Here is a 107,007-nt window from a genome sequence, read left to right as displayed (position 1 = left end):
TCGTCGTCGTCGTCGTCGTCGTCATTATCATCGACAGTAGCGAATCCCTCGTCCCCACATGTACCTCAAGTAAATGCAGCAACACCATCAGCATGCAGATCTAAACTACCTACACCACCACCACCACCACCACCACCATCACCACAATTATCGCACACAAAACCCACAGCAACGACAACTTGTACGGCACAGTCATCAACATCCAACTCCAATTCATTGACTGCCACCATCAACACTACCACCGCTACGGCCTCAGTAACAGCAACAGCAATAACGACAAAAGACTCTAACACGATTACTAATGTTAAGCAAACTTCAAAAGCAAAGTGAATCCTTTTCACGTTTCACGGGTTTTTTATGTTACGTATGCGTGGTATGTATGATTATTTTTTCATTATAATTCCTTTCTTTTTTTTTCGTTCCCCGTATTTATAAAGACTACTCTCTGTTTTCTTTTTGAATTGGATTGGAATCAAATTCCTTTGGAAAGAAAATACAAAATATTAGGCAGTTAAAAATATATTCCTTAAGTATAAATGTAATACATTGGAAAGATAACAATCGCTCGACATGAGTGTTTACTGGAACGCTCGAATATGTGAGCAATAAAAAAACAAAAGGAAAAACGGTTGAAAATCTTTTTAGCTGCCTGCTCTTGTCATAAACTTTTCAAGTTAGTTGTTATTAATGCCAAGAGAGCAATGAAAGGCTTTATTGAATCCATCCATGCTTATGTATGCTTATCAGAGTCATTTCTTCATTCCTTGATATGCCCTTGCAAAACCCTCAACTATTCCCAGGTCTGACATTACAAACGTAACTTGATTGCATATGTATATATCTATGCTTGATTAAATTTTTAGACAGTAAACTCGTTCTACGAAAAAGCCGTGTAAAAAAAACTAAAATCGATTCGTTTCAAATTCGTATCATTTGGATTGTCCTTGAATGAAATGCACTATTTATAAGAGAACTTAGGAACGACGTGGTTTCAAACTGTGTCTTCACTTTTCCAGATAACATTAAAACACAATCGTCTCGTAAGCCGGGAAGCACGCAATCGGTGATTTAATCAATTTCAACAGCAACGGTTTTCAACTACAGCTACTGTGCTGTGTCTAGATCGCAGACTGACATCATGCGCCTCAAACCCAGAATTTTTTAAAATATGAATAAGGTCTCATCTAAAGCTTAGCACCCAAAATATTTTGAAATATAAATAAAGTCCCATCTAAAGCTTAGCACCCAAAACCTTTCTCTCTCTCTCTCTCTCTCTCTCTCTCCAGCAATTTAAAACCAATAAAAGCAAGTAAGGGATCTTAAAACATCCCAAGGATGATATGTTTGGACTCCTTGCGCGACTTAATATTTGATTTCTGATTTCAACCAGATATTTCACTGCACTTTGTCTGAGGTGCGGAAGTTTTTAATGCGTACGACATTATTTTGCACTACTTATGAGTCCTTAGCATTAAATGTACATGGCGCTCTAGATTGGCTTCATTATCGAGATTGTAAATGGAAATGTTCTTCGTTTGAATTAGAAGACCCTAAACGGCCCGCTAGAAATTTCACTTCCGTTTTATCTTTGTCCGAACGACTTGCATTTCGTGCCCTCATTTTTTTGCTACGGACTCTAAGCAGGTCAAATTAGTAAAAAGGGAGAAAAAACCAAGGTCAAATGTTCTTTCGTTACTTAAGCTCCTGATTTAAGTTACACTCCTTTTATTTGTACTGCACATCTTTTTTGCTGCTTTCCACTCGAACATATAAAAGAATTGAGAAGAAAACCGGAAAAAAACTGGAAGTAAGCGCACCATACGAGCAATGAAATGATTCAAAACGAAACAGGTCTAGAAAATGGAACCCTACAATTAGGCAACTGAGCCAATAACTGCAAATCTCAAGGGACGATGTTTAAAAAATGAAGAAAAAAACGCCCTTTTTACGGTTTACACTTACTTCTCTGTTACAAATATAAATATCATTGCGGGCTCTATAAGAATGGATAGCTTTCTTGTCTTTATTTGAAGGCGATTAATAACTTTTCTCGTAATTTCTATTGAAATCCATTAATCTTATCCGTTGTTTTTTTTCTTGTACTTAGTTCGTTCATTTCCTGTGTAAGATAGAATGTATTTCTCGCACCACTCAGTGTTGTCTCAACATGATACACATTTTTTTTGGGTGGTGGATTTGACATATGAATGGCACGTAGCTCAGCTTACTAATACGGACATGAGTACATTTGTACTTAGTCTTTTATATTGTTTTTTAAAAACTTTGCCTAAAGCTGATCTATTTATAAAGCTGACATTAGGTTCGAAATTTTAAAAACAAAAAAGGAATATTTATTTAATGAGTGGGGTTGTTTAAGTTGTGGTGAATATCAAATTTTTCTTGTCATCTCTCGCACTCTGAGCTTATGATCACATATGGTACGTGTGTAAAAGTAATTCCAAGAAAACTTTTCTCGTGCGGGTCATGTTTGTTTGACTTACGATGCGAGAATTTAAGTTTCATCTTAAATTCGCGTTTCGAAGCACGGTTACTACTACAGGACGTAGCCTGTCGCCAGAGATAAGTTCAAGATTTTTGTAATTAAGCCTTTCTTCGTCTTTCGTTCAAATATAATTATTTTCTATAAAAATTTCAATATCCTGTAGCAGTGAGTAACCATAGCCGATTTTTACCATTTGCGTAAAGGTGCTGTAAGGCCACCCATAGAATGTAAATGCAGTTTTTGATTGTTGTATTTGTTGTAGTTTATAAGTAACAAACAAAAAGTCAAATTTCTTTTTGGAAACAGGAGTGGGCCCAGGTTACATTATACGTGCGTGCAAGAACACACATTCCACAGGCAGACATACAGGTGTAATTAAATCGGTTTAGAATTTGATGCTGATCAAGAAGATCCCGGTTCTCGATATTGCAACTATTTTAACAAAATGAATGTACTCCTCATCCCTCGGTCGTGGGTATAAAATATAAAATGAAATACGGGGAAAACGCAGGCAAGCTCTTTGTTTTTCTTCTTTGTTAAGAAAAATGACAGGAACATGATCCGTTGGGGTCTTGGCCAGTTAGAATAATTTTTGCAATAATTTCATCCGATGATAAACAGGAAAAATATAAACGTAAAGGTATGGATAATCTTTTATTCAGCTTATTTCCCATTTAATTTTCTCTTTATCGAGTTAAGAATTTGTCCAGTTATTCCATTAAGTTTTATACGGGTCATGCCGAAAGATGAGGCGCATCTTCAGTTTGTCAAAGCGTTTGCAACGTCCAGCCGACAACTTCGTAGGTCACTAAAAATATATATTTCCCTGACCAGAATCAAATTTTGAATCGATCTAAGCAATGTTTGTTGAAAAATTGTTCTATCCGCAAAAATGAAGCTATCGACTTTAAATTTGCAAAAACATTGGAATTTCAATGTCTATTTTGTCTAGTTGGAAAAGTTGACTACGCCTCGAAGCAAGCTTCAAAATGTCCATAGTGGCTAATTTCAGACTCGGAATAGACTCATGTCCATTTGTCCGTCTCTGTGCATCTAACGATCCGTCAGCCTGATGGTCTATTATATGTAGTACACATATGACCGTTCATAAAAAAGAATATGGCTTATAAAAAATGTTAAGGAATTTGAAAATGGTCCAAGCGGGTTAAAGAACTCACCTATAACGCCTACAGGGCTCTACAACCAAAACAGGGAACACCTTTGGTCGCTGCTCATGAACTGCAACAGATGTACGTTCTAAATTTCCACAAAATTATTTTACAGAAAGGCAGGTTTATATAATTGTTTTTTTGTCAATCTTTTATAGATTAACGATGATGGATATAAAAGGTTTGGTCGCGATCAAATATAGTTTCAGTAGTAGTAGGCAGGGTTGCATTTTAATTCGCGATGATTTTGACAGGCTTAAAGATGGTATACGCTTTAAAAAGTGCTACCTTACTGTGACGAGTCATTTCATTCTTCTCCAGCGGTTTTCTTACGAGATTTCCCGTAATTATGATACCAGAACAAAATACTTTACTTGCTTTTTGCTATTTTGCTGAAACAATGCAGCATCTTTTTTTTTAGATATGACCAGTCACTCAGGGGGTGTCTCCTATTCGTGTAACACGGTGAGCGTCAGAAAGAAGCAAAGAAAGCAGTAGGAAGATGATCGTAGCCTAGTGGGTGGGAGCTCTCAATCGGTAACTTTAATTACGTTACCGACTGAGCATTGACTATAGCTGCGCGCAAAGTAAACGCTAGCGTACAGACTGAGTTATCAGTCACGATTCGTATAGACCGCAGATGGCTCGATATCTTTCAAGAAAAACTTATTCTGATAGATTTTTGAAGAGTATTGCCGTTAAAAACAATTTCTTCAGAAATTAAATTATAAGCTAATGAATTCTTGGTGGTGGTTATCGAAAATAAGGCCTTTAAAGAAACTTTAGTATACGAAAACTAATAAATGCGTTAAAAAGTAATTTGTTTTTACACTTTTATTATTTGCTTAAATGTTTTATTCATTTTTTGTTTCAATAAAAACAAAACATATGTAAATAATTATATTTAAGTGTATTCGTAAAGCATTTAATCATAAGGAAGAAAAACTGTACAGTAAATACTTAAATATAAAAAGAGATAGGATGAGAAAACTAAGAAGTGTTGTATTAAATTACGGAATTTTTTTTAAAGATTATTTATAAGAGAAACAAAAAAACAAAAACTAAACAAGAAAAGAGAAAATATAAATAAAACGAATAAATATTTAAAAGAATTCTTTAAAAACAACAAAACAAAAAATCCATGAAAATCTTTTTAATTTTTATAGCAAACATTAAATTTTGGTTTGTTAAATTGATTTGATATGATTATAAAGAAATAAATGGGGATATGGATACTTGTATGTATGGGATAAAGGGAATGTGCACACATGCGACAAATGGCACAAAGTGATTGAATGAATGGTTATTGGATAACTTAGTAGGTAAGTACGAAACAAGTATCGGGTATCATCATCATCTCTCTTACGGGATGAAAACCGAAATCGTTCATTCTTCTAACGCAAACAATTGCCAGAACATATAGGAAACGAAGATAAGACCAAAGAGAACAGAATGCAAGCATGTGTATAAGAAAAATGTAACGAGCAGGAAAAAAACAATTCACATAAACAAAATTCCTTAACCGGAAATAAGAATAAAAGTACAAAAATACCCACACGCAAATAACAACAACACACAAGCACACATACACATGCTAACAAATGGTCGTTTACGTTTTTGGCTAAAGAGTAATAAAAAAAATTTAAGCCAACGGCATCGAATTGTGGAAATTACCGAAAAACATAAAACGAGAAACAAAAAAAAAGAAAAACGAGTAAACAAGTAAATGATCCACACAGCAAAATCATCATCAGCGGCAACAGCAGCAGCAGTCGTATGGTTTAATGTTATGTGCCTATCTCAACGAACTTGTTTAAAGCATCAAACGAATGGATAAAACTACAAACACTTATGAGTGTGCAGCCGTCTCCATATCTATAGATTCGCAACCATACATAAAAAAAAAAATGGAATGAACACATTCATACATACCTACATACATACAAACATACATTACTTACATGCATATATATTTGTATAAAAATACACACGCATATACATATGTAAATATATACATATATATATATATACATAGCATATGCGAATGTATGTTTGTCATATGTATGCCAACAGTTGCTGTAGCATTTATTTAGTTTAGGCGTCTGTTCGCGTTCTTCAATGCGTTTGCTGTGTGTTTAGCATGACTGGTTGTGTGTGTCATAAAACTCGCCAACACCGATTATTATATTTGATTGTTGTTGATTCGTTCGTTTCACTGATTAAATTGTCAGAGTTTATGCTGAGTTGAAGTTTTTCTTTTCTTCTACTTCGGTTTTGTTTTCTTTATAGGACGCTTAATAATGGTTGGTTGTGTGTCTGGTGGTGGTTGGTTTTTTTCTTTACCTCCTCCTTACTTCTCTCTGATAATCCGTCTCTTCTAGTTCTTCTTCTGCTTTATCAGCTGCTATACAACTTGTTCAAGTCTCGTTATTGAATGTATATTTGTTGTTTTTTTCTTTCCTTTCTTCTTTTTTTTGTTTTGTTTGTATTTTTGTATTTGAAGGTTCAACAAAATTTGATATCATTGAGTAGCATTTTCAACCATCGTTACCGTGCTCATCGTTACCGTTTCGTTATATTCGGCTTACTGTGCACAAATTTACACGAAACAGGACCTGAAAGAAAAATCGGGAAAAATAAAAGAAATAAAAAAAATTACTTAAATAACAACAACAAAAACAACAATTCCAGCAACAGCATATATTTTATATACCAAACTTATGCTATAAAGAGAACGAAAAAGGAATGACTCGAGCCGAATCGCTTGATACCTATCTCATTCTATTGTTGTTATATGGTATCCTGATTATAATAAAAAGGCGAATAAATGCAAATTTAAATAAGAAAATTTGGAACATAATTAAAAATATTTTCTACAAAAAGAAAAAATAAATTGTTTTCCTTAGTTTTGGGTACCTTTCTCAATACCAACAACTTTTTGTAGTGTTCAAAGCAAAAAAGAAAAACGAAAACATATATGTAGATACATACACAGCTTTTTTGCAATGATCATGGCTACATCTCGTACATAAAGCTTGTGAGAAACTCTGCAACATATTATGTCGTATGGAATAAGAAAACGAATATATCCTTTGGTGATGAGGCTGTTAAGTGTACATAAAAACTTTTTTTTTTCCTCTCGATATGTATTAGTGCACTAATGGAATTGTTCACAGTTGATGTGCATGGGTTGCCAACTTTCAAATTAATACGACGAAATTTAGATTCGACTTGAAGTTAATGTTCACTAAGTACGTTATGTTCCGCGCTGAGAGAACAATTGGCCTTAAGATTATCCACTAAATTATCCATTGTTGAGCGTTATCATAAAAGTGAAAGCGCTATTGTTTAAAAGAATAGTAACTAGTGTTCATCGGTAAGGCCAACTGCCTACTGGTAATGGCGGGTATGATACGGCAATTCAGGTTAGAACTACAAAGAACTCCTTACCGAGATGTGCTATATGGAGACGAGTTTCTTTATAGGGAGAGTTCCCGATGTCACAACATTTGGCCTAAGAATCCCGTTTTCTTTCGCACATGTAGTAATTGCCTGCACCATTGGCTCGCCCACAAAGAATCGTACATGAATAATCTTAGTGAATGACACAGAGTAGATACTGTTTAGTTTGAATAGTTCCCTATAAAGTAATGTGAATTCTTATGACAATATAAATTGAAATACTGGTATACATATTATATAGCACAAGCGACATCTTCAAAATCTGGGTCTAGTAAAAAAATCGTATAACTTAATCGACGACAGCGAAATTAACTCAAGGCCACATCTCTTTTGGCAATTTTAAGACACATTCGCTCCGGTACTCGCTTTCGTCTTCTTTTAAGGAATTTTTCGGACGTTAAAAGCAATCTTTGAAAATTGCAATAAATGATGATGATCGATGAGACATCACCATAATTAATTAAATACGACTTTCCTCGATTGTCAAGCAAAGTCGTAGTGTATAAAAAAGTTTAAGAAAGGTTAAATGGACCAGGGCCGCATACAAATTTTCTGAAGTCGCAAGTACAAATTCTCATCTCGACAAAAATTAAAACATTTTTCTGACTAGCCACACGGAAGACATTTCTTCTACGCGTGCAAACACATTGGTAGGAACTGGAACTAAACCTAATATACATTTATTTGAAATATTGGTATAATAACGATTGCTGACACAAACGCGGAAAAAGAAGTCAAGAAAGGGGTATGGATTGTGGTCGCCGCCTCACAGATGCATGTCCAATCAATAAATCTTATGCCTTTACCGATCACACATGTCAATCGTAATTGGTCTACGGGGAAGTGAATTCTGTTATTTTGATATAGTGATTATAAGCGACATGCTTTCAGTAGCTGTATCTGAATAGCCGCATAGGCAGCTGTTTGTTAATACACCTTTGATTTGAATTTGGAAAAGTTTTCAATGAGTTCTGGCAACTCTATTGTTTAGCTTCAATGGCCTCAATGTTATTTGAGAACTAACTAACTGATTATCATACACATACAAACTGTAAGTATAAATCAACAACACACAGCTACGTAAGTACGAAAACATGCTTATGCTTGTGCATATACAAACAACAAACACAAAAAGCAAAGCCAACGCAATTATATGATAAAATAACTTTCAGAATAGAGTTCGCCTATTTACAGCTATACAGTTATACTTGCGTATATATATTATGTATATATGCCTATGCATATATGTACAACTGTGCTTTGTATAAATTGCGCTGAACTGAAATGAACCTAACTGAACTTAACATCAAAAAGAAAAAAAACACTAATTATCACTACACTACACTACACTACACTACACAATACAAGTATCATGTACGTAACCGTAGGAGAGAACACTCGGGGAGGTGCGCCAACATAGTTATCCAACAAAAATTGTTTAAAAATGCTCTGCATACAATTGTACATTTGTATTTATTTATGTACTAGCTCGATAACTCGGTGTTAGTTTTTTTTTTTTTTTTGACTGTTCGCATTTAAAACATTCGAACATATAAGTATCTATATTAAACCGAGAAGAAGCAAAGTACATAAAGAATTTAGTTTATAATTTTTGTTAACTGAGAGAGAATGAGAGGAAGAAAAGTCAGATATATTCTCTATATATATAAAAATATAAACATAAAAATGTAAATGTTTAGAACACAAAACTTAATATCAGGCATGTGTGTGCGATTATAATTCTGCTTATTACGCACCCTAAAATTTAACAACAAAAGCAATAATAACAAGAATAACATTTCCCAGAAATCAAGTTATATTGCAGACGAAAAGAAGACCGTCTTAATAAAACGCACGAATTGGATTATCAATGAGATGACAACAAAAATGCGGGAAAGAGAAGAGAAATCAGAAGGAATAGGCAGACTTTTCATATAGCTACTACTCTACTATTGCTATATATGAATGTAAATGAACGCAAACTGAAACGCAGGTTAATGTTTCTTCTTCTTGAAAATTTTAATTTAAAAGTCGAACATTACCAGCAGAGGAAACCATGCAACGACTCTAGGCCTGTTAAGGTGTTTCGAAATACGTTTAAATTATAACTTTGCAAACGACTTCTTTCACATTTACGGCATACATCAATCATACCGTTTTGCAACTTAAACAACATCCAGCAGTTTTTTTGCACAACTTAGCTTAAGCTAAAGTGATTTGGAACAAAAAAAAGCTCTTAGATATCATTGAAAAGTTGTAGCCACTGGGAGCCACTACGCCTCTCCTCATTCTCGCACGAAATAATGCCTTTTTTTCCTCTATTAAGCTTCTTTTAATGTAAAGCATTATATAAATTAAACCAACTGTAAGATAAACATAGATCAGATGTATTGCCGTGTGACAGAATGCGAAGAATGCATTATTGCACGATACTACACATATAATACAATCAGCCCTTGGAAGCACAGGAAGGTCTTATATATTACCTACTAGTATATAAGTACAATGTATGCAGTGGATGGATGATACGCAAGCAAGGGTTCCTTCTTCACTTACTTCTCATTTGATTTTTTCATTCATTTGATTATATTTTATACACATTTTGGGGTGTTATGTGGTTAATGTTTTTGTACATAAACGAAAGCATTTCAAATGAAAATATGTGCATATATATATTGCACACAAACATATATAAATATATAAATGAATATGTATAAAATCATATATATATATACATATATATATTGAGTATATACTTAAATGTATAAATGTAAGCAAAATATAATAACATAAACATTGTATATAAGCAAAGAGAGAGTTGCGTTCATAATGGCAAGCACTACATTTTATGTACAAGAGAAGAGGAAAAGAAGTCAGAAAAGCAAACCAAGCTAAACTAAGTAAACTAAACAGGACTGAGATGAGTTATATATGCATGTGTATATAATCTATGCAACTAAAGCACAGCAGAACTAAACTGAGTGGTAGTAAATCGAACTCACAAGTTTTAAAGAGACTAACGCATAACCGAACAAATGCTAACGAAGCTCATTAAATTTGCCTTAAATGAATATAAGCACGCATGTAAACAACATGTACACATACGTTTGTACATATACTTTTTTTCTTTTTGAGTTAACTAAAAGGTCTCTTGACGGTGCCTACAAATGCAATTCGAAAGAATATCCTAAGCAATTAAGGATTTGTTCGATCTATATGCAAGCAGAGACGTCGACATGCTGTAGTTTCTTTTACAAGCCATATCTAACAGATGCGATATCAGCCAAGCTATAGTGTCGAAGAAATCTACTTTAGCGAAAATTCAAGCTGGTATTGAAAACCGAGTAAAAAACACGGTGCAGGCTCATCTAAAACTTGAGTAAACGCCATAAAAATTTAGATAACTGATTTGTTTATATTGATTTGTGCATGTTTGAAAGCACAGTAACTATGTAAACTGATTTGGGTTAATTTCAAGCGCTTTTCAGACTGATTCGGTTTTTACCGAAAAAAAACTTCTTATAGGCGATTTGATTCCATTTAGTAGGATTAGGAAGACACGAGACCAATAAAACCAATAAAAGCGTGTAAACTATGGCCGACCCTTACATGCCGGTTCACTTCGCTTAATACCGTTGCTCCTATAATGATCTTTCAAAATAAGTTATTGTATGGGGAGTGGTCGAAAAAGTTCATCCTACCAAATTTCATCGCCGTACCTCAAAAATTGCGGCTTTTCAACAAAGGAAAATAAGAAAGGCAGACGGACAGACAAGTTTAGATCAGTACAATAACGGTTCGATCTATCTCAAGTCCTTCTGTAAACATTCGCCTACAATTATTTCCCCTAATCTAGCTGGGATTTCTTTACCGTTTTTTCACTTGTTAAGAGAGAAGGGATAAGTCTTGTAAACAACGAGGCCAATCTATTCGGTAAAGTGCTAAATTCTTTTTGTTAAATGATCCCCCCAGAGGGATGCAGCGATGGATTGACGTACGGAAGATTCGCTGATTAATTGTTGATCAGGTCTCTTTTTACTAGCAGGCAGACTTATGGTAGTAAGTTATACACTGTCTCCACTGAGAATATTTTCAGAAGATTGGTTGCAACCTTTAGCAGCCTAGCAGTCTTAGTTTGAAGATTAGGATATTAACCGCAACACACAGAATAAATTAAGTAAATTATTTAATTAAATCAATGGTAAATTAAAAGAAAACGGCGGCACTTGCAATAAAGGACATTATCTGCTTGGAATAAGCGTTGACGTGCATGCACGAAGTACGTAGCTATTATTTATAGGCTTTGAAAATACCAAAACACTGTCTGATGTTGCTCAGACAGTGAGTTCACTCTTGAAAATATGCTCACCTGATTCTGTTTTGTGGCACTCCTCATAGTGTCATGCGTGTGATTGCTCATAATTCTTTCTAACACTTTAGTGTCCCAGGTTGCGAAAAATGGCACCAGGCCGGAGCACAAAAGACATGAAGAGTTACGACTACCAAGTCAGTGTTCGCGGGATCAACCTCAAGAACGGTCGCAGTCAATAGTGATTGCTAAGTCGGCAAAGGCATGACACTACCAGCCTTCTATCTCTTTTCTCACTTCTCTCTGACCGCCATCAAGCAAATAACTGCAATGGCATTAGACAATTTTTCTGACATTTCCTTATCTTTAGATACATCTTAGGTGGCTCAACTTTATTTCGTTCCATATGTATGTATGAAACTGTTGATAATTTAAACAAACCTAAAAACGTCGTAGTTACAGCCCGGCTTTTAATTTCATTAATACTGAAGCTTTATGATGGTCCCGTAAGGCTTTTTATGTGACTGTATTGCTTATTCTACTTTTGGTTTAGTCTTGTAATTGAATATCGTAGTATTACTTAGGAAATCAATAATGGTTTATTTAAACCTTTAATATCTAAAGTAAGTGACACCAAAAAATCCAGCTTTCACAGCTACTTTGGTTACTTACATAAGGTCTCGCTTCGTACTTTGCGACTGCGCTATATTAAAACGCCTAATAGCTCGCTCCGGTCAAAACATTTCCTATATGAAGTTGTTACTGCCACTTTCTGGGAAGTGTCGAACGCGAATTTCCTGTAAAATATGGAAAGGCATTCTGAGCCTGTTCACTGAAGATTGTATAAAATATGGCCGGATTAGTCACATAACCTTTTTAATTTAATTTTAATTAGTGATCTTAAATACTTTGGTTTCCTTCCAACAAAACAAACAAAACATCGAAGCAGCTTGTGGGAGTGCAGAGGCAGCAATTTAGCGTCTTGCTCAAGAACTGGACTTTTCGCGGGCCTCTCCACAAGGTAGTCTCACGAAAGATTTCGGAAGAGAACTCAGGAATCCATTACTGATTCTACTAACCAAATAATCAGAGGACTTTGCCAGATGATTTGCCTCATGTGGCATGTGTTTGTGTGTGTACGGCACGCCGTATAAACTTATCAAAATGACTTTCTGAATTCTTCGTGAATTTGCGACACTCTATACATTGGATTTCCTTCTTCTCTTGAGTTAATGTCTGTCATTGATCGTTACTGAGTCCCTTAGCTACGCCTCTGTTCTAAATGTACGAATGAGTGAAAATAATTCATCATTAAATCTATTTTAAAAGAGTTTCGTGGTTGTGTAAGAGACAGTTATAAGCAGTAAACGTTTTTACTTGGAACCTTACATATACACCCAAAGCCCTAACCAACTTTACTATACATACTTCGCCGTTCCCCCTCGTCCGCTCGTTCCTTCGTTCGTTCTTTATTTTACATTAAAGAGCAGGGTTGCTTGTCATTCATATTACAATCGCCTGCTTGCCTATGCAACCCTATATATGTGTATATATATAATTAAATTTATGTTGAAGAAATATTAACAGCAATAACAGCAGCAACAACAGCAATAGCTTACACCCTTAATTAGAGACTTCGTTAAAAGGAAATTATTGTTTAACATGAAAAAACAAAAAACTCCAAAAAGTTCGCTTTATGCTGCAAGCAGCAGTAAAAACTGAAAAACAATAAAAAGCAGCAACAACTGCAGCAGCAGCAGCGACAACAATTTAAATGCAATCAGCGTTCCATTTTTTCCTTCGTTTTCTTTTTTTTTTGTTTTGTAATATTTTTATTATGATTATTATCAACGAGGTTTGCCTTGTATACAAAATCATACAACACAGCTTAGGATTTGAAATCTGTGTAACGAATGATAAAAGGTTTTGTTCCAAATTAATAACAAAAAAAATTAATATATATATATGTGTGTGTGTATGTGTTTGTGTATATACACAATATGTATATATTATGTGTGTACGTACACGTTTGGTATAGCTGGTGGGTGTTTAATTCAACAAACAAAAAATAAAAAGAGGGGGCTGCCTTCATCCATATTGTTGTTCTTGTTCTTGCTGTTGAATACAGAGATTTTTCTGACATTCTTGTATTTGTTTTATTTATTAAAATTCCTGCTATAAAATCCTCACTTATATATTTATGTATGTAGATATATGCGAACGCGTTTATATAAGTGTATATATATATATATGTATGTATGTATGTACACACCCTCAATATTATGGTAAAAAGCAGAGCTGTGTTTAAATACACAGAATCAGGGGAGAAATAGGGTCAGTGATGCGAACAAAAAATCTCTTTTCATTTCGTTTACACGTAGTGCAAATTAGAAGAGAAGGGGAAAAACTAATCGAAAAAAAAGTGTATATGTTAAAGATTTTCCTATAATTAGAGACTTTCTTTACAGTAAGTATTGTTTACACTCTAGCAAATTCTAAGAGTCAGCGTATATACAATAACTGGAAGCACTTGAAGGAAATTTTTGAGATCGGTATTCGTTCTATAGGTCTTTACACCATACTTATAACGTCTACGTATATGCAAAAAATAAGAATAATGTTCGATATATGAAAAGCACCTAAGCTATTTCATTAAATAGATATTAGATATTATGGGTTATGGGCACAAAGATGGAACTTAGAAAGAGATCGATTGACTGATGAGATTCTTTGTAAAATCTGTCCGCAAAAACGGTCGTTTGCTTTGAAATATTGCAAACTGAGGAAGTCAGCGACTTAATAAATTCTCTAGTTGGCTCATGTTTCCGTTGCAACCAGAAGTTGGGGCTTGCTTAAAAACTGCTCGCTCATATTTGCGGTAAGAATTTTAAGATGATGAGAAATTTTCAAAAATGATGAGAAACAATAAGTAAATGTTCACGATCTTTTGGATACGCAAATGTCTTCAAATAATTAAGTGCTTAAAGTTGAGGTTATGTTAAAACTCTGATTCCTTAGAGGGGGCGATAATAAAGACTAAAAACATTGATTTAACTGAGGCTCTTAGTATCTGGCCAGTCAACAACGAAAATTTCTGGGTATCCTTGTCGGCCAAGTCCTCACGTACATAGAAGATTTTGTAATTTTAGGCTTCTGGCATAGGTCGGGCAGACTAAACGCGTGCGCAAAGTTCCTTCCTACCTTCGATAGTCAAAATAAATTGTATTTGCATATTGCTATCAAATGACTTTAGGAAAATGGAAAACTCTACTGATTATAAAAATTATGTTCAGGTAACAACAGTGCATCTCAATTAACTCCCCTTTTAAAACCACAGTTCTGTACAAAACTTATCTACATTAAAAATTCAATGTGCGGTACGGTTGAATCTCTATATGTAAAGCATGCCGTAACGAAAACACAATTAATTTCTTAATGCATTAGCAGTATAACGCGATATTAGGCACAATTCTCATTTATATTTACTATTAATATTGTCGCTTCAAATGAAAATTCTTACTTACTTGCTTAAATAAAAAATTGAAAAGTTGTTCGTAATGTGCAATAGCGTAAAAGCAGAAAAACAAAAAAGAAGTGAGGGTGTCTTTAATTCGGTCTAAGCTGAAATCCATTAATTTCACCCAGTGCTGATGTTGTACGAGTAAGTATATGATTTGATGTTTACACCATACTCGAAGGTAGTAGCAGTGCAGTGTAAATTTAAAGAGAGTGAGAGGAAGCTGGATCTTGCTTCACTTTATGCTGTTGTTGCGGTTGTCATGTTAGTTCGTTGGTTGATATGGCGTTTTTTGGTATGTTTTTAACATTTTGTACGTACACAGGTTTACATATATAAATATGTAGAAATCTATATGTACATATATATATATATATATATATATATATATATATATATATATATATATATATATATATGGGTGCGTGAGTATGTGTGGATAAATACATTGTCTATTTTAACGTATATACATTCATTTAAAAAAATGCATATATATTTGAAATAAAACCAAACATACATACAAGCATTCATTTATGTTGTGTGTGTGTCTGTACATATGCATACATGCAGCCAAGCTACCACACGTACACAGACGTTGTTATATATGAGAATTCGGTTTTTTTAAACGGCATTCGTAAACGTACGTTTGGATGTATGTATGTTGGTATGTGCGTTTGTACGAATGTATTTAGGCACCCCACATAAAGTTGAAATTGTATTTGACATTATTAAAGTAGCGCCGTCGTCCGACGTGGCTGTCAGATAGATTCAATGGTATTGCTAATGTTGTGTTGTGTGGCTGCCGTGTGTTTTGTTGCTACAACAGTAAAATATTTTCAACGTTTGCTTATATACATTAAGTTTTATGTAAACATATATATGTATGTACATGGAAATATTTCAGTTTTTATTTACTTACGTTTTTTTTTTGTTCTTTATTGTTTTTAATTTAATGTTTTAGTGTGCATTCATCTGTAAGCGAGTATGCGTGCGTGCGTGCGTGTGTTTATGGATGTTATTAGCTATGGTTACACATGCATGCAGGGCCATGGCTTTTTTTTCCCCTTTTTTGGAATATATGATGTAACGTTTGGAGTGATTGGTTCGAGTTGTATCGTAAAATAAAGAAATAAATGCAAAGGTAGGCACATAAATAATTAATGAATGAAGAATGAAGAAATAAATTCATAAATGCAATGGTAAGACAGAATGCAACCATACCCATAGCCGCATGGCATCAGAATATATCAAATTGTTGCTTATGGTTTTTTTTACACAGAATTAATTAATTTATTGAACTATTGTAAAACAACAACAACAACAACAAAAATGCCCGCAAGTGCTTTATTGTTTTTTTTGTTAACTTTACAAGCAGACCACAATGGAATCATGGCACGCTTTATGTTTATCTCTCAACAACAACAACAACAACAACAACATATCTCACTTTTTATCAATCACATCACTCACTGCCATTCACTGCCATTCGAGGTAAGCTTAACAACTCAATTTGCTAATAACAAACCGTGTAAGCGATGCTTATGTGCTTGTGTTAGTTTTATTGTTATAAAATTTCATCTCTCTTTCTATCGTTCTCCTTCTCTCTCTCTCTCTCTCTCTCTCTCTCGCTGTCTCTCTTCATCACTCGATATGTGTGAGTTTTCCATTCTTTCCATCTCGTATTGTGATTGTTCGTCATTGCACAGTTTATGCGTGTTTGTTGAACAGTGAGTGTGAGAGGTTTTTCGTTTTTCGTTTTTTTTTTTTTCTTTTTTTATTAATGATGTGTGAAATACTTTGACTTTTCACTGTTCAATAGTCAACAAATGGTTTCGTTGTTTGTTATGCTATTTTATTAGACAAATCGAAACTTTGCCTTACCGCTGCGGAAAATTTCCACTGTATATTGTTGTTGAGTCGAGTTGTTTGACTTTTACAACCTTGTTATTACAATTTGTGATAAGTTTAGTTAACTTGAATGACGTATACGGCGTCCTCATCAATATTGACCTTATGTGAACCTTTCATTTTGCTTTGTCTGGGATTTTGACTGGATGACTGGATGGCTGAATGGTTATTCAATCAAATTAAATGGTTTCGATGTTATTTCTAACAATTTAATGGCACTCTTGGGTATAGGACTAACACTATACATACAAACAAAACATGAATTCCATTGCTATCTATGTATGGTTTACTTTAAACCATTAAATTGTGTCTGCATATATGTATGTGCGTACATCAACATAACTCACTATTAATATCGCTTAAAGTGCTTGAGCAAAAAAAAAGGAAAAAAGGAAGAGTTTCTTCTCTATTTTTTTGTTAATGTACAAAAGCGAAACCATTGTATGGCTAAATTTAACCATTATTATCCAAAGCTACTGTTGTACATAAAAGTTATTTCATTATCCTTGCCTTAGGCTGACCATGCTATGCTAACAGTCGAAGACTCTTACACGAGTTTCCCGCAATTACATTATTATTAATATTCGGCATTTAAATCTGTAAACTTACGTGTTGTGCGCTTTAAGGTAGGACGCCTCCTAATGCCCATCATACTTCTTCTATGTTTCTTGTTATTTGATTAATGCGATACATTGGGAAACGGGAAGATGATGAAATTGCTTGGTAATATTTACTCCCTAGTTGGTAGCTTGCTTGTGAAATATTCAAAGCTATCGTTAGCGACGAATGATTGTCTGTAAAGTCTAAAGCTTTCGAAAGACAAAATCCAGCTCTTTATCTCCTTGGTTGTGACTTAGACAACATTATAATATGAATAGGCAGAGGGACAAACAAACGATCGCGTCTAAATCTGTGTAGCATGTCAAGGTTATCAAAATTTCCCAATATTAAAATGATTATAAATGGACTTAAAATCTTGATCTTGATGAAAAATCTCTCACTTTTATACTCACCGCTACGTTACCACCAGGGTATGTCAATTCTACTTTTCTATGTCGATGCCCAATTGGCTTTGCATGATCAAGATCGCAAAATATTATTTAAATTCCTTTAATTTCTAACGGGGGAAATCTAACAGCGCTACGAGCAGTGGTTTTATTTTTATTTGTTCTACCAGGGCCGTGAATTAGTTCCCGCCTTCCTTCCTTCAAAGTTGAACTTTTATTATAGAACATATAACACGAGGATTTTAATTCAAGATATAACTGAAGTGAAGATTCTTCACCAAGATAACCCATATTTTTAAAGTGCATGTCTTCGCTAAAAATGTCTTTGCTAAGTTACGATTTATTGCGAAATAAAAAACAAACGTAGTATTCTACAAAATTAAATAATATTAGCAAACACCCACATATAAAACAAACTAAGCATCTAATTACGAACACACAACTAAAAGCGTTAATATATTGCTACCAAACCTCATGAAAAATTTTAGTACAACTACTGAAATAATACAATGTCCAAATCGCGTTATAACAATTTTCAGAGATATCACGCGACTGTAGATTTTCGATATGTCGTGAAAAATACTAAAACCCATCACAAAAACTTGATTTCATTACCCTGGCCCCGGTCAATCACTGATGGCCAAAGTGATTCATTCATTTCTACTAATGGTGTCGTAGAATGTTAGCTTCACGAAGTGAAACACAATATAATATCCAAAGTTGCGTAAGGCATAGGGAGAATTAAATTCGGTAAAAAGCAACAACATTAGGCGTATAAGAGCGAACATTGCATTAGCAACATTTTGCGTTTAGTGTCTCGCGTATGTGAAGAGGGCAACATTTCTTTTTTTTAATTTCTCATAACAATTTTGTAAGATTTTTTCTTCTATTTATGCTTTATTTCTATTTTCGTTCAGTTTTTCTAATCATTTTGTTATTTTTTCAGTATCGCTCAATTATCAGTTACCTTAGCAGACGCGCCTTTTAGCCTGCCTTTTAGAAACGACAAAAATATGGGCTATGTACAGTATTGTCTACCTCTAGTTAATAGTTCTCACAACTTTTTGGCGAGACATCAACTTTGTACCAAAAACGTGACTTCTCTTATGAGACTAAAAAAACTCCTTTCATTGACCATCCACGTAAGAAAGCATCTTGTGCTGGAACGAAGGAGGGCTCAAAAGAGTAGCACGGAGAATAGCACCTTCCAATTTAATGCTGCTAATATTTCTTGGGCCTGGATTCTCGGCTACCGCAATACTTATAAATCTCGATATCTTGAGTTTTGGCATATTGCGTCCATTTTGCGGCTTATGTGCATCATTTATTGTAGTCGATTAGCCTTTCCTAAGCAACATTTGGTTGATTACAGCAATTCATAATGCTCTACTGCCCCTATGATCAAAGGCATGCTAGACCTTCCGATTGGTCTTAAGGACGACATCTATGAATTTGCTTCGAAATTTGCTGAACGTTCGGATGAAGTAGAAGATGTTCTCACTACAAATCGCATATGGGTGCAACGCACAGTAGATACTGAAACTGTTACGGCTGAGGAAGCTCTAAACTATGGCTTTAGTGGCGTAATGCTTCGAGGCTCTGGTATTAAATGGGATTTGCGGAAATAACAGCCCTACGATGCCTATGATCTTATTGAATTTGGTATAGCAATTGGAACTAAAGGCGACTGTGATTATCATTATTTGTGTCGTGTTGAAGAAGTGCGGCAGTCCCTGCGCATCATCGATCAATGTCTAAATCAAATGCCTAAAGGCAAAATCAAAATGAGGGCACCATAAATATTCAGCTCTCCAATTGATATTATTGGTTCGCTCAGTCTGTATCGTAATTAGTTGCTCATTTTATATAGTAATGCACCCATTCAGTAATGCGCAATTCAGGCGAACACCCAGTTTGGCAAATAAGCAGAAAAACTCACTTTGCCCGCAAACATATTTTTTTAGCATAAAACTCGACCTTCAAAAAACGTATGTTATTTACACTTCCGTATAATAACTTAAGGGCATAAGTACAGCCAAACGAATGAATAGAAGAGGAACTTATGTTTCAATATCTTTCCTTAGGCGAAATCGGGAAGCAAAAGTAATCGCTATCTACAAGTTTACCTTTTGTGTGGCTCTCAGTGATCGCCGCAGTACTACAATATTTAAAAAAATCAGTAAAATCGTGACTGAATAGTAATGGACGCAGAGAAATTGTTTTCACAGCCAGTTACAGGGAAGGAAGCGATCCGCATTGCGCACGCTCTCGAATCTAACCCAAAGCCATTGAAGACGTTGCGGATTACTTACCTTACATCCGAAAAGTTCCGAAAAATTGTATAGAAGTATAACACAAATTCGATTTTTCTGATAGAAGAATTTTTTAGCAGACAAATCCCTTCATATTTTTAGTATTCATTTGGAGGATTAAGCCAAGCTACTTGTGCCAACGAACTTTGAGAATACATTTAAAATTACAAGGAAGGTCAGGCCTTTAGACGGGCTTAGAAACTTTATCTGTGTAATAGTAAATTTACATAATCGCAAAAGTATTCTAAATACATATCCTTTTGTGTGTAAGTGCAAATTGAACAGATAATGACAAAGGGGAGAAAAAAACCGAGGACCTACGTAATAATGCGACAAACGATTTGAACTAAGGCTCAAGTGGTCCTCCCGACATAATACTTAACCAAGTTCCAAGAGGATTACCGCCACACGTCTAAGGGATTTTTGTTTGACGTCTGCTTATGTATCATACGGGTTCGTCAATATTTAAACGTTGTTCTACGAATGATGTGTTCTGTATATAAATATGTACATATATATATATATATATATATAGAGTGTGGAGGCAAACGCTCATCTAATACCTTCTGAATTTGAAAATTAAGCAAACTTGTCTAAAAAGTTTACCACAAAAGACTTGCTTCCGCTTAATGTTTGTACTTTGAACTATTGCGCAATTTATAGGAATCTGTAGTTGTATGGCTCTTGAAAATAAATAAATGCGAAATAAAATTTTTATAAAATTGAGAAAAAAAAAAAAAACATCTGTTTTCGTTCTGTTCGGTTCTACGCTTCCGCATTCACTCCCTCATTCTCCTTTCTTCTTCTTCTCTTCGTGCTCATTTCTAACTAAAACATCAAAATGTACCTTTTTTTTTTTTTTGAAATAATATATGTACTCTTCTTCTTCTCATATATATATATACATATATAACAACAAGTCAGACATCGAGAGCATTATACGTATGGATGCCAACATACATATTTAATTGAATTGTAATTGAATTTCCGCCCACTAATTGGTTGCGTTTAAGGGTGAGTTTTATACAAATATATTGCATGTATTACAATATCATATATTCCGAATAACAAACAAACATACGGACACAACATTGAAGCTTCCTTTTATATATAATTAAGCAAAAAAAAACAGCAATCGTCATTAACATAATACGAAAGTAACAAAAGCACAAGAGTGACAACAGCAACAGTAACGATACAAAAAAAGAAAGGCAATATGCAAAGCTTTTTTTGTAATATATAAAAAAAAAAAAAGCTTCGTCTGTCAATGCTATATGTTGTACATTTACGCTTATAGGGATATGTGTGTGTGTGTTTCGCATTGTAAACCACAAGTCATTTTCTTATAGTTCCACCCATTATATTGCGCTGAGTGTTTGCATATATAAGACGTACACAGCTGACAATGATGGCTTTGGTAAAAGTAGGAAAGTAAGAAAGAAAACAAAAAAAGTTGTAAGGAGAAAACAAAACAAAACAAAACAAAACAAAACAAAAAAAAGCAAAAAACAAAACGACAGCAACAAAAAGAACAAGAATCTGATAATATATTGTAGCTTAAGGCTGAAGTTTTTTCTTTTCCTCTTGTTTTTCATTTTATTACATAAACTTCAATAATTGCTAGCCAGCCGAGAGGCAAGAAAGTTGAAGACATACAGGTCTGATTGACAAATATATCTTTTTGCAGAAAGAGGAAAAAGAAAAACACAACATCATTGACTTTAGGATTTCACATGTTTTTTCATTTTCTTTTCTTTTTCTTTCATTCCAGTTTTCTTATTGCTCGAAGTTCATATATAACCTTAAACTATTTGATGTAAGATTCAAGACATAAGTAAATAACTGCTTTTTACTAAATACTAAATACAAGACCGAAGCTTTAATACCACTACACTTACGTTTTTGAATAAACAAGTACACACAACAACATTATATAGGGTATTATATGCCCTTCCACCACTTTCGTTAATACAGTTACTAATGCAACGACTTGTGAAAAGTACTGCGGCCCGAAGTGTTTCCAGTAGAGTTTGCCCTTGAGCCAAAACAAGTCAGTGTCCGTAGATTCCATCAAAACATCTCAAACATTGCGTCCTGCTGCGCTGTGTCTTCTGGCAGTCCGAGCGCATGTTCTGGGGTTGCTCATCATTTTTCCCCAATTTAGTGTATCATTCATCATGCATCAGTTATTCTGTATCTCGTTGCTGCGTAGTCTCTTGATGAAGGCAATGGATATAAACATAGCACAAAATATACATATATATGCAAAAGTATACATATACACATAATAACGCAGTCGAATTATTCAAAACGGATCGAAAAAAACTTCTTTACCTATTTGAAAAACGTTCCCGCTTCAAATGTTTATGCAAACATTTCTTCGAAGTCGGATCGACACAACTTTCACCAACAGATGGCGCAAGTTTACCATCAGATCCAATAGTTAGTTTATTCATCTTTTATTGGAAATCGTTCTCGATAAATTTTGCAATGAATAAATTTGTAGAAGAATGCGAAGGAGAATCGTAAGCATATGTCAAAGTCTCATCGCCACTACTCATACATTTTAGGCTTTCATCATTACTTATGCAAAGCAACTCTTGAGTTCGAGTTGCGTACTAATCGTCTCAACTGTGCCATGTAACCATGAATTTTGTTTTGGAATGTTTTACCTCAAACCACTGCATATTCGATCTTTCTTGTGTTTTTTATCAGCACTAGTAGACGTAATCCGAACCCATGCCGCGTCTTTTTATAAGTTTATCCTAAGTAAGAGATATTCCAGTAAAAAACGATTAAAATCATTATTTAAATGCATTTTATTAGAAATTTGAAACGAATCAATCCACTTAACATGTAAGTTATTTGCAAATGCCATTCCCGGACGAAATGTTTTTTGCTATCGCATTATAGGACGATACGATATTGTAAATACCCTGCGCGATACATAAAATGTGTGCATAAAGTTTTCAATGAAATGAATGTAAAACTAATTAAATAGCCGAGTGGAAGAAAGGAACGGAAATTTGTGTTTACTGGTGAGGTAACTGTGAGCGAAGATATTTATATGTCTCATAGACATGAGAAGTTTTCCACGCATTTGCGAAAGTTTTCCGAATCGTTGAAGCGATTTTGGTAGGCGACCAGACGGACAGACTGAATTCCGCACCTCAATTAAGAATATATTTCTTATTCTGTAATGTTCCTAATGTTCCTAATGTTTGTGTTTCTCTTTGATAAATCAAACTTGGACTTGGCATAAAAATAATAGCTTAGTGGAAGAGAACAAGACGGACAGTCTCAAGTTATTAAATACTTTTTTAAATTTACTATTCATGTGATTGCTTTAAATGACGGCAACAACAAAAACTTTAAATATTTCAAATAATTTTAAATAAATAGAAAAATATGGAAAGAATTTTAATTGAAAATGATTTTGTGCAAAGCAAACAACAAAGAACTTAAATAAAATAAAGTGAATGGTTGTTGTTTTCGAAGCGTTCGTCTACAATGAATTATGATAAATAAATACACTGCAAGCACACATGCACACACATTTCACTGTCTATGGATAGATAGCATTTAATATAACTAAAGCTCATTGCTCGAAATGCGACAATACACGTATAACAACAACAACTGAAAAAAAAAATAAATAAAAAATGTACAAAAGAGAAAAATTCAAGCACAAAAAAAAACTGACATAAAAATTGAAGTGAAAACGTAAAATTTTAAATTAAGTCGCCAAGTGCTAGCACACATGTATTCACATACATATATATATATATATACGCACAGACAGCAAAAACAACATGTGGTAGATGTAACTACTTGTTCACAAAGAAAACACTTTGCATTGTGACCAATAGGTAGGCCTTGAATTTTTTAATTTATTGAAAATTTTGACAAACTTTACCGTATTTTCAACAACGTAGCATGTAAAGCATGTAAAGGTTGACGTCGTTCTTCAAGGCAAACAATGCAAAGCAATAGAGAAGAACACGTGTTCTGTAAAAGAAGAAAATAAAGGATGCGTTCATCAATCAAATCGCTACTGAACATGTATTGTATTGTTACCATCGCAGCCACATATAAGAGAGAGTACGGTCCGCACCAATGCAAATGCCAAGCATTGGACTGCAAGCCACACTCTGCAATTTTTGTATCACCAACATCTACGGACACGCAAATAATTACGAGTACTGTTAAGCAAAGAGGTAACAAATCATCGATAGGAAAATGCCAACTAAGTGAAACATGGCTCCCAATTGGAACAGAATATAAGGAAACGAAAGCGGTAGTTGCTCGGCCAGCTGAAAGGTAGAATGGAGAATCGATTATTTTTTTGCGTTTATTCTCGCAATATAACCGCAAAGCAAATTCAGTAACGCAAGCCATTCGTTGAGTGGTACTGTTATATGGGAACTGCACAAATTTCAAAAAGATTTCCCAGTATTATCGGTCAGGCGAGTCGGAGAATTGTCTTGTCTTGCTTTCAGATTAGAGCCGATCTTTGCTTCCAGATTAGAGAGGTTCACTGAAAATAATAATAAATTAATAATAAATTAAAGTTTTATTTTTCTCTTGACAAAAATGGTTGCTCTTGGTAGATGGTTGTTACTCAAGTAAAACTTTTAAGAGGACAACAATTTGGTTGTTTTTGTCAACTGGTGGATCTCAGAGTTTCACTTAATGCGAAAGAAAAGTATTTGGCGATAAGTTCGTTCTTCCAGAAAAACTTCGACCATCTTAAGCTTTCTAATAGAGTTTGAAATGAAATGTTGTTTAATAGTGGGTGTGGTAAAATCCATTACTCGCGTCGCGTTAATTAAAATCGATGGTTTACCTGCCGGTTCCTACCTTTCCTAATATTCCAAAGACTGTGTTTGAAATTGGATTTCATTTAAAAGCACTTTCAGGCAAAAATATGCTACTGCAGCTTTATCAAGACGATCTCCGGGACGATGTGAGACTGAGAGCGATTCGAAAGGCTCCAGCTTTTCTGCTAAGAAGAGTTTCTCTAATTGGAGACTGCTCGCGAGAATAGCTCCGCTGTTGGCATTTGTTAATAATTTTTTTTTTTTTTCAAATACTTAAAAGTGTACTTTTTCTTCTTCTTCTTCTTATGTTATTCAGCAATTGATGTGTAAAAAACCCGCTAAAAGACGCGTTGGTGTAGTACGTTAAAACCTATTGACACTCTATCACAGTGGTCCGGACGCACACGTTCGCATACCAGCAGACGTCAATGTTTTTTGAATTGTTCTTTTCTTGATAACGAAAGAACACAATTAGTCTATGAGGTCCATAGAAGGTATTATATCTCTGCTGTCGTTGCTCGGCTTCGTCGTAATGCAGATTTTGCATGTGGGTTTTCTCCCACTTGATGAAAATCTGAGCCCTTTTCGATGACACTTCACGAGGTGCATTAAGTGGGAGAATAATTTTCAATTAAAAAAGTTGCCGTAACAACAACGTGTAGGTTGATTGGATATAATTAAATTAACTTAAAATCGTGATCTCACTTTTAAATGAATTTCTTTGATGCAAGTCTGCCAAGCCTACACTCTTAAATGCGATAACATTTTCATTATTTTTCTGTTGAATTAATTCTACTTTCATGAGTTAGAACAATTGTTCCAAGTTGTCGTTAGTATGTTTTATTCATTAAGTGATTGAAAGGGGGAAAAATAGAGAAGAATTTATTATAGAGATTTAGGAAAAAATCTTCAATATATATATATATATATATATATATATATATTTATGTACGTGTGTGCTTGTGTTTTTTTGTTTATGGGCGCAGTAGAAGTGAGCGAACAAACCGCTTTTGCATTGGCTCGGGATGGAACCTCATGGATTCTTGACCCTCACTATATCACTTTGCTTCTCTCGTCCTTGTCTGAGATTAAACGTTCGGGTGTCGCCCTTGTGCGGCTTTATGTCGAGACATGTCTTGTAAAAAACCGATAAATTGCTAACATCCTTCGGAGTCTACTACGGACCGCTAGCAGATTATCTGAAAAGTCTGTTCCCAAATATTCCTGCGTCGTTGTTTATGCCTTGGCACGTATTTTGAAACAACACAAATAACTCGACAAATTTCCATGACCAGTGGAATGTTGGGCTAGCAAGGAATTAACTTTTCTGTGCTCCGTCGCATTCGCTTGTTTACTGTTTTCGTTTTCGTTGAAAGTTGTTTTGGTACTTCTAGTCTAAACATATGCACATACAAAGTTCTCAAAATGAATCTTAATAAACTTTCAAGCGCAATGTAAACAGATGCGTTTATATTTGAAATTATTTAACGAAATAAGTAAATTCAGTCTCAGTAATATTTGGAAAAATGTTTATTTGCTTTTCACTCTCAGATCGATCAGTGTTATTATTATTATTATCATTGTAAATAATTTAGTCAGAGAAATAAATTCCAAGACTAAAGTCTTAAAGCACTAGCATCTAAGGCTATCAGTTTTATTGCAAACTCTTCCGCAGATGTGATTTGCTCCCACGACCATTGAGTTATTAGTCGAGATATTTTCCCTACTTGATCACTCAGGCGGATGAGACCGATCAGTAGGTTTATAGTGCTTCACGAAAGAATCCGTAAAGAATTCAAAAATGTTGTTTTAACATGACCCGCACTCGGGGAATCTCTATTATATAAAAGTATAACACACTGATGGTTAGAAACAAGTGGGACTCTATCGACTCTAAGCACTCCCTGTAGCCACCGTCAAGTTTGGTTAAACCGCATTCAGATTTGAACCCGCGAACACCGACTTGCCGCGATACTTATTTGTTCGGCCATGCTTTGCAGACATAGTCTATCTGTACCTAAACGTAGTAAACTTGTCCTTTACAGCTCACCTTGAGAACAGAATATCCAGAGGTAAGTCTCAAATCTAATTAATTAGCAAATAGCACATTGGTTGGAAGCAATTGAGATGAGTTATTCTCTTAGGCGAAGTCAGTTGCAATTCACTAGAAAGAACGAACGCTTCGGACAGCTATATACTGGTGCTATTAAGAGCGTCATCGATATGTCAAAATAGAAAATTTCTGAAAAAATTCAGTGGTCTTATAAGGGCCATCAATCGTAGCCGCCTTCTTCAAAGACAATTTTATTACCTCTTGTTCCTGTGCTTGCAGTAAACCCCAACGACCCTCCCAAAAGCCCTCCCACCACCTACGCTTTTCTTAGTTATCTTTTTTGCAAAATAACAACTGTAGTGACGACATTTGCCGCTCTTTCAAGGGCGAATTTACAAAGTACTAAGTTGTAAAAGTTGCACAAACTTTATTGTCACACATCTTACCTCGTCGTACCTTTACTGATACGAAGCGACAGAAAGTTGCAAAACTAACAAAATGTGTAAAGATGAATATCGTTGTGGCCAATGTGATTCCTTTACTGATGCTTTTCTGTTTTCACTCAAGAAAAAATGGCTAAAATGACGGCAACACTACAATAATAGCAACAATTTTTCATAACAGTTATCATCATTATCCCCTTCTAGTTCTTTAAATAAAAAAACATTGAATTAATTATCTATAAATAAATAATGTTTGCTCATCCTCATCCGCATCTGTCATTAGAATTTCAAACTCATGAATTTTATGAATTTTAAATTAGTTGCATGCACACACACACACACACACACACGTATATATATATACACATAGAAATGCTTGTAGTAATCTTTGACAGCTAACCGGCTACAAATTTATACGACAAGAATAATACGCACAGGAATCGAGAGACGAGAAAAACAAAAGCGAGAAACGAACGACATGATATTAGAACATAACGTGAATGCGTATGTATTAGCTTAAATTACTTTCTAAAGAATCTTTCAGTTTTTGTAATAAATTGCGATGAAGAAATGTTTACGAGACATTTTCTATTACTTTTTGTATTTTGAGGAATTTTTATACCCAACGGCTTAGAAAAAAGTGGCTAATGAAATGAAGAGCGACAAGAGCTAAGAACGATAAGAAAATTTCAATAACTTTCTATATTTCAACGAAGATGGAAATTTCAAATCAGAAATTATTTACAGCATAGATAGAAACCTTTGATATCTATACGTAGGCGAAGCGTGGAGCTATTAGGAATTTATGTCAAACTCAGCTTTCGATTTTAAGTTTCTCCTTTTTTCTACAATCATCTTTCTTTAAGTACTGTAAGCGTGTGTGCAGAGTAAGTTTTCTCCTAAATTCCCTGGTGAAGTTTCCATAGTAGATTCCTATGTACATTCAGTCTCCTAGTTAGAAAAACTTTAATAGAACGTAGAACGTACAAAAGCATACGAGCTTGGAACACAAGCAAACAATTTCGAAGGGGTAAATAATCAGACGGGAAGATTATCGGATGAACGCACAATTAGACTAAGAGATGGGCAACAAGACGGGCTATCAACCAAACGGGTAGACAGCTAGATGATTCGGTAGGCAGTTGCAGTCTGAGAACAAACAGATGGATAATTAAACTGACGGATAGGTAGAGAGACAGAAGCATAGCTGTCTTTAATAGTTAAACGTGAGTACATGTAGTAAACTTATCCACAACATCTCCGCCGACGCGCGGGTTATTTAAGCGTGAACCAGCGCTCCCCAGACGGTGAGACAATCTCTAGAAGCTAGAAGCGACGTTGCAACTGGGGTACCAGAATAGTTTGAAGCGTGTAGCCAAAACACCCATGCTGAGCAATGTTCTGGCCTATTATCACCTCGATCATCATTCGCTTTAGGAATAGTTGAAAAACACAGCCAACACGATATTCTTCGAGTGGCCGTACTCATGGCCGTCGTCAGGACTCCCTACCACAACTACAAGACTTACTCTAAAAGAAGTTTCTGCGGAGACAGATAGTGAGCGAACCTCTGATTCCCGCGGGGCTTCAACTTAGATGGTAAAGCCTTTAGCATTACTTTACGCGACCGCTGTCACTCTTACCTCTGGATTTACCCTGCAGTCTCGGTTAGCCAGATCAAAAATATGATTTCTCAAGATATATGTACGTTGGCGAACACAACTGATATGGCCTGATCCATGCTCTCAACTACTAAAATTTCACAATATTCTACAATTTAACTGGCCTTTATTTATAGTAGATTTTTGCGTCCTCCATGGGAGTAGTCTATTGGGAAAAGAAGTGCTCTTTTGTAAAGAAAACACATCTTCTTCCCATGCATCCCTAGGTTATCTATGAGAAAAATCTTTTGCCAAGTTATAGATAGTCAAATCTTAAACCATTTTTTCGCCGATCAATGAGCATTGCTTAGGATCGCCACGTGGCGATGAGAGTTTCGGAATGGATAGACAGTCATTCCGACAGACGAACAAAAAGTCGCCTGAATAATTATACTGAAAGGCGAATGGACAGCCAGAGGTGCGGTTAGGTAGACAGACGAATACACGTTCAGGCAAACAGTTAAACTGTTAGATGGGGAAAACTATAAATAGAGAAACATATGATCAGTGCGACGTGAAGTTAGTAAATGTGAAAAGAGTGGATGGACCGACAAACTGAATTCATATTTTCTATGGACTTTACAATTCGTTTGCCAAGAGAAAGGATTTAGAATAATTTGTTTCGTAGAGAAAGGCATTGCAAGCATTAGCACATAATTGAAACTTTAATGTGTTCGAACAAACAATATTTCGATGATTGCTAAGATAATGACTACAACGGATATGAAAAACGTTCATATAAGTTGAAGCATCAGTTGAGTTCGAGGGGAAAATTGCGTTATATTTCTCTTCTCCTTTTCAACTTAAGATTCATTCCACATCACGTGAATCTATGCAGGCATAAGCACCAAGCATGTTATTCACTAACACCTCTTTAATAGCTTTTTTATTATCGATTTTTATGGAAAGTAATTACTCGGTTTGCTTTTCAAGAACAACAACATTTCGTTTATTTATTTTTCGAAAGATTGACGCAAAGTTCCCGAACTGGTTTTTTCATCTCCGCACATTTTTCATTTCTGCTCTGTTTTGCGTCGTAACTTCAACGAAACCATTCCTCAGCTGTGGGAAGGAATAGTAAGTCTTGGCATTCGGCATAAGTAAATTCATTTGAAATATTGTCAACATATTTTGTTTGCGATTCTCATAATGTGTGGTTTCAAGTTATCAAAATATAATTTGTAAAAGGAAATCATCACTTTATTATTTTGAAATGCTGCAGTAATTTATCGAGTATCGAGTACGGTTAGGAAGAACATGTCATCAATGTGTTAATTTGCTATCTTTAGATGCGCACAATTTACTGTCGATGAATGGCTGAATAACCAAATTGAAACTTTTCGCTTTATATGTATCCCAGCATATTTAATGCGGGGTTTTGTTTGTAACAGTATTGAGAATGCAGCATGTTGGCACAATTACATTACCGTCTACATCAGTTAGTCGGTTGAAACAATGTTTTATTGAGAAAATTGAAAATTTGAGAAAGCCAACTAAATGTAAGATATTCTAGCGTCGCAGAATCAATCAAACACGAACGATGTAGACAGCAAATAATGAAAGTGGATCCGAAGAAGTAGAAGAAGAAGTCGCAATAAAGTAATTTTCAGTAAGATTTAAATAAGTCAAAGGCACATTGCTGAAGCTCTTTAGGAAACTCTTTATTAATCTGGGCAGCTAAGTTTGGGTAACGAACATGCTGAACCTATCTTCCACATCTTCGCTCAAAAACCAAACAATCCGGCTTACGTTAATTACAAAACATGACCTCACAGAGGAACATATCTATTGACTTAACGGTGCATTCCATTATAAAGGCATAAGCTTGAATTCGGTAGAGCGGAATAGCGTATACGTTTAATAAAAAAAAAAAACAAGTGAAAACACTGTAAAGTTATCCATAGACTTTTCGAAATAAGATATTATGTGGGAAGTGATCCGGTCTGGACAATCTTACAAGTACTCGCCTTTGGGCCAAAACACATCCATATACCAAATTCCATCACAACACCTCAAAAATTACAGTCCGTAGGTTGAACACAAGAACTTACAAGTCTCCATCGATTCGGAAAGTGATTATAAATCGATCGGTATAATAATAGATGGGTCCGTCTCAATTGCCTTTAGGTGTTGCACGCCTACACGAACTTATACACTTTTGCATCACAAGCAAGGTACGGTATAAAAGTTGTTTTGAGGCACAATTTTTAAAATCAAAAACTCGGCAAATTGGAGGGTATAGTAAATGCCGTAAATCTAGTGTAGTGAACCCAGTGTGAGAGAAAGAGTCAAGAACAACAAGGTCCACAGTTTGTGGACTATCCAATATGATTTGGAAAATATTCCAAACGCGTCCAGATTATTATATACCTAAAGGCATTCAACTTTCTCATGGCCATATTGCGCGTAGAAGGTATCGGGAATTTTTAAAAAAATTTCGTATTCATAGGGATAATTTTGTTGCTTTCATCGAAAGCTCCATATTAAAAATTACGATTACGCCATTGTTCGACATTGTTCGGCCTTTCATAGATATTTCAAGGGCCAGTAAAGTTTCCAATCAAAAAATCCTGTTATCTTAAAGGACCAGCTGATGAAAATGTGGCAATAACGATCTATGCATTATCAAAGTCAATTTAAGCTTAGAATATCTATAAGTCCAACAATGCAGAGAAGGCAATTGCTTCGAGAATGGATGCTCTCTCAGTCTTCTGCTTAAGCTGCAGATTAATTTAATCGATTTCGATTCGAATTTTATGAAACTTAATTGCATCGATAAACATTTTACCGACATTACGTTCGCAAATGAGGTTTTAAAAGAGCATGATACAAGTCCACGCACTCATATAAATGCATATTTTGCTTTTATCGCTAAGGTGACTATTAATTGAATTCATTTATTATGTATGTACTTATGAAAATGTTGACATACTAAGAACCCCATTCATATTTCAGATGGATACACACATATACAAACGCGTACATTCATCAAATTCCCCCATAACGTACTCTTCCGCAAACGTGTATTAAATACACATCAACAATTGCTTAATATATATATTTTGATTAACTGTTATAACTTACGTCAAACGATCAAAAAGAAAAGAAAGAAAATACAAAATACATGACTACGTCTTCATTGTAGGCGTCTATGGGTGTGCGTGTTTATTTCCTTTTGTATCTTCTTATCCTCAGTTTTCAAAAGAAACCACTAATTAAAGCAACATACACACGTCTACCTACCTACATACGTAAAAGAGTAACTCACCACCCACTCGTATACATTCATTGATTTATTTATTTCGTATATGGGTTTACGTGCAAGAGAATAACAGTGAATTGTCATAGCAAGATGTATTCATCCGTACATAGCTAGACGCACATACATACACACACACGGGCACGCACGCACGCACGCATACACACATTCTACATATTAAACAAGGTAAAAAAATCTGTAGCATTTTAATGAAAGCGAAAAAGAGAGAAATAATTATACTCGCGTACGGAGAACGATAAGATTTATTTACTCTCAATTGTAGCCGAGGAACGTGTGGTCATTAAAGTATTTCCTCTTTTCACTTAAGTAACGGTTCCATAAATAACGACCAAACTGTATGTGTTTTCTAGAATAATTGCATATTGAGTCTTACGCTTGAGAAAATAATAAAACAATAATAAAGTCACGACAAGAACAAATTTGTAGAAATCTATTCAAGTTTTGTTTTGTTTCTTGTTTGTTCTACTGAATATTTCATGTAAGTAAATAACGATAAATTAGTTAATTGCAATGCTGTAAATATCAACTAAATAAGAACATAAGACATACATAAGATACGAAGACTACAAGTTAAGGTGACCAGGACTTTGCAATAGAAAAGCGGGTAAAAGCAAGAAAGTAAAGTTTCATTTTTTTAAAAAAAAAATAATTCTATCTAGTCATAGAAAAATCTTCTTAATCTTTTTCTTATGCTTAATCTAGAGAGCTTAGAGATGTCCAAAAATCTCCCCCTTGTTCTACACGTATATTCAAATGAGTTTGGAGATTTCGAAATATCCCCCCTCCCCCATTTTTTTTAAGCCCGATTGTGAGCGCATTTATTGTGCGTGTACTTCAACTGCCAAACAAAGAGGATAAAACATCGGTAAAGCCCTACCGGCAGCGAAGTGTATTAGAACAAGTCCTGCACTCTCTAAAGGAATACATTAAATATATTCTAAGGCTTGTACGGACTACACGCACGAAATGGAATCTTCTAGCCTCGTAGTTTCACCTGAGGCTGTGAAAAATATTCTTCGCGAATTGTCAAACCAGTTTTTTCTCGAAAAATGAAAAATTATCTTGGATGCTCTGAATGTCTAGGCTAAGACTTTGATAGATGTTTGCATCGAGTGCCAAGTCATTTTTTATCCGAAGTTGCCCGAGCTTTTGATCCATATTTTAGTAAGTGTGTGTTGAAATTTTTGGGGCTAACAACTTCCTAAAGCTTTAATAATAATATAGTATATATTTTAGCTATTATAATGTTCCTACGAAAATGTCTTAATTTCTGAACCTGTCAGAGTCCTGAGTGTCATCATTTTATCCTAATTATTTTCAACTAGAATATTTCAATTTGGTGCCACTTGTATTTATACAAGAATTGTAAAAATTGTATGAGCAAGAGGAAGAATTCACAATTATTGCTCATATATTGTACAATTCTTGTTCTTGCTGATATAATTTTTCTCTCGAAGTGAAAATGTTTCCTAACTCTGAGAATATCTATTAAAAAGAACTGGCGTTTAGCAGCAAAGGATACTTTCGATGAGTGCATGATGATTTCCATATCCATATCGATTGATTTAGTTGCTAATAAGATTCTTATACTAGATCTGTTTGGACTTTTGTTTTGATAAGTCTTATTCTTATAGTGAGAGAAAAGTAGAAAAGGGAGACTAAAGCACATCGTCGTTATCATTATTTTACCTTAAGACTGATTTTACAATTACTTAATGCGTTACATAGGTAACCAGATCTTTACACATAAATCTTTTGAGGAAAAAGCGTTTTTCGTTAACCGCTCGCATTACTTTTGTCGATGGTTTTAGAAGGAAAAGAAAGTGATGACAAAGTGAAGCAAAAATAAGGAATGTACGTATATATATCATTATGTCAATACTTGGCTGTATTGGTTTTCCAAAACTTTCCATGCAAGAAACGTCCCCAATTTTCTTGGGTGTTTTTAGTTTCTGCTGAAAGGTTCTGGCCAGCTTAACATAACTGAAGAAAGAACTAAAATTCACTTTTCCAAATAAAAACATTCTGATCAAATCTTATCAAAATTTAAAGATCTCTGAATGCGAAAGGAATAGAAATTAACTTTCAATTGAGTCAATAGTTTCTAGAAATAGTGTACGGCATTACTTTAGCTCCATCATCTTTATCATTTTTATTCCCCTCTTCTTGGCTGGGGAGAAGCTGTTCTTCCTAATCTTTTTCGAATTAATGTGAAGGTAATCGAATCAAACTATCCGGGGAGGTTATTAAACATACATCGTCGCCTGGCACGTAAAACTCATTAAGTGCTTATGAATTCCTAATCTTTTAATGTCAACCTACTACATGTAGGTGGAAAAGACAACTGCGTAACCATCTCGACATCTTCAATTTAAGCGGCTCTTCTCCCAAACTAACTAACACTTTGTTTGTTATGAAAAAAGATGAGAAAAAAGCAAATATACTAAGACCCTGTAATCTACATGTTTGTTGGCAGGAAATATGTAAAGATTCTTAATATATCTATTTTTGTATTTACAATAATAAATAAAAAAGTTTAGTTGTCGACCAAGAAAAACAATAATTTGTTCATAAGTCGGATTTAAGTTAACATATCGGCAATCCCCTCAAAAGAATGTGATCTTAAAAATATTGTGAAACCGGCGTACGGGAAGAATGACAATTGCAAGACTTATGGTATTCTTAATTTAAAAAAAGCATGTTTCGAGATAAGCCCGCTTCAAGCTTTGAAATATGTTCCTTCCTTCGTTCTTCCTTTATTATGTTGAATTTTTTTTCTTTTGCATTCTTACCATTTGTGTACATCACAAAACTGTCCAACTAAGTCTAAATATTTTTCCTCGTTCCGCTACCGTTCTTTATGGTTCCTTCAAAGATAGAATCGCATGTTTTACGTTTTGCGAAAAGACGGAGAAAGACCTATCATTCCATATCCACATTTATAATTAAGTTCGCCCGCACACTCACTTTCAGTCTCTTGACAGAAGCGTTGACTATTTTCGTGTCGCTCTCAGCCTCTTCTCCACCTAACGGTCGTCTCGTGAAGCTGCGCTGACGTATTTTTCTTTGGAAATGCCTTTAAAGGAATATGAACGTTTTGTAAGGAGATTTGCTCGCGTATTAGAGGAGTTAGAAACCAAGAGGCAAGATATTCGGTTGCAACTTTACAGCTCACATTCATTTACGACAAGAAATTTTTCCAAAACGCTGGGTAAGAGCTCCATATTTCGAAAAAAAATATTCCACAGGTAATGAACTATTTTTCACAAAGTTTTGGGAGGTGCGAAATAAAAATTGTTTTCTGTGATTTCCTCCCGTCGGAAATTTTCTCTCTCAAGCATGCATTTGTTCAAAAAAGAACATGTTAACGTTTAGAGGACCACATTGAAGATATAGAAAATATATAACGCGTTTAGGAACTTTAACTTCATGCAGGTGAACTTGAGTAGAGCTAAACAGTGATTTATAGAATACTACCGATGTGGCCTTCACATATACCTTTTTCACTTTTCTTCTTCTTCGTCTTCGTCTTCGTCTTTTTCTTCTTCTATTGTATTATATAACATTTTTTTATTACCATAGGAGCTAATCATCCAATAATCTTTTCTACTCTCTGTCATATTTTCCCCTTTAAGTTTATTACTAAATAAAAATCCTTAAATTTATTATCAAGCAAATCTTCAATGCGGAGCTTTTCATGAGTGGAATAAAAAACGAATAACTTTTTCTTCACAATAAAAAGATGTCTAAGTATATTTGCAGAGTTTATGATACACTTTCTAACATATGAACGCATTTTTAAAACTTTTGTAAAACTTTCATCTTTTTTACTACGAACTTAGAAATTGAACAAAAAAAATTCTTTCTTTCTTTGCTCTTAACTTTTCTTCTTTTTTTTTTTTTGCTCATTTAAAATGTTGTTACGAACATTTGTATGAGATGTCTGCCTTACTGAGCAACATATTGGACGACCGAAATGTTTGTTTTTGTATCTTGCTTTTGTTTCGAGCACAACTGTACAAGTTTTTATGAAGTCTTTCATGTATATATCCGGATGCTACAAAGGTAGGGAGAAAATTCTATTATCTATCTGTTTATTTGATGGGTGCAATAATCATTTTTAGAAATGATTAACACAAATTTGTATTCAAAACATTTGAAAAGAGTTCCGATTATAAACTAGCAAGATTTACTAAACTGAAGTAAATGTAACAATGTTTGCAAAAACGATATACGCACTGCTTTAATGGAATGAAACAGTTATCAGTAAATCATCTAAATGGAATTAAAACATACCTACATACCTATATATATATATATCTATAAAATTTTATTTTAACGAAGCCAAAGTCTAAATCACAAAAATTTGGTCTTGAATCTTGAAACTGCTATTTTTTTAAATCGGTCCTACCTTGGGTAACAGAATTCTTGCTTTACATTGAAATATCTGACCGAGAATCTAGAAGATAGCATAAGGTCTATCGCTTTGTTCATTACTCTTCAGGTAACATTACGTGTACCAAAGATAACTGCCCCCTCCCTCCGTCACCGCCATCCGCTTATCCCTTTATAAGTCATTGTAACTAAAAGCATACCCTTCGTCTGCTTCACAACATTGCGGTGTTTAGAAAAAGAAAAACACTGTCTTGAACGCGAAAAACCCTTATATCGTTTGGAATGATAAACATGGATTGCTTCGCACCGGCATTTGCAAAACAGTTTCATCTGAAAAAATCCCATTTTTCAATATGATATCCTATTTTATTTCTAATGCTACACATGGGTCGCTGTGAAGCCCACTTAGGAAATTAAATAGAATATGTTTTAATAGAATGTGACATCATCTGTAAAAGATTGGTTCACCAGATACGTTTTCTAATATCCCTCATAAGTTTGTTTAAAATCATATTTGTTAATAAATAATCACACACACATAAATGTATCGCAAAATCTTTCCGTTTTTCCGCGTTTGCTATAGATCCCTTATTATCAATTTTCAAAAAGAAATTCAAAAAATTTCTATAAAGAAAATTTGCAGCGAACACACATTTAAGCGTAGAAAGTGTAAAAACTAGAAGAAAACTCTGATCATTAGAAAGAATCTCAAATGCCTTCTTTCCCCTTTTAGGTACAACGTAAACGACACCACAAACAGACGATGTAAGATAAAGGGGCAGCAATGCTTTTAGTTGGTGGTATAAAAGCTGGTAATTTAATACCATCTTATTAAAGAGTGGAAAGCAGGCAGATTATTAATAGCAGCCATAGTATTTCAGTTAGTTTTTATCAGTTTCGTACAGGCCTTGTAGAATATGTTCACTCCACTCATTTTACTTTCATGCATTTCCTTAAACTTGCCTTAGAAAAATGACGCCTTTAATTTTCCACAAATATATCAGACACGGCGCTGCGCTGCCCTGAGAAATAAGTTTTTTTTTAATGCTTTTCTCTAAAAAGTACATTTCATAATCTCAGCATAAAAACAAACAATAAAAATAAAGCATCTTTCAAATAAATGTATGTATGTGTGTTTACTGCGTTATAGCTTTCTAGTTGCGTTCGTGCATAGATGGCCGTTTGAAAAATTTATTCAAACTTCTAATAAATGCAAATGGTTTTAGGCAAAAAAAGCAGCAAATTTTTACCCTTAAATATATATTCAACTAATTTGAATTAGGCGTCGCACTTAAAAGTTCAGAAAAAAACTCATAAAGATGTAAATAAGTTTAAGTAAATCGTTAATAGAGCAAGTAATTGCATGTCTTCCAAGCGAAGCGCTTAAGTTGGAGTCGTTACATTCGCGTTCACATTTATAAAGAGACATTATTCGAAAAATTTCTTTCACAAAACTGAGATTATGGGGAAAGCTATTTATAGATTAAAAGTTAAGTAAACATCAGGCTGGACTTTCTTTATTCCTGATGGATTTAACACAATGAGGAATATGACAAAGAACACCGTTTTTTTTTTGTTTAAAGTACAATTTCTCAATTTATCGAAGACTATCTTGATAAGAATTTCAAATATGCGTCAAATGTTTTTTGGTTAAAACGGAACTAACGAAAGCAAGCAATAAAAGAAAAAACAATGGAAATTAAAGCCGATAGCCTCGGATGTTAATGCCTTAAAACTTTAGTCGTCGAATTCATTTCTCTGGCTCAATTAATTATAATAATAATAGCAATAATAATAAAAATCAGAATATAAGCCGATGTAAGAAACTTATTAATTTTTCAATCGTTATTCTGGTAGACTTTAAAACGATAAAAGGATTATCAGCATATACGTGTAGTAAAGTAAAATTGAAATCAAAACGCCGTCGGTTAAAAATCAATACGGCTTTTGCCACTCATAATCTACGTAAATAGCGAAATATTTATTTCGTGTGCTCTGTAAGATTTCGAATAGATTTTTATCATAATTACAAATCTGTATTAGCCCAGTATTCTATTTATGCATAAGTTTTATGAGATAAAACACAAAAAGAAAGCAAAAAACACACGTCGTTCAACGTCAAATTGCATATCTAAGAAGTGGAAGGGATATAACAGACGACAATATTGTGTACAGCTACAGATAAGTTAAACGTGAATATGTTTTGCAAGCAATGAAAAAACGAACGCACTTCGGCTGTGTGCTCTGTGAGTGTTGATTCGTCAAATTGCTAAATATTTCACTAAACAGAACTCCGCCTACATAAAATCATTTAACATTATGTTAAAGAAAAGACGCCATCCATTCGTGTGCTTAACATAACCGAAGAGAATAATAATTGTAGTCTTATCATAACAGAAACTGAGAGTATGAGCGACGAGAGTTATTAGAAGAGAATTAATTTTTCTGAAGTAACTTTAAAAGAGATCTTTTAACATAACTATACTCTGTTAAAATAAGAGATTAAAATTCGAAGAGAATAAACTGTTATCTATGCGAACGAGAGGTAATATAAAAGTGGTGGGTAGTAGAAAAGAAGAAAAAGGCGAATAGGTGGTAAAATGAAAAATAAAAATGACTAGTGTATGTACACAACGCTGAACATGAAAAAAATGTGCATTAAAATTTTCACTTATGCAAAATTTAATATAAACATAACGATGCGCATGCATTAGCATGAAACGCTTTCCATATTTTGCTATACACAAACATTTATTTAATTTTTTATATCTGAAATTGCGAAAAAGAAATGTAAAGAGAAAAATAAAGTGGTATATATATGAGCAAATATATACACATAGAATTATAATATATGCAGATAGGAATGTTAAATGAACTTTAAAAGAATTTATCCAAGGTATACGTAAAATTTCCAAAAATTGCTTTATTTTTTATTTTTGCTTGTTAATTTTTTCAGAAAACTATTTCTTAATTCTTTATTGGTTCACGAAAATATATTTGGAATTTATGATAGTAATAGCTGTTCAAAAAGCTAGACTTTAGGTCTAGTCAACACCTGAAAAGTTTGTATGCGAATTTCTTCCCCTTCAAATGGTATATAAAGGCAACTATGGGAACGATGCACTCTTCCAGGAATTAAGCTGCCACCCCAATAACCACGACCAATATACAAGGGATCGCCTTCGGCAGTGCGTCCGCAAACTACAGATCCAGCTGGTAAACAGTTCTTGCAATCGGTCACCCACCACTTGTACCCGTTACCAGCCAAAATTTCAAAGTCATATTTTACATATTCTTGGCCACCATATGATACAAAAGCGCAGCCTTTGCTCGGTATGACTTTAGCAGGCAACAAACTATTCCCATGATATGCACGACCTACGTAGATAGCATCACCATCTGCATCTTCACCAGCTAAAACCGAGCCAACCACAATTTTATGTCCTGAAGACGAAACCCAAGTCTCTGGTTGTACTAAAACTTCATATCGCTCTGTTCGAAGTTCGGCGCCATCAAAAGGAAAGTACAAACAGCCATGACTCGGTTGAATTTTGCCAGGAATCAAACTTCCATTCCACCTACAACGACCTACGTACAATGGCTCACCTTCAACCGTGCGGCCTAAACGTACAGCATGCGCCGGAATAATTCCCCCAATAGAAGGCATCCACACTAAAATTATAAATTTGCTTTTTTTTATTTTATTTTGTATATCATATAGATAAACAGTAACAGTATTGAACTTACCATAGTAACGACCTCTCAGTAATTCCGCCTCTTTTGTTACATGCTCCGCGCCGTCCCAGGCAGCGTAAGCTCTTCCCTTATTAGGTATTACTTTGACGGGTAGCATTTCACCCTTGCGAAGAACTCTCCCCACATAAATAGGATCACCATCTACGTCATACCCAGCTTGCACGGCACTTTTCGGTAAGGAAGTGACACTAGCGGGCAACCAATTACGATCGGATTTGTTGTTTCTTTCATTGAAAATTCGATCTTTTTTAAAATAAAAATAGGAAAAAAATTCAAAAAAGAGGAATGATGAAACGGGAGCTATGGTTAACTAAAGGGAAAATAGAGCACAATTCATGGTTTTGGATATAACAAACCACATGAATGCTCTATGGGCAGCTCCTGGCTAGGTAGTGGGAAACCCATGTTTCGTAGCATTTTCGAAAATGCCATTGATTCTTACCCATTTAAGCTTTACTTACGAAGTCGCGATTGCCAGTACGTTTGATGAACTTAAAGAAGTCCTAAAAATTTACTATTACTTTATAATTTTTTGCAGGTTGATAAGATTTTCAAACATAACTTTATAGGTTGACTGATGAAGAAAAGCATGTCAAGCTGTATTGAAATACTGACGAGTTGTACACTGAAGTAATAAAAAAATTTAACTACTAAATAGAGAAAGATGCGCGCTTTCAAAGACCGTTATGGAAGAATTTACGTTTTTGTTTTCTTCCCAAGGCATGCCTTCCATCAGATTGTGCTTAAGGTCGGGTTAATCTTTAAAAGCCTGGGATTACTTCTTGTACGTATGTCATAAAAGAAGTTTCCTCCTGTTTTACTCAACTTAGCAAGTCACCTGTTGTTGATTGCCTGACTCACAGAAGAAGAAGTTTTCTCGATAAGTTTTCTTTCCACTTGATGCCAGCAATACCAACGCAATGTTGAATGGCCATTTTCCCTTGTTTCGCATCTTTCCCATCACATTCGTACGCCAAGAAATAGTTGGATACATTAATTCCTAAGGTGCTCGAATGCTCTTTGCGTTTTCGTCTAATAGGTCTTGCAAATCGTTGGTATCGAATTTGTTTTGGTCTTCCAGTCCTTTCTTTGCTATTCGCCTTTCGAACCGTTGGAATCGAAAACCGTAAAAACGAGCAAAATCACCATAAGCTTCCAAAAGTGTTTAAGGGGCTTCGGTAGCACATTTTTTCAAATCAAACAACAAAAATAATGAGTATCGAAAACGCAATTTTAAGCGTTCCATGAGTAGCGTTCGCATGCACTGAATAACACAATAATACTAAGTGAAAAACTTTTATTTTGGGTACATTGACATTTCGCATTACCTTATCATTTTCAGCAATAGACGTCGTTGATCGAAATACATGCAACTACCTATGATTTGTGAATGCAAGGATGCGAGCGTATTTGCACATATGTACGAACTTTTCGTTGCGCGTGTACATATTTCCTCTAATAAATAAATAAACGTCTGTATGTATTTCATTGCAATGACCAAACAGTTGAGTTTTTGATCGAAGGCGAACGAGGCATCCGTTTTCGACAAAGCTTCTTTGCATTCAATATTTCGTGCAAACTGTTAAGGGCGCACTTATATGAGACCTTTGCCATCTCAGCTGTCTCGTGGACCTGCAATGTCGCAGCGTTTAATATTAATGTTGTAACCCCAGTTACGCCACATGAAAGCGATGTTCAATATTTTGTTTCATTTCATCGCCATTACGTTTAATTTGAACCATCGACTTTTTATCCATTTTATCCGACGAGCAGATTCTCCATAATGTATACCGAGTCTTTCTTGAAATTCTTTCGTGGTCTTGCCCATTGAAAAGTGTTGATGAATCGTAACATGAAATTTGTTAATTGCTTTGATGATGGCAAAGTAAAATAAAGGCGTTTACCTTTCCTGTTCTTAATGATGCTCAGCAAGTAGCAAATAAAATTTCGAAAGTCATAACATTCGGCATACGGCCGCCCGAAGGTTTGTTCCATCAGATATTGAAAGAATATATTTGCTTGTGAGCACTTATGCTGTTAACCACCGCATTTATTGATCGCAGAGATAAGATAACTGAGAAAGTTTTTGACATATGCTTAGTATTGATAGTGGGGTTGAGCTCGGACTATCTATGTGTGTATAAAAGAAATATAGCAAAGCTCTTGCATTAATTGTGTAGGATTGTGAATTTATAAAGAGATCCCGTAAGTGAATGTTCTAGATTTTAATATCTCTTCATACTTCCGTGTTCTGACGGGTATCTTAAGACAATAAACATTTAGAAATACAATTGAAACTTTGTATTTAGATTCATTGATCAAATCTTAAAATGAGGCCTCATTGTCTAACGCATACCAGTACTAGGATACTGAGAACGATCGTAATGCCAACCATGTTGACATTTCTCCGTCTCGGAATTTTTCGGACTACCGATATGCCACACCTTGTCGTTCTGCAACTCATAGGGTGAAAAAATATAGCCTCTCAACACATTTCGTGAAATGTGGTATCACATATTCTTATGGGCATTATTCTCTTCAATATTCATACACACTTGTGCCGCTTTGGTAGCCTTTGTAACGCTACGCAAACATAAATTCGGTCGCTTCTTCGCGATTTTTATTTACTCTTAGCTATTCATATGGATCTAGCCAACATCGGGTAGTTAAAGTCTCGGGATCGACCATTTCAATTGCTGAAAGAGTTCAAAGAGGATTTTGTAATTTTAAAAAAATATCAAGAGCTTGCCTTACCTAACACATAGCCGTTACAAAATTATACAAACTTGCGTTAAAACGGAAAGTTTCATATGGCTTTCTCGGATTATTCATAAGCAAGCCCACTACATCATACAGTCTTTCAGTAACATGAAATTCAAAACTTTTCTGAACTATGGAGTTGCGATTATCATTGCATTTGAGTCACAAAATATTAATATTTTTTTAAAATTTTTATTAATATTTTGTGACTCTGCATTTGCTTTAGTAAAATATTAAGCGACTCTCTTATATGATTGCTTATATCAAATTTAATTTCTCTAATTAATTATCATTCAGGTATAGATCAGAGGAATAGAGTAAACTTGAGCGCCACCAAGATTCAATGCTGTCTCCTAACGCGTATAAAAACCTCTGGTTGTGTCAATATGGAAGAGCTGGCAATCCTTGATGTTCTGAGTATGAGAACGCAAAACGATGTCTGTTGAGTAGTTTAACAAGTGTGCAAAGTGAGAAAAGGCGCAACTAAGGATCTAGATTTTTTACAACCGGCTACATCTTGTGGCTCTGATGCGGCAATTCTGTTTCAAAAACGCATGTTAAATAGAACTGTTATACAGGGCATCATATGCATGTTGTAATATTTGTTATTTTATAATTTGGATGGGTATGGACTAAAAGCTTACTATAAAAAAAAGACTGAAGATACGTTTCGTGCATTACCAGTAGGCTACGATCGACGTAAACGCCCATCTGAGCGCTCTATAAGAAAAAGTGTGAAGAAATTTAAGAGATTCAGTCTATAACAGATTTGTTAAGGTCCACAAATCATTGAAGGGCACGCCCGACCGAAAATGTTGGTGTTCCTAATACAAGTGTCTAAGAAGGTCTAAATTTAGCCACAAATTCCATGTGAATTTGGATTTCCATCTCTAGAAAACTCAGGTAACACAAGAACTGTAGCCGGCTGACAGTGCAATGCGTGCTGATCGTGCTCAAACAACAGCGTTTGTATGACGGCTTTTCGCATCGCATTTTCTTCATTGACGAGGCTCATTTTTCGCTTGGTGGATATCTCACCAAGCAAAATTGTGTCGCTCCAAAAATTCAAAGCCCCCGATAAGCTCGTACTTCTTTGAAAATAACGAGAGTGTGACACAAACCGTTAATTCTGATCGCTACAGCCACGTAATTACCAATTTTTCTTGCCGAGAAATTAAAGATATGTAGTCGGTGTGACAAGCCATACAGCAGTCGATGTGAGCGCGAAATTACCCGAACGTGTAATGTCGCTATTCACAAATTGATCGCAAATCAGTTCTGCAATAAATAGAAGAAATGTCTTCCTTTCTCGTGTACATTGTCTACAGAGCTGTTAAGTAATTTTGGAAAGCGGATAGCATCTTCACAAAGAAAACATATTCGTTACTTTACTTTATAAAGCGTGTTTTTTTGTTACTTCACTTTGTCTCTTTTCCCAGCCCAGTTTTTCGTTTTTACCCTAATCTTATATTATGAGATTATTTAATTACACCATCTACTGGTATGCAAAGCGTCCTCGTTATCTCTCACATTTTACGTCTATATTAGTATAATAACGTGTTGTACGAATCGCATGAGTAGCCGAGAAGGCAAAGGATCGCGACTAACAACTCAATGTTCGTGAGTTCAAATCTCAAGTGCGGCGGAGTTCTCAATGCAGGCGGAGCAGCATACGACCCAAGTTGTCCGGCAGCCTCTAAATCCATGCTTTGCAAATTTATCTAAAAAATATATAGGTGATATGCTCTGACCAGTTTGGAACACTTGCAATACCAACCTGCTCACAAAAACTTCGGTGTTTCCACCAAATATGATTTCATTTAATTTTTGGGAGCAGGAGAATGTCAACAACGCATACCACGTAGACAGACAGCTGGCCAGACTTGGCTTAATCAATCCAGGGTTTCATGCTGATCAAGAATATATATATATATATACTGCAAACATTACGACAAAATGAGTGAGTATAGTGAGTATAAAAATAACAAATAAATAAATATTGTACCTACCACAAAAAACAAACAAAATAAATGTAAAAATAACAAAAGGAAGAAAAACGTTCAGCTATACAATTTATCACGAGCAGTCGATGTAGTTTTATTCTTATGGATAGCAAAGCGGAAAAGCAGCTATCGATCTTGCTCTTCGTAATATATAGATTTCATTCAGTAACGACTTACAATAAAGAGAAATGAAATATTCTCTCGCGTCGTGAGGTCATAAACTACCTCACTAATTATAAGTAAATAAATCGTTATCAAACTTCCTGGCTTATCGTATACTATAAAAATCGTATAACCCGTTTTGCGTGCACAGCACTCAAATAGTTATTTTTCGCCAACACCCAAGGATGGGGGCTATATTCACTTTGTCAAAACGTTTGCAAAGCTTCAGCGACCCTGCAAAGCGTGTATATTCTTGATCAGCATCAAATTCTGAATCGATTTAAATATGTGCGTCCGTCCATCTGTGCAATGTCTGTTATAAGCACTCTTCTGGCCGCAAAATGAAGCTGTCGACTTCAAATAAAAAAAAAAATTCATAGAAAAAATCAGCCTCGTCCATCCAACATAATGGAGCGTGAAAATTTAGTGCTTTAGCTTTTTTTTAGTCCATTTTAGGGTAGCGTCGATTCGATCCCGATCGATCGCTGGCTTGCTAGTTAATAATAATGATAGACACGATTTTGCTTCCAATTCAGAATATGTGCATGAAACTGCACTGAGCTTAGGAGCGGCAATGTACACACGGTTAAATTAATTACGAAATTGCAAGTGTTTTTGCGCTGAATTAATTCTGCTTATCTCTATTCACGCGTTAGAGACTTTCGTTATTAGTCATTCCTTAGCGGCGAAGAAGAAAATATAAAAATTCACTGATTTTTAAATACTTGTACATTTTTAACTATTAGTTACTGCTTATTGTATATATTTTAAACAACAACAACGTAAAATATGTGAAACTTGATAAAAATATTACTAAAAGGATGGTCGACGAAATTAAACTTGAAAATAATGATGATTTCAAGACTGAATTGGAGCCTATGTATCTGGCGAAGATGTACGAATTAAAAAAACCGTTAAACGAAGAATATTCGGTGTGCGCCGAGGATAGTAGCGAAGCTATTCATTTTAGGAAAATGATTTGTGTAAAAAAGGATAATTTTAGCGATGCTGAGAAATACATTTCTCAACAGATACACATCTCAAGTCCGAAACTGTATGAATTTATGAATAAAAAATTAAAATTTAATCTTCCCATCACCGCATCAGAAAATGAATAAAATGTCAACTGCCGTCTTCCAGTTCAAACATTTAACGCTAGAGTACATACTAATGTAAATGTATTTGAGCAATTAAAAGATCGATTAGATGGAATGCCGAAAGAAGAAAAAACTTGCTCTCTGCACTTCGACAAAGTGCGGATTCATCAGAGTTTGATTTACAACGAAGACGATGATGTTTTGTAGATTTCGGCGATGACGCAAAAGAGCCTACAACTGCTTCTGATATAATATGCTTCATGGCCAGAAGTCTTTTCGGCAATTTCAAGTTACTGTTAAGTTATTATTGCGTCGGTAATATAAAGGCCAAAAAATTAACTGACTTAATATCAAAAAATGTTAGATTTGGTCGAACATTGGGATTAGATATTAAGGCAATTGTTTGTGACGGAGAGCCGGTAAACGTTAGCGCAGTTAAGAACATAAGTAAATCCCATTTACCTGGTGGCGTACCACCATTATTCATAGATTTCAGTCATCTATTGAAAAATATGTATTTAAATCTTCAAAAAAAAAACGTTCGCGGTCTCAGTTATGAGTTTTTGGAAAGTGTTCATGAAAGAGAAAAGGATAGTGAAACATTTAAAATATGTCCACAGCTAACGGCAAAGCATTATGAGCCTTCTTGGTATGCCGGCCATTACAGAGAGCACTTATGTGCCGCTGATGTGTTCAGCGCTTCTATGGCTGCTGCTATGCGATTTGCTTTAAATTTAGATTGGTCGGACAATAAAAAGAAGCCGACCGCTGCAAGGACATAAAAATTCGTAGAGATAATGTATCAACTTCCGGGCGAATTCAATGTCCTGTTGTATACAAATGCCAACACAATCAACAAACATAATTTTATGAAAAGAAAGGAAGAATTATTAAAATGTACGTCATTCCTAAAAAAAATAGAAGTGAAATCAGGGCACGTAAGTTGTAAAACACACTTAATTACAACAATAAAACCAGTAATTAAGTTAAGCAAAGACTTGTTCGTTAAAGGAGAAGAAAATGAGAACTTGCGATTGGATTTAGGGAAACTTGCCTTGAAGGCTTCTACCACGAAAAGTTTAAAAGTGTACGGAACATCTAAAACCGCGTATGAAGTTAAAAAATTGCTTTCTAATCTAGTGGCATGGAAAATAGTTTGTCGCAAGCTTGAAGAGGACGACGAAGTTTATATAGGTAATTGTATAGATGAAATTAAATCGGAAAACTATTATATGGGCTGTGATGTTTCTCATCTAATTCCCAAAATTAATCAGACGAAGAAAGAAGAAGAAGCAGCTATGTACTTTTTCACTAGATGTGTACTTGAAAAATACGTTCAAAGTAAAGATCATTGTACAAAGTGTCGGGATGTTATTGATAAGGAAGATGAGTCCACGGAAGAGCTATTGAATGTATGGCGAGAAATATATAAAATATATTTCGATAAGTTCAAGACTGAGAAAATAAAATCAGGCTGGCTAAGTAAAATCTTTGATGAAATTGTTTCCTCCAATAAGGATTGTTTCGAAAAAAGCCACGAGTGTCAGGAACACAGAGACGAAGTTTTAAAGCATGTCCTTAAATTTTTGATTATCAACAGCTGCAGGAGGGAAAAAGAGCAATAAACAAAAAAAAAATATTTACCATAAGCTACTTGTGATATAACTTATTAGAATTAAAAAGAAATTTCATGGCTTTCTGTTCTTAGTTTTTAAACACATTTTTTTATTACAATAAAATTGTGCAATATTTACAATATGTTTAGTTAAAGACAGTTATCAAATGTCATATTTTTTTTTATTACCCAATGCCACTTGTACATTAAGTTTGTGTGGACGTATATAAGACCCAGCACAGCTTAAGATAGGCCCATCTTTATAATACATATTGATTCAGCATCATTTTCGGTATCGAGCTAAGCTTGTCTGTCCCTCTCTCGCCTGCTTACCTGTCCGTCGCTTTTGTCTTTCTATCTGTCTGACTAATGTTTGCTCGAATATTATGCGTCCAATGTGATGCGTTGGGCATCCAATCTGCGGGCTTTCCTGAAAAGCATGCCTTTGCCTGAAATTAATGCGTAAGTCTCATGGTGCTATTACCAAAACGAATGAACAACTCTACTGGGCGAGGTGATCTTGTCCGACTATAATGTTCTTACTTTTTTTTTATTAAAGAAAGACCAATAGATAGAGCTGCTGTCGCCAAGATATGCGATTCTAAAATTATATATTCTTGGGGAAATTGTTGCGGAACTCGCTTTTAACTACCATTAAGTCTGAGCAAGTGCATGTAAGACACGGAAGCACTTCAGACAAACTTTCTTCTATTACAAGAGTTGATACACGAGTTAAAATGATTAACTTTAATCATTCTTCCGTCCTAGGACTTTCGAAATATTTGAATGTGAATGATATTTGATTTGCGAATGTTGTTGAAAGAGGGTGCGGTGCGATCGAATGATCCTCGCAAATACTATCCATGCAATGCTCTAATTAGAAAAAGCCATCAAGAACTGGTTGCGACCACGCCAAGAAGACTCTGCGGACCTCTTTCACAATAAGGTCCGATAGCTCAAATCTCTGAGCCAAATCTTATAATACTTACACTATGTCCTATTAAGTCTACATCGGCCATGATAGCTCAAAGTTTAAGCTTAAAGTCGCAACCCATCGCCGTTGGATCACTCGTTACTAAACACTCGTTACCGTTGACTAACGATCGCTGCCTTTATGTCTGCGACGTACAGGCCGCATATTGTATAGTATATTTTGATAACAATTGGTACCCTGACGTGAAGGACGAACGCGGTTGAAAATGATTCGGACCGGATCACTTTCCCATAAAATGCGTTATTTTGAAAAAGACGTTATGGGACTAACTACATTGTAGTGTTTTTATTCGTTTACTCATTTTATTAAAAAAAAAAAATTTATTAAAATTCTTAATACATTGTTCATGAAGATACCTTTAAAATATTTATTATAGGAAAAACTTAGTTCAAGATCTAACTAAAACTTCATAATTTTGTATACGCACTTCTTGCCCACCGAATGGTATGTAAAGGCAGCTATGTGATGGATGAACTTTACCGGGAGTTAAGCTGCCCCCCCAATGACCACGACCGATATATAAGGGTTCCCCATCAGCCGTACGGCCGCACATGACAGAGCCGACCGGTACACTGCCATTACAATCGGGTACCCAACCATAACCATAACCGGCCAATAATTCAAAATCATATTTTGTATGTTCCTGGCCACCGTGTGAAACATAAGCGCAACCTTTACTTGGTATAACCTTAGCGGGCAGTAAATCTCCCTCATGATATGCACGACCAACATAGATTTCATCACCATCAGTATCATTACCAGCAAAAACAGTGCCCGGTATAATGTTATTGCCCGAAGAGGAAACCCAAGTTTCTGGTTGTGTTAAGACTTCGTACTGCTCTATCCTATGCTCTCCGCCGCCGAAAGGAATATACAAGCAGCCATGTGAAGGTTGAATTTTGCCTGGAGTCAAACTTCCGCACCAATCGGCACGACCCACGTACAGCGGTTCACCGTCGCCTGTATGACCTACACTTACAGCATTAGGTGGGACACTTCCCCCACTGGCTGGTACCCAAACTGAAGAATAACAAATAGAATTTAAAAACTTTTCGCAGTGTTTTCGTTACACATACGCTTACCGTAATGATGTCCTGTCAATATTTCCACATCATGTTTTACATGCTCTGCACCGCCCCAGGCAACGTAAGCCGTTTTTTTGTTCGGTAGCACTTTAGCAGGCAACATTTCGCCATTGTGATGAGCTCTGCCTACATAAATAGCGTCACCATCAACGTCGTGGCCAGCGTGTATTGCAAATTGGGGTAAATTCTCATAGACGTTAGTCGAAACCCAAGTATGCTCTAAATTTTCATTGTTGCAGAAACAACATTGTTTTTTCGTTTTTTTGATATTTTTATAAAAATAGGTTTGAAAATAAACAATAGGAAAAAAAGTTGATTAAGCGAGAAATGGTGAAATTAAGAGAAGGGGAGGGATAGAGTGAATGAAAGATGAATGAACAACAAATAAGAGGAGTAAAGGTTCTTAGTGGTTGAACAAGTTCACACACCACTTATATATATATATATATATATATACATATATGTAAATATCGAATGACATTTCAGCGTAACATTTTTTTGCGTTTTTTTAATAGAAAGTTAAATACTTTTTTTTTGTTTTTATTTTCTATAATTCATTAAAGTAAATATTTATACACGCAACTATGTAAATACACAAACATGCATAAGATTTTGCTATTTGTTTGCAAAGATGGTACGCTCGTACGAGAGCAGACTTATATCGATATATCCCAACTTTCGTTTTTGCATATAAATTATTTACGTTTGTAGGAGAACTGCAATTATCATAAATTGACATTGATGGGATGATGAGGCCATTGAGAAAGTGAAACGTCTGTCGGTTATTCCCTTGTCGGCCTATCGGAAAGGAAGTAGTAGCCAATATTCTGACCAACAATCATATTAACATAAGAGTGGATCCCGAAGAGAGACCAGACATCGATCGTATTTACATGCAGGTTGAGCTAATAACGAAAGGTGGCCGAGGATGACCTATGATTTGGATCCGATTACAGCGGGGACTTATTCCTCTTCTCCTAACTACCCATAAGACTTAAACTGAAAAGTTGAAGAAGGCAATCTAATTTAAAATGACGACGAAAGTGTGAAAGCATTCTGCGAGAAACAGTTCAAGCCTCAAGATATTTTATATCGGTTTATCGATAAATTATTAAAAAGCTTAAAACTATATTGCATTTTTACAGAATATTAATATCGTGCCCAAAAAGTAAGACCTATATTCGAATGTCAGAAATATTTTTTCTAAATTGGAAGCACTGTGCCAGGTATCTGCGTCATTAGTGTTTTAGTTGCGACTGCTTTTGTCCGACACAAAAAGTATTCTTTTCGATTTTGATTATGTCTACGAAACAATGATTTCATACTATTAGGATGTTATGAAACGCATCACTATAGGAGATGAGAATTCGATCGAAGTATAAGATCTAGAAGCAACCGATCAATCCAGCCAATATCATCCATCGTTGTGCGCTCTGAATTTGTTGCGCCCGGCCAAACTGTTAACTCGGAGAATTAACTGACATTTAAAATTACTGTCAAGGCGGCGAAATAAGCTTCGAATAATGCATTGGTCTTACTTTTGGGACATGGTAATAGAATGTCTGTTTCGATACAATTTAAATTTTTTCCGAAAGAATGCATTGAAGAGATCTTTGCAAAGCAGCTCAAACAACTTGGGGCTTGGCCTCATTTACCAATGTTCTAACAACGATCAACTATAACGTATGACTATGGGTCTGCGATATCCGTACCAAAAATGTAAGAGATCAAAAATTTGAAAGAAATATTATATCGCGGGTTTAAATTTAAGTATGGTAGACTTTACTTTGGTCGCTCAATGTGTAAAAGCATACCGCTTATCGACGTGGCAAATACCCACTGAACTGCTGCGAATTGCCTATCTCCTTCTCGTTCCTCACTTCTCTTTGACCTTCACCGTGTTCCACGTATCGGGAATATTACCTCATTGTTTAGTCATACTAAAAAAAATATATATATGTATAAAAATTCAAACGCAGGAATGGTCGCGATCCGCTTATAGATACGGAAGGGAAGAAAATGCGAGCAAAAGTTGTAGCTTTCGCCAAAACTACGAAGACCACGAAGAGAAAAAATAAATATTATTGTTGTATGGACTCCCAATATATCGTTGTACGAGCTGTAAATGGGTGACCTTACAAATACAGGGCTGAAAAAGGGAGGTAAATAGACACTTGCTAGCAGAGGGATAGTTGAATTCCTTATCCCAGTGTTGCATAAAAACCAATGCGAACTTCGCCCTATAAACGCAGCAGCAAGACATATAGAATCCTTTGCGTCGTGATGTATGTGTTACCATATTGTGCGTACATTTTAAGATATGTTGCATTTATATACCTGAGTTTAAATGAAGTTAAAAATGTTAACGAACTTTAACCAGATCTTGTGACTTTATTCTTATCATAGGGGTACGAAATAATTAAACAACGAAAAACATAGCTTCTTAGCCATAAGTAGCCTTACACGACTTTCATTAATGATAAGTTATGACTAATGCAAAGAGTCATGTTTTGTTTTATCTAAACTTTTGTAGCATTCTTGAAATGGATTTTTTTTGCAAAAAACCAAAAAATTTTGAAGTGCACATACAATTCATTTCACTAGAAATCAATCGAGAGGACAAATATTCTAATCGTGAACGAATTAAAAATAATAATGTCCCTAGACCGCGGGCAGGGTCACTTAATCGCCAGTGGCGGCTTTAACGAAACACGTCTCATAATATTTCACGGGTTGATCCTTTTTCATCTGGAATAGATTTAGCGGTGAGTCCGTCTTTCTTTTGAATTTTCGTCTGTTTAGTTCTCGGACTTGATTTAATTCTCGGACATTTCCCTAAAATTTTCCTAAATTTATTTAGAACTCTTGATATGCACAAAAAGTGGGGAGTCATCGATTAATCATAAGAATCTTCTAAGGCGGAAATATAGGTCAGCCCAGTAACTGTACCAAAAGCACATTAGAACTTAACTTTGCTACTAAATTTTGTGTTTTATATTCAGCCCACAATTACCTTTACGAAAATGAAGTTTTGCTATAGCGACTTACAGCTATCTGAAAAATTCTTTCTTAGGCCGTTTTGTAGGAGAACCCGCGCTATCATGAATGAGAGCAATGAAAATGTCATATGAGAAGATTATAAGATGTCAATAAGACTACCATCAACTCTTTGGTATACATAAACTGACCACCCTCTTTCAAAGGTGACGGCTTTCATTTTATATAAGTATTTATAAATCGGTAGCATTTTATATAACCTCATTACCTTTTGCGTATTCATGCCCTACTTCAGACACCGCGTCTGTGATGTATGGCGATTCCCGAATCATTTGATGAATTTAAAGGATTTATTAAAAATTATTATGACTTTTCAATTTTTCTTCTAACTAACAAAAAATTTCATCACAACTTCGTAAACTGATTGACAAAAAAGTGAAGTGAATTATTTTGTATTGAACAACGATTGTACAACTGTAAACTAACGTAATGGCAAAATTAAACCAGCATTCTGCGTTACCCGGAGATTTTTTTTGATTTAATTCCTGAGTTATACGTTCTTCATACTACACTCAGCCGATCTCTCGGAACCATTGGTGCTCTATCGCTCGATATCTAAAGGCATTTCTTCATCCGACTAGCTGAATGAAAAATACATTTTAATTGCGCCAAACAACATTTTATTTAGGTCCATTTAATAGTTTGATGTTCCTCTAAACAAATGCTTCAAAAATAAATAGAAGATAGCAAGTCTTTCCCCTCAGTTAACTAAAATCCGACTAAATCAAGTGATGGCTTCATCAAAATCGCATTAAGCAGAGAAATATTAAAACAAATTTTTGTCAGTGTAACAAATTTCATCAAAATATCTTAAAAATTGTGACCTGGCGGACAGACATGATTAAATTACCTTAAAGAAAGTAATTCTGAATCGGTCGGTAAATGAAAGACCATATCTATCTCAAATCCTTCTGGGTGTGGAATACAGCCCCGCCTCGTACCGCAAGAGGGTATAGAAATTGTGTGAGTAAAAAAAATGGTATTAATACATATGTGAATGTAAGTACTATGAATAAAAAAAAGCAAGGAAAAAGATAAACCAATCGCGCGGCTAACAAGCAGATTACCTCTTACTGTATACCTCGTACACAAAATTATGGCAAGCAAGAGACTGTCGCGATAATGATGTAAATGTAATCGATGTAATTTACAGTACGGCCAATGAAATGGGAGCGGTATCACACCTTTACTTCGCAGTTTTTGACTATTCCTTATCTGACAGTGCCTCCTATGAATCCTTTTAAAAAAAAAGATCTGCCCCGTCCAGCATACTCCTGCGAGCATACGCACACCATGTATAATATAAATCAAATGCTAAAGTCACTATGGAAACTAAGGCCGGAAACTTTTCAGTCAGCCAATGTGTTTACATTAATAGAACGCTTAAAACGTTTCTTATTATTGGAATCGAATGGTCATTCAATCGTCTTATCGCAATGAATAGTTTATCATATAGAAAAGAAAGAAGTGTTAGGCTAAATAAAATGATATCAATAATTTCGTCATTTATATAGGAAGAGTTTCCCAACTCATTTCTTTTAGTGTGACTCTCGCTTAAATTGTAATCTCCTGTGCAACTAATATTTTCAAGAATTCAATTAATCTGAGCTTATTTCGCACTCATTAACCGAATTATTGTTTGATCATAAAGTTGTGGGATACCAGTCTAAAAGGCATTTAAGTGACTGCCACAGAACTGAGAAGACAAACGTTTATCGAATTTATTGCTAGCAGTTTATAAAAATTCGCAAATTAAATTCCAATTGATTCTCTTTCCGAATTACATAACACAACCAAAAGTTACTCGAAATTCGTCTTCAAACGAAAATAATTTACTTTCCCTTGAAAGCATTTTTATTTAATTCATTGCCATTTCTTTAAACTGTAAAGCAGAGTAAAATTTTCTGAATATCTGCTGGATCATCACACATTTTATTCTCCACTACGTGTGGTACAAGTGCAGTATATTAAGCTTGTGCTTAAGGATGCATGCAAACAATCACAAGAACTTGATGTGGCCCGTATTTTACTATACTGATCGATTCAGAATCCCTTTGTGAATCGATTTAACGTTGTCTGGCCCTCTGTCCGTTTATCTATCGGGCGGTCGTGTTTGTTCTGTTCAAGCAACAGGCTGTAATTTTACGAGTATTTTCACGAAATTAATTAGGCTGACGAGTTTCGGCCCAAATGGTATGAATCGAACGAATTTTTCGACCATATCCCATATAAAGCCTTATTTTTAATAGTCTTGATATGAACAATTAGGGAGAGATGTAGGGTTTTTAATGGTTTCTTCAGCCTTTTCAAGCTAAACAAGCATTAAAATGTTTCAGCCCATCAATGTGGGGTTAGCGTGTATAAGGACCGTTTAATTAAAACTTTTTTATTTAAGAAATTCGCATCACACGAAAGTTTTTTTTATTAATTATATGGCAAAGCACTCTTTACTATGCGCATGTAAGAAAGAGACAGATATATGAAACCCTTAATGAAATGAAAACTTTTACTTAAGCTAACGTTAATGACTGACTGACTGCTCTTACCCATAATAATATTTTGATTTTCTGGTTAACTTTTTTTATATAAGTAAAACAAAAATTGAAAAAAAAATTAAATTTAGTTACGTTTAATTACTGCGTACGACTTTTGACTTGAAATTCTGAACACAAACTATTTTATATAAATTTGTGATTATCAAAAAGAAGCTATGAAATTATTAGAAAGAAAAAAGAACTGATAATTGCTATCAATTCCAGTTAAGTACATTTATCTAAATACCTGGTGAGATAAGAAAAGTAGAAAAAGTTCTATGGAAAAGGTAACAAAAGAGATAACATTTTATATATCAAAAACAGGGTGCGTAAGAGGGATTCTCTACATGAACGTTTATAGTTGTATCTTACGTAATTCTATCTGTCTCGTTAGATAGAATTATCCGAACCGGTGGCTTTCTTGATTAAGCTGATCGAACGGATATTAATTTTTTAAACTAATTTAATTATATAGAATTTTTTTGTACGTAAAATTATCGATTCATTAAATTCATTTTATGCAATTAAATTTTAAATTAATTAATTAATTAATCCGAGATAAAAGGGTTTAATAAAATAAATGGCTAATTAGTATATATAATTATTAATTTTGAAAAATTATTTAAAATGTGTTTAAATTAACGCTTAATTTAATAAATTAATGTATTTAAATTTTTTTTGTTAATGCATTAAAAAAATCTAATAATATATAGCTTTATCTGAGATATAAGATTTTAATAAATTGCAAATTTTTTTGAAATTTTGATTATTATATTTTAATAGTTAATTAAAATGTAATTATAATATTTCTATTAAGTAATTTTTATTTTATTATTATCTAAGTATATGTCGATATATTTGTGTTATATAAAATTAATGATTTTTTTTAATCTCATTAATGGATCTAGTCGTGTCTCTTGATACCTATACCATTGCTATATGTTAAACTAATCGCGTATAAATAGAGCGAATTGAAAAAAAATAAATAAATTATTGTGCCACTGTAGGTAAACTTTTCAAAAATTTGTCTAGAAGACGAGCAACAAGCTTCAACTCAGAATTTTACATTCGCGATAGAAGCTCTACTAATATCTCTACTAATATCGCCAAGCTTTATATCTCACGCGAATTTGCTTTAGAGGTTCAATTAGATCCTCAAAAACGTTCTTTGGAAGGACCAAATCACTCTCAATGTTTTTCTTACAACTTTTGTTAGTTTGGTGTTGAAGGTTAACAAAATCAGCTCATGTGAATTCGCTTGCATTTATTACAAAGCGAATATTTCCCCTTTCTGCACAAGAAAATGTGATCTTGTACGACTATTACGGCGAGACATTTGCTTGGGGTTTTAAGTCGATCCTCAAATTTGTACGTATTGTCTCAAGAAAACTCGAAACCATACACGATAATAAGGTGGCTTTAATCCGTAAGATTACCCACAAAGTGGATGTTCATCTGCGATGTCTCTAAATTCGAAGCCCTCAATATTCTTTTTACTGAACGTATTCCGTTCTTTCTGTTCAAAAAATATTGGATCCATCTTGGGTTGGAGCATGCTGGTGCAATTTTGTGAGCTTCATGCGAAGAATATAACAAGTGTTGTTACACTTTTGACAATTTTTTAATTTAATTCTTCGTACATTAAGCTTATAAAGTCAAGCTTACTAGTGCTTACTTCAGCGGGATGTTCCTATGGAATAGTGAAAGTGTCATTCTTGTCTGTAAAGGGAATGCAAGAACTAAAATTAGGTTTGTTCGACTTGAAGATGACGAAGAGCTTTGCGTGTTCGTAACATCGAAGATAATGCTTCCCACTGTCGCACAATATTACAAAACCTGCCTATAACACAAGATAGATAGCGAACTCATCAGAAGATTACGAAACCGGTAATCCAATGCAAGGGTTGAAGCAATTGGTGAAAATTTTACATTTACGAGGGTGGTTTGGCTTTATGTTACACTTGCTGGCATCTTTGCAATGGTGACCATACAAATCCCCCTGTAGTTGTGGATATCGAGCCAGCAAAAGGAGGAGGAAGAGGAGGAGAAATAGATATTATTTCATTTAAGTAAACTTTGTACTTTAAAATCTGTAACTATTGTTATTTATTGCTTATCAGCTTATTTAGCCTCCTTTTCTTTACATTCGCTTGTCGTTGGAAACGAAGTAAAAGAAAGTAAAAATGTGTTGCATTCAGTTTAAGCCAAACTTTGGATACCCAGCGGTGCGATTTTATTTATTTTATTAACTCTGGGCGTGGTTGTCGATCAATACAGCTTTATATCTTGCGCCCTAAAAAATATTTATGTTGGCCGTTAAATTGCTTTCTACAGACCCTTATCGTTTATGGGCCTGTTTGTAGTAGAATCAGGTCTCTTTTCTCAATTTTCTTAAATTGTAGCTGCTTTCTGCTAAGATCTGTGCAGAATTAAAGATTAATATGTGAGTTATAAAACAGCTGCTTGTTTGCTATGGACTTAGGGATATGGATGAGTCACCACTATCTTTAAGCATGATCTGCGAGCAGCAAGTAACAGTAAAAATTTATACACCAAGATTTAGGTTTCCACCTTAATTTACGCAGTCATGATTGATAGCAAATTTCACTTTTCTTCCTACGATCAGAGTAGATGTGGATGAACGGATCAGCTCGATTTTCAAGCTTACTGTATGACTGCACAGCCATCAATTGAGAATATATATCTCGGACTTCATCTCTTTCTATTTCAATATGTACCTATGCACCATATAAACTATAATTTTCCGTCTTCTGCTTAATGTGGGCAGGGTTGCAGGCGGAAATCGACTTCCATTCTAAAATTTGATTTGTGGACATACAGTAAAGTTTTCCATATATATGTTCCATCAATTTTCTATATTGGTTTTATAAATTGTAAAATTCCGGCTTTTGCTTACTGTAGGCAAGCTTGTGGGTGAATTTCATTCACTTTCAAACTTCACCTGTGGTTATCAACCAAGTTTGTAGCTAACCTCAATTTTTACTCCCTTGTGAAGTGTAAATTTAATTTTTTGTAAATAATGCGATTAATAATGGGCGGATCTCAACCATTCTTAGAATTTTGAACAGATCAACAAACGAGAGCGGACCGGAAGACGCGCAAACGAGCAGGTTTGAATACACTAAAATTCTTAATTCAATCAAAAAAGGTTTGGTACGAATTTTCTTATGATACAAACGAAAGAATGAAACTAGTATTACTCCATCTTGTAACGGCAGATATAAAAAGCACGCAAATGTATGCGTGAAATATAGCCACAATATCTGTGGATATGTAGATCGATTACATTAAGGGTTGCAGATACACTCTATACTCTTTCCCATTCCCTAATTATATTGGAACACTAGTCACCTAACTTTGTGTCCAGGTAATCTTGAGCTAAATAGGGAAGTACGGACTTCCTTCTGTTATTAGAATTCTTAAAATTGCGAGAAACTCAAGTAGAGAACGGAAACTGAATATTTTTTGTTATGGATTAAATATGAAGATGGATACGATTGCCACTACCCCATTCCCCCCACGGCCATACAACGTGGGAGCTTATCAAAGCGTTAATTTTCGTATGTTATCTGAATCGAAGCTATTATGAGGAGTTCTAGCTATTATAAGGAGTTGTAGATATAGGAGGATAAGTGTGTTGCAAATATTCACCACAACAGACCGATGGAAAAGCGTTATCAAAATAAATAGTTCATAAAAACACTGGCAATAAACAAAAGCAAAGGAGAAAAACTATTGCAGTTAGCGGACATCAAAGCGTTCGGCACAATTAGCGTATGATTTCTCGCATATTAAAAATAATATAACTGCAACTCTGTTAATGAATCATTGGCTGAGCCACGTTACTCACCTCGTTATCATTGCTTATCTATAGTCATAATTTTCGCAAGATAGTCTAGCCTTTTTGCAGTCATTCTTTAGCGCTGAAGAATAAAAGAATAGGTTTTCTTCGTAAAGTTGATTGATTTGAAAAAGAATTTCTAAGAAATCAAACGCTATATAACTGCTCAGGGATTAGGTATTAAAGTGAAAGAGATTTTTCGAAATAACAACAGCACGAGAATGAGTAAGCAATGAAGAAAACCAACTACGTTCTACTGTTTCTCCTTCTGCAAACGTTGTTTCTATTTTCATTTATTTGCAGCCAATAATTGGCTGCCTTTTAACTTATCTGGGGCCGAAATACCTCAAAATGTTGTAGTGGGCGGTTTTGATGCGAACGGTTCCGCTATTTATGTGGGTCGCTGTTTCCACAAAGGTCAACATTTGCCTGCTAAAGTTTTACTTAATCAACGTAAGGCTTTCGTGTCCTGTGATGGCGTTGAGTACCCTTATGATTATTGCGAACTTTTGATTGGATCAAATGACTATTTCTGGCAGAACGTAGTTGATCATCAATTACCTCACAATGTTGTGAGCGCGGGTATTTCGCAACAAACAGGTGAACCAATATTGATAGGTCGGGCTCAATATAGTAACGCCATGGTAGTGGGTAAGGTGTTGCCGTCGTTGCGTTGCGTGCAAATAACTTTCAATGGCAAAGAACGAGATTTAGATCATTATGAGATTTTAGTCAGCAATTCGATAAACTCGAACGAAGTAGTTACAAAGTCCTTGTATCCTGCGATAAAAACAGAGGAAACTACAGGTTTGTCCTTGCTTTATAAAAATTTTCAACCTTTTTTCTCTATTTCAAAACTTTGAGTTCTAGGTTACAGATGGCAACGATTTGCACATAATGAAGTACGACCTCATGACGCGGTAATGGGTGGCAACGACTCTGACGGTTGCCCTATCTATGTAGGCCGGGCTAAGCATGACGGGAAAATGCTAGTGGCTAATATTGTGCCTGCGAAGCTTTCAAACTTTATCTCCCATCGGGGTCAAGAGATAGTCAAAGTTGACGTAGATATATTGTGCGGTCGTCATCTGGTGTGGCTGAGCTGCCGCAATCATCAAATACCGACAAACGCTGTTTTGTGCAGCGATGCAGGTTCTAATCAACGCTTTTACGTGGGTCGTGGATATTTTGAAAATTCTTTGATTGTCGGTAAAATATCAAAAATACACCGCGCTCTGTTTATACCCTACAAGGGTTCTGAAAGACGTTTGGAAAATTATGAGGTGTTAGTGGAAAATGAAGAGAGAGAAATTTGTCGAACTATCGAACATTGTAGTCTGAAAACACCACAACCTACGCCTTCGCCTTCGCCTTCGATAAATTTTAATAAACCGTGCAACTACGATTCAGCGACTGCGCCTCCTTTGCTCCCCTCGCCTGTTTATCCACAACAAACATATTTAACAAATTCATTTAATCGCCCTTCTTCTCCGGACAAGTGGGTCATTTCGACTCCTTTCACTCCGTTACCGAAAAATGCCGTATTAAGCGGTCATCTCTTTATGTCACCAATTTATGTTTGCCGTGCTTTTCACAATGGCAAACTAATACCCGGCGAATATTCACCAACTCGTTCTGCGGCCGTTATCACTTATAATGGACAAGAAATTGTTAAACAAAATTTCGAAATATTAACCGGTGATAATTATCGGTGGGTGACTTCAACTAGCGGTTTGCCAGCGGGTGCCGTTCAAGTTGATCGTCTTGGTAACAATCAGCCCGTATATATCGGACGTTCGTTTTACAGAGGCGCTGTAATACCTGGCAAAATTTGTCCACCTTATCGATGCTTGGATATTGCCTTCAACGGCGGAGCAATAAGTCTTCAATCTTATGAAATTTTGGTGAAGTAAACTCTAACTGACTATTGTCCGGCATATGAAGTAATAAAAACGAAAAGTGATAAAACAAAGCCTTATAGCATTTCTTATTAAATTGCATAAAAGTTTCAATCGCATTTTAATTAACGAAATACATTTTTCTTGCGCAAAATCTCAGCATAATTGGTTACATAGAGACATGGATTAGAAGTTCCCATGCTGACAGGAGAACAAATTAAGCAAAAGTTTTATGCGGCAGTGACCTTATCTTTTACACTCACCATATTTGTTCTAAAAAGAGACTAACGAAAAGGCAGAAAAGTTAAATTCTCATACTCTATAACATAGGGTGGGCGTGATTTATTTTTATTCCATTTTTGTAAAATATACAAAAACATTTCTATCGTCTGTCTATTGTACTTAATGGCTAATGAGTAAAAACCACTTAGTTTATCTAGGATTGTAAAGGTGTCCTTCGACCGATTCAAGCCATTTTCAATACCAATAGGCTTTGAAGAGCTTCCAATGTGTCTGTGTTTAGAGCTAATTAGTTCACTTTTGTGTGCTGTAAAATGTTTAGCTCAGCCATTTCGCAGGGAGACGGACGGACAGGTCTGTTTAATATTTTACGGGGCCTCTGAAGCGTCCTTCTGTCTGTTTCAAATGTATTAACAAAATTGATAATACGCCCTCCTTCCCTTCCCTGAACTAAATAGCGGTAATAAGTTAATATTAATATAAAATGACTTTGAAATCACTTTTTTCCATTTAGCAGCACTTTGTAGTTAACTCCACAAACTAAAAAGCGTGCTTGGATACTTCGCTACCTTTCAAGCATTTTTGGCAAATCCGGGGATTCTTTATAAGAGAAGTTTGAAGAAGTTGAAACTGAAGCTCAAAGCAGCGAAAAACATTGTAAGTTTAACAAGGAGAAAAAGTAAAGAATTTTGTGCTGAGCTAGCAGCTGCTTTTGGAATTTAACTCAATAAAGATGTTACTAGAAACGTACAAAATTGGGTTTACCTTCCAAGAGACATTTTTAGTCCGTAATCACGGTTTCGCGAGGGAGAAAGTCAGATAGTGAGACAGATACAAAGAGATGGCCACCAATACTGTGTATAGGCCCAACTGTATATAGGCTCTTTAGGATATACGGTTTCAAACATCTGACAAACTTATTAAATTCCCTATAGCGAGTCTAAGGCAAAGCAACTTACCGTTAACTTTCAAATTGAAAAGCTAGGCGTTGAACCTTGCCGTTGCTGATAATTGTGTCAGCTAATACAGCAACCAAATTAACGAATGTTCTTACATACAAACCTACAACAAAACATTTATAAATAATTTGAATTGAATGAAAAAAACTTTTTCTTCAACAATTAATTAATTAGAAAAGCACACTTTAGAACGAAATTGGGATGCGATTACGTGATCACTTGTTTTCTCATATGCCTAATAATAGGAAGCAGCTTGAAACGAGTTAAGATGTTATAGACGATTATAAGACATTATAAGCAACTAATCCAATCATTTTTAATATTTTACTTCCTTCAGTTATTGGAACTCTTACTATAGGCAAGGCTCTGCTCAGAATCGCTTTCTAAATCGGTTTAAGCACGACCGCCTTTTTTTCTGCTATCTATCTTTGCGTTCATTCTAAAAGTCACAGCTTACGAGATATCTTCACGCAATTTGATGCAGCGAGATACTTTGGACCAGGGACGAAAGTTATTGGAATTGGAATAGGTCGAACTCCCCGTGGAAAGCCCCATTTAAAGAGAGGCGTTATATAAAAAATTTTGCATTTCGTAATATTTCTCCACAAAAATTAGGGAAAGAGGAATATTTTGGTATAATGTGGAAAGTTTGTGTGTTCCTAGGAAAAATAAATGCTATTATGACAACTGGGGCAATTTCTTAGTATTAGGCCTCCTGGAAATATCAACTCGTTTTTAGAATCCTTATTTCCGAATACAGTCCGAAATGATTTGTTGAACTGAATCAAGCCTTTCCGCAATCTCCGATGAAGAAGAGAAAAGGTTTTGCTCTAATAGTAAAATCGTCAATCAAAGAGGTTAGCTCAGGGCACGGTCTGTCTGTGCTTTTTCTTTCAATTAATATCTACATGCATCTTTAGCATTTCTCTCTTGTTGCAATTCGCACAAAATACCGTTTCAAGAATGCTCTTTATCGGTAGCCGCGAGTACACAATCGCGTCTCACTTAACATTAACGCGATTTATCTTCGTTTCAGTTCGTTTGCTAGGTCAGCTTGTGCGTATTTAGCGGCAAAAGCCTGAAGTTTGAAAATCGTGAGACTTGTTTTAGGTCAAATAATTCCGTTTTCAAGGGCCTTCTGTATAAGAGATCCAAAAAAAAGTAACACAACACATGGCAACAACCTATAAGACTTGATATGTTATTAAGCGAGGTAGTGTATGGTGCTTAGTAGTCGGCGTTGCCTTTTCCTTACTTTTTTCACTTTTTTTAATCGCGGAAGCTTAACATGCTTTTACCAAAAGTAGTGGGAATAAGATAAGGGTTGAAAAGTCCTATTGATCGACCTTGCCGCAAAACAAAAATGTATTAACTCCTTTTGCTTGTTACATATACTTACTTATTTCTAAAATTTATACTGTTTGTAATCCATTTTTGCAATTTTGAACTCCTTGTTTACGATTCCCGTTTAGTTGCCACAATATATATCCCATCTGAAAACCGACGACAGGCGCATTCCCGCAAAAAAGGAAAGTGCTTAGGTTTTCGTCCAGCCAATAAATTCGTGGCGTGTCCTGTTTGAACCAAAAAAAGAAGAAAATTTATCAGATGCTCATACTTCCGCTAACTGATCCGTGAAGAAAAATTATTTACTCAACACAATTTTCAAAAATTCAAAAGTCCTGATCATCCCTTTTTTTGTAAATCCACTCTTATCGCATGAAACAGTAAAATGAAATTTCCTACAATAAGCGATTTTTGTTTGTTTAAGTTGTCACAGGATTTCAATGAGATTTTAGTGGAACTCACTTAAAAGCCGCGTACGTATCGTTCAAGATTACTTGGCGTAATGAAAGAGATGTGAAATAACTTTTAACCGTAGAACGTATGCGCTTAATAAATCTCGAAATGCAACTGCAATCACGTTCACTTTCATATGCTTGTGTTGTTTCGTAAACTTTGTCTATTGGATTTTCTAAGAAAAAAAAAAAATGCATTAACTGTTAATAAAATATTCAACGAAAGCAAGGCAGTTAGTAAACTGTTAACGATACCCCCGAAGCACTCGAGTAATTAAATCAGAATTAATAGTCAAAGTGGAATTCCGTGAATAATATCTTAATAGACGAACACGCATTCGCTCGATAATTCGATGCGCACATACCACTTAAATTGTACTGAGCGTATTTAAATAAATAAAAAAAAAAAAAAAAAAAAACATAAGCTAGATTTGTTGTTGTAGTTGACGGAACAGAGAATATCTGCATTGAATCTCACAGCTTCTCAACGTCAACAACTTATTGTATTTTTATGGATACAATATTATTTCATAGCTCTCGTTAAGTTATCTCAATATTTATGCCGTGTAATTTAGGCTAACAAACACCTGCTATTTTTAAAAAGCTCTAATTATTTAATGATGAAAATTATTTTTTTATAGCTTTTCTTTTTCTCATCTTTTCATTAATTTAGATAATTTTTATGATCGGATTCTCGGCTACACATAGTACAAAGTAAACGTTTAACTAGCGTTTAATGATTATTTAAAACTATGTATTCATCGCTAAACGAAGGTATTATAGTGATATGTTAGATTAATCGCGGGTTTTGCAACTCTTGGGAATATTCAGAAGGAATTTGCCGTTGCAGACTAACAATTTTCGGAAAAAGTAAGTACACAGGACTCGTTCTTTACACGGTTTTCATATAACACTGTTCATGCCTGCACTTTTTTTACACGAAGTTTTTATTCTAGCACGAATCCGAAATATAAACAAATCTCTTTTAAATTTTAAATTTACCAACGCCTCGCCGAAGCTTGGATATCGAGAATTATATCAGCAACTTGAGAAAATAAGTGCTACCAATAGACTTTATAACAATACAAAAACTAACAGAGACTGTTAATAACGGAGGAAATTGTTCATTCAAATCTTGTCAGACAGTTGGACTGGACATATCTGACATAACTGATGGCAGCATTTTTGATCCAGTTCGGGATAAACGTGCACGCTTTTCTTGAAGACGCGATAAACAGTTGGGAAATTGATGTTGATTCCTATCTCAAATTTGGACTTATCGACTGAATTTTCACTGCACCCTAATTTTAATCTATTTCGCATATTAAAATTGAATGGTCTTTGTCTGATAAATATGTAAAAAGAATTTCATTATCATCTTTTTAGGGAAAATATTCAGAATTTTTTTGATCTCACACGATTTTTTAAACTTGTGGAACATACAGCCAACGTTGCCATATGCCTCATCTATTTTTTTATTCTATTTTCTTGCACGGATTTGTAAGGAATATAAGTACCGTGTAAAAAGAAGAGCAGAATGTATAGATATACAACCAGCGATACATAAATGCTACAGACAAGGTAATTGCACACAGTCAAGCATATATATATGGAACACAAAAAATCTTTTTTTTTTTTCTTATTTTAATTTTTTTTTTTTTATAACGTTTAATATATTTTATTAGATTAACCAATAATTTAGTTTATCTAAAGTTTTTGTCAGTTGGGAAAGTTTGTTCTTCTTTTCTTTAGGTGCAAAGAATTTTCATATTTTTGAGTATATTTTTATTGGACTTTTGCACTTTTCTATTTCAATTATTCCAAGATATTGATATTCTTTTAAAGTAGTCCAAAGTATCGTTTCCATGACCATCTCAACAAAACAATTCTACTGATGTGCTCGTCAAAAAATGCTAAAAGTGTTGTCTTGTTTCTATGTAAAAGCGTACTTTACCTGACTTCACTTATATGAGTGAACCGATGTGGTTCAACTTTATTATTATTGTTTGCATGGAGTTGAGTTTCCACAATTGCTAAGAGAGAGTGCCAGTAGAAATGTATGGAGCCAAATAAAACTCTTATTTCCTTATTTAAAAGTCTGTCTTTAGCTTACACGCAACTGTACACACCAGAGTTTTTTGGGTAGAGCTGGAGAGGTAAAGATGAATATCTTTCGCGATTGCCAATACTATGAATAATAAATGAATAATCAGTTTTTTACAATAAAGACTCGAATGACGAAAAACAAATGAACGGAGCAAAGATATACGCCTAACAGGATTGCTCATTATTCGGTACATGATATGGAAAACAGGGGCATCTTCCGCACAAGGATGTATGGAATACCCACAAGGACTTGAGACAGACTCCCCTTTTACTATACCGATCGATGCAAAGTCATTTTCTTATCGGTTTAACGTTATCTGTCCGTCTATTCGGCTGCCCGCTTCATTTCTATCCATATACTTTGTATTACATCTAGGATAGTGTCGGATATTTAGTGGTTTTAGTTAATATAAGAGCATAACAAAGCTTATAAATCGGTAAATAAACCTTTGTATTTCTTTTCATGGGAAGGTCTGAGCTATTTAGACGTGCTTGACTGTATTTAAGCGCACATATGTTGTTTCACTTGGAAATTCTCATTAAAAACTTGTTTGACATTTCGCATTAAATTTCAATTATTGCCTTTAATTACTTATTCGCTGCAAATTATCAATGAAATCGCTTTCGGTTAATACCCTCACTTACCGCTTAATCTTAGCGTTGACCTTAAAAGTAGAGCAACATTTGCTTACCTAGAAATTATTTCATTAGAATTTTTCTGAAGACAATGGGAAAATCCGAGTGTCTTGAGAACGAAATAATCGGCGTTTTTTTTTTTTTCAATCATGTGTCACGCAAAACTTTTCAGCATTCACATAAACTTGAATGTGACGTGTGTGCATTAGAAATTACAAACTTCTGCGTATTCGATTATATAGTAATTCCTGAACTATATGAAAGGCAAATCCGAAGAAAGACGACTTTGATGCAATCAATTCTCTCTTCTTTTCTTTGCCTGAGAGATAAATATCCTTGACATGCTCTCTCAAGGTTTTTGCAGAAAAAACCAATTGAATTATTCCTCAATTCTAGTTCAAATAATTCTCTCCTTAATTGAATTTGCAACGCGGAATAATAATTATCTCTAAGAGAACCATTGATGCCTATATATGCCACTCATCATTCATCAAACGTAGCAAAGAGCTGTAGTATAGCAATGCACGTAAACTCTCGTAAAGCAAACTTAATGTTTGACTACTTTTACCAGCCGAACTTAAAGTTTAACTACTTTTACCTCTGCACCTACTTATAATGGCATATCTCTTACATATGTCCTCTATTCATAACTGAGGGTGATTTCATGGATTTCGGGCATTTCGGTTTATCTCAGCTGTGATCAAGTAAAAAATCACAAATTTTATCAAGAAAAAAGAAACGAATTAAAATCAAGTGCGAAATCGCACTTTCAGAGAAATCAAGTTGAAATCCAGTTTTACAAAACAAGAAAACAGAGTTTACCTCTCCTTTTTCATAACAAATTAGTGGTCGATAATGCAGCATTGCTAACTATCCAAAAACAAGAAAAGGAATGAAAGTGCTGCTAGTAAGCAATGGACAAAAATGCAAAACACACAAGCGGCGAAATTATATTCGGCTCTAGTGGGATGCGATTACCCTAATTAAATACCCTACACTACTTCGTTTAATGCCCTTGTTCATAATATGGTTTTTCAAAATAGGGCTTTCTATGGGGAGTGGTCGAAAATGTGACTCAGTCCGAACGATTTCTAGTAGCGTTCAGCCTTGGACTAAAACATGCCAATATACCAAATTCCATCAAAAGATCTCAAAAATGGCGGCCTGTAGGTTAAACACTTGGAAACGCGGTGCACAGACGGACAGACAATCTGAACTCGGTATAATAAAAGATGGATCTATCTCAAGTTATTTTGAGTATTGTCGTTTCCGCAAGTGGTGTACGGTACAAAAAGCTCGAAGAAAATCAAATCTCGATTCCTAATAATATGGGATGCGCGTGGACGACTTTTTTCAATTGGTTGTACTTGTACTGCACGATTATCCACAGAGCATACAGATTTTTAGTATCGTAGCTTATGAGTAATACGCAAAAAAACCGAGGAGAACCTTCAGGAAAGACATAACACATACAACAACAACAAATGGGAATACTTAAATCAATACAGAATTTTCATATTGATCATGAATATATTAACTTGACAAGATTTGCGAAGAGTCTTTCTGGCAGTTTGAAATGTTTTGGAAAGTATATCATCGCCCTACTGCGGCTATTTTCTCTCTCTTTCCCTACTTCTTTCTGACCGTCAGCGTGTCACATGTATAGCCACTCAAATGATTGTTCATATTAAAAAGAAAAAAAAAAGAGAATAATTATTTTATAGGAGAGCAGAAGCATAACCTAGCAGTTCCTTATTTTTAATTTTTTTATTTTTCTTTATCTTTCATTGTTTATGACATGTTTTTAAATTAGCAAAAACGATGTGTTTATAAGACGAAAACAATTACTCATTTAACGATTTGAATGTAAGGTAAACGTCACTGATTTCAAGCGAAATGATTTAACGAAATCGACGAAATCAATCTCAGTGTGAACGCACAATAAACTAAAGAAGAGAGAACTGCTAGGAAAACAACTCGAATGAAAGGCAAAACCATCTAAAAATATAAAAAAAAATCCCCGTAATTATAAAATATTTAATATGCCAAAGGCATTCCTAAATTCTGATTAACAATTTTCGAAACACTGACACTGTTGCTAAAGCGCTATGATTAAATAAACATTTAATGAAGTTAGCTGTATATCGTAAAAACTCGCACACATTTCCATACAAAAACATTTTGATAAGAGCAACTACATATCAAATAAAGTTCGTATAAATCCTTGAACAAAGATTGTAAATTTTGAAAGCATCCGTACCTTCAAATCACGGGATTTGCCTATCAAGAAAGCGAAAGATGTTTGCGAATATAAAAGCGTTTATAATGACTTAGCAATAGCATGGAAACTTCCATTAATGACAAAAACATTTTGCGCGCATCCGAACGTGATTAATTTTCACTATTCCGTCCTGTCTTTTGTAACTTTGTCCTGAGGAAGAACGAACTAATCAGAGTTTCAAGCTGATCAGATGATGTAAATAGCAAAAGTCTCTCCTTGAGCCGAATAATTGCGAGTATATCTCATTTCGCTCTCGGTCGCTCTATCACTTTTTACTATAGACTCGTTTTCTTTTACTGAGAAGAATTACAATTCGCTAGGTAAGGATGATAGGTCTTGTTCTAAGAAAGAAAAAAAGGGCAAAACAAAAAACAGGAAGATAGACAGATAGATAAGTAGATAGATAGAGAGAGAGAGATAGAGAGAGAGAAATGATAGCTCTCTTGATTACATGTAATTGTAATTGCGATATGGCACTTGTTGGACAGTTTGCACGGATATATTCAACACCAAGAATAAATTGAAATAGATCTAGAGGTAGATAGAGCTACTTCCTAGATTTAAGCTTGTCCGACGGTCCGCCGATGTGTCTTGTTTTCTGGTGTCCGACCTACAGGCAGGAACTTTGAGACATTCTAATGAAATCGGTACGCCAGCATAGCTTTGTCGCGAGGAAGAAATCTATTGAAAACTTTTGGAATCGGACCATAATTTCGAACGTTTCCCTTAGCGTCTCATTTTAAAGAGCTTTTATACGAACAACTGTTGCGCGATAGAGGCTTTTTCCTTGTTCCTATTTTGATCCTTATGTTATTGTACTCATCACATAAATAGTTAGTCAAAAAATAATATTCGGCTATGGCCGCCTGTTTCGTACCATTACTTTTACAAGGAATAAAAATTAGAAATAAAATTTCTATATACCGTGATATTGAGTTGTGTGTGACGGATTTAGCCCATTTTTGTACAAGCGCGATGGAATCACTTATAAATTATGTGTGGAGCTTTTCATCGTTGTATCTGCTATAGTTTATGAGAAATGGGCAAAGAAATCTGATTTTTTAACTTTGAGAAAAAAGTGTTCCCATCTGATAGCCGTGTCTTTTGACCGATTTGATTCATTTTCAAAACCAGATTGCCTGCGATAACTTCCAATGGTTGAAGGCGATATTGTAACATTCCCGATTGAAGGAATATTTACCAAACAGACACACTCGCGGACAGACTGCCGGACATGGATACCTAGACTTCTTTAGCTTTTGCTATTAGTTAAGACTTCCTCTTGGTCGTTGCAAGCGGACAGGCGGACTTAGCTCGACTGATGCGGTATTTGATGCAAAGATGCATTAAGAACGTATATATGTATTGTAGGGCGTCTAAAGTTACCTTTTAAATGTTGCAAATGCTTTAACAAAATCAGTACATCCTTCCCACCTCTCGATGACGGATATAAATACAAAAATTGTAATATTCTATCCAGTAACTATTTAATTAAATAAAATGTATGCCCATACATCGCCTATACACGTTTAGCAATTTAATTGGATGATTAACTCTTTCCTATATTATAGCAAGCATTCGATTTAATGATATACTCAATTCTTTGCATTCCACAGTTAGTTAGATGCAAAAGCTTTTTACATTTAGATTTAAAAATTAGTTTATATTACATCCATAAATTTGTAAAAATAATCTCATGAAGCTCTCAAAACTTTATGCATTTAAGTATCCTTAAATGCCCTACACGATTCCTCTTCATTCAGTTATTCATATAGAAACTTTTTCAAATAAACTTTTACTTGGGAAGTGATCGAAAAATGGCGTTCATCCTTGATCAAGAACATATCGGCGTAATAAATTTCAGCAAAATATCTCAAGCATTGCGACCTGTCAGCTGCACCCAAGAATGCAAGATGGTCACAGGGACAGACGTACATCAGCATAGGCGGACACATGGACAGAGAATGCGTACATGAACAGACAGACAGATAGAGAGAGATAGCCGGACGTGAAAGCTTAGAACCCCTTAAAAAGGGATACTAAAACAAACGGTATAATAAGCCTATCAAGTCCTGTTCGATTTGTCAACGCAAATTTGCACTGCAAATGGTGTAGGGTATAAAAACAATTAATGCATTTTATTAATTTATTTTCTTTCCAATATTATGTATAAAGTCTTCTATGCGTCGCTATGCGCCAGTTTAAAATTTATTATCTTTGCTACCGGTAGTCTTCTTCAATTAACTGTCTGCGTATGTCTTTCTCTTCAGGTTGTCATTATCATTGACCTATGCACATTAATAAATTCGAACAACATGTAGTTATCAAAAAAAGAATAATTTATAAATGTATGCAGTGAATGTATATAATGCATATGTAATTTACTTTTTTTTTATTTGGCAAATTCATAATTAATTGAAAGAAAATAACATCAAGTTTGCAAGAGAAAACATAAATTTCTGCAAAAATATTCAATGATTTTTTTGGCATTAGTAAAAGTGTTCCTTGCGAAGAACTCGGGTGCACCATATTTGCTTTTCGTTTTGCGATACCGTGAAATGCTTTTTAAGTAAAGTGTATGACGAGTTGCAGGTGGCTTAGTGGCGCTACTTTTGATTTTATAAAACAATGAAAAAATTTAAAATTCATGTCTAGCGTTTTACTCGTTATAAGAGAAAAAAAAAGTGTTGTCTTGCTATAGTTTTCGTAAGCTCGTATTAGATTCAAAGATTAGATTTGAAATTTGATAGTCAGAATAACGCTAGTCAGTATCAATTTTAATATGGAACGATGTTCCTAAGACATGAAAACAATAAGAAGAATAAAATGCTTTGTGAGTTGTTAAGTCTCTGTGCTGTATCTCGGAGTATTCTGAGCAACAGCCATGTGGCCGTAAAACAACTTGTAGACAACTTGGAAACTAATGGTCGGACTGTCACGATATTTTGATACACTTCATTGAAGGTTCTTCTTTTTTTGTTACCAAGAGTTCAGGTTTTTCTTCAGGTGCCCTGTGTCCAAAGCACGCAGCTATCTGCCCATAATATTTTTCGAATTCCACTTTAATTGAATGTTGATACTATCGAAAAATCGTATAGGATTCGCTGATAGTCATGCGATATGTTTATGTCATGCTACAAACATATTGAGTGATGTATTGTGTATATGTCTTTGATAAACCTTACATTCTGAGTTGATTGAATTCCGTCCCTTTGTCGTGCCGGTGTTGGAACGACCTACCCTCGTAAACGTTAAGATCAAAAGCCGAAACTTGCCAGATTAATTGACGGTCACAGCCTGCATCTAAAAATGGGTACGGTTCATTCATAATCCTGCGGGGCCAAAAGCTATAGTTAAATACTCATAGCAACGTATTAACTTGACATTCGATGCAAACATTTACAAGGTTCGTATAATATTTCAGCGGAAGAAATCGCTACGGTTGGCCTGCAAACGTGTTCGCAATAGGAAAAAATTGAAACTTACAATCAGTAACAACAAAAACAAAGGGACATCTACCTCACGACACCGCATTTAATAATCTATTGCCAGTGCACTAATGTAATGCATCGATTTAAACAAAGATTCGGCGTAACTCTAAAGACAGCTGTCGTGCTTGTATTTTAGTGAATTGCATATTTTATATAAATGTTTTTAAAAATTCTTGACAGGTTCTTTTTAAAAGCTTTAATGACGCTTTCTGGGAATACGTTTACTGAACCTTTTCCTTTTTTTTTCTTTTCCTAATTAACTAAAATACGTAAAACAATATTAAATATGTTAGTCATCGGACAGGTTACTTTGTTAAGTACCAAAGAAGAGAGTAATTATATCTGTCGTGGGCCGAATTGTTTTATTACAAGCACTAACTTGTTTTGAAGCGAGAAACGAGTCTTCAGTAAATTAATATTATTTTAAAATATATTTTATAGGTTGTGGGGAAAAATATTCCACGCACCCGGGGAATATACATGAATGTATAACATACAACGCTCTATATAATATTCTACGTCAAAAAATTACAAAATTATTAAAGAAGAAGGAATAAATTTATTTCTATCGCCTTGTTAGTAATCCGCTACGCTAGCAATGCAGTTGCGCCAAAGTGTCTTCTAGCACCGTACATTCTCTTTCCTAGACTTGCTGACATATAGCCTCTAGTTACTTCAGCGAGTGTTCTTTCATGTTTTCTGTGCACTTAAACCCCTTCGCGGCAGTGGTAATATTGGCTTTAGAAAGGTGGAGAACAGTAGGGATATCAGCTATGTTCTTGCCTGCAAATCCTTCTACAATAATAGGTTTATGTGATAGTGAGTTATCGCCACGCAATTTGACTAAAAATATTATGAATGACTTTACAAAAGGTTGTTCACCCCTTAAGCCAAGTCTCTAAGCCCCATTCCTTGAATTTCGATCTCAAGCCTTTTTATTTTTTTGCCGCTTCAGAATCCAATAATGAAACCACCATCTTTATCGCTTCTCCAACGCTTTGAACGGTGCAATCGCGTGCTTCGTTTTAGATGCTCACACCGCTCTACCGTACGCATGTCAATGCTATGCCTTAAATTCCGCAATCTAACGGCAACATTAACCGTAGGCCGTGTATTCCTGGAAGGGGTACAACATTTTAAAAAAATGTAGTCGTATCCAAACTATTTCGATAGCTTGTGGCCTTGGGCCAAACACTTTGGTGTTACAAATTTCATCAAAATATCTCGAAAATTTCGACCTGTGCGTTAAGCACAAGATAACGAGACGCACAGACAAGCTTACTTCGCTGCATCGAACGGTGGATCGATATCAATGCCTTCTCGCTGTTGCAGACACACGCACAAAATTAATATACCAACTTGTTGCAAGTGGCGCAAGGTATAAAAAAGAAGTCGACGAACGGACAGAAAGGCCGCATTACGCTACTCAGGCTGATTAAGAATAGAAAAAGGAATATACGTAAAAACTTTCTCTGCGGCTTTTCATACATTGTAAAAACACTATATGAATACAATATATGTGTAGCGGCGTGTATCAACCGCATTAAATAGTCTTATAAAAATGATAATAGCTATTAAACTTTTATTTACATTTACAAAAAAACTATAATGTTTTTTTTTTGTTTATATTTTTGACCATTTCATGAGTGGATGATAATCTTGATGTTACCTAAGGTACATTAATTTTCTTAACTTGTTTGCAGGAGTCAGAAAGAAGCAGCGAAGTATAATTATTCCTAATTAACATAAGATGCAAAGTTGATTCAGTTAATGTGTGTCTGTCTCTACGTCCTACTATTATTGATTAAAAATTGACATAATTTTAAAAGGTAAATGACTTAGCTCGATCGGTTCATCCGTCCATCGGTCCATCTTATTGCCGACATCAGCGAATTCACAAAAATTACTATATCAAGCTAAAACTAGGCACATGCCTTCTTAATTCCGTTTCTGAAATTAAATTTTTGAAGCAACATGCTTACAGACAAAGTTGCAAAGATTAAAAGAACTAAGAACTAAAATGATTTAAGAAAAAAGAAAAGATAAAACAAAATTTAAGCGAAAGTAGAAGATAGGTGTTTAGAGTGTATATGCAGCGTACTCAGACTCTTGCTTTTTAAAAATACACGTAGAAGGGCTCGCTTCACAAATTTTCCCACGAAGTTTGAAATCAAGACATTATTCAATTGAAAGTTAATATGTTTCTTATCAGACCGAGAGTTTACCTAATCTCCATTCTCCAGTTGGTGTGAAGTGTTCAATCCAATAATTGTGCAAAAAAACATTTAGAGCTGTAATGTATTGGTTGACTTTCCTCATTTTAGTTGAATTTCGCTGTGCCTCAATCTATCTACAAGAAATGTTTAGAACATTATGAGCAAAGGGATCAGAGGGATGGGGGGACGGGGACAAAACAGAATTTATTAAATAAATAGGTTTCTTTGCTTTAACAATTCCGTATACTTTCTACACAACTTAAATCAATAGTCTGCTAACTATATCGACAGACATTGGTCTGATATATAGTTTAAATAATTTCTCGCTTCGCATTAAAATGTTACGTAAGAGGGAAACGATTAGCAAAAATAGTAATGATGAACGGCTTAATTGCATGTATGCCGTCAAGACGTCCTATCACTTGCAACGTGTATTCCCTATAACACAAAAATGCATAGGTTGCGGAGAAAGCAAATGAACGAATAAATTTTCTATTAAATCTAAGTCAAACCAATAAATGATTTTATTACTAAACTTTCTTGGGAATTTTCAGCTTTACGGTGAACTGTTAGAAAAGGTTTGATAGTGTCAGCATAGTTCTCTTTCACTGCAATAATGATATAATAAAATAAATTAGTACACTTGTAATTAAGTATCTGCTCCGTCTATAATTGAAAGCCAGGCTATAAAAACTTATCTAAATTAAATAAGAAAACGCTATAACCAGAAAGAACCCATATATATATATATATATAAATAATTTTCATCATTAAATAATTAGAACTTTTTAAGAATAACAGGTGTTTGCTATAATGCATGACGCAGCATACAAACACACCTAGAGTTAGGAGTAAGGCACGAAATAAAATCTTATTCATAAAATCAAAATAAGACGGTTGGCTAAGCATGCTTGGTTTGAAGTATTCTATCCCATCGAATAAGAGCAATGAGTTTTGTAATAATATGGCGGTCAAGTCATCCGCTTACCAGGTACGAGCATATGAAACCGGAATATTTGCGCGGAATATACGCATCTCTTGTACGAAAATGAGAAATAAAATTCATTTTAATTTAATTATATTATTATTTTATTTATATTTTTTGGCCCATTGTGGGTTGTGCTTTTTCCCCACCTGTCTGACAAAGAAAACATTTGCTCTCTTGCGAAAACCCTCTGCTTGAGTCATTCCCTTACATCTTCATGAGAAGTAAAGCGAGAAGTGCTAAGCAAGTGCGCGGCCTTTCAAGGCAAACAAATGATAAACGGAAAGATTCGAGCTCGATGGCCAAGTCGTACGGGCTATTACTTCCCAATTGAGTGTTTTCAACGTGTCGCGAATCGACTTTGCTCTATCGCTGGATAGACAGACACCTTACCAAAAAAACTGACCATTTGTTGCCTTAAAGACTCTTCTGTTACCGCCACCAAACACAGGGAATTGTCTTCTTGCTAAACTGGTTCGCTCATACGGTCAACATGGCTACATCTACCCCTAAATTTTTACGCCTAGGATTCTTAAAACAGATCCACATTTTATTCACAATTAGGATATGACACTAGAGGTACTTTTTCGCTATCATTTAGGCAAAGAAAATGTGGCCAAAAAATAAACTGATGTTAAATGCAACATTTCCGTTATTAGTATAAGTATTTTTGTGTTACGATATGTGCTCGCATTGCAACTGTTTGTTGAGACCAAAGAAGAGAAAGAAGAAAAACTCAACTTCAGATCTACACACTCTTCACAGGTAGTGTTAGATGGATCTATGACTAAATTCCGACTTCATGTTTACATACCTAGTATATCGCTTTCTTAAATAATAATTCTGTTCGTGTATTTATGGAAATGGAGCATTGTTTCGCGATTTCATCAAGTTGTTCAAAGACTTAATGAATTTTTTCAATGAATGCAACCCGTTCTACAAGCCCTTTTAGAATTTCCATTGATTTTCGAAATCATTGAGTTTTATCGGTTCTCTATTTTACGGAATTACATAGATTTAATTACTGGAATAGATTTTGTAATAAGTGGGAAATTAGTAACGGTTTATTAGTTGTTCCTCGCTTTGAATATATTAAAAGATTATTAGTTTTTTTTGTTTTGACGGTTTTATTAATTTATTATTTATTGCTATACATTTTCGTAGAATAAGCGAGCGGGGAAAGCTCGAACGAAAGATGATGACTGCAGCCGCATGAGCAGCAGCAGCAGTAGCAGCAGCAGCAGCAGCAACAGTTAGAACTTATCATTGATACGAAATGAACTTGATGTCAGTTGCTGTTCGAGATTTATTAAATTCAGACGTATTTCGCTCTTAATTTATTTTTATTCCATTTGTAATTTGTATGAAAAGATACTCTTCCGTTTTTTTTTTTTTTTTTTTCTGAGTTTTTAATATAATTTAATTTACATTTAGTTTTATCCGCGTGTTTAACACGACTTGTAAATAAAATGCATTTAAATCGAATCGGTTCGGAAAAGAATCAAAAAAGTGAAAATATTTTAACGCAAACAGGAAACTTTAAAGGATTAAAAAATGAAAGTTCCACACAAACTGCAAAACAATTTTCATATTTTCAATTGGTAAGCAGCAGATGCGCGCAAAATTTGAAGAAACGTTTCGAAAATATTTTATTTTTGTTTTAGTTCCGTTACGCTACAGTAGCAGAACGTTTTCTAATATTTTTGGCCATAATACTGGCCTCATTGTCTGCCGTCAATGTGCCGTTTTGTGTCGCTATTTATGGCGAATTTACATCATTACTTATCGATCGTACCGTTGGCGTTGGCACATCTTCGACAACATTCTTTCTACCAATATTTGGTGGAGGAAAAATCTTGTAAGTACTTGGAACAGTTGCACGAGTGTTTGTGTGATTGATTAGTAAATTAATGATTGCATCTCGGACTTGAGGTTACACTTTCTATCAACAAAACAAAAAAAATATTTGAAACAAAATGTTTTTTTTTTTTTTTTGTTTTCGTTTGCCCTTTGCATGTGAATTATATGCTTAATAAGGAAATTCTTCGTCACGTGGGCTTCGCCTTAACAACTTGCAGATTCAATGTGTACCCGCGTGCGAAAGTTTGTTTGCGTGCTTGTGTGTGTGTGTGTGTGTGTGTGTGTGTGAGTGTGTGTGCGTATTTTTTAACGTGGGATCTCTCATTACAAACTAGTTCATCAATTCATCAATTTTCACACTAAACTTCGTGCAATATATTAAAATTACAACCGCGTTAGAGTAGTTCTGGCTTAGTCATAAACACAAGCTGTGACGTTAAACGCATATCAGGTTTATATCTTTTATGGTTTTTCAATGTAAATTATTCACCTCAGCAGAATCTTTTTGCTAATGACCACGACTGGGAAATATTTGGAAATCCCCAGTGTATTTGTGAATTAAAACAGCAATCACGGGAGCTTTTACGTTGCTCGCCTTTAAAATGCATCGTTTTTGTGGCCGCTTGCAAGGATAATGTAGTAATATAAAGCCCAAAGGCAAATTTTTGTCTTCTAAACTTTCGACATAAAATATTTCTGATTATTACAAATATCGATGATTTTTTCCAAAAGTTCGAAAACGCAACTTTAGTTTTACAGTGAAATCAATAACAAAAACAAAACTTTCTAAAAAAAAAAATTTTGTAAATGTAAGCCTCAATACTTTATACGCTTTGCTCGCCTTTGGAACAACCTAGCAGCAGAGCAGTTTGCCACCGCACCTAATGTCTTTATTTTCGAGTGAAACGTTCGCAAGCACTATTCGCTTCATTCATTCCTCTCTTCGTATAACCCTTCCCGACCCGCACCTATAGGAGACATCCTCCAAGTGGGCGGTTATAAAAAAAAAAATTATATATATAAGAATATCCTGCTACCCAATGGGACCTGTTGACATACAATTGTAGGAAACAGCAAGTAACAACAAGTGGTAAACATTTTATTCGAAGTGTTACTCATCGTTAGCTGAACCTATCTGAAAATTTGTGGATATCACGCGGGTACAGACAGTATCCCGAACATTAAAATACTAAAAAAAGATATCAATCTCAGACTATTCGTTTAACTGTTAACGTCTCGTGATCCGTTCGCCTTCACGCTGGCCAACCCGATCTAGGAATCCCTTATATTAACAATCAAATGCAAAGACTTCCTTCAGAATACCTGCACAAGTTGAGTAACTTCGCAAGTCGCAATATCTTGTCAGTGAATCCAACGAATTAAGAAGATTCGAAGGGCATCGCAAAGTAGATAGATGGACTCGGAAACCAAATTATTTTTCTTCCTTAGCCTATTTCGATGAATTGCCTCGCTTTCTTCAATACCTATTTATTTATTTAAATATCGTATCTATATTGTGTGTGTTCTAGAGTTTTCATTGAGAGACAATAAATTCTGTCATTTACCCCAACCCGCCGTAACTTTATTGAATAAATTGTGAACAATATATGTAGATATAAAAAAATATTTATTCCATTCACTTCGAAAACAGTCTAACTTTCCATAATACAAATGTATTAATTATTTAAATAATTTCCAGCTACTTTAAAGTAACCAACCTACCTATCATGAACGTTAAATCAAAATGAACATAGCCTATCAAGACAGTCCAGTCATTATTGGTTTATTTGGGGATTTGTGTCTTTGCTAAATCATATATAATGAAGTCATTTAATTTTTTGGTTCAATATGCATTCCAAGTAACCTGAAGACATCCCACCGGGATGTTTATATTCTTTAGCCTTTGCTAAACTATATCTCACCATAAAGTAAAAAAACACATTGACCAAACAATTGTAAAACTAAGATGAAATTACAGAGAAACCTAAGATAAAATGAACAAAATTATTATAGTAGCGTAAGACCGAGAATTCAATATGCTGCACTACCCACGCCTATGTCCGATGTCAGGATCCATTCGCTTTCCTGATAATGCACCCAAATTGCACTTCATCTTCATATAAAGGCATACCATTCATGGTAACGTTTATGTGGAGTGAGATGCAATAAAGAGATTTCGATGAAATTGCCTTAATTTCTAGGTCATATTGTTGCCGTGGACCAACTTTTGTTTTTTAATATTTTATAAAGAAAATCAGAGAATAAAGAGTAATAAGACCTTTAATGACGAAATTAACTCCATTAGATTACGATTACGTTTTGTGAACTTCTTCTCAGGAAACACAAGCCTTCCCATCGCCTCAATTATGGTTTTTATAATTGTAAATCTATTAGTGAAAAAAAATAAGTGAAGAAGAAGAAGTCGACTTTAGTTGGCTATAATGTAACATAAGTTACGTTCAGTTTTTAAAATAATGTTAATTAGTTTTTCGGTTAAATTAGTTTATTGAAAACTCTACCGCACGTGAGATTTGAACCGATCACCATTGCATTGTTAGTGAGTTCCTTAGCCTATTCGGCTGATAGCGTGTAATGGTAAAATGTATTTTAGTAAAGAAATTAATCGAAAATCAAAATTCCTGTAGCAAACACAAAAATGTGGGGGTACGTACACGAGCGGGCTAACTTCTCGCCAGACTTGTTATGCATTTTTACTAGAGCAGCTTTCTATATAAGAAACATTAATGAAATGACTCTTACGACAGTAGCATAAGATTGAGCGGAGCTAACAGCTTTGAACGAGACTTTAATGGTCACAACAAATTGCTGAAAAGCTTAACAGATTCAAGGAAAACCTTACCATCACTCGTTTCATGTTCAAAAGGTTAGTGAAAATCACTGCGCAAGACGCGTAATGCGCTGCTGGCTCTACTGCAGAGTCCCGAACGGTCAGCTTTCTGTTCTGAAGAACGATTAAATAAGATAGATTGTTTAGGAGGCTCTTATGATATTGATTCGGTACTGTTTGTGATATCGTATCGTCACTAAAGCTCTTTCAAAGGGAAAATATGTTGCGTAGCATTCTGCATGTTATCACTTATTTTAGCAGCAATCGTATGAATACAACAAAAAGAGGTTAGTTCGACATAGAAGATGCGAACGCACAAAATCGGTCAAGCTATGCAGAAGAACAGGATTGTCTTGGTAGAGCAAGAACTGCAAGGAGGCTTCTAGCGAACATTTTAAATAAGTACACTTAAGATTTAAAAATAACATCAGACAGTCTGGGTGCAAAACAGCAAAATAACCAAATTTATTAAGTTCGAACTTTCACTGCTGGCGAGGAAAAGTAACGAACAATCTTAAGACTTCTTAACCAAATTCACAAAAATGATTCGTTTCTTATTTGGCAGAACTAATGCAACGCACGATGAAAATATGCAGGCTATTAAAGTTGATGGTTGGGCTTTCTTGTTGGGAAGTGTAGTGGGCTCTGCACTGCAGCTCTTAACGATAGCGATCTCTGTGAATATATTGAATAAATTAGCCCTAAAGCAGGTAAATACTGAACTGAACAAAACCCAAATGGATTCAATGAGAACAACCTTACGCCTTTTCTAGATTTCCCGCGTACGTAAATTATTTTTAGAATCTATTCTAAGACAAGATATGTCATGGTTCGATACTAATTCGGGTAACAATTTTGCTGGCAAAATGGCAGAGTAAGTTAATTTTCATTTCTAATTGTTAGGATTATTTTAACCAGTTTTTTGCTTTCGCCGATTTAGGGATCTTGATAAAATGAAAGAAGGAATTGGCGAGAAAATTGGAATATTTACTTATTTGATTGTGACCTTCGTTCTTGGCATTGCAGTCTCGTTTTTCTACGGCTGGAAGCTAACCCTAGTTATGTTACTATGTTGTCCGTTCATTGTACTTTCAACGGCATTAGTGGCTAAAATACAAAGCTCTTTAACTGAGAAAGAATTGAAGGCGTATTCAAATGCGGGTGCAGTAGCCGAGGAGGTTTTTTCTGGTCTACGCACTGTACTCGCATTTGGTGGTGAAAAGAAGGAAGTGCAACGTTTCACGAATTTACTGAAACCAGCTGAAGATATGGGTCGTAAACGAGGTCTATACTCTGGTATTGGAGGTTGCATTATGTGGTTCATTATTTATTCTGGTTACGCTTTGGCCATGTGGTACGGAGTAAATCTAGTACTATCCGATCGCCTCGAAGAACACAAAAGCTATACACCTGCAGTTTTGGTTATTGTTCTGTTCGGCATTATAATAGGGGCCCAGAGCATTGGATTCGCTTCGCCTCATATTGAGGCTTTCGGTACAGCTAAAGGTGCTGCTCAGAGTGTGTTTAGCACAATAGACCGCAAGTCCTATATAGATCCTCTAAATGATGAGGGCGCAAAGCCTTCGGCAGTTAGAGGACAGATTAGCTTCGAAAACTTATACTTCCGGTATCCGGCACGAGCAGATGTGAAAATTTTGCAAGGCTTCAGCTTGGAAGTAAATGCAGGGGAAACAGTAGCTTTAGTGGGGGCTTCAGGATGTGGAAAGTCCACCACATTACAATTATTCCAGCGCTTCTATGATCCCTTAAGCGGTGACGTGAGATTAGATGGACGTAACATTAGAGATTTAAATGTAGCATGGCTACGTGCGCAAATTGGTGTGGTAGGTCAGGAACCAGTTCTTTTCGCTACTACAATCGAAGAGAACATACGGTATGGTAAGCCTACAGCAACAAAAGACGAAATTAAACAGGCCGCTCGCATTGCCAATTGCCATGACTTTATCGTCAAATTACCCAAAGGTTATGAGACCATGGTTGGTGAACGCGGAGCACAAATGTCAGGGGGACAAAAGCAACGTATAGCTATAGCAAGAGCGATTATCAACGATCCCAAGATACTGCTATTAGATGAGGCGACTTCAGCTTTGGATCCTACATCGGAGAAAAAGGTGCAAATAGCTTTAGAAGAAGCCAGTAGGGGTAGAACTACCCTGGTGGTCTCTCATCGTCTTTCGACCATCACAAATGCCGATAAAATTGTATTTGTTAAGGATGGTGTCGTTGCTGAACAAGGCACACATGAGCAGCTAATGGCTAAGGGTGGTTTATACAATCAACTGGTGAATATAACTAAAACCAGTGAAGAATTGGACGACGATGACGATGAACAACAGCAGGCAGATATTGAAGCAAAAATAAACAGCAATGAACCTGAACAAGAAGAAGAAGAAGAAGAGACAGACGAAGAGGAGGAAGAGGGCAAAGAGTCAACAGCAGCGACCGAAGCTTACGACAATGGTGGCTTTACGCTTGAACGTGGTGTTAGCGATGTGAGAGAGAGTGAGAAAAGTAAGTGGCTCTACTTGTTTGCTGTATGTAAACACACTTCGCATACATAATTTATTCGTTTTGGGATTTACAGGGAAACGAAAAAAATCGAAAAAGAGTAAAAAACGAGTGAAAAAGGAGAAAGAGAAAAAATATGAAGTATCCTTTAGTCGTATAATGAAGTTGAATGCTCCCGAATGGCCATACATAGCATTAGGTTGTGTAGCTGCTGCTCTTCATGGTGCTACATTTCCCGCTTGGGCAATTTTTTTTGGTGATTTTTTTGCGGTGAGCAACTTTGAAGTCTTTCGTTAAAGCTTATAAATTAAACTAGTTTTATTTCCATTTATTTCCTTAATACTATAGATTATGTCGAACGCAGATAACGCGTATGTGCAATCAGAAGCGACATTTTTATCGTATTTGTTTATGGCAATTGGTGTAGTTGCGGGGCTGGGTACTTTTGTGCAAACATTCATGTTTAACGCGGCCGGTGCCAAAATGACATCACGTTTGAGACGCGATACTTTTGAAACGCTTCTAAAGCAAGAAGCAGCTTATTTCGATCATCCTAGCAATTCAGTGGGAGCACTATGTTCACGTTTGGCGGCTGATTGTTCCAATGTTCAAGGGGTAAATGGCAAACAATTGCATTTTAATCACTTGCTTATTATCTATATATCTTCGATAGGCAACCGGTACCCGTATTGGAATGATGCTGCAATGCTTATCCACTTTACTAGTAGGCATAGCCGTAGCCTTCGTATACTCTTGGAATTTAACTTTAGTCACAATCGTCTTGGTGCCATTTATATGTTTGTCTATATTCTTAGAATCGCGTTATATGGAATCGAGTTCGCTTACTGAGAAAGCGGCTTTTGAAAGTGCTTCGCGAATAGCTGTGGAGGCCATAGCCAATGTACGCACGGTAACTAGTCTGGGTCAAGAACGTTACGTTCTTCAACGTTATAGCTCTCAAATAGATTTGGTCCATAAGAGTTGCGTGAAAAAGTTACGTTTTCGTGGATTTGTTTATGGTCTAGGGCAATCGGCGCCTTTCTTCGCATACGGAATATCTTTATTCTATGGCGCAGTATTGGTAGCCAATGGTTTACCTTACGAAAATGTTATTAAGTAAGTTTGATTAAAGACTACGCTTATTGAGTCGACCTAGTAAAACTTAAACCAATGGATTTTTAGAGTCGCAGAATCTCTGCTGTTCGGTTCGTGGATGTTGGGTCAAGCTTTAGCATTTTCGCCAAACGTTGGTGCTGGTGTTTATTCAGCTGGACGATTATTCAAACTTTTTGATCGCTTACCTGCTCAATATATTCCCAAAATAAGACCCTTTAACACTGCAGAGGTAATTTCTTCTATAATTATTATTAAGAGGACAAAATTCTTCAACTTTCTTCTTCTGTTATCCTTAGAAATCCGAAGGTAATATCGTTTATGAAAACGTAAGCTTTGAGTATCCTACACGTCAAGGCATTCCAATATTAAGAAATTTCAATTTGGAGATTCAAAAGGGTTCAACAGTAGCTTTGGTAGGTCCTTCGGGATCGGGCAAGTCGACTTGTGTGCAATTGCTTTTGCGTTACTATGATCCCATCAAAGGCACAATAAACCTAAGTGGTACACCTACCACCGATTTCACCTTGGAAACGCTACGCTCGAAACTGAGTTTAGTTTCTCAAGAGCCGGTACTTTTCGATCGTAGCATAGCAGATAATATAGCATATGGCAATAATTGTCGTGATCCCATGCCAATGGCGGAAATCATTGACGCTGCAAAGAAAGCCAACATACATGATTTCATTACCTCTCTCCCTCACGGTTATGAGACACTCTTAGGTTCCAAAGGAGCTCAGTTATCGGGAGGGCAAAAGCAACGTATTGCTATTGCAAGAGCGATGGTCAGAAACCCAAAAATTCTAATATTAGATGAAGCGACCTCTGCTTTAGATATGGAAAGTGAGAAGGTAGTACAACAGGCATTGGAAGTGGCGCGCAGCGGACGTACTTGTGTAACTATAGCTCATCGTTTAACCACAGTACGTGACGCCGATGTAATTTGTGTTCTAAAGAAGGGTGTAATTGTAGAAAAAGGCACCCACGACGAGCTGATGAATCTTAAGCGTATTTATTATAAATTATATATAATGCAACAAGTAACGTAGCGTCAAATGTTTATTTTTAAGTCCTTTTAAATATAATAAGTAATGTAAAGTATAATGTGTAATGTTAAATATAATATATAAGATTGATGTATAAGATTCTCTTCGAAAGAGCAAAGAGCAAACCGTGTACAGTAATACTTTCATTTCCAGTAATACTAATAGTTACAAATGGCTATCTTGCATTAAACCAGGATTGGTTAGAGCATTTCTACGTTCCTGTATAGCAAAAGATAGTTTACGGAAGGGCCCTAATGGCAATCCCAGAGATTTCAAATCGGACTCAGTTAATAGTAACAAAGTATCCAAATCGATTTGTTGTTTTTGAAAACTAAAAAGATCGTAAGAAATTTAGAGAAAATCATCAGTTTACTTAATATCAACGCTTACACTGGTAGGTATTCTTCTAGGGCCCAAGCGGTAAGGAAACATTGTATGGGTCCTCCAGCTGCATCCTGATCATCATCACTGTAGCCTTCGTTACATTCGGAATCCGTATCAGAAAGATTAAGTATAGATCGCGATTTACTGGAACGAGATTTCAAAGTTCCGGAATTGGATCGGGTTGAACCGGTAGCAGCTGTACTCGACTCCCTGTCATCTGCGTTATATGACTCGTGCGGAAATTGGCTTAGAGCTGCCGTTACAGAACGTCTGAAGGCTAAACTCCCCAACAAAGGTCGATCAAACAGGCCCGGAGTTCTTTGTAAGGTTGTATCATTGCTCAAGCAATTCATGCTCTCAGAGTCGCCTAAAATATCGGGTTGAGAAAGTGAACGCGCCAAAGTACCGTAATTCATTTTCGAAGTAGATTCAACGTCACTACCGTTCCCATCCTGGGGCTCATCTTCAAAAAGACCATTAACTTTCCCACGTTTACCCAAAGTATCTTCATTAGCAGTAAAGCTACCCACATATAAAACTTCTGAATCCCTTTGTACGCCATTTAACGAGGTGACAGTGCGTCTACCCCCATTTGGTTCTACTTCGCCTATTTTAAAACTGAAATCATGATTACATGCTTTGAACTGTTGTTGTTGAGCATTATTACTAGCTCTACTGGCCACGGAGCCGGTAGTAGCATTGGTGGGTTCCCCATTAATTAGATCACTAAACTTAAGCGTGGCCTTACTACAAATGCTACTTTGATCGGCATCCTTTGGAAATTTATGCAGATTACCTTGACTGGACCAGATTTTTTGCTTTAAAGTCGAAAGCATTTTGCCAGATTTAGCATTCGTAGGTAAAGTACTTTTCATATCACCGCAATCATGATCTAACTTTTGCTGACGTTTCATATATTCCTTCATGCGTTTCTCGCAATTCTTTTCGGCCGCTTCTTTTAAGGCTTTAGCTTTTTTTCTAAATGTGAAAGAAATGAAGCGACAATTTTACAAAATTGAAGTTTAGCTAAGGAAACAAACTTACTTATCGTTGGCTTCAAAGTTAACCGTAGCATTATCCAAATATCGTAAAATTTCATCGCGATTATTAATAGCAGCCAAGTCCTTGGGACTGTGTTTATCGATGTCCAAAGCGTAAATGTTAACACCGAATTTCACTAAAAAGTCGACACATCTCAAATGTCCTTTGGCCGAAGCTAAATGCAAGGCTGTGTTACCAAATTGATCGCATTTATCGGGATCACCACTGTGAGTTGGAAATTGCAACGAAAATTAAAATGGAATTTTTTTTTCTTTTTTTCTTTAAATGATCAATCACTGCTGGGCTGGCCCGTAATCTTGTAACATGGTAAAGGTCAGGAGGAAATGAGGAAAGAGGTAGAGAGATGATGGCCATAACCTCACGAATATGGGTAAGTGTTATGGCATCGCGAACTAAGCTAAGACCATTCTACCGCACTTGCGACTTGTGACTTAGTAGTTGCGATCTTTACTTATGCGGAATTACGCTCGAATGCGATCAACTTACCCTCTACCGCATAAAAGGCGCAAAGCATCTAGATGACCTTCGAAAGCCGCCCACAATACCGGTGTCATAGAGTCACCATCCTTGGCATTGGCATCTTTGCGTGTAGCCTCTTTTAAAACTTCTAACAGTCCATCTTTGGCCGCTCTGTAATATGATGAATTTGATAAGTTCCGACAACACAAACAACGGGAAACGATAGAAGATACTAACTTATGAAAACGTTCATTAGCCATCTCTAGTAGATAAGGGCTACAATACAAAGAACTTTAAATTTCATACATTTCTGAAACGTATACTTGACAATCGTTGAATTGTAAGCCAAAACAAAAAAAAAAAAAAAAAGAAAAGAAGTTTATACACGTTTCTCTAGTATTTTAAGTATATTTAAAAACAACAAAAAAAGCGAAATGAAAATTATCACTGACCCGAATACTTAAAATGCATGTAAATGTTCATGCACTTCTATTATTATTATTATGTGCACTCGAATGTGTATGTTTTCGTGTATATGCTTGTGTATGTGTCTCTTTATGAGTAAACAAACGTAAAACTGTAAACAGATATTTAGTCAGTCATTTATTTATTCACTGGCACGTTGTTGTTTGCAACGAGAAGTGTAATATTATGCGCTTAAGATCACATTGTTAATAAGATTCCATACATGCACATACATGCTCAAATGCATCGACATTGTATAAACAGCGTGCATCTACATAACACAATGCAAAGCAAACACACAATGCCGTACAAATTGTTCTGTTTCGTACACATTTCACAGTTGAAATGCAACGCTTCACTCTAAAGTTTGCTCGTTCATAACTTCAACACTAAAAACTATAAACTCTTCCTGACTGCCTATGTGTTTGCATATGTATGTATCTGTGTGTTTGTTTTTTTTTTGGTTTTTGTTGACAAGTTCAAACAACATTTATTCATTTTCAGGGAATTGTTTTATCGTTACTTCTTCACACAAAAACATTTCTTGTAAAACTTGTACAAACAAAAACCCCATTAAAAAAAAAAGGTATAAACAAACTTAAGTGAAATTTAACTTAATATCGATCCAACGCGATCGCTTCTTCCTTAAGCAGTAAACGCAAACTCCGCACGCAAACTTAAACTGAAACCAAAGTTGCTCGAAACACCAGTTGTTAGCCATCATTTGGCTTAGCCTGAGTTGTAAGTTGTTAAGAGAGGGAGAGAGAGAGCGAGAGAGAGAGGAAATGGCAAAACGGAAATTTTCATTTGAGAATCGCTGAAAGTCAATGTGTGTAATAAATGAACGCAAATTTTAACAAGTGAAAACATTATAGTCGTAGTATATAGACATTTCAACACTCTACACCACGTTGTCAAACACAATCCTTATTTTTGCAATGATTATGCCCCGTCTTACCATTATGGAACTGTATATGAAAAACTAGATCTATGTGCAAATGCAGACTTGTGGTCCGCAAGAATTGTTGTGCCCAAGATATTCAAAACATTAAGGCACGTCTTCAAAGTTCAGCGCAGTTAATTTTCATATCAAATTACTATTATGGAACAATTTTTATTATGGAATATTAAAACTTAGACTTTCGTGCCGAAAAACACAACATTTTCGTGAAAATCCTTATTAGATGTAGGATCCAATTCCGGTTTGCTTCTATACATTTTATAGCTGTTTTTCATAAGAATTCCAATGTTTTTCATACGAATTCCAATAAAAAACAGCTATAGAACGTATAGAAGCGTACGTGATGTAAATTTTTATATAATTTTACATCAAACTAATATTAGGGGGCGATTTTCATCTTAACATATTAACATTTACACCTTTCTACCCTAAAAAGGATCAATTTTCATAGAATCCACTTCAAATTTTGGGCCGAAACACTTCAAATTTGATCTGATTTTCATCATGAAGCTTTAGAAATGGGAACTTTTTATCATATGAACTTCAGTTGTCATTATACGAGAGGGGGTTCAAGAAAATTCCCTAGACGGTTCAAAGTTTTAACACCAATTTAGAAATGCTGAAATACTATTACCTAGTCGATGTAAACCATCTTCAATAGCGTTCACGTTCGGGTCAAAGCACGTCAGTGTACCATATTTCATCAAGATATCTCAAAAATTGTGATCTCTACCTTGTACACCAATTTATATGGACAGACGGACAAACATGGTTAAATCAATTCAGAAAAGGAGCCTGTACCGCAAGTTGCGTAGGGTATAAAAACGATTTCTTAACGTAGCGTATTATATAAGAAACACCGAAGACATTTGCGCAAAATCAGTAACGAAATCAACATAGCCATGTCTCCCGTTTTTTCGTCCCTTCTTTGAATTGACAATTTCGATATGAAAACTTTATCTTAAAGAATAAATTTAACTTCATATCTTCGCTTATCGTAAACATCAATGTAGTTGAGTCATAGCAACGTTTACATTTCCCAAAAAAACTGTTCCCTTAAATTAAAATTTAAAATTGTTAGGGTTTTCGGTTTTAAACTTTATGTTGAGTCGTCTATTACAAAATTTCTGTTTTAAGTTCAAAAATCAGTTTAATCGGATCATGCGTGAGTCCCTTCACATAATGAATCATCATCTTCAAGGTTGTGGAGCTTTTCGTTGAAGGCATTAAATTCAGTGACTTATTCATTTGGCTTTCGAATAACCGCAATAAATATGAAGATTATAAGGGGAAAGTAATTCTGAATTGATCAGTGTAATAAAGGGAGGATTTAGAAAAAGTCCTTTTAATGCACCCTTGTACCACGAATGATGTAGGATGTGAAAAGAAAGTCAAGGAAAATGAAAATGCGATATTTTATAAAGTTGGCTGGGCGTGGCTGACTTTTTCCCGCTTTATTACAGGTATAACGCAGAATCACCCATTGAATATATATGTGGAACTTTTTATCGTTATATCTATTGAAGTTCACGAAAAAAAATACCAACGGCATGTGTTTTAACCAATTTGACCGATTTTCAGTGTCAAGGTGCATGCAGGAGAGTTTGAAATTTTTCCAAATTTAAAGCCGATATCTTCATTTTTGCTACGAGAAAATGTTTTCCGTAGACATTACGCAGAAAGACATCGCGGACATGCTTCGAAGGATTCAGAATTCTATACTGATTACGAATATATATGTTATGTATTCTGTAGGTCTTCTTAAACTTTTTTTTACATAGGTTTTGGCAAAATGAACACATCCACATCCATCGGTGATGGGTAATTCCTCTTTTACTCAAAATTATACTTAAAGCTTCAAAGCTTAAAAGTTTTAATTTACAAAAATAAGTTGGATCTTTAAAATATCCTTAACGGAAATGTTCTTTAATACAGCCTACATGCCAAGTTCGACAATTACGTGAGCTGGAGCAAGCATTTCTCCGCAAATTCCCAAAACAATTTATACCACCAAATTGATTCGAGTAAGTATATGGATTTTAGTTTGCGCAATTACCTGCAAAACAAATGATATTTCGTTCTCACTCACAGAACCGATTTCTACATTGCGCCATATAACGCCTTAAAGAATAAATTTAACTTCATATCTTCGCTTATCGTAAACATCAATGTAGTTGAGTCATAACAACGTTTACATTTACCAAAAAAACTTTTTCCTTTAGCTGTAACTTGACACCATCTTACCAATCGAGTGCGGGCGTCTATCTTGCTTCATGTAATCCGATCAAAGGTCTTGTATAAACTACAGGTGATTATTGACAATTTCGGAACAAGACGAACAGAACTGCTGTGACGAGCTTTATTTAGTAACACATTTGAACAACATATTTAGTCTATTTAGGTACGTTACTTTGTCCGCCCATCTATCTGTCTGCTTAAAATAATAATTTACATCGAAAAACGAAAAATTAATCAAAATTGTTCATCATGCGATCTTGTTTTTCCTCCTAAATTTTACATTTTAAATATATGCTGGCACTAAGTATTATAATGTCGAAAGAATTTGCCTTATGAAATAACAGCAAACAGAAAGAATTCTCATTAAAATACCTTAAAATACCATAACACATTTAAAATACATTGTTGTTTTCGGCTTTTCTTTGTTTTATCATGAAAAAGCCGTTAGCTGATTTTTTTTCAAAAATACTACCAAATATCAAAAATACTAAGTTTTGCAATGCAATAGGGATGCCTGAAATATCTAAGTAGTAACACCATATGTTGCCAGCAGCAAAATGAATTAATTCAAAAAAAAAATTTACAACAAACATAACAATTCTCTCAGTTCGCTCAGCATTTATTTGAGCCCTTGCTTAACGAATGTAGAGCAAAGTCAACAAAGTCGTTCTTACGCTCAGCTTTATTTAGCCGCTGTAAAGCAAAGTCGGCGAAGCTAATTTTGTTGCAAGTCAATTTAATTGATCTTGTTTCTCAGCAAATTCAAAAAACTTCAAACACTTCTGGAATTTAAAATTTTTCTTTTGTTTAATAAAATTACAAAATCATTGTATAAAAAAAAAAACATATTTCTTACTACTAACTTTCTTAAAATCTTATATACGCACTTTACGCAAGTGTCAGTTATTAAGCATATATTAATTTATATGAGAAACTAACCGAAAAGAATTAGCTAATTTTCTGATCCTCATTTTCTAATTCTAATTAATATTCTTTTCAATATCCTATTGTATATTCTTTTCTATAATTAGACCAAATTTTTAATTAAATTTTTCATAAATAACTGGCAACTCCGTATAAATATCATATGTGAAGGGTTGTAAAATGCTGTATAAACTCAGCCATAACAAAACAACTCATATGTCTCCAATTCTTCCTCTTGCTCATACAATTTTTACAATTCTCCCGTATATGAGAAAAATGAAGAACATATACATATGTGCGTGTGTGTAGCTTTTTACTCCACTCTCTTCCTCAGTGCAATCATATTTTTCTGTTTTATTTTCACAACAACAATACAAAAATGAATTTTACATTTTTAAAGAATTAAAAAAGAGACTGAAATTATTTTTAAATTGTGCAAATTATTGCAAAAATAAAAGAAAATTTATTGGAAAAACGTAAACGAAGCAAAAGGTTCAATAAACTTTATATTTATTTGCGATAATTTTAAAGCCAACGACAAGACAAAGAATATGCAGAAAAGTGAAGAAATTAAGTATGTGCATATGTATATAATTGCTTATAAAATAGCAGAAGGAGAAGCATTGAAACATCCTTGAAAAATCAAAAAAAAAAAAAAAAAATACTATAAGACAAAGACAAGATTGAACAAGATATGGATGGTATGATTTCCATGGCGCATTTTTTACAGATTTATTGCCAAAATACAAAAAGGAAGCAAAATAGGAATAAGATCAACAACAACAAAAATTGATTAAATCGTTTATAAGGAAGTGAAGTTTTTTTTTCCGCGCACAGTTGAATAAGAAATAAACAAACATATGTTTGTTTTCTTCAAGGGAAATTCTTTTTCTTGTAATTATGGATTTCGTTTTTAGAACATTTAGTGCCAATTATTAAATTACATGAGACGTAAATAAAAGTGAATTTTCGAGAAGAGAAACAAAAATAAAAACACAAGCGCACATCTAGAAGAAATATTAGTAAGCAAAACCGTAACTGCCCACTGCCATCCCTTTGCGAACGTTTGTCCCGCTATGGGAAATTGTTTGCAATGCTTCCAAAATCAAACGGAGCGTCCGTCGAATACACATGGTGCGGCTGCTGTTGCTATTGCTACCTCCTCCACCTCATCATCATCACCTGATTGGCACCACACTTCTATTGACAAACGTTACGCGGGACAAGCAGGTCATTTAAACGCTAACGATCAATTCCATCATTTAAATTACAATACCGTTAAAGTAGGCGGCGGTGGTACATTTTATCGTGAAAGGTCTCATGGTACGAATCTCTATTTTATCTTGATTTAAAGTTTATATAGAGATTTTTCTTTATTGTTGTTATATCCTTCTTCCTTTTTCAATTAAGAAACTGACGAATTGCTCTCTACGCGTAGTCCACTCAAACCAGCAAATTATTGTGATACAAAACGAAGTAGTTTTAAGAAATCTTTGATACTACTTAACGGTAATAGTGACATTATAGCAGCTGGTAAGTGCAAACATTAAAAATGATCCAGACTCTGTGCTTATTGCATTAATTCTGTTTAGTTAAAGAATCAACAGAAGTTTCCGATAATACATTAAATAAACTGTTCGAAGAATATAAAGATCCCGATGAGGATATGATATTGGCCGAGGGTATAGAACGTTTATGTCGTGATCTCAATTATCAGCCCGACGAATTTGCTATACTGGTGCTTGCCTGGTGCTTAGATGCCTCACAAATGTGTCGTTTTACACGTCCTGAATTTATAGAAGGCTTGCACAAAATGCGAGCCGATACCATAGACACCATTCGTAAAAGACTGGAGCAGACAATCGAGACTCTAAAAGTAGATTCGGAGCTATTTAAGCAGTTGTATAGATTTACATTCCGGTAAGCCAGTCGATGAGTTCTAATTTCCTTTTTTTTCTTTACTTACATTTTAATAAATGACTCTTTGTCAGATTTGGTCTTGAACCTGATCAACGTATTTTATCATTGGATATGGCCATTTCGTTATGGAAATTAGTATTTACTGTACACACACCTGAATTACTTAACAATTGGGTACATTTTCTCGAACAGCATCCAAGTATACGTGGGATACCGAAGGACACGTGGAATATGTTTTTAAATTTTTCCGAACAATGTGATATTTATAATTATGACGACACTGAAGCTTGGCCAAGTTTATTTGATGATTTTGTCGATTATGAGAAGGCCAGACTAGAGACATTACAAACAAACACAACAACAGAAATTGCAAGACAAGCAGTCTCACATGATGATGATAATAATAATGACGACAATTTACATCATTATCAAAAGCCAAGGGAAGGTTCAAATGATTCAAATATCGAAAAATTATAGTATTAAAGTAATACCACAAAATATACATATGTATGCACATAAGCATATGATAATGTATGTATATATATATATCCAGATTGATATCGTATTGCTAGGGGAAATCCTGAAAAAGTTCTATGTAAAGCAAGCCTTTCACACAATTTATTATATAATTAATTAATTATTAATCTTATCGTTAATATTAGAAAACTCACTTTTACTTGCCTAAACAAACATTTAAACAACTTTTATACATTCCCTTTAAGCAAGTTTGACAACAAAAACAACAACAAAAAACACGCGTATCAGGTGAAAAAGGTTCTCATTTTATTTAAGTGCCGCGCGCAAACTCAAGAATACTAAACGATCTCTATATCGCTTCGAAACATATTGTTGCCTCGTTTGAAACGTTTCGTAAAAAGAACTGGGTTTCTTGCTACAATTTCTGAATTTAAAAACTCGTTTATCATTTTGTATATAACCCATATAATAAATTTTTTTTTATTATTATTAAACGACAAGAATTAATTTAACACTAATACTATAATTAATTAGCAAGCAATTAGCATTTTACATTATATGTATACTAATATGTATATATATATATATATATACATGGAAAAAAAAAAAAAAAATATATATATATATATATATATATAGGATTATGAATGTTAATTAAATTGAAAGTTAGGATTTTTATTATACATAATCTTCTTTTCAATTTGTAGTCCTATGTGAATTAATTAATTTGAAATAATAAATAACAACAAAATTATATTAAGCTCCATAAAGAATCCTATAAATGAATATCTTTGTTCAATTGTGTAATTACACATATGGATCTATCTTTAGAAAAAAGGTCTTGGAAGTTGCACAGGTAAAAGTAATTATTCTATTAGTCTCAGATGCTTCCAAATTCAGGGCAGCCACTGTAATCAAAAAAATCCAAATTCAGACTCGATCATTCTATGACTCTCAGATACCTCCAAATTCAAACTCGCTTTTTCTATTTTTTCTCGATTGTAAACAAATTTCATGAACAAGTGACTGATTTCGTATTCTTTTCGTGCCGCCGTGCTGCGTCGTCTGCACGTTTAAGATTTAACTACATTTGTAATTTTTAGATGCTAATTGCACTCTGAACCTCATCTTGTTTGCTAGGAAGCTTTGGATAAGAAAATTTTTATTCGTATTGCTATCTAAGCTTTTATGGGCGGAACATATTTTCACTTATAAGTCGTGGAAAACAATCAAAAGTGCGTCAATTGTAAATCAGAAAGCCATAGAATTTGTAAATGAATATATCCGCCTGATTACCAATAAGTATCGCTTATCATCTTACTATAGAATGAAAAAAATGGTTTGGATTGCTCCATCTTTTCACAAAAATGAGCGTAAAAAAAGTGGATCTTCATATGATAAAAAAATTTAATATTCAATATTTGATGACGCATAATAACAAACCGATAATAAAATCAACCAAACCGAATTTGGACCACTTTTTATAAGAACACAAGGAAGATAGCATATATAGCTTTCGCATTTCATTATTTTTTTATTATATTTGCCGACATACGAACTAATTTTGCGCAATATTTTTTATTTTATAATATTATACATCTTCCCAATCTACATGAAATTCGCGTTGAAATTGCGTTCACATGTGAATAAAAAACAATTGAACATTTTTCACTGATAATAAGGTATACAGTTTTTTTTTATTAAAAATTGACTCGACAAAGACAAAACAAATAAAAGCGTAGTGGCCTACCATTAAATATCCTTCTCTTAAGGCTGTTATTCATATAACGACTTTTTAAGATAAGGTGTTTTAAGGGAAGGAGTCGAAAAAATGGTGTGATCCTATGCTTAGTTAAACATATAAAAGGCGGGTTTATCTCAAGTCCCTCTGGATATCGCATACGTTCGGCCGAACATAATTTGCCATTGTACCGCAAGTGGTGTAGAGTATAACAAAAGTTAGCCAAGACATTGCGCGCACAATCGAAATATGTAAAGATTTGTATTAACTTAAATATAGCAACAAATTCTTAATAATAAAGATGTGCACTCTCACAAACATCAGGTGAGACATTTAGCGCCAAATTGATATATATATGTATGCAAACATACATATACAAAGAAATACATCTATTGACATGTAGTAGTCCAATAGTTTTCCAAGTTGCTCAATGGCATTAGAAATCGAACTATCCATTCTAGTAGCAAGTATCCAACAGATGTTATTCGTTTTCTCCATCCACAAATTTTCATATTGGAACGACTATAAAAATTTTCTAACCTCTCGCTTATTTACTCCTATAGTTCATCTATCCTTCGCTGATAAGCCAATGCACAAATATAGGAAAATACTCCGTCTTAAAAATAAATATCAATTAATTATTAATAACCACGTTACATTAAAATGCTATGCAATGTGCAATGAATTTAGTTTTTTAAACCGTACTAAGTAATAACAACCTGAAGACTGACGTTTAGATTTTTACATTTTAACGTTCTCTCTCGGTGCTTTTAATTACAATAGCGGATTAACAACTTCGGCTTTATCGTGCCCAACTAAGCATCCGTATCTCAAGTCACAAATCTGCAAATTTATTTTAATTAACTTTTTAACGCATTATCGCATGCATTTCTTTCGTCCCCATAAACAATGCTGAACAGTCGTAATCAAAGTCGTTAGCTCGAGTTCATTGCATATATAGTATATATTACAATAAACAAAGATATACATTTCCCTTTTGCTTTGCAAACTTTTGCCGATTCTATCCGTGTATTTTACAAAATAATTGGATAAAAGTAAAATATGCAATAATTGACAAAAAAAATATAATTCTTTATTTGCAATACAATTCAAATTTACAAAAAGCTAATAAAAATGCACTTAAGCGTTATTAATATCAATGAAATTATTCGTTAATATTAACATAATATTTACTTATGGTAACCGACATATAAAAATACTCTCGAGTTATGGAGTAAGAAAAAAGAGCAAGTAAAAACATTAAATTTGATTCACTGACATATTTTCACCCAAGGACGAGCGCTATTGAAAATCGTTTTGATTGGCTCCTTTTTTCGACCACTTTTTGTGAATAATTCTTTTTCTTGTTCACATAATTTAAAATTGATGTTATTGCGCTGCTTGATAAGCGTTTATATGAAAAACTATTCTAATTTTTAGAATTTTGCGACAAAAATCACTGAGTACTGGTGTTTAGGTTTCCCAAATTAGTGTGATAAAGAAATTGAATCTTTTTATCGTAAAAAGACCTATATTTCAAAATTTCTAGATGAAATTTCGTGAATAATAATAATTTAACGCAAACAATAATCTTACCGAATTTGGACAAATCCGCACAAGCTTATTACGCCGTGCACCACAAGGTATATAGAGACAAAAATACTTATTGAAAATTGTTAATGTCGGAGAATACGTTGCATGTGTTTAAAAATAACCTACCGTAATAACATTATTCCCGCGCTATAATGTTTTTGTGGTTACTCGCTTTCGAGCGTAATATAAAATAATATACCTTACAATTTAATGCGTTAAAAAACCTTCAACTGTAAAAAGTAATTCACCTTAGGAAATCTATAAACAATACACGCCTTTGCGCACCATTATCATTATCATTAGTTTTCTTCTTCACTTAAATCATCTAAAGCTATTTTTTGCATTAAATAAGCTCAAGCTATCCAACTTAATCCTAATATCGTCTCTTCTTATTTATTATCAAAAAATTGAGTACAATTTTAGCGCAGAGAGTAATTTATTATTTTCCCTTCTGATTTTTTCAAATTTTTTCAACAATTTTATTCTTCTACTACAGCTGCTTTCGAGCTTTGATAAGGTTCAATGATTTACTCGTTTTATTACTCAGTTTATGTCTGAAGTCTGTCTCGTCTTCAAAATATTCAAAGTCGGAATTGGCACAAGAAGAGGACAGCATTGACTTTATTCCGATTGTACAGAAACTTTTTACATACCAATTTTCCGATGGGCATGCCAGAGGAGGCGGAAGATGATATTAAAGACGAAGTTGAAGATTTTTGCCGGAAGATGGAGAATTTATAAATATTAAAACAACACTTGGTGATATAGAAATATTTCGAAACAGTGTACCAAAAGTAATATTACAATTTAATTGTAAACAATATATACACCACCTAACGATAAAGATATTTAAGCTTTAGCATTCTGTTTCTAAAAATAAATACATTCGCATTTATTTTGGTTGGAAAATTCTTCACGCGAATTCAGAAAACCATACTTGGTCTTCATAGTGGATAAAAACATGTTTAAGCAGGTTCCCAAGAATTTTGTTGGATTGTTGGATTTCTGAACTGTTTTTTTTCTAATTAGCTACACTTTCGCAGGGTACTATTAATTTAGTTGTTTTCTTTTGAATTTGCCATGCCGACCTTTGATTTGTAAACAATTTCATATGTCTTCAACGCTTGACCAACACAAAAACTGCTTGTGTTCAAAATTATATTTTCGGACGAAGCAAAGAAATAATAAGCGTTCTCCTCTTGCAGAGTATGTTAGCTCTTTTCAATAATCGATGTGAAAAGAATTTTTATGCAAAACTTGTATAAAGAATAAGTTGTCATCACTCACGTCTGGGCTTATTTTATTGCAACACTGCACGGCCGGTGAAATGAACAATAGAAAATAAAAGTTTCATATGTGTCCTTTTGAATTCGCCATGCCGATCTTTAATTTGTAAACAATTTCATATATTTTCTTTTGAATTCGCTATATCGACCTTTGATTTGTAAACAATTTCATATGCTTTCTATGTAATCTTATTAAAAAAACTTGGTTCGTCTGTCATTTTAAGACAGTGAACTACATTGGGGAGTAGATCGATGTACTGACACACTTACCCTTAAACATGTGGCAAAATAATTTTCGCCCAAGATGGACTTTTTTATACCCCTCTTGACCAACACAAAAACTTCTTATGTTCAAAATTATATAGACGCAGCTGTTTGTAGTTATCATTTACTTGTGAATAGCAGAGACATTTAGAGGTAACATTTTTTTTTGAGGTCGATAACTTCTTCCTGTTTTTATATTATCGTTTTATTTTCTCTTTAGTTCAATCATAATAATGTTATTTATTTACTTTTAGAGCGTTTCTCATTTGCACATATTTTTTGCTTTGCAAATATTGCTCATAGCAAAAAAGAAACAAAAAAAAGCAATCAATACCAGTAAATCTTTATCAGTTTTTCTTGATAAAAAATCTGTTCAAAACAATGAGTGAATTGTCTTTGGATGTTTATATTACGTTCGAATAAGAGTGAATCATTGATTTGTTTAACTACATATTTAAGCGAGCTAACCAATAATAATGCCCTGCGAGGATTGTCATTGTCAATTCTCCGTGTTTCGTCGGAAAAGGAGTTGTGGAAAATGCAAACGTTACTTTTGCAGCGATTGCTTAAAAGGATCGCGTAAAATACCTATATGTGAGATATGTCAGTTGTTTTCTAAACGTCCTTTATTACGCTCCGATTTGATGGATATGAAATCGAAAGATTTGATTTTCTATCTGCAATCGAAACACATTTCAACGGCTGGATGTGTGGAGAAGGAAGATCTGATTGGTCTGGTTTTACAACATGTACAAGTAACGGACAGTTCAAGTTCCAGTAGCAGTCAAAGTAGTCCCCATCATAAAGGGCAAACGCACAGGAGTGAAAGTTTTACTACACCGTTCGAGGGTATAAAACAATCGTGCCAAAATTTTTTTACTAATTTAAGCGAAAATATTAGTGATTCTTTGTCTTCGTTTGATACAAACAAAGCGTCGGCGAAGCCTTCATGCGAGGATGCGTTGCATACCCAGCAGCCACGTATAACGATAAGAGAATTGCCTACTTACGCCGCCAGTCAGAGTCGTCTCCCGGCCATAAATGATGATAATCGATCTATACTTAGTCATAATCAAAACTTGAGCAGTGCTGGTATATTAGATGACAACTTGAATAATAATAATAGCGGTACGCATTCTTTGGAGGCAATGACCCAATTAAGCGTTAATCTACCACAGTGTGTTAATCACAAAGACGAATGCGACTGCTCGGATGATGAACTAATAAATACCTTTAATGAACGTTCTAGATCGGTGGAAGACGCTTCACATTTACCTAACATCAATGAAGCAGATCAATTTGTTACAGCTTCCACAAGTACGGGTGGCGTTTCCAGTAAGTTCACCTCTCAAAGCTCAAAGTTAGAAACTCTGGAGCATGATGAGGTTGCAGTTCAAGACGATAATAATGATCGGGACGAAGATGAATCTCTGCAATCGTCATTTGAAGAACTGGGTGCCATAGGCGGCATTACGGATGATAGTAAAACTACTACAGACACCAACAGCAACAACACTGACCAATGGCAAATACTTGACTTACATATACAAGCTCAGGTAACTTACTCACTTGTTACTTAATTTTCTTTCAGAAACTTTTAACGGAAAACCAGTCCACTTTAACAGAGACAACTCTATCTCAAAACTGTGAATACATGAATAATTTTGCTCTTCTTCTTCTTCTTAATTTTATGACAAGGTAACTGTGGAGGGGGAGCATACCGTTAATGTAAATAAAGAAGCAAATTTAGAAACTAAACAACCGCAAATACCTTTACGTACCAAAAAAGCATCCCGGCGACGTTCTGAAAGTTATATTAATCGTCAAAGGTCCAATAATTTAAGCGAAGATGAGGATGAATTGCAGCAAGTAAATGAACCTCGAGTGGACGGTGAACTAACAACAGCTGCATCAAACAGAACGAAAGCGCTTAAATCATGCCTACGCTGCGGCAAAAATAAAGCAAACATACGTCAACAGGTAGAGAAAATGCGTCGACACTTAGAAAGTTCACAAATGTCTGAAAGTGATATTAAACAAGAATTGCAAGATTTCTTGGCCTATTTAGAGCAACGTACCAAATCAATAGAATATTCAGATTCGGAGAACGGTGTTTGCGGTAGTTCAATACAAAATGCTGTGCACACAACACGTCAAGAGGTAGAGGGGGAAGTAAGATTTGCCGAATTAAACGAAGATGAAGGTATAAATGTATACGCAACGAGCAGTGATATAAATGAAAAGATGACTCGCTTTGCTAACTTAGAAGCCTATCAAACAATGTGAGCAAAGGAAAATGAATTACATTTAAAAACGAAAAAATAAATCATTTTTGTTTTTTAGACAAGAATTGGAATGCTTAAGTGTCAAACAACTTAAGGAAATTTTAATGGTTAATCGAGTTGACTTTAAAGGTTGTTGTGAAAAGCAAGAGCTATTGGAACGTGTTGAACGACTTTGGAAGGATCTAAAAGCTACACCAGGTCTATTTTCATTTGTGAAAGTAAGAAATTAAAATTATCGTCTTCTTTTTTCCAATCTAGCTGTGGAGAAACTACCTTCCGATGAATTATGCAAAATATGTATGGATGCTCCTATAGAATGTGTGATTTTGGAATGCGGTCATATGGCTACTTGCACCAATTGTGGTAAAGTTTTATGCGAATGCCCCATATGTCGACAATACATTGTACGTGTTGTACGTTTTTTCCGGGCCTAATTATTTAAAAAAAAAAAAAACAGCAAACGCGCTATTCTTTGAAAAAGTTTAAATATTGAAGATTGTTTATTTTTTAGTGTAGGATCTATTAAAGTTTCACTATTAATAATATATTAAAATTAGTCTGAACTCTGTTACTTTTTAGTCACCGTTTGAAAATTTACTTGTGGGGAAGAAAATAGCAGAATATATATTTATTTTTGTTTTGTTAATGGTGTACAACAGTGATAATATTCGTTAATTTAATTAATACACAATTAACATTCCTTTAAGTCTAAAATAAAAACCTATATATATATGAAAATTACTTAATCATATAAATTTTATTTGAAAATATGACAATTTTTTTTTCTTAGATATTTTTAATAAAAAATTCCTTTAAATTGGTATAATTTAAACGTTCATTTAAAGTAAAGTTATCATTTCACGATGCTTGGCAAAATAGTTGCAAGAAGAAGATCGCGATTATATGCTGTAGTTTTCGCGCACGTTCGTATAAATAAACAATATTCAATTCAATTTTGGATAGCAAAAGTTAGAAAGGTAGTTTTAATTTTGTTTTTGGAGGAGAAGACACCATGATACTCCACCTTGCGTTCTACTTCTGCAAAGGCAAATTTTTAGGCATGAGCTATTTCTCGATAATGGCTTGCAATCAAAAAGTCTTGTAGAAATTTCGGGAGTAAATGGAAGCGGCCAAAGTGTAGTGCTTTTCCAACTAATGGCTCGTGCTGTGCTTTCTAATTGGCCGGAAGGCAGCTATTGCGAACTATTTTCATAGATTTAACGCACAAATTCGATGTGATCGATTTTGCGAGTTGCAATTTTTAGAGTCGGTTACACTCTTAAATTGTTACTCTTTATCAGAATTTGAAATTGTCTTTACCGAATTGGAAAGTTTAATATGGAATAACAGTAATATCGGCCTATTGGCTACAGATGGTTTGGATAGATTTTATTGGGAGAATTGCCATCAACATTTGCAACCTATGTCCACCTATTATAAAAAATAGGTAACCAAACCAGCAATTATGTCAAGAGCATAATTTAACCTGCTTTACAGGTGAATCCTGTCATTTAAAAACTAAAGCTGAAGTTACCAAAGATGCCGGTGAATAATCGAACGTTCTTCACAAATGAGAATGGCATAAATTCTGTTGATTAATAAAGATTGGAAGAAAAAAAAAGGAGTGACTACTCTTGTCGGTTGTTACACTATGAATCTGATTGTAAGTAATAAATCTACTCTTTTTTTTTTTATTTTTATATAACAGAGGCTTAGTGTTGAGAAAAAATAAACAGTCTCTTTATTCTGTTCCTTAAAGACAAAAGACTAAAGTCTCGGACTAGAAGATTGATAAAATAGAAGGTAATCCCACGTCTTGCATATCATTGCTATGCTCGTTTAATTCTTAAATCTAAAGGTTTTTCACCACTTAAATCCAATTCCATTGATAATTCAACTTCTTGGTGCAGTGTACTGCTAAAGCTATCGGAGTAAAGTTGCGTAGGGCCATCAACTTCATCTCTTAACCAATAACTGTCAATGTCTTTGCCTTTAATGTGGCACATTTCTTCCATGGCCAAGCAAAAGGAGTCTTGTGCATGCGAAGGGCGACGTATTGAATTCGAAGACATTCCTATGAATGACTTGTATGCAGACGGCTTCATATGTTCTCGATGCTTAATATAATCAGAATCTTTGGACTTTGATGTTTCTATAGATGATTTCATTATTTGTATCGAATGCCTAAATGTTTTCACATGTTTACGTAACGATGAAGGATCGGTGTAACGTTTCTGGCAACCAGGTACTTTGCACATATAAGGCTTTTCCATAGAATGTGTGCGTGTGTGCTTGAAACGATCAGAAGAATTCGAATACGCTTTGCTACAACCCTCGTGTGCACATACGTACGGCTTCTCGCCCGAATGTGAACGTATATGGATTTTAAGGTTTTCGGCTCGCGAAAATCGCTTCTCACATAAATGACATTGATGCGGTTTCTCTTTGGTATGAGTGCGCACATGAACTAACATTTTGTAGCGAGCATTAAAGCCGCGTTCGCTTCTCTGACAGCCTAGCCAGCGACAATAATACAGACCATCGCTTAATGATGCCACAGCATGAATTTGTGTGACATGGCCAGCCAGAGATTCCAAGCTATCAAAGGATCTATGCAAAGGTACACATTTTAGAAAAGACAAAAAAAGGAAAACAATGAAGCGTTTCCATTACCTTCCACAATCTAGCCAATCGCATGCAAAATCATTGCTACTTTGACTCGGTGATGATGTACCGCTGCTGGGGTTTTCGTGACTTGTAATTTTTGTTAGCTCCTCCGATAAGCAAACGTTATAGGGTAATTCCGCTGGTATGTGTTGTGGTGGACTTTGATTATGACCGATTTTCATAATAACCGATTGTGTGCGCAATTGTTGTTGCTGCTGTTGTTGCGGTGTTACCAATAATTCATTAGCCGCTAAAGTACGTGGCGGTGTTATGGGTGGTGTGGGAAATCTTGATTGTTGTTGCTGCATTTGTTCACTATATTGTAAACAACAATATAACGGTATATCTTGTTGACTGGATGCGGCCTCATAAAACACTTCCGGCCAATGATTATCATAGTAGGTTGGCGGTGTTACCGGCAAATAGCTTTGAAAATAATCTTTACTACAATATTCTACGTTACAATTCATTTTTATTCCAATTTAAATTATATTTATTTAAAGAATTTTTAATATATATATATTTGTGGAAAGAATTTAATAAAACAATTTCTGTTATGTTTACGAAAGCAAGTATTTTGAACAACTAAACAGTTGGGGTATTCGTCATTAGTCTTAATATTGAATGCGAATTGAGAGATAACGCTTGGTTCTTCCTTATCACACTGAGGCTGACAGGCAAGGGGGAATAACGGTCTAGGGGGCCCTTTAAAATGTGCACACACGTACGTACCTATATGCATGTGTTCCTTAAAATACTGTTATAATAACAATAATAATTGCGCTAAGTTGGTATCGCGGTTCCGGCTGATCTTCTATAAACATATATGAACACCTATATAAGTGCGTGAATAAAAAAAGTTATAGATAAAAGTTAAACTTTTCGTAAAGAGCGCAAATTGCTTATGAGAATTCTTCTGGTTTTTCATTTTTTTTTTTTATTTTTATTTTTTTATTTAATCTCATACAAGTTTTATTGGCAGATTGCTATTCTATTTAAGTAAAGTAATGTTTGAGAGATAATAGAAATTTATGCTCCATTCAAATATCTGTTTACTACGGACTTTGGATGTCTGCTGCCAGTCTTATTAATAAAGTTGGGTTTATAACGTTTTCTTTCTTCTTTTTTCTTTGCGTGCCTTCTGCTCTACTAAAGTGTCCGATTTAAGTGCAAAGTCTAAGAGTGACTGTTTCATTTAACCATAAATTAACTTACAAACTTACATACACATGCGTAGAGACATACGTACACATACACATTTCAATTTTTATAACCGTAGATAACAGTCGCTTAGTGAAAACTTCGGGCGTTGAGTTAATCTGTCTGGCCTCCTCAATATATATTTATTTATTTATTTATTTTTTTTTTTGCGATGAGCTGCAGCCTCCATATATATATATATATATATATATATTTATATATAATAATAATAAGAATATGCGTAGAAATATAAATCTGTAAACGTGTCCCGTTCCACAAATACAATCAAATACATACATGCATATATACATATTTATTATTATTAGATAGTCCGGAAATTTCGTGCGTTTTTTCCCGACACCAGGTTAAAGTAACTTTATACAGGTACCTAGCCATATGTAATATGGATCAAAGGTATATACAGTTATGTAGGTCAGAGTTATGTTTATTTTGTAACATACTTTTAAAGGGGTGAGTGGATGAGTAGGCAAGGAACCGCGAGTAATAACTCAATGATCGCGTTTTCAAATGTCAAATACGGTAGAGCTTTCAACATAGGCTTGCATAGGATCCAAGTTATCCGCCCGCCTTTAAATTCATATTTTTAATACAATAAGTAAATAAACCTTCAAAGAGGTCGATGTTGTCGAGCGCTGAGATATGGGTGGGACATGTGCAATGAAACTGATGCTTTATTTCAAAAAAGGTAAAAATGCTGTAAAAATACATAACTATGAGGACAATGTGCTGCGTATGGAACTAATGCTGCAGCAGAACACACTTGCTAAAATTGGTTTGCGAAATTTCGTTCTGGAAATAATTTGCCGCGCGTAGCTTTACCGCCTTCTGGTAGGTCGCATACCATTGATGACGACCAACTAAAGGTTATGATTGAAGCTGATCAACTCAAAACCTAATCTTGAGTTTTGAACCTCATATAAATAAGAAATTCTTTTATTGCATAGCGAAAAGCCGCGAAAAATTTCCGGACTACCTAATACATTATGCCTAAATACAATGTATGATTATTTTAAATCTGAACCATTTGACCGCTTTACAAACTGACGGAAACTAGATTATATAATTTATTTTTTCAGACTATGCGCCTTTTTTTTCAATTTTTTTTTTTTTTTTTTAATAGAAATCGTCATTTATTATATCTGTTTGCAATTAATTAGAAAATATTGTAATGAATAAATCTGATGTGTTTGCAAATGTTATATATTATTGGCATGAGTAAGACAAAATACTTTTGACGTGACTTTAAATATAAATAATCATATATAAAAGGTTGTTTTTTTGTTTTTTTT

The 107,007-nt window shown here is 34.8% G+C and overlaps 10 protein-coding genes across 13 annotated transcripts in view; 5 read left to right on the top strand and 5 right to left on the bottom strand.

The window, feature by feature from the left end:
* The window catches only part of LOC119636278 (polycomb group protein Psc), a 12,837-nt gene extending 12,507 nt beyond the window's left edge, over nt 1–330 (top strand). Inside the window, exon 7 of the mRNA XM_038031579.1 lies at nt 38–330. Within this exon, the coding sequence (XP_037887507.1) occupies nt 38–330 (293 nt within the window). The remainder of the gene's footprint in view (nt 1–37) is intronic.
* Nucleotides 331–39,817: 39,487 nt separating this feature from the next.
* On the bottom strand, nt 39,818–41,000 carry LOC119636275. Its single transcript, XM_038031576.1, has 3 exons — nt 40,952–41,000; nt 40,587–40,838; nt 39,818–40,511 (listed from the first exon to the last, which is right to left on the bottom strand). The coding sequence occupies exons 1-3, from the start codon at nt 40,998–41,000 to the stop codon at nt 39,871–39,873; spliced, it is 942 nt and encodes a 313-aa protein (XP_037887504.1). The 3' UTR covers nt 39,818–39,870.
* Nucleotides 41,001–49,507: 8,507 nt separating this feature from the next.
* LOC119636733 lies at nt 49,508–56,044 on the bottom strand. The gene is made up of 3 exons (XM_038032300.1): nt 55,915–56,044; nt 50,309–50,530; nt 49,508–50,246 (listed from the first exon to the last, which is right to left on the bottom strand). Exons 1-3 carry the CDS (start codon nt 55,916–55,918, stop codon nt 49,615–49,617), a joined length of 858 nt encoding a protein of 285 aa, XP_037888228.1. The 5' UTR covers nt 55,919–56,044; the 3' UTR covers nt 49,508–49,614.
* Nucleotides 56,045–59,804: 3,760 nt separating this feature from the next.
* On the top strand, nt 59,805–61,692 carry LOC119636465. The gene is made up of 3 exons (XM_038031811.1): nt 59,805–59,989; nt 60,068–60,571; nt 60,635–61,692. Exons 1-3 carry the CDS (start codon nt 59,986–59,988, stop codon nt 61,675–61,677), a joined length of 1,551 nt encoding a protein of 516 aa, XP_037887739.1. The 5' UTR covers nt 59,805–59,985; the 3' UTR covers nt 61,678–61,692.
* A 2,574-nt stretch (nt 61,693–64,266) lies between these two features.
* LOC119636274 lies at nt 64,267–73,011 on the bottom strand. The gene is made up of 4 exons (XM_038031575.1): nt 72,924–73,011; nt 64,671–64,836; nt 64,515–64,603; nt 64,267–64,435 (listed from the first exon to the last, which is right to left on the bottom strand). Exons 1-4 carry the CDS (start codon nt 73,009–73,011, stop codon nt 64,317–64,319), a joined length of 462 nt encoding a protein of 153 aa, XP_037887503.1. The 3' UTR covers nt 64,267–64,316.
* A 4,833-nt stretch (nt 73,012–77,844) lies between these two features.
* LOC119636273 (multidrug resistance protein homolog 49) lies at nt 77,845–85,794 on the top strand. The gene is made up of 10 exons (XM_038031574.1): nt 77,845–77,976; nt 78,040–78,233; nt 81,649–81,793; nt 81,857–81,957; nt 82,024–83,615; nt 83,689–83,882; nt 83,961–84,227; nt 84,286–84,728; nt 84,795–84,957; nt 85,025–85,794. Exons 1-10 carry the CDS (start codon nt 77,845–77,847, stop codon nt 85,772–85,774), a joined length of 3,981 nt encoding a protein of 1,326 aa, XP_037887502.1. The 3' UTR covers nt 85,775–85,794.
* Nucleotides 85,795–85,808: 14 nt separating this feature from the next.
* On the bottom strand, nt 85,809–88,773 carry LOC119636161 (Usher syndrome type-1G protein homolog). Of its 4 annotated transcripts, none has more exons than XM_038031347.1 (6): nt 88,756–88,773; nt 87,914–87,952; nt 87,704–87,847; nt 87,200–87,421; nt 86,162–87,133; nt 85,809–86,102 (listed from the first exon to the last, which is right to left on the bottom strand). In XM_038031347.1, exons 2-6 carry the CDS (start codon nt 87,934–87,936, stop codon nt 85,937–85,939), a joined length of 1,527 nt encoding a protein of 508 aa, XP_037887275.1. In that variant the 5' UTR covers nt 87,937–87,952; nt 88,756–88,773; the 3' UTR covers nt 85,809–85,936. The 4 variants fall into 4 exon arrangements, with proteins under 4 accessions (XP_037887275.1, XP_037887274.1, XP_037887273.1 ...); XM_038031346.1 differs by having other exon boundaries at nt 88,740–88,757; XM_038031345.1 differs by lacking the exon at nt 88,756–88,773 and adding an exon at nt 88,129–88,730.
* Nucleotides 88,774–93,087: 4,314 nt separating this feature from the next.
* Nucleotides 93,088–95,190, top strand: LOC119636164 (DCN1-like protein 3). The gene is made up of 4 exons (XM_038031350.1): nt 93,088–93,587; nt 93,675–93,797; nt 93,857–94,184; nt 94,256–95,190. The coding sequence occupies exons 1-4, from the start codon at nt 93,341–93,343 to the stop codon at nt 94,659–94,661; spliced, it is 1,104 nt and encodes a 367-aa protein (XP_037887278.1). The 5' UTR covers nt 93,088–93,340; the 3' UTR covers nt 94,662–95,190.
* A 4,614-nt stretch (nt 95,191–99,804) lies between these two features.
* Nucleotides 99,805–102,556, top strand: LOC119636160 (RING finger protein B). The gene is made up of 4 exons (XM_038031343.1): nt 99,805–101,101; nt 101,244–101,827; nt 101,889–102,028; nt 102,089–102,556. Exons 1-4 carry the CDS (start codon nt 100,022–100,024, stop codon nt 102,262–102,264), a joined length of 1,980 nt encoding a protein of 659 aa, XP_037887271.1. The 5' UTR covers nt 99,805–100,021; the 3' UTR covers nt 102,265–102,556.
* A 986-nt stretch (nt 102,557–103,542) lies between these two features.
* Nucleotides 103,543–105,291, bottom strand: LOC119636163 (zinc finger protein GLIS2 homolog). The gene is made up of 2 exons (XM_038031348.1): nt 104,504–105,291; nt 103,543–104,440 (listed from the first exon to the last, which is right to left on the bottom strand). Exons 1-2 carry the CDS (start codon nt 104,965–104,967, stop codon nt 103,660–103,662), a joined length of 1,245 nt encoding a protein of 414 aa, XP_037887276.1. The 5' UTR covers nt 104,968–105,291; the 3' UTR covers nt 103,543–103,659.
* Nucleotides 105,292–107,007: the final 1,716 nt, after the last annotated feature.

This window comes from Glossina fuscipes, unplaced genomic scaffold (assembly GCF_014805625.2).
Source record: "Glossina fuscipes isolate IAEA_lab_2018 unplaced genomic scaffold, Yale_Gfus_2 28, whole genome shotgun sequence".
Taxonomy (NCBI): domain Eukaryota; kingdom Metazoa; phylum Arthropoda; class Insecta; order Diptera; family Glossinidae; genus Glossina; species Glossina fuscipes.
Note: the sequence above shows the minus strand (reverse complement) of the source record. Positions and strands in the feature narration are given on the sequence as shown.

Bases quoted from the DNA above. Each gene is read 5' to 3' on its own strand.
- LOC119636274 (XM_038031575.1), bottom strand. From the start codon at position 73,011: ATGAATGAACCGTACCCATTTTTAGATGCAGGCTGTGACCGTCAATTA. The intron at 64,837-72,923 runs GTAGGTCGTTCC...TTTTTTTCTTAG, and splicing joins TGATCTTAACGTTTACGAGG to AAAATCCAATAGACAAAGTT. The intron at 64,604-64,670 runs GTGAGTTCCACT...CGCTTATTGTAG, and splicing joins GATACGTACGCGGCTTTTAA to GAAATTTCATTTTACTGTTT.
- LOC119636163 (XM_038031348.1), bottom strand. From the start codon at position 104,967: ATGAATTGTAACGTAGAATATTGTAGTAAAGATTATTTTCAAAGCTAT. The intron at 104,441-104,503 runs GTAATGGAAACG...ACCTTTGCATAG, and splicing joins GATTGGCTAGATTGTGGAAG to ATCCTTTGATAGCTTGGAAT.
- LOC119636273 (XM_038031574.1), top strand. From the start codon at position 77,845: ATGCATTTAAATCGAATCGGTTCGGAAAAGAATCAAAAAAGTGAAAAT. The intron at 78,234-81,648 runs GTAAGTACTTGG...CTTATTTGGCAG, and splicing joins TTTGGTGGAGGAAAAATCTT to AACTAATGCAACGCACGATG. The intron at 84,958-85,024 runs GTAATTTCTTCT...TGTTATCCTTAG, and splicing joins GACCCTTTAACACTGCAGAG to AAATCCGAAGGTAATATCGT.
- LOC119636733 (XM_038032300.1), bottom strand. The intron at 50,247-50,308 runs GTAAGCGTATGT...GTTATTCTTCAG, and splicing joins ATTGACAGGACATCATTACG to TTTGGGTACCAGCCAGTGGG.
- LOC119636161 (XM_038031347.1), bottom strand. From the start codon at position 87,936: ATGGCTAATGAACGTTTTCATAA. The intron at 87,848-87,913 runs GTTAGTATCTTC...ATCATATTACAG, and splicing joins GCTAATGAACGTTTTCATAA to AGCGGCCAAAGATGGACTGT. The intron at 87,422-87,703 runs GTAAGTTGATCG...TCCAACTCACAG, and splicing joins CGCCTTTTATGCGGTAGAGG to TGGTGATCCCGATAAATGCG.
- LOC119636164 (XM_038031350.1), top strand. From the start codon at position 93,341: ATGGGAAATTGTTTGCAATGCTTCCAAAATCAAACGGAGCGTCCGTCG. The intron at 93,588-93,674 runs GTACGAATCTCT...TTTTCAATTAAG, and splicing joins TTATCGTGAAAGGTCTCATG to AAACTGACGAATTGCTCTCT. The intron at 94,185-94,255 runs GTAAGCCAGTCG...ACTCTTTGTCAG, and splicing joins TTGTATAGATTTACATTCCG to ATTTGGTCTTGAACCTGATC.
- LOC119636160 (XM_038031343.1), top strand. From the start codon at position 100,022: ATGCCCTGCGAGGATTGTCATTGTCAATTCTCCGTGTTTCGTCGGAAA. The intron at 101,102-101,243 runs GTAACTTACTCA...TTTTATGACAAG, and splicing joins ACTTACATATACAAGCTCAG to GTAACTGTGGAGGGGGAGCA. The intron at 102,029-102,088 runs GTCTATTTTCAT...TTTCCAATCTAG, and splicing joins GGATCTAAAAGCTACACCAG to CTGTGGAGAAACTACCTTCC.
- LOC119636275 (XM_038031576.1), bottom strand. From the start codon at position 41,000: ATGGGTTTCCCACTACCTAGCCAGGAGCTGCCCATAGAGCATTCATGT. The intron at 40,839-40,951 runs GTTTGTTATATC...ATTTTAAAAAAG, and splicing joins GCCCATAGAGCATTCATGTG to ATCGAATTTTCAATGAAAGA. The intron at 40,512-40,586 runs GTAAGTTCAATA...TTATAATTTTAG, and splicing joins ACTGAGAGGTCGTTACTATG to TGTGGATGCCTTCTATTGGG.
- LOC119636465 (XM_038031811.1), top strand. The intron at 60,572-60,634 runs GTTTGTCCTTGC...TTTGAGTTCTAG, and splicing joins AAAAACAGAGGAAACTACAG to GTTACAGATGGCAACGATTT.